Source organism: Nyctereutes procyonoides, unplaced genomic scaffold, assembly GCF_905146905.1.
Source record: "Nyctereutes procyonoides isolate TBG_1078 unplaced genomic scaffold, NYPRO_anot_genome, whole genome shotgun sequence".
NCBI classification, from domain to species: Eukaryota; Metazoa; Chordata; class Mammalia; order Carnivora; family Canidae; genus Nyctereutes; species Nyctereutes procyonoides.
This window is the reverse complement of record NW_026575140.1, coordinates 12,980,372-13,124,550: the sequence shown is the minus strand read 5'-3', so window position 1 is coordinate 13,124,550 and position 144,179 is coordinate 12,980,372. Positions and strand designations below refer to the sequence as shown.

Sequence of the window (144,179 nt, the reverse complement as noted above, 5' to 3'; positions counted from 1 at the left end):
AGACGTCCTGATTCTGGTGTGTTTTGGTGTGGCTTTTTTTCTATTTGTTTTCTATGGAGTTTGTTGAACTTCTTGGATATGCAGATCAATTTGTTGAATTGAATTTTGGGAGTTTTCAGCCATTATCCTTCAAATATCCTCTTTGCTCCTTTCTCTCCTCCTCTCCTTCTGGGAGTCCTGTTGTGCATATGTCGGCACATTTAATGATATTCCAGAGGTCTCCAAGGCCCTGCTCACTTTTACCCACTCATTTTTCTTTCTCTTCCTCAGGCTCGATAACCTCAGTTGACCTCCTTCAAGTTCTCAGATTCTTTCTTCTGCCTCTTCAAATATGTTGTTGACCCTCCACTAGTGACATTTTTTTATTTCAGTTTTTGTGAACTGAACTTTAAAACTTGTATTTGGTTCTTTTTAAAATAAATTTCATCTCTTTAATATTTTCTATTTGGCGAGACATTCTTCTCAAACTTTTATTTAGTTCTTTATAAATGTTTGTTAGGTCTTTGCACATATTGAAAGTAGCTTATTTAAAGTCTAATAAGCCCAATGCCTGGGCTCCTTTTAGAGCAGTTTCTTTTTTGTTTGTTTGTTTCTTTCTTTCTTTCTTTAAAATTTTTAAATATTTTTTTGTATATTTTTTTATTGGAGTTCAATTTGCTAACATATAGTATAACACCCAGTGTAGCTTCTATTGATGCCTTTTTTTCCTGTATATGGTAATATAGACCTTTTTTTCTTTACATTTTTAAATTTAAATTTTTAAAAAATTTAAAAATTTTTTACATTTTTAAATTCTTAAATTTATATGTTTGCTAACATATAGTATAACATCCAGTGATCATCCCATCCAGTGCCCTCCTCAGTGCCTGTCACCCAGTTACCCCATCCCCCCACCCACCTCCCCTTCTGCAACCCTTTGTTTGTATTCCAGAGTTAGGAGTCTCTCATGGTTAGTCTCCCTCTCTAATTTTTCCCACTCAGTTCCCCTTATAATCTCTTTCACTATTTCTTATATTCCACATATGAGTGAAACCATATGATATATAGACCTTTCTTGACTTACAATGGGGTTGTGCCCTGATAGACCCAATGTAAGTTGAAAATATCATAATAAAAATGCATTTAATACACCTAATCCACCAAATATGATAGCTTATCCTCACTGACCTTAATTGTGCTCAGAACACTTACATTTGCCGATAGTTGGGCAAAGTCATCTAACACTAAACCTGTTTTATAACAAAGTGTTGAATAAATAACTCATGTAATTCATTGGATAATGTACTGAAAGTAAGAAAGGAAATGGTTATATGGGTACAGAATGATGGTCAGTGTCTCAAGGGTTTACCCTCATTATCACACAGCCAACTGAGAGCTAAAACTATCCAACATTGCCACAGAGTATTGTATGATGTATGGTGAGCCTAAGAAAACGTCAAAATTCAAAGTACAATTTCTATTAAGTGCATATTGCTTTAGCATAAAGTCAAAAAATCATAAGTTGAACCACTGTAAGTGGGGGACTGTCTATACTTTCTTGTTTCTCTGACTGTCCCACAACTTTTAATTGAAAATTGGATATTTTATTTTTATTTTTTAAGATTTTATTTATTTATTTGAGAGAGAGAGAGAAAGTGAGTGAGTGGGGAAAGGGGCACAATCAGTGGGAGACAGTAGACTTCTCGCTGAGCAGGGAGCCCAACATGGGGCTCTGTCCCAGGACCCTGGGATCATTAACTGAGCTAAAGGCAGACACTCAACCAACTGAGCCACCCAGGCAACCTGAAAACTGGACATTTTAAATAATACAATCTGGTAAATCTAGAAATCAGATCCCTCTACACTCTCCCACCAGAATTTTTGTTGTTGCTGTTTATTGTTATTGCTTTTTTGTTTAGTGACCTTATTGAAATCTCTAGAATCTGTATTCCTTGATCATATTGGTCATTGAACTCTGGTTTGCTTAGTGTCAACTAATGATTGGACAGAGATTTCCTTAAATGTCTGGAACCAATAAGTCTATGCCAAGCGGCTGTGTGTGTGTGTGCTGGAGCTTTCTTTCTTTCAAGACTTTATCTATCTATCTATCTATCTATCTATCTATCTATCTATCATCTATCTATCATTTATGAGAGAGAGAGAGTGCATGAGCAGGGAGAGAAGCAGAGGGGGAGGGATAGGGAGAGGAAAAGACTCTCAGGCAGACTCTGCACTGAGTGTGGAGCCTGATGGGCTCGATTCGAGGCTCAATACAGGGTTCAATCTCACCCCGAGATCATGACCTGAGCCAAAACCAAGAGCTTAACCACTGAGCAACCAAGGCATCCTTGGGGTTTGCTTTCAATACTCAGCTTGGCAGTTGATAACTCCACTTTAGCTTTCACTTCCTGCTTGTGTAGACCCTCAAGGTCAAACAGAGGTGAGAATTTAGGGCTTTCTTGTGTCATTCTTGAGCTTGCTCACAACCCTACACACAGATGGCTTCTAAATTCTCAAGAATATATCAAACCTTATCAAAGCTCTATAAAAATCTCAAAAGCCAGGTTTTCCTCTTAAGCTCTTAAAAAAAAAAAAAAAAGCCTATCATTTGCTCTAGCTGTTATTCACCACTTCAGGCAACTATGAAATTAAACTACTATTTCTAAATGTTTTTGACAAATGCCCCTGGGGAAAAGGCTTTTTTTATGGGGTGAGCTCCAAGTGAGGTGAAATAAGAACAGCCTTGCAAGTAAGTGGTCTTCCAGGGAACCACAAGTCAGGTCCCATCATGAGAATTCTTTGGGAAGGAGGCTTTCAAGGAGTGTCAACCCAGCCCCCTCTATGGGCTGCCAGACCATTGGATTTCCCCATGATTTCAAGCTATTGGTTTCCAAGGTTACCATAGAGGTGGAGAGGAGTAAGGACTAGGGCAAGTTAAAACACCACAACGTTTGCCATTCTACCAAGATCTGGCAACTTTTCTCTTTCTTTTTTAACAAGTAAAGTTTTTATTTGGGATTCTTACAGAAAAGAGCACAAATTTTATGGCAACTTTTCTTAAATAAATCCTCCCTGATTTGCTGCAAGATTTTGGCTAATTTATAAAATTCTGACAAAAAATTGATTCTGGACATTTTTATCAGTTTTCTCATTGCTTTATGGAGGAGAACATTGGGGGACGCTTTGTAGATTTGTGAGTTCACTCTAAATAAATTAACATCTCAGAGGATTAGAGCAACAAGGGTTTATAATCCTAAGTGATTCTTACCAAACTCTAAAATTTGAGAAATCACCCCTTTGAAATCATTGTTTTGTTACATATTTTAAAAATCAGCCTTACTGAGCAGGCAAAACAATGGAATTTACATAATACCAGAAATTGTAAGGCCTTCAGAACCAGCAAGCAATGATCATATCATTCTTTTCTTGCTTTCTCTAACCACTTCCCCAAAAGAGAAGAGGAAAAACATCCCTAATCTTAGGGATCCTGTGTTCAATAGTATAGAAATTGCCACAAGAGGTTAATGTCTTTGCTTTTCCTGAAATAGCTATTTTTGCAATGTCCGAGGCACACAACTGAAGAAGGTTGAAGATGATGTGGTTTGGAAGATCTTAACCTTTGTGAAAACTATTTAAGTCACATTGAAAAACATGCATAGAAGTAAAAAGAGCCATAACCTGTTCTGATCTCTGCTTGAAAATCAACAATCTGCATAACTGGAAATTACAAATCAAACTAATAGGGAAGTAAATTATGGCCTTTTACTTCCAAAGTAAAGGCAGATAGACGGGTGCACAATTTACATCCTATTTCTTAATGATGTTTTAAGGAGTCAATGTGGTGGTGAAAACTTAGCCAAAACGAATACATATTTAGAGCTCAGTCTTCATTAACTTAGCCTGAAAGAGTGTACAGTTAAACTTATTTTTCCAAAAAACCTATAATAGGAACCTGCTTTGCCAGCCAGGTATGAGGATTTGGGGAGACAACGTAGAGGCTGTTCATGAGGTCACTTTCTGCCTACGTCTTCCTGGTCTGGCTCCTTCACTCAGTAGCTGTGTATCTTAGAACTAATTTCTTAATATCTTTAATCCTCAGTCACCTTATATGGAAAGTGAGTATAATAATGGCACGTATTCACAGGGTTACTCTGAAGATAATGCAATAATCCAAGAGTAGCTTTTAGCATAATGCCTGGCATGGTGTAAGGATGAAACATGCAGTACGGTCTGATTTTAATTGTTTTTATTATGATGATATGGATATAAAGTGCTCAACATAGTGGCTATTGGGTAATAGATGCCCTAAATCTATACTGTGTAATATAGCAGTCACTAGCCACTGGTGGCTACTGAGCACTAGAAATGTAGCTAGTCTGAATTGAGATGTTCTATGAATATAAAACTCATACTGAATTTCAAAGACTTAATATATTGATAAAGTAATAAAATATCTCATTAAATGTTTCTATAACCAAACAAGGACACTGCAAAAAAAAAGAAAATTGTAGGCCAATATCCCTGATGAACATAGATGCAAAAATCCTCAATACAATAGTAACAGACCAAATTCAACAATACATTAAAAGAATCATACACCCAGATTAAGTAGCATTAATTCTAGGGGTACAAGAATGTTTCAACATATGAAAATTAATTAATGTGTTATACAACATTAACAGAATAAGGGATAAAATATCAATAGATGCAGAAAAAGTATTTCACAATATTCAACAATTTTTCATGTTAAAAACTCTCAATAAACTAGAAATAGAAGGAAGTTATCTCTACCATAACAGAGCCCATGACTCACATCACACTCAATGGTGAAAAACTGAAAGCTTGTCCTCTAAGACTAGGAATAAGACAAGGAAGCTCACTCTCCCCACTTTTATTCAACATAGTATTGGAAGTACTAGCTATAGAAATTAGGCAAGAAAAAGAAATTAAAGTTACCCAAATTGGAAAGGAAGAAATAAAACTGTCACTATTTGCAGATGACATTATACGTAGAAAATCTTAAAGACTCCACCAAAAACTGTTAGAACTAATCATTTAGCAAAGTTGTGGGATACAAAATTTATTTTTTAAATGTTTTTTTAAATTTTTATTTATTTATGATAGTCACACAGAGAGAGAGAGAGAGAGAGGCAGAGACACAGGCAGAGGGAGAAGCAGGCTCCATGCACCGGGAGCCCGATGTGGGATTCGATCCCGGGTCTCCAGGATCGCGCCCTGGGCCAAAGGCAGGCGCCAAACCGCTGCGTCACCCAGGGATCCCAAGGGATACAAAATTTATATACAAAAGTATGTTGCATTTCTATACATTAATAGTGAATTATTGGAAAGAGAAAACAAGCCTGTAAAAAAAAAAAAAAAGAAAGAAAACAAGCCTGTTTACAATTATACCAAAGAAGAACAAAATAGGGGCACCTGGGTGGCTCAGGAAGTTAAACATCTGACTCTTGATGTCAGCTCAGGTCATGATCTCAGGGTTACAGGATCAAGCCCCACACTGGGCTCCTTGCTCAGTGCAGAGTATGCTTGGGATTCTCTCTCTCCCTCTCCCTCTGCCTGTCTCCCTGCTTGCTCACTCTCTAAATAAAATCTTTTTAAAAAATACCTGGGAACAAATTTAATCAAGGAGGTGAAAGACCTGTACATTGAGAACTATAAGGCATTGATGAAAGAAATTGAAGACACAAATAAATAGAAAGATATTTCATGTTCATGGATTGGAAGAATTATTGTTCAATTGTTAAATAATTGTTAAATATTGCTTAAGTGTCCATCCAACCAAACCAATCTACAGATTCAGTGCGACCTCCATCAAAATTCCAATAGCATTTTTCACAGAATTAGAACAAATAATCCTAAAATTTCTATGAAACCACAAAAGACCCCAAATAGCCAAAATAATCTTGAGAAAGAACGGAGCTAAAGGTGTCAAGCTCCTCAATTTCAAACTAAACTGCAAAGCTATAGTAATCAAAACAGTATGATATTGTCATAAAAACAGACATCTAGATCAATGGAACAGAATAGAGAGCCCAGAAATAGACCCACGCATTTTTTTCTCAATTCATTTACAACAAAGAAAGCAAGAATACACTACTCTTTTCAATAATTGGTGCTTTAAGGACGGTCTTTTCAATAAATGGTGTTGAAAAAACTGAACAGCCACATGCAAAAAGAATGAAACTAGATCACTACTTTTACACCATATACAAAAGTAACTAAAAATGGATCAAAAACTTGAATATAAGAACTAAAACCATAAACTCCTCTAAGAAAGCATATGCAGAAAGCTCCTTGACAGTGATGTTAGCAATGCTTTTCTGGATCTGACTCCAAAGATAAGAGAAACAAAGCAAAAATTTATAAATGTAACTACATCAAATTAAAAAGATCTGCACAGTGCAGGAAACCATCCACAAAATGAAAAGACAACCTTCTGAATGGGAGAAGATATTTGCAAATCATGTGTATTTTTAAAAAAGATTTTACTTACATATTCATAAGAGGCAGAGACATAGGCAGAGGGAGAAGCAGGCTCCATGCAAGGAACCCAGTTAAGGACCCAATCCCTGATCCAGGGATCATGCCCTGAGCCAAAGGCAGACGCTCAACCGCTGAGTCACCCAGGTGTCCGGAAAATCGTATATCTTATGATGGGTTAATATCCAAAATATATGAACTTACAAAACTCAATAATAAAAAAAACTCAATAGTAATTTAATCCAATTAAAAAATGGACAAGGATCTGAATAGACATTTTTCAGAAAAAGACATCTAGGCGGCCAACATGTACATGAAAAGATGTTCAACATCACTAATCATCAGGGAAATGCACGTACAAACCATAATGAGATATCACCTTAACCTGTCAGAATGGTTATTCAAAAACACACATACAAAACAGGAAATGACGAGTGTTGGCAAGGATGTGGAGGGAAGGGAGCCCTAGTGCACTAGTGTGAGAATGTAAATTGGTATAGTCACTATGAAAAACAGTTTGCAGTGTCCTCAAAAAATTAAAAATAGAAATACTATACAATCCAGCAATTCCATTACTGGGTATCTAACCAAAGAAAATTAAAATATTGATTAAAAAAATATATGCACCCCTGTCCCTATTTTCTTTCTTTTTTTTAAGATTTTATTTATTTGAGAGAGAGAGAGAAAGACAGAGACAGAGGAGAAGCAGCTCCACACAAGTCCCAAGTCCCTGACATGGGACTTGATCCCGAGTCTCCAGGATCAGACCCTGGGCTGAAGGCAGCACTAAACCACTGAGCCACCCAGGCTGCCCTGCACCCCTATTTTCATTGCAGCATTATTAATAATAACCAGTATATGGAGACAACCTAAGTGTCCCTCAATAAATGAACATAAAAATGAGTTGTGGTAAATATATATAGCAGAATAATACTCAGCCATAAGAAATAATGAAATCTTGCCATTTGCAACTACATGTATGGATTTTTGAGAGTGTTATGCTAAGTGAAATAAGACAAAGATAAATAGACCATGGCTTCACCTATTTGTAGAATCTAAAAAACAAGACAAAGCAAAACCCGGACTCATAAATACCACCACTCAATAAATAATACCACTCAAAAACCACCGGATTGGTGGTTGCCTGGGCAGAGAGTCCAAAATGTGTGAAGGGGAAAAGAAGTACAAGCTTCAAGTTATAAAAAAAAAAATGGTTATAAAAAAGTACAACTCGAAGTACAAGCTTCGAGTTATAAAAAAAAAAGGTCATGGGCATGCAGAATATAGTCAATAGTATTGTTATAACTTTGTAAGGTGACGGATGGCAGCTAGTCATTGTTGTGATCATTCCTCAATGTATACAAATGTCAAATCACTAGTTCGTACACTTGAAACCAATATGATATTGTATGTCAATTATACCTCAATTTTTAAGAAAAGGTTTCTATAGTGATTGCATATTGTTTTGATAATATTTTGTATATATTGAGCTAAATAAAATATATTATTAAAATTATTTTGACCTGTTTTTATCTTTTTTAAATGTGGCTACTAGAAAATTTAGGTTTTCATAGGTAGCTCATATTTGTAGCTTCCATGTAATTTTCCATAAAGTGTACTTTATTAAGCTTATGTTTAACCAATTTATTGAATATCTACTTTGAACCAAGCCATGCAGAGAGGAATGTTCCAAGTACCATGGGAGAACACAGAGAATTGTGCCCAAAGCATCAGGGAGGCTTTCTTGGAGGACATGGTATCTGAGCTGGGGCTCACTGTCTCCAGAGATAAGCAAGAGATTCAAGGGTACTGACTAGCTGTGGGCTTTGCTCCCTTTGGAAGCTTTGCCCACATTTTAAAACCTGTGAAAACCTGAAGCCAGACAAGTCCTATCTGCATATGGCCTTCTAGCCACACAGGAAGTCTCCTTGCTCCTCTGGTAGACACAGCCATTTATGCCCACATTACACATGCCCCCACAACAAACAACTCTCTGCTTCCACTCCACATTGGGCGTGGAGCTGACTTAAAAGAAAAAAAAAAGTCAGGAGTTTTTTATAGTCAAATAATACCCTTCCTATTTAGCAGTGAAAAGAGGAGAGATGGTCACCTGGTGCAGTCCTTGAGTAAAGCAAGGCACAAAGGCATCATGGCAGTGGAGCCAGCAAGGCAAGAGGAATGATGCTTCTGCATCTGTGTCCTGGGGTTTGAGTTGGTTCTAGCCTTGTCATTTGTGTTTAGGGTTGGATTGGGGTGCCACTGGTCTGGAAGCTTCCTAGGGTTACAAGTCAGTCACAGAACAAATCCTCTCTTTAATCCCCAAACCCTTAAGCCAGCCTCACAATTGACTCAGTCTTAGTACCTTCTAGATGTTTTTCCTAATCCAAGTGATTTTTCCTAACCTCTTTTTCCTACCCCCAACCTACTCCTGGACCTGATTGGCCTCCTTGGGACACATTGCTTAGATATGCTAGAGTAGGTACCAGCAGGATTAATTAGGTTTCTTTTGTTTGTTTTTTGCAGGATTTCTCAGAAACTTTATTATGAATTTTGACACTCCTGGAGAGGAACAAAATTTTCAGAGATCCCCACACATACCCAGAGGTAAGGGGGACTGAGCTGTTTTACACTCTTATCCATTAGTCTTTGGCCAGAGGCTCCCCCTGGAGGGTAGAACATAACTTTCCGGGCATCTCTCAGCAAGGAAGCTCTGGCCAAGGACAAGAGAAGAATGTAGGTGTGGGCTGTTGGCTGCCAATACCCAGGAGCTGGAGGAGAGGAGCCCAGGGCCAGTTAGGGGAGCTGGGCAGGGCACCAACAGATCTGCTAGAGTCCCACTTAGTGAACAACCACATCAAGCCTCAGTCCTCTCAATCACTTCTGTCACAAAGAATCAGACTAGTCTTCGGAGTACCTGATACTGTTCACCCAGACATTCCTACTCCACATCCTCATTATTCCTAAGGGAGAGATAAATTGTCTTAGCGATAACTTAACCAAAATGAAGGGGAAATTTCATCTTGATGTTACAAGACCATGAAGGACAAAAGGTTCTTATCAGTGTGCATGCACATATAGAGTAGAGGAAGTTGCTTAAGGAAATGGGCTTTTAGCCAAAAAATGGACTTTCTTGATTTAGAATGAGCAAATGGGGAGGGCAGAAAATTTCTCATGCCCCGTGATCCATTTTGGAACAACTCAGAGTCTGGTACAGATGGGAGCTCTCCGCCTGATTCCTAGGGGTGGCTCCACTCCCTGAAGCAGAGCAAGCAGTACTATTTGGAGCTTCTGGGGTCATGCGATGGGGGTGGTGTGGCCCCAGCTTTTGAGAGGGCAGAAAGATGCACAGTCCCCTGGTTGAGGATCCAGATCAAGGAGGAGCTCCCAGTTTCTAATATTTAGCTCTTGTCCAGCTCTCCTCCAGCACAGCACCAGACAACCATTAGTCTCCTTTCCTTCACTTCCCCTAAACTAGTTCACAACTCCCCTTCCCTGCTCCATGCCCTCAAAGTGAGTTGGGGCTCTCTGGGCAATCCTGAGGCCTGAGCTGTTTCAGGGTGCCAATGATGTTTGCACCTTCATCCCTTTGACTTTATGAGCTTTTGCGTATTGGCATGTGGAGTCTTTTGCAGATTCTTTGGAGGCTGCTGTTTGGCTTCAACATATTTGTTTCTAGTAGAAATTTGGGGAGCAGAAATGGGGGATTTCCTGCCCACTCCCTGGCCAGAAGAATTGGGGCTGGAGTAGATGCTGACCATTATGAGGATTTGTTTCTGCCAGTGCTGAGAAACTCAGATGGTCCTAAAAGCATTTAATAGTGACTTTGTGAACTTGGGTACCTGACCAAAGGATATGAATAAAGGGGGGAAGTGCCTTATGAAGGAAAATAAGGAGGCTGAGGGAATCATTAGACCCCAATGTAAGTCTGAGCCCAAGTGGGGACAGAGATGGATGGAAGAATTCTAGACTACAAGACATTTGAGGACGGTTTAGCCAAGCCATCAGGAAGTTCTTGAGCCAAAGCTGGTGGTCACAGGAGTTCTTTGTTCACTAGGAACAGGTCTGCCTCAGTATAGTGCTGTGTGTGATCACGGTGGAGAACAGCTGACGGCAGGCATGGCCTCAGTGCAATGACAGTGATGGATTTCAGAGCACCATAGCTGGGACACTTGTGACTGTGGTAGGTGGCATGCAGGTCTGGGTTTCCTGCCTACGTAGCAGACTTTTGTCCTCTGGTTTTTCAGGAACTCAGGTTTAGATATACCATTTCCACCCTATGGTGGACCACTCTGGTCTGTCCAACTTTGTGACTTGGTAGGTGCAGTCTACTACTTCACCTCTTCCAACTTACCCTCCCTGCTCTGCTTTGTGGTGCTGGGCTGAGACTCTGATGTCCATGTTTCTGTTTTGCCAGCTGGCTCCACAATGAGATCTGCCAATTAGGGCGCAAAAGGGGACAGAAATGCGGGGATGGGGAAGGAATCCTGTTCACTCTCTGTTCTACCAGCATCCCCATGGTAACTGTGCTTTTCCTAATGGGCACTTTCAACATCTCCCAAAACAGCTTCATCATACTCCCTAAAGATAACAGCCAGGCAGTGCCTACTCCCTCGAAATCTGGGACCCATCTCTGGACTGTCCATTCCTCAGCCTTTGAGGTACCACATTGAAGCTGGTGGGGACTGTCCCCCAGACATCTGAGCTGTAGCACCCTGGACCCCTCCCTATAATCTTCTACATTCTAATAGACTCTATGTCTCTCCTTTTATCTCCTAGCCCTTGGAATGAGGAGCTGCTTCCTGAAGTTTCAATGTCTGTGTTATGTCTATTATTCCCTTTTCACCTTTTTGCTGCTCCAGTACCTTCTGAATTCCCTATATTGAATTCTCTCTGTTGAAATAACTAGTGTGGTTGCTGTTTTCCTAAATAGACCCTGACTGTTGGTCTTGCTAAAGATTGAAACACTTTTTGGAGCTCAGATCAAATGAGATAGATTGAGGCAAAGATCAAGGCCAGTCTTGATTGGCTGGGAGCCTCACCTGATTTGTGGGGAGCATCTGGAAGAATTACTGTTTCTACTTATTCAAATTCCCTAGAAGATCCCCCAACTCATCTCGTCTCCTCAACCTCTTCCTAGGCAGCATCCCCACAAACCCGCCCCTGGACCTGTGGTAGGACCTGTCTTGTCCTCATTTCTACATTCCTGTGTCATTGGGCATCACCTCCACACTTAGGCCTCAATAGACTTATGGTCACTACACCAGATTGGTTAGTCCAGTGTGGGGGACTGCTGGCACTTTATTCATTGCTGTGATGCCACTGACTGGCCCTTTACCCTGTGACTTCTCTTGGTTTGTCCCTGGCCTCCCACCAAGAACAATTTCCTTCCAGCTGGTTCTTTCCATGCCCACCCCCCATCTGTGTGTGACTTATCAAAAATGATCATTTGCTCCAAATTTTTAAATTATCCAGCAGCTGAGACTAGAAACCCACTGGGTCTGGTAGGCCTTTCATTTTAATGCTTTTTTTCATCAGGGAGTCCATTAGACAAATAAATATTTGCTGCTGGAGTGGTGGGGGCGGAATTGCAATTCAGAGTTCTGTGAACCTAGGCTTCCATGTCTTCCCCTTTCTTACATACCCTATGACCTTCACTCCCAGTGTCAAGTGGTTATGAAACATCTTTCACTTATAGGTAGGGCTGACTTCGTGGATGTATGACCTGTGTGATTGTGCAAGGCTTGGCACTTGGTTTAATGCTCTGCCATCCTTGTCTTGAAACTCTTAGTAATTTTTGAGCGGCTCCTGTGTGGCTTAGTCAGTTAAGGGTTTGCCTTTGTTTCGGGTCATGATCTTGGGGTCCAGGGATCGAGTCCCACATGGGGTGGGGGGGGGTCTCTTCAGCAGGGATTCTGCTTCTCCCTCCCCCTCAGATATCCTCCTGGCTCAGTCCTTCCCTCTTTCACATTTTGGCTCAAATGTCATTTTTCTCAGGGAGGCTTACTCAGAGCATCCCTACTCCCCACCGTGGCTACTTGGTGACTTCATAAGGCCCTAGAGAGCCCCCTAGTCTGCTTAAAGGAGATCTCCCTCATTGTGTCCCTCTCATTTTGTCCTCTAGGCCCAAGTGGGGAAATGGAAATGAAGGGCCTTTGGCTCTGCCCTGAATGAGTGGTAAGATGCTGGGCACTTACTTCCTCCTGGTCCCAATGTCTGGCAACTGAATGAGTGTGCCTGGATGTTATTTTAGGCTCCTGGAAATCTTCACTTTTTCTAGGAGTGTCTCCTGAGACCCTGGTGGGCTGGATGCTGCCTTTGTCTAGTGCTGCTCACAGCCAGCCTTGTGGGGTCAGTGCTGAGGAAGCACTGAGCACTGAGCTATGACAGGACAAAAAAATGTTTGGCATGTCCCTGCACACGATTTAAGGCACTCGGTTTAAGCTTTGCCCATTTTTACCATCTTTATTTTCACTGAGGGCTTCTTAGCCTTGGGTTTGCAGATAGAATTCATGGAATCCTTACACCTGTATGAGAAAATGAGTTTTTAGTCTACTAGCCTCTACGTGATATTTAAGATTTTCTTCCATGATGGATATACACAAAAAATAAACCACATTGATATAAGCAATACCAGCAGAAATTGGAGCTATTTTCATGTCATATCCGTCATTGCAGAGATCTAGAAAAGTTGCTTATGCTGCTTTTTTTGAAATTCCTAGATCTTCTTATTTATTCCTATATATTTTATGAGTTTGGAAACATCCATTCAGGGAGGGTGCCATAGCTTCGCCAGGCCTCTAAAGGAGTCCAAGCACAAAAATGGGCAAAGAATCCCCAATCGGGATCATTTTCATTTTCTGGTGCACCAGGTAGCTCTGGGATTTGTTTTTGTTTGTTTGTTTGTTTTTTTGTCTGTTTTTATTTTCTTCTTACTTTTATTTGAGTAGAGTTGGCATACAATGTTAAGGTTAGTTTCAGGCGTACAACATAGTAATTTTACAAGTTTGTACATTATGCGATGCTCACCACAAGTGTAGCTGCCACCTGTCCCATTACATGGCTACTACAGTATCATTGACTGTGCAGTATCATCTGCCTCTTTTTGCCTGTGACTTAATCATTCCATACCCCAAGGCCTGTATCTCCCGCAACCCTTCACCTATTTTGCCCATCCCACCACCACCCTTCCCTCTAGCAACCATCATTTTGTTCTCTGTATTTATAGACCTGATTCTGCTTTTGTTAGTTTATTCATTGGTAGTTTGTTTTTAGATTCTATGAATGCATGGAATCATGATTTTTGTCTTTCTCAGTTTCACTTATTTAACTTAGCATTATACCCTCTAGATCCATTCCTGTTGTCTGGGATTTGGTTTTGAGGCGGAATGAGACTGACTTCCTCCCGCAGAGTCCCTGGGCAGGTCAGGCCAGGCCAAGTGCGTGGCTTGTTCCCGGCGGCCAGTATGAGTCCGCCACCTAGTGGTGAGGGGCAGCAAGGGCAGGCGCCCCACCGACAGTCTGCAGCCAGACCAGGGGCGGCCCAGCCACCCCCAGGACTCCAGATGGCCACACACAGGCTCCTCCACCACTCGTGCAGGGCCCTGAATTTAAATTTTCTCCCTTGAACCTCCCTTTGGGAGCACAGGGAGCAAGGCAGAGAAGTTGGTGGCATCTCAGCATTCAGCGGTAGTGCTTTAAGGGACCAGCTGTGCACACCAGGTCCTGGGTTAGGTGACCTGAAAGCTGGAGGAATGGGTTATTTATAGGCTCTGACTATTTATGGGCATTTTGGAGGACTTCTCCCTTTCCCCAATTAGACCTACAAGCTCATTTCCCCGGGCTGAAACTGAGAGGCCCCTTGATATATTCCCTGGATGTGTGGTTGGACTCGGGGAAGCTACAAAGCTGGGTCTGATAGACAGGAGGGAACTACTTGCTGGGCCTCCTCCCCACAAATTAACTGTGTAGACAATTCCCTTCCTAGCAGGACCCTGCCATAATGTTTGAGTTGGGATTCAGCCCTCAGAGCTACTACACATTGATCCATTCAAGACTTAACCACAAGACTTCCAAAGGAGGAAAAAAAAAAAAAAAAAGACTTCCACAAGAGAGAAGAAAAAGAATTTCAATATGGATCTGATAGAGATTAGAGTGAACTAAGGTACTGAATGGGAGTGTGTGTGTGTGCATGTGGGTTTGTGTGGAAAACCACAGAACTCTCAGCATATAAGGACTCCATTAAATTCTAAGATGGCTTCTGGCGGCCTCAGGCCATGTTCCCTAGGATCAGTGTGCCTCCCTGCTCCTGCCCTGTAAAATACCTGCCAAAGAAAGCTCAGGTCTGCTAGGAAATTTTACAGTTTGTTCTAGGCATTTGACAAAAAACATTACTTAGAGCATTTACTAAAAAGGGCTTACAATTAAAACAGTGAATCCTTCCTCTGTCCTTTTGAGATGTATATGTATCTCCTGCAACTTAGGAGTGTCTTCCTCAAGGATCTGAAAGTGATTCCGATAGTAAAGGATAGGGTCTCTGTCTCTGGGTCTCTGCGGGAAAATGGAACCTAACTTCGATAATTGCCAGGTAACAGAGCTAGCCTCATCATATTTACACTGACCAACCATTTGCCATTTTTTACTAGAGCCTTACTTTCTTTCCCTCCTCTCTCCCTCATCTCCCTTTAAAATATCTGGTCAAGGGGTGCCTGGGTGGCTCAGTTGGTTAAGCGTCATGATCTCGGGGTCTTAGGATCCAGCTCTACCTTGAGCTCCCTGCTCAGTGGGGACCTGCTTCTCCCTCTCCCTATGCCTACTGCTCCCCCTGCTGTGTTCTTTCTCTCTGTCAAATACATAAATAAAATCTTTTAAAATAAAATAAAATACCAGGTCATGTCTGCACAAATCAGAATGGAGCTCAGCCCTTTCTCCTACTATCAGTAATTACTGAATAAATTCTATTTGCACTGTTTAAATTAATGTCCTGCTTTATTTATCTTTACTACTGTGTGTAGACAGATGTTTATTTTTATGTTTAAAATCCAGTTATTTATTGCCTTATGGATAGCCCATTTTATATTTACCAGTTTATTTCGAGTTCCTTATTTTCTTTTTTTTTGTATATTTTTTTATTGGAGTTCAATTTGCCAAGATATAATGTAACACCCAGTGCTCATCCAGTTAAGTGCCCCCCTCAGTGCCCGTCACCCAGTCACCCCATCCCCCTGCCCACCTCCCCTTCCACTACTCCTTGTTCGTTTCCCAGAGTTAGGAGTCTCTCATGTTCAGTCACTCTCTCTGATATTTCCCATTCATTTTCTCTCCTTTCCCCTAGACAGAAGTTTATAGGCAGATGTTTATACCTGTGCCTGCCCAGTTGATTAGAGCTAAGGGGTCAGGTTAAGAGGTCATTCCACTTAGCTTATATCTGCCCTTATTTTATTTTTAATTTTATTTATTTATTCACAAGAGACACAGAGCTCGCGCGAGAGAGGCAGAGACACAGGCAGACGGAGAAGCAGGCTCCATGCAGGGAGCCCGACGTGGGATCCATCCTGGGTCCCCAGGATCAAGCCCTGGGCTGAAGGTGGCGCTAAACCGCTGAGCCACCTGGACTGCCCCTCTGCCCTTATTTTGATAGTGTTTGATTAACTTAAACTACGTCCCTACCATATGTCATAAATTTGGGGTAGGGTATGTGGACAGATCTCCAGAAAGTTATCCTGACCCCTGGAATACTTCTCAAAGTCTGTTTTCTGATAGTCCACCAGAAGTTTCTCTCTGTAGGCAAGGAAATATATATTCTGTATCCAAATCAATTTAACAACATTTCTAGAGTCACTACTGGACTGTGCCAGTCACTGGAAAGTGCTGCGATATTCACAGATTTACTAGACCACTGAAGGCTTGTCTCTGGTTAAAGTCATCATTGTGTGTGTGTATATAAACATAGTGTTATATGTGATTATTTAAATCTGTGTAATACCTACTAATAAACTTGGGACTCCACCCAACAAATAGCATTTCTAGCAGCCAGCTGTACAGATCTGCCTAAGTGGATGGCCTATTATCTATAGCACCATCGGTAACCTGCCCCTTCCTTTTGGCTCCAAGCTCCATCATTACTTGGGGTCTTGCTTCATCTTTTATTGAGAAAGTAGCCATGTTAGACATGACTCTATGGCCATGCTATCCAAATCATCTGCTTACATGCCAGACTCTCTCTGCCATGGTTGAAACATCCTTATTCCTATTACAGGCCATGGCTTTCCTTTGTTAAAACTATATATATATAATTGTAAAACAAATATATGATTGGACCTATAACATTATAGAAACATAATATACATGTAATAACAGTACAAAGGAGGCAGATAGAAGCAAAGCTATATTGGAGAAAGGAAATGATACCAGACAGTAATCACAATTCATAGGAACAAATAAAGAGAAAAACTAGAAATGGTAAATAGGTCACTATAAGTCTATAAATATACTTTCTGTCCTTTCTTTTTTTTAAGATTTTATTTATTTATGAGAGAGAGAGAGAGAGGCAGAGACACAGGCAGAGGGAGAAGCAGGCTCCATGTAGGGAGCTGACGTGGGACTCGATCCCAGGTCTCCAGGATCACACCCTGGGCTGAAGGTGGCGCTAAACCACTGAGCCTCTCAGGCTGCCCCTCCTTTCTTTTTTCAGCTTCTTCAATAGACAAAATTATATAAAGGAATAATTATAACAATATAATAGGGTTTTAACACATACAGAGGTAATTGTATAACAATAATAGCACAAAGAATAAGAAGGTGGAACAGAACTATATAAGAGTAAATTCTTGTATCTTTCTCCAATTAAGTTAATATATATCTGAAGTAGACTCTGATAAGTTAAGATGTATCTGTAAGCCCTTGAACAGCTATTGGAAAATGAACACAGAAATCTGAAAAAGAATTGTTAAAAGAAATAAAATGTTACACTAAAAAATATTCACTTAATGCAAAATAAAGTAGTAAAGAAGGAATAGAGGAACAAAAAAGCTCTGAGACATATAAATAACAAAAAGTAAAATGTCATTTAATTCCAACTATATAAAAAATAACATTAAATGTGAATGGATTGGGGTGCCTGAGTGGCTCAGTGGTCTGCCTTCGGCTCAGGTTGTGATCTTGGGATCCTGGGATCAAGTACTGCATTGGGGTCCCTGCATGGAGCCACCTTCTCTCTCTGCCTATGTCTCTGCCTCTCTCTCTCTCTCTCTCTCTCTCTCTGTGAGTCTCTAATGAATAAATAAATAAAATCTTTTTTTAAAATACATAAATAAAAAGACAACTAATTATGATTCCACTTACATGAAGTACTTGAGTAATCAAAATTATAGACAGAAAGAGTAATGATGGTTGCCTGAGGCTACGGGCAGGAAGGAATGGGGATTTATGTTTAACAGATAAAGAGTTTCAGTTTTGTAAGACAAAAAGAATTATGAAGATGGATGGTGACAGTGGTCATGCAACATTATAAGTGTATTTAATACCACTGGACTGTACACTTAAAAATGGTTGAGATGGTAAATTTTATGTTTTGTTATTTTACTACAATTTTAGAAATTGAAAAAATGAGAAATGGATATTTGATTTTGTCAGGTGCTTTTTCTGCATTTACTGAAAGGATCATATGGTTTTGCATTTTTCAACTTGATAGTATGGTCATGTTATTGACTGAGTTATTAATGTTAAATTAAGCATGAATTCCTGATAGACTCCATTTGGTCATGATGTATTTTTAATGGATTGCTGTGTTTAATTTGCTTAAGTTTTTAATTAATTGACTTAAATTTTGTTAAGATTTTCTGCACTGATGTTGATGAGTAATGCTGGCCTGCGGTGATCATTTTCTTGTGATTTGATTTTATTATGATGATTTTTTTTATTTTTTTTAATTTATTTATTTATGATAGTCACAGAGAGAGAGAGAGAGAGAGAGAGAGAGAGGCAGAGACACAGGCAGAGGGAAAAGCAGGCTCCATGCACCGGGAGCCCGACGTGGGATTCGATCCCGGGTCTCCAGGATCGCGCCCTGGGCCAAAGGCAGGCGCCAAACCGCTGCGCCACCCAGGGATCCCCTATTATGATGATTTTTTTAAGGAATCAGTAATATGTATTCCGTGCCACTAGCATGTAGAGGGGCCGCAGGCCGGGCTAGGTGTGGCGGAGAGGCAGGGAGGGGCTCTGATGGGCCCGTTGGCGACGTCTGCCCTGGGCTCAGGTGCGGCCTGGCAGGGGAGCGGAGACCGTCCCTCAGGGGACGGACGCTAATGTCTTCGCTCCTGCTTCCCTGGGCCTGGCACCCTGGGGATGGGGAGTCCGAGGAGGAGAAAAGGAGCGCGGTGTGGCCAGAGCACGGGCGTGTGCAGACGGGTGCCCCCGCCCGGGCCCGCGTGCGTGGAAGCCGGGTGACACGCGGCACGGGCTGGGCAGAGGTGTGCGCGTGCGCGTGCGTGTGTGTGACGTCGCTGCTGCGTCCGTGTGTGATGCGGTCGCCTGGTTTGTGTGACGTCACTGCCCCGCGCGTGACACCACCGCGGTGCGGGCCGCGGTCGGCCAGTGGGGGCCGCCGCTCGGTCCTCAGGGGCCGGAGCCTCTTCGGCCGGGCGGAAGCTCTCCGGGAGCGCGGGGCCGCCGTGCGCGCCCCAGGCCTGGCTGCCGCCCGGCTGGCCTGTGCCCCCCAGGGCCCTGCCCGCCTCCCACCCTCAGACTGCCCAGGCCGGCCCCTGCTCGTTCTCCGGACGGTTTTTCCAAGGCGCCTGCCCCTCTTCACTCAGGCCCTGGCTTCCCTGGACTAGAAAACCCGGGTTTGGTATCACAGTAGTGTCGGCCTCAAAGGGTAAGTTGATGAGTTGCCTCCTCTTCGATTTTTGAAAGAGTTAGTGTGGAGTTGGCATTATTTTTCCCTTAAATGTTCAGTAAGCTAATGAGTGAAGACGTTTGGTGGAATTAACCAGTGAAGCCATCTAGGTCTAAGATTTCCTTTATGAGAAAGTTTGGGGTCTTAAAAAAATATTTTATTTATTTGATAGGCGGAGAGAGCACCAGCAGGGGGAGCGGGAAAAGGAGAAGCAGGCCCTCTGCTGAGTAGGGAAGCTGCTGTGGGGCTGATTCCATGACCCCAGGACCATGACCTGAGCCAAAGGCAGAGGCTCAACCAACGGAGCCACCCAGGCGCCCCATGGGAAAGTTTTAAGCTACAAATGCTCTTTTGTTAATAGCTACAAGGCTATTCAGGTGATCTATTTCTTCTTAAGTTTTGGTAGTTCATGTCTTTCAAGGATAAATTAGTCCGTTTCATCTAAATTGTCAAATTTGTTAGGAAAAAAATTGTAATATACCCTTATTAACTTTTTTAAAAGATTTTATTTTATTTATTTATTTATTCATGAGAGACACAGAGAGACAGAGAGATACGCAGAGGGAAAAGCAGACGGCCCGTGGGGAACCCGAAGTAAGACTTGATCCCAGTACCGGGATCACGCCCTGAGCCGAAGGCATACGCTCAACCACTGAGCCACCCAGGCGTCCCTACACTTATTAACCTTTTTAATAGCAGTAGAATCTGTTTTAAGCTCACCTCTCTCATTCCTGATATTGTTAACTTATGTCTTCTTTTCTCTCCTTTATCAATCTGGCTGGAGATTTATCAATTTTGATGATCTTCCAACTTTGGTTTCATTGATTTATTCCAGCTTGAATGAAAGAAGATGTCTTCACATCACCCTGTTTTAATTCTCTGATTGGTGCTTTTGATTCTCTGACTTTCTATTTATTTAATGATTTATTATTTGGTGGTCTCCGCCAGAATGTAAACTCCTTCAGAGAGAGAACTTACCTGTCCTCTTCACCACTGTATCCAAATCCCCTAGAACATGTCAAATTTCTCCAGAATTCCTCATACCTAATGTTCAGTGATGAGCTCAACATATGAATATATTTGTTAAGAAAAATCCTCCTCTGATGATTCAATATATCCCCTCTTCTTCAGGAGAAAGTCATTGGTATAATATCTATAACCTGGTCTTTTTAAAGATTTTATTTCTTTATTCATGAGAAACAGAGAGAGAGACAGAGACAGAGGCAGAGGGAGAAGCAGGCTCCCCACGAGGAGCCCCATACAGGACTCCATCCCAGGACCTCGGGATCACGCCCTGAGCTAAAGACAGACACTCAACCACTGAGCCACCCAGGCATCCCTACCTAATATCTATAATCTGGTAAGGAGGATGACTTAATGAACAGTCATAAATAATGACAGTCATAAATAAAGACTGTAAATATGAATGGGGGAAATTAGGGTGGATATTTAAGCTGGACCCTGAGGTAGAGACAAATGTATCAATTCATGGAAAGAGAATAACTGCCATCCCCCAAAGAGGGCAACATTGAGCAAACCCTTAGAGGCAAAAAAGAAGAACAAGAAGAAGGAGAAGAAGGTTAATGAATCCAGTCTGTCTGCTCTTCTGATAGATGGATAAGAATTGGAGACACAGATGAAAGGTAGATTGAGACTGATGGCAGAAGCACTGCATACTAGAAGAGGAGTGTAAGTTATAGTCCGCGAGCTTTAGCAGCACACTAAAAGATTTTTAACTTGGCAACAGTCAGTATGTAAGGAGTATTTAAGTCGGAAGAGGCTTGCATAGAAAGGCTTTTAAAAAGTTGCGCTGATTCCTACTAAGAGAAATGCAAATTGACTACACAATTTCTCCCCTATCAGATCAGCAAGCATACTAAAGTTTGACCACCCACTGTTGACTCCCATGTATTACTGGTAGGAATGCAACAGTGTGTCTGTGGAATAGGATTTGACCCTATCTAATACAATTTTAAGTGCATTTCCCACCTAACCCAGCAATTTCATCTTAAGGAATTTACCCTGAAAATATTCATCTAAGTCATATAAAAATAATATGTATATGATTACTCATTCTGGAATAATTTATAATTGCAAACTACTGATAATAATCTAAATGTGGGATCCCTGGGTGGCGCAGCGGTTTGGCTCCTGCCTTTGGCCCAGGGCGCGATCCTGGAGATCCAGGATCAAATCCCACATCGGGCTCCCGGTGCATGGAGCCTGCTTCTCCCTCTGCCTATGTCTCTGCCTCTCTCTCTCTCTCTCTGTGACTATCATAAATAAAATAATAATAATAATAATAATCTAAATGTACATATACAGAAAGGAGACTTTTAATAAATTGTGTTATATCCACCCACTGAAATACTATGAAGCTGTGACAGAAAATGAGGAAAATCTCTACAAGTTGATAATGGAGTGATTTCTAAGCTATAGTTTTTGTTTTGTTTTGTTTTTGCTTTTTTAAGTTTATTTCTTTAAGTAATCTCTACACCCAACATGAGACTTGAACTCGCGACCCCAAAATCAAGAGTCTTATGTTCTTCTGACTGAGCCAGCCGGGCACCTCCATTTCTAAAGTACATTGTTAGCTAGGAAAAAAAAGGTGGGGATATGGAAACAGCCTATTGATAAAATGTGTCTATCAATGGATGAATGGATAAAGAAAATGTGTGTGTGTGAAATATTAGGGAAAAAATACCATGGAATAGTATTCAGCCATAGAAAGAAGGAAGTTCTGCTATTTGTGACATGAATGGACCCTAAAGAATTGTGCTAAGTGAAATAGAGAAGTCAAATATTGTATCATCTCATATGTGGAACATAAAGAACAAACAAACTTATAGATTTGGTGGTTGCCAGAGGCAGGAGAGGGGAGAGTGTGTAAAGTGGGTAAAGGTGGTCAAAAGGTATAAATTTCCAGTTATAAGATTAAAATAAAAGTCCTGGGGGTATAATGTAAAGCGTGGTGACTGTAGCTAACAATACTATATTATATATTTGAAATTTGCTAAGAGAATAGATCTTAAAAGTTCTTATCACAAGGAAAAAATGTAATTACATGCAATGATGGATATTAAGTAAATTTATTATTTCACAATATACCCATATGTCAAATCATTATGACATATAATAACAAATGAATACAATGTTATATGTTGAGTTTTTTAAAGCGTAGGAGCACCTGGGTGGCTCAGTCAGTTAAGTGTCTCACTCTTGATTTCAGCTCAGGTCATGATCTCAGGGTCATGAGATAGAGCCCTGAATCAGGCACTGTGCTCAGCAGGAGTCTGCGTGGGATTCTCTCTTTCACTTTGTCTCTGCTCCCTACCCACCCAGTTTCTCTCTGTCTCTCTCTAAAATAAATATATGAATAAAATCTTCAAAACCTGGGGTGCCTGGGTGGCTCAGCGATTGAGCATCTGCCTTCAGCTCAGGTCATGATCCCAGGGTCCTGAGATCGAGTTCTGCATCGGGCTCCCTGCATGGAGTCTGCTTTTCTCTCTGCCTGTGTCTCTGCTTCTCTGTGTGTGTGTCTCATGAATAAATAAATAAAATCTTTTAAAAAAACTTCAAAACCTGAAAAAGAAAAAAGAAGTATATGTGGAACAGGATGGGGTTGGGGAGAGAACCAGAAGAAAATATGCCAAATTGTGGACTGTGGCTACCTCTTGTCCGGGAAGTAGAATTGGGGGCCTGGCCTGGGGGTGTGATGACTGAAACAGGGCTTACCTGACTCAGTGTATAAACTTCTATATTATATAACTCTTTAAAGTCAGGTTTATTGGGATACAAGTTACATACAGTAAAATTCACCCCCCTAGGCAGTTTTGACAAACACAGTCATGTTACCACCACCGAAATCAAGACTTAGAATATTTCTGTTGACTACAGAAAGATCTTTCTTGACCCTCTATAGACAGTCCTCTCCCTCATCCCCAGCCCTTGATCTGATTTTTATCCCTTGCAAAACTTTTATATAGTAATAACCCATCTGTGTAGCACTTGTATAAATAAACATACTAATCTAAATAAGGTTATTTTTCCTCAACCCATTATCCATACATGCTCATTTCAGGAAAAAAAAAAAAAAAAGGCAGGAAATATAAACAAGGACCCTGGTGTCATGACCGGAGCTAAAGGCTCAGTGTTCAGTAACTTGAGAAACTGGCTAATGTCACTGGGTCCAATGTTAGGACCCAAAGTAGATTCAGGGCTTCTGACTCACAAACCAATACTTTCAGCCCTGGTAACCATAAATCTGATTTTTTTTTCTCTGACCTTGGGTTTTTTTTTTTTTAGATTCTACATATAAGTGAGATCATACAGACACCTTAAACTCACACAGAGCTATATATCAATTATATCTCAATAAAACTAAAAAACAAAGAAACAAAACCCAAACACAAGGCTTCATCTGACACAATGCTGCCTTCAGCAAATCAGTCAACCAGACAACAAAAAACCTAGGGCTTGTCCCAGAGTGAATGAGGTATGTATTCAATGACATGTGGAATAAAAAGATATTATCTTCAGATATCCTAATATCAGCAGTGTTTATTTAGTGTTCAGATGGGTGCTTAAAATGGGTGTGTATGTGTATATTTTCTATGTGCACACATACACTAGAGGCAAATGTCTGTTTATATTTTACTGGCATAATTATTAGCAGATATCTGTTGATCTTTCCTATGTACTAAGTGCTAGAGATTCAAGCACTTCTGGTCTAGTTAGGAACTAGGTAGCAGTACAGGACACTGTATGTCGAGAAGACTCGAGGGGAAGGTGGCTCTTGAATCTAGGGGTCAGACCAACCAGGTGGAGAGATAGAAGGATCTTGCCATTTGAAGGAGTTTGAGGAGGTAATTGGGGCTTGCATCCCAGACTGAATTTGGAGCTCCTCGATTTTGCAAGAGGGAACCTCTGGCAATCTCTGAGTTGAAGATAAATTGGAAGGGGTGGAACTTGGAGGAAGAGAGAATATCAGGGACATTGCACTAGTTTTGGCAGGAGGGGAACATCCGAGTTACAGAAAGAAGTTCAATTTCAACAAGTATGTACTAAGCACCTCCAGTGTCGGAAGCTCTGTTAGGAGCAAAGCAACAACCATATAGGCGACAAGTCTCCTTGAATTGCTCACGCCTAGTGGCAATAGAAGAATGGATATTAAAGTTTAGAGGGAGGGAACTTGGCTCCCAGCTGTCCTCCTCACTAGCTGTGTGATCTCGGGTCTTATTTTCTTCATCTATCAAAGGATAAGATAGAGCCATATTCCTTCTCTTGGGTCACTTTTAACTTTAATGTTTCTGAAATGAAAAGGAAATGAGGGGCACCTGGCTGGCTCAGTCTGAGGAACCTGTGACTCTTCATCTCCGAGTTGTGAGTTCGAGCCCCACATAGGATATAGAGATTCCATAAACAAATTAAATAAACTTTTAAAAAAATAAATAAATAATAAAAGGAAAAGGAAATGAGAATTACAGGAGATGCCTTTTCAAGGAGGAGGCTGAGGCATAGGTTTTGGGTGATCTAGGGTTTTGCCTATGTAGGGATTAGATAAGTGGTAGTATCATTCACAGAAATAAGGCAATCTGGAAGGGGCTACTGATCTACAGAAAGTTGAATTCAACTTTTCTTTGAAATAATTTTTTAAACTTTCTGATTTTTTTTCTTAAAGATTATTTATTAGAGAGAGAGAAAGAGAACATGTGCATGTGTGCATGAGCAGGGGGAAGGGCAGAGAGAGAGAGAATCTCAAACAGACTCCCCACTGAGCGTAGGGCCTAACCCAAGGCTCCATCTCACCACCCTGAGATCATGACCTGAGCTGAAATCAAGAGTCAGATGCTTAACTGACTGAGCCTCCCATGTGCCCCTAAGCTTCCTAATCTTTAAAAGACAAAAGCTGTCAGTCGAAAACATTTAAGAACCCACTGTTAACTGATTATGAGAAGCCTAAACATACGTTTATGGAAAAAGTAAAAGTAAAAAAAAAAAAAAAAAGAGCAGGAGCAAACACTTACTGGCTTGTGCTAACCAAAATTCAGCTGGTATAGGAATATTAGATATATGTAAAAGCAGAAATCATTTTAAGAGATGAAGAGGTTTACTCTGTTCATGACAGAAGATCAAATTCACTGGGAAGGTGACATAACTTTGAATTTTTTTCAATAATGTGGCCTCAAAATATGTTAAGCAAATATTTATAGAATCACAGGAGAAATAGACAACCTACGATGATGGTAGAAGATTTTACCAACTTTGGTAATATATAGCTTAAATGTATATGTTAGAACGAAAGCTGAAAATCAATAATTGATGTATATATCCCAAGAACTTAGAAAAAGAACACCTAACCAAACACAACATAATAGAAGGGAAGGAATATAAAAGTAAAAGTAGCAATGAGGCAACTGGGTGGCTTAAACGTCTGACTCTCGGTTTTGGTTCAGGTCATGACCTCAGGGTCATGAGATTGAGTCCCAAGTCAGGCTCCCTGCTCAGTAGGGAATCCACTTGTTCCTCTCTCTTCCACTCTGCTCCCTCCCTGGCTCCCACACTCTCCCTCTCTCTCAAATAAATCAAAAAAATCTTTAAAAATAAAAAAAAGGAGCAATTAAGAAATAAACAACAAAGGTATAATCTATAAAACAAGAAAGCCAAAATTTTGTTCTTTGAAAATATTAATAAAATTCATTAACCTCTGGCAATCTTGGTCAATAAAAAAGAAGAAAGCCAAGTTACCAAATCAGGAATATTATAATAATAGCCAACTATTATTATAATAGCATAATATATTTATAATATTAGCTATTATGTATTATAGTATTATGTATGATATATAGTACATAGTATATATAGCTATATATTCTATATTAGCTAATTTATCTACATTATATATTTTATATGTAGCTATATATGTTATATATAGCTATATTAACTATAATATATGTAACATAATCTATATAAAATAGCAAAAAGTGTGTGTGTGTGTGTGTATATATATATATATATATCCTATATAGGATATATATAGGATCGAGTCCCACATCTAGCTCCTTGCAGGGAGCCTTTTATATATATATAAAAGCAAAAAACCTGTGAAATTCCTGGAAATAAATCTAAGAGAAAATGTACATGCCTCTAAATGGAAAGTTGCAGCAAACACTGAGGTAAATTAAGAAGCCTAATATAAATGTAAGGATATACCACACTGACAGATTAGAAGATTCAACAACATAAAATTATTTATTCTCTCTGGCCTATAGATTCAGTGCAATTCCAATCAAAATCCCATCAGCTTTTTTTTTCTTTTTCTTTTTTTTTTTAGTAGGCTCCAAGCCCAGCATGGAGCCCAACATAGGGCTTGAATTCATGTTCCTGACTTCCAGGGTCAGATGCTTAACCGACTGAGCCACCCAGTTGCCCCAAAATCCCATCAGCTTTTTAGGATGAAAATGAAAAACCTGATTCTAAAATCTACATGGAAACTAAAGGGGCCATGAACAGTCGAGATAATCTTGAACAAGAAGAACAAAGTTGAGGGATTTATCCTACCAGATTTTGTGATTTATTAAAAGTATATAATACTTAAAGTGGTATGGTATTGGTTCAAGAATAGACCAAATAGGGACGCCTGAATGGCTCAGCGGTTGAATGCCTGCCTTTGGCTCAGGTCCTGATCCCGGAATCTGGGATCGAGTCCCGCATCTAGCGCCTTGCAGGGAGCCTTCTTCTCCCTCTCCCTATGTCTCTCCCTCTCTCTCTCTCTCTGTATATCTCTCATGAACAAATAAATAAAATCTTTATTTAAAAAAAAAAAAAGAATAGGGCAACCCCGGTGGCGCAGCAGTTTAGCAGTTTAGCAGTTTAGCGCCACCTGCAGCCCGGGGTGTGATCCTGGGGACCCGGGATCGAGTCCCACCCACATCGGGCTACCTGCATGGAGCCTGCTTCTCCCTCTGCCTGTGTCTCTGCTTATCTCTCTCTCTCTCTGAATAAATAAATAAATCTTAAAAAAAAGAAAAGACCAAATATATTAATGGCATTGATCTGAAAGCTAAGAAACTGACACCACAGAGAAATGAAGAAAATACTTGCTTTTTTTTTTTTTTTTTTTTTTTAGATTTTATTTATTTACTCATGAGAGAAGAGAGAGGCAGAGGCAGGCAGAGGCAGAGGGAGAGGGAGAAGCAGGCTCCATGCAGGGAGCCCGATGTGGGACCTGATCCGGGACTCCAGGATCACGCCTTGGGCTGAAGGCAGGCACCAAATCGCCAAGCCACCCAGGCGTTCCTGCTTTTTTTTTTTTTTTTCAATAGCCATTGTTGAACAAGTTGAATGTCCATATGGAAAAAAATGAATCTTGACCCATATCTTATACCATTTCCAAAAATCAATTTCAAGTTGATTAGAGATCTAAATATGAAAAGTAGAACAACAAAGCTTCTAGAAGATAATATAGAAGAATGTATTTATTATTTGAGGCAGGTAAATATTTCTTAAGTAAGATACAAAAAGCTCCAGTCATAAAATAAAAGACTGATAATCAAACTATGACAAAACAAAATGCATGTTCTTCAAAACACACCATTAAGAAAGAAAAAAGGCCATGGGTGTTATGCACAACTGATGAATCACTAAATTCTACACCTGAAACTAATAATACACTATATGTTAATGAAGTTGAATTTAAACAAAATCTAAGAAAGAAAGAAAAAGAGAAAGAAAGAGAGAAAAGAAAGAGAAGAAAAAGAAAAAGAAAGGAAAGAGAAAGAGAAAGAAGAAAGAAAGAAAGAAAGAAAGAAAGAAAGAAAGAAAGAAAGAAAAGAAAGAAAGAAGAAAAGAAAGAAAGAAGGATGCCACACTTGGTAGAAACTATTTGCAATACCACAGCTGACAAAGAGCTCCTATTTAGAATAAAAGAGACGCACCTAATTCACTTTTTAAAGACGCTCAACCACCAAGCCACCAGGCACCACAACTGTGGCATCTTCATATAGTGGAATAGTCTACAGCAATAGGAACATACAAATGATTACTATACTCCAAGACATGGATGAACCTCACAAACATAATGTGAGTAAAAGGAGGTAGGTACAAAAGAGCACACTCTGTATGATTCCATTATGTGAAGTTCAGGGGCGCCTGGGTGGCTCAATTGGTTAAGTGTCTGCCTTTGGCTCTGGTCATGATCCTAGACTCCTGGGATCGAGCCCCACATTGAGCCCCACATCAGGCTCTCTGCTCAGCAGGGAGCCCTCTTCTCTCTCTTCCTCTGCTGCTGCCCCTGCTTATTTTAATGAAGTCATTTACAATAGCAAAAAACCAAAACCCTATAAGGTATACTTAGGAATTAATTTGCATATGTAAGTCCTATATGCGAAAAACTTTAAAATTTATGGAACAATGTTACATATGACCTGAATAAGTACAGATTTAGCTCAAGTTCATAAATCGGAAGACTCAGTATTGCAAACATATTATCTCCAAATTAATCAATAGAGTCAATGCAATTCCCTTCATAATCCCAGCAGGCTTTTTCATGGATATTGACAAAATGATTCTAAAGTTTACACGAAAAAAAAAATCCAAGATAAAACAAGACACTCTTCAAGGAGAACAGGGTATAGGTAGTAGGCTTACCAGATAACAGGATTTATTATAAAGCTATAGTAATCAAGACAGTGTGATATTGGCAAAGGGAGAAGCAAACCTGACCATTACAAAAAGCCAAATTTCACTGTATATAAATTATATCTCAATAAAAGAGCAAAATGACCTTGTATGTTCTGGACTTTTTTGTTGCATTGATCTATTTGTTAGTTCTACCCTGAATAAGTAGTTTTAAGTCTTGAAGTCAGAAAGTATAAGTGCTGCAACTTTGTTCTTTCTCAATATTGTTCTGGATATTTTAGGTCTTTTATATTGCCACATACATTTTAGAATTAGTTTATCACTTTATCAATGTGAAAATGGGTAAATAAATTCATATAGCGGAATATGACCCTGCATTGAAAAATTGGTGAGCTACAGTGACCCTCAGCAACAGAGATAAGTCTTAAAATGATATTGAGTCAAACAAGCAAAGCTACAGAAAGCAAAATACAGTATCGGGTGATTTTCATAAAACTGAAAACAAAGCTAATCTAAATAACATATAGTATAGGCATATACATAGATGTGATAAAATATTAAAACTAAAAAGCAGGGGATCCCTGGGTGGCTCAGCGGTTTGGCGCCTGCCTTCGGCACAGGGCATGATCCTGGAGTCCCAGGATCAAGTCCCATGTTGGGCTCCTTGCATGAAGCCTGGTTCACCCTCTGCCTCTGTCTCTGTCTCTCTCTCTCTCTAATTCATGCTCTCATGAATAAATAAATAGAATATTTAAAAAAATAAAAAGTAAAAATAAAAGGCAAAGGAAGGATAAGCACCAAGGTCAGGACAATGGGAGGAATGGAAGTTTTGGAGTACAGAGGCAGGTGCCAGTTTTTGGAATGTTCCAGCCCCTGGATTGGGAGGCAAATTCATTGAGTTAGACTATTTTTGCTTTGAAAGTTACAAAGACTCTTTTGCTTGCATTCAAAATATTTGTAAAGATTAAAGAATTGAAAGTAGCAAAATAATTGTTAGCACACAATATACAGTTGTTTTCCACTTCTAGTGTCCTGAAAGGCAGCCCCGGTGGCCCAGCGGTTTAGCGCCACCTTCAGCCCAGGATGTGGTTCTGGAGACTCAGGATCGAGTCCCACGTCGGGCTCCCTGCAAGGAGCCTGCTTCTTCCTCTGCCTGTGTCTCTGCCTCTCTCTCTCTCATGAGTAAATAAATAAAAATCTTTTTTAAAAAAATATTATTCCCCATCAGTACACACAGAACTACCTCATTCTTCCTAATGGCTACATAGCATTTCATTATCTGAATCCACCGTCAGTTAGTATTTAGTCAGTCCTCTGTTATGATGAACGTTTGGGTTGTTTCTAGTCTATATATAAACAGTGTTGCAATTAATATTATTATATATACATCCTTCTACAATATATCTGTAAGGTCATATTTCTCAAACTGAAGTTACTATGGGAAGAAATGTGTTATAAATCTGAATAGGTGCCTTAGACTTCTTGTTCAACTTTAGTTAATACTTTAAGGCAATGGTGAGAAATGCAAACAAGAATTTCCACAAAGATATTGTCAACAAGGAGTACCTGAGGATACCTGTGGGTATGTGCCTGACTGCTTTTGCACATGCAAGATATTTGGAACAGAAAAGGTGTGTGTATGGGGTGAGGATGACTATGCATTCACCACTTGTGAAAAGCAACATTTGTGACCTAAGGCCTCCAGGCCTGTTGGACAGCAGTTCCATTCAGATCCACAGACTCAGCCCAACTTTTGCCTACTCCCTGGATGCCACAGGAGAGGCCCAGAAGGTGAAAGAAGGGACAGCCATCCTGATCTTGGGCACATCTATTGTTGTGGTAGCCTTTGAGGCATCTGGCCAGGCTTTCTCGCAGCGCTGGCTGGGCATAGGTGCCCAGTCCCAGAACATAAACAAGAGTGACCCTTAAAATAACTTTTCTTGAGGGAGACAGAGCCCAGCTGGATTCTCTATTCTACCCTCAGGGTCCTCCCCCCAGGGCGAGATTAGTGTTTTGCAAGAGAGGTAGTCACTCAGGGTGCAAAATTTACACCCACACCAAAAAACTTCATAATCAAGATAAAGAATATTTTAATGAAGTATTTTAAAAATTAATGCAAAAAAAAAAACCCACAATGAACACACCAAATTTTTAAATACTAAGGACAAGATCAAACCCTGCACTTTACCACCTTGCTTGTCTTGCGTTATTAGCCCTGGTTCCAATAAACCTTTATTTACAAAAACATAATCTTAAAAAATTCTTTATTATGGGGGCGCCTGGGTGGCTCGTTTGTTGTGCCTTCGGTGGGCTCAGGTTTGGGGATTGAGCCACAGTCAGGCCCATACTGGTCGTGGAGCCTGCTTAGGATTCTCTCCCTCCCTGGGTGGCGCAGCGGTTTGGTGCCTGCCTTTGGCCCAGGGCGCAATCCTGGAGACCCGGGATCGAATCCCACATTGGGCTCCCGGTGCATGGAGCCTGCTTCTCCCTCTGCCTGTGTCTCTGCCTTTCTCTCTCTCTGTGACTATCATAAAATAAATAAAAATTTTAAAAAAAAAGGATTCTCTCCCTTCCCTCTGCCCCTCTCCTGCTCACGTGCGCTCTCTCTCTCTCTCAAAAGAAAATTTTTATTACATATTGCAATAACTATTGTTACTGTGATAAAATACACATTATGTAAATTTTACCATTTTAACCATTTTTAAGTGTACAGTATGGCTTTAGGTACATTCACAGGTTGTTGTGCAACGATAGGATTTTTAAAATATTACACTGAAATATTGTATATTGTGATTACGGAGTTTGGGGTCGCCCGAGCCCAGAGCCTCGCTCGCCTTACTCTAGTCCTCGCCCCGCCTCCCCCACCCCTCGCCCCCTCCTGGAGCTTGAGAATCAAAAACTTCAGGTTTCTCCCAACCGGCAGCACCAAGAGTTACTCCAGGAGCGATCAGGCCACCGAGGATGTCCGTCCATGCAGCCACGCGCGACAGGAAGAGTTGCTCCGCCTGCATCCGCCCGTCCCCTTCGCTCTCCTCTTGCGACGGGACACACCTGGCGGGCGCGCCCTCTACCTGCCTAGGGACACCTGGCCGGCGGCCCGCAGCGGGTGGCCCGCCCCGCTCGGTGGCCCGGGCTTCCCCTCGGCCAATGAGGAAGAGGGAGCCTCCGGGCTCGGGCCGCGTCCGGCCGAGCGGCCAATGGGAGCGCGGCATGCAAATGAGCAGGTGCGGTGGCGGCCGGCCCGTCAAGGCGGCCGCGGCTCGGGGGATGTCAGAGGAGAGCCGGGCGGCCTCGGAGCAGGAGTCCGGGCTTCCAGCTGCGAGCTCCGGTTCCCGCCATGGCCCCCGCGCCGCCCCCCGCGGTCTCCTTCTCCCCGGCCGAGGTCCAGCGGCGCCTGGCGGCCGGCGCCTGCTGGGTCCGCTGCGGGGCCCGCCTCTACGACCTCACCGGCTTCTTGCGGCACCACCCGGGGGGCGAGCAGCTGCTGCGGGCCCGGGCCGGCCAGGATGTGAGCGCCGACCTGGACGGGCCGCCGCACCGGCACTCGGCCAACGCGCGCCTCTGGCTCGAGCAGTACTACGTGGGCGACCTGCAAGGAGACCCTCAGGTAGGTCCGGGCCGGGGTCACCGCCCCCCCCCCCACTGCCCGCCGCCCTCCCCCACCCTCCACTCACCCCAAGCCCAGTCCACCTGCCCTCTAGGAGGACCCAAGGTGACAGCCTCCACTCTCACCTTCACTTCTCCCTCTCTCCAGGTAACAGGTCACTGCCCGCCTCCTGCCCCCCCCCACTTGGCCTTCCTCTCCAGCGTTTCTCCCGACCTGACCTCTTCTATCTGCTACTTCTACACCTCCCCAGTTACTCCCTCCTTCCCACTTGTTGCTTCTGCAGCCTCTGCCATCTATTTGGATCGCCTTTTACGAGCCCCTCACACTCTCAGTCTTTCCTTCCTGTTCCCTCATCAGCCTCTCGCTCTTCACTCTTCTAAGCCATTCTTCGTTTCTGTTGGATAAGAGTGTCCAACCTCAGCTGCCCTCCCCTCCTGCTGCTGCTCCCGAAAGTCACAGATCAGTCACCCTTCTCAGTCAGTTTGGATTTCCTGATGCTGTCCGAGTCTGCACTAGGACTTCCCTGGGTAGGTGGAGAGGTTGGGGCAGTGTCTCTGATGAACTCTGTCCTCCCATGCCTCGGACCTCCCTGTATTTCTTGTCTTGCATGCTGGCATAAGTATCCAAAAGAGCAAAATGACAGGGGTAAGCTGGTGTTTTGGGGGAGCAAGGATTAGCACTGTGAACTGCATGCTGCTGGGCAGGGCAGCCTCATGATGCTATGTAAGCCTCCCACCGATCCTGGGGTACATTCTGTTATCCCCATTTTAGGATGTGGAAACTGAGGCTCAGGGAGGCTCTGCAATTCGTCCAAAGAGCTAGTTAGTGGAAAAGCCAAATGTATCTGACTCCAAACTCGATGCTGTGTCCATCACAAGAACTGTGGATGTGGGAGATTGCCCCTGTCCACAGGGCTCTAGGTAGGCTGAGGCAGAGGCAAACTGACTCCTTCCCCAGGTTCGACTGTGGAACTGGTGATAGTGGGATCATCATACTTGGTCATTAAGCCAACAGTTGTTTCCTATTTTCAGGGTGGCCCCAACAAGTGTTTTTAGACTTTGGATAAAAGGACTTGCCTCTCACTGTTCCTGTGGCTCCCCACAGGGCCATCTTGTCTAATACTTCAATCATTTATTCACTCACTCCCTTTGTCCTTTAATGATTGTCAGCACCGAGCTAGGTGCCAACCAATACAGTCTTCATGAAGCTAACAGGGTAATGAGGAAACATTCTAATGGCACAGTAATTAATTACCTGATACTATCAGAATGTGGATTTGGAGGTGAGGAGTTCAAGGAGAGCTTTCTTGAGAAAGTGACATTTGCACAAAGAGCTAAATGATGGCTAGAGGGTTAGCCTGGTGAAGTGTGACAGGATGAGCGTTCCAGACAGAGGGAACAGCATGTGTGAAGAAGGCTCTGAAGGGTAAGGACTTGGCAGTCAAGGGACAGAAATAAAACCAAAGGGGAAGGAGGCCAGAAATCAGCCAGGGCTACATCATGCAGGGCCTCCTAGGCTATGGGCAGGATTTGGTACTTGAGTCTAAGAACTACAGGAACCCAGGGAAGGGATTTGAACAGGGGTGTGTTGTGGTCAGATTTGCATCTTTGGAAGAACACCCTGGCTTCAGTGCCAAGAAGGAATGGAGGGAGCCAGCTGGGTGTGAGGAGACCATGCAGGAGGCTACCGCATAGCCTGGGCAAGAGGTGAAGGTGGCTATGACCAAGGAGTGAAGAGGGTTTTGAAACTGGGAGATTTCATAGGTAAAATGCCAGGGCTCAGCATTCTGCAGTGAGAGCCCAACTAATCTTGGGAAGTTGGTGTTTGGTTTCAGGTCATGCTGAAGGTGCAGAGGTTTAGCTTTAGATATAACTACAGCTGAGTGCAGGAAACGAGACGTTGGGACCAGACCACTAGAGATTTCCAGGCTTGTGATGGCTAATGGAAACCATCCTACATTGTAGCTGCGTACTATAAACAGGAGCCTTAGGGTGTGGCTTCTCTCCCCAGATAGCGAGGATCACCCCAGGCCAGCTGCCCTAGATGGCTCCACCTCCCAGCTCTGCTCACCACCCCACACTATGGTTTGCTTTGGCTTTGCTTGGCTTTGCCTTACCTGACCCTCAGGGAGGACTCAGAGAATATGGAGACAATATTTACTTCCTACCCCTACACTCACCTGTTACCCCAAGAGTCCCCGTGTGGCCATGTTGCAGGCGTCCTTATATCTGGGCCCCAATCTGAGGATGTGGAGGAAAAAACTAAAAACCAGCAACGCATTTACAACACCATGGCTCAAACTTGACCAGTAGCCATACTTACCCAATACTACAGTTGCCTGTCAGCTTCTGTCTACAGATTTCTCTTCTGGAAACTAGTATGGCGTTGTCTTTAAATTGAGGGAGAAAGGTAGCCAGAGGAGAAATCTGGAATGGGATATCCTGTACAGAGAGAAGTCCTCTCCTTACAGCCTGACTGGAGACATTTCTGTCCTCCTTTCTGGCTAAGCCCTTCCAGCAACCTTTATATTGCTTTCTTCACCTCCCTTCTCTCTTCCTGCTAGATCAGAGATGTTGACATCTGCAGAGCTTAGAGCCCAGCTCCTATAATGAAAAGACCAGGAGGGGTGACGGGAAAGGGAAATGTCGGAACCAGCTCTATTTGTTTAGAATTCCTTTCTTTCTTTGTTTTTTAAGATTTTATTTATTTGAGAGAGAGAGCATGAGCAGGGCAGGGAGGGGCAGAGGCCGAGGGAGAAGTAGCCTCTTCTGCTGAGCAGGGAGCCCAATGTGGGGCTCCATCCCAGGACCCTGGGATCATGACCTGACCCAAAGGCAGATGATTAACCAAAGGAGTCATCCAGGCACCTCTGGAGTTCATTTCTGAGTAGTACTCCTTCTAGGGGTCCTCCTTCCCCAGTGTAGTCCTTGGAGGGGGGCGTCTTGGAGCTCTGCTATGAAATTTCCAGGGAGAAGCCCTGGTGCCTTTGGTTTCCCCTGTTCCCCAATTTGTCACACCCCCTCACACACTCCTAGGTACTCTTGCACGCACATTCACACTCACACAAAGGCACACACAAACACAAAACAAGTCAAACTCGTTTGAGCCGACATACTGTCAGGATGAAACAAGGTCTGCTGTGGCTGTGGTCTTGGACTTGAGGAAGCCGAGCTGCACGCCTAGAGCGAGTGAGAGAGCTATGGCTGAGTGGAGAAGTTAAGCCTTCTTCTTATCCTGACCCTTGAGGGAGAGGTAGGGGGGCAAGCAAACTCCTCACTCCAAGCTCAGGTAAGAGCAGTGTTCTTCCAACTGTAGCTCATGTTGTTAGTGGGGTGTGAGGCCCATTTATTGAGCTGCAACCATCATTTATTTATTTAAGATTTTATTTGTTTATCTATTTTAGAGAGGGAGAAAGAGAGAGAGAAGGCATGTGGGCAGGGAGATGGGCAAAGGGAGAGAATCCCAAGCAGACTTTCCACTGAACGCAGAGCCCAATGTGGGGTGCCATCTCACAACTCCGAGATTACTACCCAAGCTGAAGCCAAGAGTTGGACGCTTAACCCGACTGAGCCACCCAGGCAGCCTGCGCAGCAACTGGCATTTAAAAGGAATAAATAAGAAAGGAAAGAACTTTAGGTTCAAATCCTCCCAAGGTCTGTGGGAGGACCAAGTCTGTGTTTCCCAGACGGGTCATCCATGAATCACTGTCGAGTTTTTTTTCTGAATTGTTATACCACTTGAACATACTTAATATTTATCGTTAAGTAGACTCACTTTTTACACCGTAGCCAATAATACCGGTGCAATCACAAGTTTTACATGCACTTTAAAATAGATGGAGAGCTACTAAGATAATTGCTCATCCCTTGTATCCCCTAGGATCATCTTGGGTACGATCAGTGGAGTAAATATCATACTTTGGAAAACATACAAAGCAGAGCTTCTTAAACCTGGTGTTCTGTGGATCATTTTCTGGGATTGGTGAATGAGATGAAATTGTGTGTAAAATATACCTGGTTGTACATTTGTCTAATAAAAGAGCTACAGCTTTTATCATAGTCTAACCAGAATCCTCCCCTCACTCCAAACCCGCCACCAAGAGGCTAATAACTGTGAAAGGGTGGCTCGTCCTTCCCCCATCTCACACGTGCAGGCCTCGGGAGGTCCTCCCACCGGCAAACATCTGGCCCTGCCTCTGGAGAGAAGCCTTCCAATTGAGAAGACCCTAGAGGAAGGCAAACCCCAACTCCCCAGCCACTGCTGTTGGGATAACTCTGATGTTCTGGGTGCTGTGTCCTAATCCTACAAGGTGCATCCATCTCTGAGTGGCTGAGAAGTCCCCCTCTACTACCACGGGTGGCTTTGCCAGCCTTTGGGGGGTCTGGCCCTGCAGAGCTTCAGGACTTGAGTAATTCGATGGAGTAGAGCATCTAGGTGGAGGAGGACTCAGAGGTCCCACCCCACCGCTGAAGCTACCCTTACCAAGGTCATCGGGACCTTTGCCTCACTGAACGCAGTCACCAGTTCACACCTTACCTCACCTCCTCTGGCAGCAGCTCTAGATGCAATCCCCACTCCCCTTCCTTGATACACTTTCTTCACTTGGCTTCTGGATACCACACATCCTTTAGTTTTCCACCTGCATTAGTTTTCTGTGGCTGATATGACAAATCACCATAAACTCAGTGGTTTAAAGCAACACAGATGTATTCTGTTATAGTTCTAGAGTTCAGAAGTCAGAAGTGAATCAGCAGGGCAGCCTTCTTTCTGAAGGTTCTAGGGGAAAATCCATTCTCTTGCCTTTTTCAGCATTTATTTACTTGATTTTTAAGGTAAATAATAAATAAATAAATTTTATTTTTTTATGTATTTGACAGAGAGATAGAGCCAGAGAGCACAAGCAGGGGGAGCGGCAGACAGAGGGAGAAGGAGAAGCAGACTCCCTGCTGAGCAGGGAGCCTGTTGTGGGGCTCGATCCCAGGACCCCAGGATCATGACCTGAGCCAAAGACAACGGTGCCACCCAGATGCCCTTATTAATTTATTTTAAACTATGGTTTTGATTTATTTTTTTAAATAGGCTCCACCCTCAGCGTGGAGTCCAACATGGGGCTTGAACTTGCAGCCCTGAGATCAAGACCTGAGCTGAACTCAAGAGTTGGATGCCTAACTGACAGAGCCAGCCAGGCACCTCCTTTTCCAGCTTTTAGAAGTTGCTGGTATACTTGGCTCATGGCCCCCAGGCAGCAGTTGCGTCTCTCCAACCCTTGCTGCCTTCTTCTCTGACTCTCCCGCCTTCATATTTCACTCCTAAGGACCCTTGTGATTACACTAAGCCCACCAGGTTAATCCAGTGTAATCTCCCCATCTCAAGGTCCTAAACTTAATCACATCTGCAAAGTTGCTTTTGCCATGTAACGTAACATATTCCCAGGTTCCAGGCCTGGGGACATAGACTTGGGGGCAGGTGGGTGCATGACTCCACCTACCTCACCACCTATAGCCCTAGTTAGTTCTCAGCCTCCTTTACTAGTTTCTCTTGCTTCTCATTTCACAGAGAATTTTGCAAAGTTTAAATGGGACCATACCATGGGTACTCTGCTAGATGGCTTCTTCCACTCAATACTATGTCTAGGAGATTATCTGTGTTTTCCTTACTCTTTTTTTAAATAAAATATTTATTTATTTATTTATTTATTTATTTATTTATTTATTTATTTGAGAGAGAGGGAGCAAGAGTGGGAGAGGTGGAGGAGCAGAGGGAGAAGGAGAAGCAGGCTGCCCGCTGAGCAGGGAGCCCCACATGGTGTTCGATCCCTGGGATCATGATCTGAGCCTAAGGCAGATGCTTAACCGACCCAGGCACCCCTTCCTTACTCTTGATAGCAACTGTCTCCACTGTCTGCTCTGAACTAGAGAGGCCATGGGCTGCAGAAAGGAAAAAATGGAGAATAACTGGGATACAGAGAGGACAGTTTGCACAGACCACACACTGATCCTCATGAGCTTCCTTAGTCTTCCTTCCAGAATATCTCCCCACTTCTGTTCTACTTTGGCCAGCGCCCCACTAAGCTCATTCTTGCAGCAGTCTCCTGGACAGGACTCTCCCGGAGACCTTTTCTAAAGACAATTTTATTATATCACAACAGTATTCCTAACCTCAGGGCCCCCCACTGCCACCCGCTCTGGGTCCAGCTCGAATGTTACTTCTTTCACAGAGCTTCCCGCCCTTTGCCTATACCTACATTACAGAGTTCATATTGCTCTTCCATATTTACTGTGTTTTCACGATGTATCTTATCTTCTCAACTAAACTATAAACTCTCTGATGACTGGAATCATCTGATTTCATCTGGGTTCCTCTAGGACGCACTAGCACAGTGCCATATGCCAACATGATCAGTGTTTGAATAAATGAAGAGTGAGCTGCTTGGAAAACCAAGACCTGTGCATAATTGAGAAGGAAAGTGGTAATCTTAGCACATACTAGATTCTTCAAGAATTACAAAGTAAAAAAAAAAAAATCTCTTGCCAGTTCTTTGTTGGCTAAAAGAGCTGGGAATTTGGTGAAAAGGATGGAAGCTATTAAGTGGGTCTCTTATTTCTTCCTTTGCCCTCAGTTATTCTCAGCCAGAGAGTTGACCAATGTCTTCCATGTAGGCTACACATGCCCATGAGTACCCTACAGGGGTAATGTGAAGTTAGTGATGGAAAATGCCAGTCGAAAGCCCTCATTGCTGTCAGGGCTGTGACTGGACCCACATGGCTCCAAGTGTCTGCATGACATGCACAGGCAGGACCCAAGATGTCTGGATTTCCAGTTCTATTTACTCTTTCCTGGGTCTTTTCATGCAAATTTCTCCAAAGCATATGGTTTCAGAACAGTGGGTCTCAATCTTCTCTAATTGCTGCTTGTCTTGGATGATATGATATATAAACTTCGTACTCAGGATTTTTTATGGTGAAGCACAATTCTCCAAATATTTTGTATTCCTGCCTTGATAGTATATTGCAAGGTATTTAAATAGCGGTACCAGATAAGCAAATTTGGGGAACTCTGATGCATATGAATATGTTGTAAAGTCCTGTCATAAGAAAACTAACAGCCAGAAATTCTGTTGACTATACACATAGAGTAAACCATGAGATCTACAATAAACTTGGTTGATAATTACCTAAGTGAAGTATTCTTAATTTCTTCTTTAAAAGGAATAGAATTGGGGATCCCTGGGTGGCTCAGCGGTTTAGCACCTGCCTTTGGCCCAGGGCGCAATCCTGGAGTCCCAGGATTGAGTCCTGCGTCGGGCTCCCTGCATGGAGCCTGCTTCTCCCTCTGCCTGTGTCTCTGCCTCCCTCTCTCTCTCTCTGTGTCTATCTTGAATAAATAAATAAAATCTTAAAAAAATAATAGAATTTAAAAGAAGTAGAGTTCTAGTTCTCTACCTTCTTCAGTGCCCCGTAGAACCTTCCCAACAGTGCTTAGCTCAGATTTCCCACTGGAAGGTGGATCTCTAGTAATAGCTTTAGTTTTATAAGTTCCAAATATTTATGATCCATAGTAACCCACTTAGTCACTAAGATCTAGTCCTTAGTCTTCTTTAATAACAAAAGTCTGTGAAATGGGCATCATTTATCCACAGGGATGAAAGACAGCCTCAAATTCTTTTAAGTCAATTCAAGGCCACACTTTGAGACTGGCTGCCATGGAGAAATAAGGAACAACTACACTGGAATGAATAGAGACAGTTTCCGTGATCCTGTACACCACTCCCCGGAAGCCAGGCACAAGGCCAGACTAACCTGATTTAGTGGTTGCTTTTTCTTATCCTTGGACCTAAGTAGGAAAGTTTTTGACTCCCAGGAAAAAAATTCACTTGAAATGAATCTACTTTATTTCTTTTTAAAGATTTTTATCTATTTTTTTGAGAGACAGAGGTGTGTGTGTGAGAGAGAGAGAGAGAGACCACAAGCAGGGGGGAAGAGCAGAGGGAGAAGCAGACTCCTTGCTAAGCAGGGAGCCCAATGAGGGACTTGATCCCAGGACCCCAGGATCATGAACTGAGCTAAAGGCGATGCTCAACTGACTGAGCCACCCAGGCACCTAAAACGAATCTGCTTTAAATGAAGACTCAATTTCATAGAAAATGGGACAGGGATTTAGGAGAGGGGAACTTAATAATGAAAATGAAGGGGCGCCTGGCTGGCTCAGTTGGTAGAGCATGCAACTCTTGATCTGAGGGTCATGACTGAGTCCCATGTTGGGTGTAGAGATTACTTAAAAAAAAAAAAAAAAGGAAATTAAAAGAAAAACGTAACCAAAAATTGTTTTAGTTTATTTTAACCTGACAACAAAATTGAGATTGCAATCGCATTCAGGTTCTCAAATTGAGCAAATAACAAATCAAGTAGCATGGGCTTTGTGCACATGTGTGGTTTTTCTGACAAAACTGTGTGAAAGCACAGTGTGACATTCCAAACTTCACATTGGCTTTCCACAGCATGATCATAAAGAGTCTTTTTGCAAGAATATTTAAGAGCTAGGGATCTCTCTTGATCCTTTGATAAACAGGTCATTCATTTTTTTTGAAGAGCCCCGTCCTTTGCTGGTTGCCTGTGTTTCAGTGTTAAACAGCCTGACTTTGCCGGATCTTTATTTTGCAATAGATTTGTGAGTAAAACAGTTTCCTATCAATTTCACGGACTTCATGAAATTTTTTGTATTATTAGCATTGATTTTTCAATTTCACTTTGCCGGGAGTTTGCATTTTGTTACGTTGTATGTTGTCAGATGACAGCAACCCCAACCATCACTTTGCCTAGACAGACTACGGAGAATTGGGGGAGGCAGTGGTCAATGTTTGAGCAGGAGCTAAGCTCATAAATGCTGGGTTGGCTTGTGAATAGTTGCACGTTACGGTGATTTTTGCTGTTCTTTGCAACTTGAATCTTTAGGGACTCAGATAAAGAACACTTGGATAATAATGATTCCTCTAGAACTAATAGTAACACATCCAAGTTCGTATAGCGATTTACATTTCTCTAGATATTTCTCATAGATTTGTATTTGAACCCTTAAAGTAGGTGGGGCAGACATCAGTTCTCCCATTTCATACATGAGAAGCCTGTAGTTGAGAGATCTGGAATGTGACAGGTCTCCAGGTACCCAGTATTTCCACTGCACACACATAGGGACAAATCTTAGGCCTGTGCTTAAACCAAGGTGGGTCTTTTTCTTAATGATTTATAATCACTGCTTATATATAAAGAGTATTGGCCCATTTTCCATCATACCTATTACTATTTGTCCTTCAGTTTTCATTTGTCTTTTGACTTGTTTAATGTTTTTTCTCCATCTGAACCTTTAAAATGTCCATGTTGTAAAACATGGTTTTATCATTCTTAGAAAGACCACTTCCAATTTAAGATTTTATACATAAAAAATATTTTAGGATCAGGGCGCCTGGGTGGCTCAGTCGGTTAAGCATCTGACTCTTGATTTTGGCTCAGGTCATGATCTCAGGGTTGTGGGATCAAGCCCCATGTAGGGCTGTGCACTCAGCAGGGCATCTGCTTAAGATTCTCTCTCTCTCCCTCTCCCTCTGATCCTCTTCCCACTCACACATGTTTGCACAGGTGTTCTCTCTCTCTCTAAAACAGATAAATAAAATCTTAAGATATTAAGTATCTTGCTAATAATATTATGCTTTATGTTTTTGTTATTTATTTTTTCTTAAATTTATCTACCTGAAATCTTTTTGGTTTAGGAACAAAGTAGAGATTATTTTAGGTTTATATTTTTCTGAATGGCCAGTTGGTTATCCTCATAGATTTATTGAATAATCATATTTCCCACTGGTTTAAAAAATACCTTTAACACACATTGATATTAGAGATATTTTGGTCCATTTGGGGACTTTATTCTGTACCAATGAAATCACTCATTTTCTATTAGGTTTTAGCCTTTAGGTTTTTTTGGTTTTCCCTTCTTTCTGTTCCATTCCAGCTGAGATTCTGCTCCCACCTGCTCCACTAGAGAATGCAAAGGGCAGGGCGGGGCTGAACATCATTTCTGAGCCATGTTGCTGGCCTTGGGGAAACAGTGTGACTTTCAGGGGCTGGGGTTGCCTAACATGCCCTGGACACTGAGATTGTGTGGCCAGAGCAGGGAGGAAGCAGCTCAAGGAAGCCCACGCAGGCGACAGGCCCCAGTCACCAAGACAGGAAGGGAGGGGGGCATACAAAGTGGGTGTCTAAGCGGTCATGGAATGGTAACAATTTCAGTGGGGAATGCAGGAGTGGGGAGGTGTGTGGAGGGAATGCCTGGAAGCGGCCTTGAAGCTACAACTCTGGGCAGGGATGGTCCTGTGTACCCTCCCTGCATTGTGTCCACAGCCTATGGTTGAGGCTAGAGGAGCAGTGAAGCAGCTGTGTTTGCTAACAGAGAACCTGGTGTCTTTCTTGTAGAGCACTATAAATCTCACACTTCTTGTCTCTCTGGCCAAGAGAACTGGATACTTATCCTCCTACCTTCCTTCATCAAAATCAAATAAGGAGCTTCTTAAAAAAACATTTCTGGTCTTTCTGGGATGATGGAAATGTTCTACATCTTGATTTGGACATTGGCTACAAGGAGGCATATAATTGTCAAAACTTATCAAACCATATGCTTAAGATTAGTGATTCTAGGGGTACCTGGGTGGCTCAGTTGGTTAGGAGTCAGCCTTCGGCTCAGGTCATGATCCTAGGGTCCTGGGATGGACAATTAATTAGCATAATATGTTATAATATATATTTATGAATGTGTGTATTTTATATATTTTTCCCCTGGGAGACTCCCCAAATCTATAAAATTAGAATCTCTGGGAGTGGGGTGCGTGGGTAGCTCAGTCGACTCTTCATTTTGGCTCAGGTCATGATCTCAGCGTTGTGAGATAGAGCCCTGCATCAGGCTCTGCACTCAACAGGGAGCCTGCTTGAGATTTTTCTCTCTACCTCTGCCCTCCTCAAATAAATAAATAATTCTTAAAAAAAAAAAAAAACTCTCTGGAGGCAAGACCCTAGAAATCTATATTTTTAACAAGCATGCTGTATGGCTCAGAAGCATGGTAAAGTTTGCAGCCCACTGTCCTAGAAGGCTAAGGGCAGAGAGAATGGGATGGACAACAGGAGGCATAAAAGTTGCTCTGTGGGCAGATCTCTCAGGATTACTGAAGAATCAGTATCCCCAAGCTCCTAGTGTGGGGCTTGGCGCAGAGCAGTTGTACAGACAGGCCACCTTCTCTCCCACCCATCCAGAAAGAGGAGGGACCTGGGGTCTGGAGCCCAAGATCTGTGCCTAAGAGTTGTGTGTCTCATTGGCTGATGACGCTGTGTGAGTCATTTAAACTCTCCCAGCTTTGGTTCCCTTATTCCCTGCATCACTATAGGATTTATGTGGCTACAGCGAGATCATGTGAGACCCGAAAGACAGAACATGTAGATTAAACTGAATCAAGATGATTATAAGTCCCCTCAGGCCCAGCTTTTGCTAGGAAAAGGTAGATTCCTGTTGAGCAGTGAGAGATGGATGTTTTCGGAACCTGAGTTGCTCTGTGCTCAGACCCTCTTGAGCAAAGCCACACCTTTCCCTCCTCCCTCCCCCAAGGAGATAGATATTCCCATCTCTCAGTATTGCCCCTCCCCTCAGCTAGGGCCTATGGGGTCTGTTCTGACCTGCTGTCCTCATTCCATCTTTACCTGGACAAGGGCAGAACTGGACCAGGGAACTCACCCCAGTCAGGGATAGACAGTCCCCAAAGATGAGGCTGGCAAAGGGCCCAGGTGGTCCCAGGAGCATACAGGGCCACCTTTCCCTACCACTGCTTCTTCCTCTATTCAAGCACAAATATAGTAGACATCTCCTCATGCTCACACTGAGCTCAGTGCTGGGGATAAAAAGACAACTTGTAGCTTCCCTCATGGGGCTTACCTGTGTGGAGGGAGGGGGACAAATAGGACAATTATAGGTGGTTGATAAGAGTTACAACAGAATATTTTATATATATGTTTTTATATGTGTGTATATATATATAATAGTCTATGTGTATAGATGTATTATACAACAGAATAGATGATATATTTTAGAAAGAGGCTGCAACAGAGTGACAGCTATAACTTCTGATAGGAGTAGTCTGAGGTGTCTTCTCTGAAGAGCTGATATTTGATGGATGAAAAGGAGTCATCACAAAGGAGAACATAAAAAAAATTCTATGCAGAGGGAACAGCAAATGTAAAGATACTGGAGTATGATAGGACTTGATGACATTAGGAATCCAAAAGGAGGTTCTTTAAAAAATGTATATTTATTTATTTTAGAAGAAGAGAGAGAGAGAGAAAGAGTGAGAGCAGAGGGAGGGGCAGAGGGAGAGAGAGAATCTCAAACAGACTCTGTGCTGAGTGTGGAACCTGACACAGGGCTCAGTCTCACGACCCTGAGATCATGACCTGAGCCAAAATCAAGCACTGGACGCTTAACCGACTAAGCCACCCAAGCACCCCCAAAAGGAGGCTCTTATGCTGCTAGAGCATTGCATGTGAGGGTGAAGTGGGGGAGGGAAGCAGGAGTCTTATCTCTGTAGAGCTCATGGTCATCGTTGGGGATTTAGATTTTATTCTGAGAACACTGGGCTGGAAGATTTTAAGTGAAAGACTGACAAAGTTGGTCTGTATTTTACTAGACTGTTCTGGTGGCCATGTGGAGGGTGGACTGAAGGAGTTCAAGAGTGGAGGCAGGAAGGGAGCTAAGAGGACATCACTGTCGTTGACAGAGGGATGTTGCCTGGACTGAGCCGCCATTGAGACAGAAGGAAGTGGATAGGAATTGGAAATGTTTTGGAGGTGGAACCACTATAACTTGCTGATGGATTAAATGCTGGGAGTAAGGGAAAGAATTGAGGATGATGCCACGGTGACTTGAGCAACTGGGTGGTTCAATACATGGAAACGATGAATACTGGGGTGGAGACCCAGGTTTGGGGTGAGGTAATCGGAGTCTATTGGTTTGAAATGGACCATATTAGGTTTGAAATGCCAAGGAAATACTCCGAGATTTTCAAGTAGTAGGTGAATATATGAGTCCAGAGCCATGCTATCCAATATGGTAGCCATTTACCACATGGGCCTATGAATTTTAAATTAATCAAAATTCAGTACTTAAGTTCCATGAGTCACATTTCAAGTGCTCAGTAGACATATGGGGCTAATAGCCTCTATATCGGACAGCAGATCTAGAACATTTCCATTATTACAGAAAATTCTATGGGGCAGCATTGGTCAGAGCTATGGCCCCGAGTTGAAAGGGATTTCTCTCTAGGATCATGGGATCCTAATCTGGTGACTCTGGTCCAGGAAGCTGGCATCCCAGTGTTGTTCACAAATAGCTCCTTCTTGCCCTTGACCACACCAGATTGTGTATTAAGTGATATCCGGAGCTCTATCAGAGAGGCACTGACCACCCAGAAGGGCAACTTGCCCTGGGGTTGTTCTTCAAGGACGTCGTCTCCTGGGGCTAAAGCACCTTACAGCGACAAGTATAAACGTAGCGTTTAATGAGCATAAAACAGGGAGTAGAGGCTGTCACTCACTGGGAGACACCTGTTCTACGACTCGTGGTGGCGATTTGGCCAGTAGTGGGTTTGGAATTCGGTTAAACCAGGGGACGAGAAGACACAGGCTCAGAGGCCAACAGTCTTGTGTTCTAGAACTAGCCATACCACTGCAGACAAGCCAGCCAACCTCCCTGAACCTAAACATCCTCAAGAACATTCCATGTCCTGGCACAGAGAGAGGGAATTGTTTTAACCAGTAGGTTGGAATCCATAAAAAGTCGCAGGTGAGGCAGGTCCGTTTTTGTCGTTGTTCTGTTTGTTCGGTGCCTTCTAGTGTTCTCAGCAATATACACCTTCCTCTGGGCCTCTAGCTGCTGGGGGCAGCTGGACACAGGGCCTGGGCACCATCGCACTGCAGAGAGAGGGTTTTCAGGCCAACCCCAGGCTGCGGGATAAAAGGCCATCTGTCCAGCCCCGGGTCCAGCCCCGGCTTTCCCGAACAACATTCCTTTATGCCGCCCGGCCCCCGCCCCCGCGGCCCCCGCCCTCGCACACTGCTTCCTTTCACCGCCTCTGGGTCGGCGTGTTTGTTTGTGGCGCAGAGGGCAGGCTCTCTGTTGTTCTTTTCTTTTTTCTCCCCGTCACGCACCCTCGAGCAAACCCTCTCTGGGGACAACAGGGTCGGGCCCTGGAGGAGGGCTGGGCCACGGAGCATCCCGGGAGTGCTCCCCGAGGGCGGAGGAGGGGCACGAAGAACCCCAGCGGGCACCGGCCGGTTCCGCTTCGTCCCAGCAACCCTCCCGGCTTCCCCAGGCACTGCCTCGGCCCCTCTGTGCCTCTGTTTCCCCCATCTGCGGAATTCCTCCTGCCTGCCCCTCGGGGAGAATCGCCTTGAGGGCCCTGAGGTGCCAGCCACCCCAGGGGGTGTCAGGGGGGCTGGGGGGGGGCAAGCACAGGCCCCAGGTGCCCCCGGAAAGCTGCAGGGGAAACTGAGGAGCGACTTTGGAGGCCCCGAGTAAGGGGACGGAGGCCAGCCCCGTGGTCACAGCAGACAGCGGCCTGGCGCCTGCCCCGCCCCTGCCCGGGGGGCTCTGTGCAGGCTGCCAGCCATCTCTTACCAGGCCTGCGTGCTGACAAGACCCTGGCTTCTACGGTCTCAGCAGGGGATGCACCCCAATCCTTGGCACGAGCCCCCGAGGCCTCTCCCAGGGCTTGTCCCTGCCCCTTGAATGCCTTTTCCCGCGTGGCCCTGTCTCCATCCCAGAGGACACTCCAGGAGGCCTGCTGCTAGTTTGCTAGGGTTGCAAAGTCCCACAGACCGGGTGGCGTGGGTGACAGAGATTTGCTGTCTGTTCTGGAGGCTGAAGTCCCGATCAAGGTGTCCATAGGGTGAGTTCCCTCTGAGGGCTGTGAGGGAGAGTGGGTTCCAGGCCTCTCCCTGGCTCCTGGTGGTTTGCTGGCAAGCTTTGGTGTTTCTTGGCTTGTAGATGCTTCACCTGCATCTCTGCCTTCGTCTTCACTTGGTGTTCCCCCTGAGTGTGTGTCTGTCTCCAAATTTTACCTTTTCATAGGGATATAAGTCACATTGGATTAGGGCCCACTCTAAGGACCTCATGTCAACCAATCAGATCTATGCCCTACCTCAAAATAAGGTCACATTGTGAGATACTGGGGGTCAGCCCTTCAGCATATGTGTTTGGAGTGGCGTAGGAGGGGACATAGTTCAACCCTTTACAGACCTCTGTGCTGGAAAGCGAGGTCCTTGGCACATGGCCTATGTCTTCACTGTGATGCCTTCACCACCACAGATTTTGTCTCCTTTCCAGTCACACAAGGAGAAAGAGATCCAGTAGAAGTGAGTGTCTACCATCCATTTCTGCTTTCTCTTGAAGCCAATCCTCTCTGCTAGACTAGAGGGAGGAGGAGGCTGAGGGTCATCCCTCCTCAAACCTTGCTGGGGCTCTGGCACCCAACCCACCCAGCGCCTTGGTATAGCTAACCCTGTAGGCCTGCCCCATGTGGGTGCAGCCCAGGGTCCACCTAGACCCCCTGTTCTGGGCATCGCATCAGAGGACAGAACCCTGGCTCCTGCCTGTCCGAGTGCCTCCTCCCCTGTGGCTGTATCATGAGGCAGGAGGTCTGCAGCTCACCCAGACGTCACAAACTGGCAGACCAAGGACCACGTTTGTATTCAGACAGGGTGGTTTGGCCCACACCCTTTGTTTGTTTTAAGTGCAAAGAAAATTTTAAAATCAGGAGAGTTCACATAAAAATCTGGTTTTCCAGCTCTCCTTAGAAATTGGAAGGTCTACGACACTGAGTTCCTTCCTCACCTGACCTGACCCTGTAAGTCAGGGCTGCTCCCTTCAACCGGGCATGATCCCTCTGGTTCAGTGCAGTCCACTCCATTCAAGACCAAGTGACAGTGACCTTTGGTTACTGCTGTCCGTGCATTGCCTTTTTTTCTTTCATCTCTAGCAAAAGGGTGCTTCCTGGTTTTGTGGGGGGTTTTGTTATTTTTTTGTTTCTTGGTATCTTGTGTTTCCAAAATGAGAGTGAGCATCTTTCCTTGTGGATGTGAATGATATTCCTACTCTTTATTATGCAAACAGAGTGAGTCTGCATTATGAGCCACACCCTGCCTGCTTCACGCATTGGTGTCACCTGCCCAACCTCTGAGAACAGGGCAGGAACTCGGGGTGCCCTGTCAGGGGTGAGCAATTTCTTGTTATGAGGGTCACATAGCAAGATGATAATGCAGCCTGGTCTAGAACCATGCCCTTCAGTCTAAAGGGTCTGGAACCTGCAGCATCTAGAACTAGAAGCTGGCTCCATATTCTTTCCCCTGCCCCTGGCTGCCCTCGAGGGCTGCCTCCTGGAGAGACAGGTGTGTTGAGGGCATCGGCAGGAATGTTAGGGAGCTGGCAGGAATAACTCCTGGGTCCTTTATGAGTTTGAGTCTGAGGGTGCTAAACTCAGTGTAAGAGAGGGCAGAGGGTGGAGTGCAGCAGGGGGACAGTGGTGTCCACAGGACTCTCTCCATGAGAGGAGAGCTGTAGCTTGAGCTGACCGGAGAGGACATGATGCCTCACGACCAGCTAGGAACTGGCATTGCATAGGAAGAATCTAGGGCCAGGGCTGCTCTCCCCTGGCTTCTCTCCCTGCAGCTTTGGGCTGTGGCTAGAGCACCCAAGGAGATGGAAACCCTGCCTGTATTGCCCAGCACGTTCAGAGCTTCTCACCTCAGAGCGGGCAGTGCCTGCCCACCTGGTCTCCTTGGCAGAGCACATTGGCCGTTCTTGAGCACGTTGACCTTCTCCCCCCAAGTACACACACAGGCTTTGGAAGGCACTGGGCAGCTTTTTCTACCTGCCCTGCCCACGCTTTGGTGGCCTTTCCAGGCCTGGGTGACTAGAGCCTCAACAGGCCACTGTCTACTCCTTATGGTATCACCGAGTAAGCATTCAGTGCTGGTCCTGTGCCAGCTACTGGAAACCTAGAAGTGAGCGAGATAGGGGGACCTCTGCCCTCATGTTCTGGCTTGGGAGACAGTCACAGGGAAATGCATAAAGAGAGCAAGACGCTTTCAGCCCCAGCACCACCCTGCTCCACTTGTTAGGCTTCTTCCAAACAGCCTTGGACCTGATGACAAAAGTACTTGTAGCTGTGCTCTCACCTGCCTTCCCAGGGTGGAAAGGTCAGGAGGCCCCAGGATGAGAGGGTGGGTCTTCAGCTCCATTCCTGCTGCCCCCATGACCATCTGTGTCCTCGGATGGACCCCCTAAGAAAGCTATCACCTTGCACTGGTGAGTGGCCCACCCCATGTCAAGCCACGTTCGTTCCCACTTGAGCTGACCATTCCCACAAAAGCCTGTGAGAGGCTCCCCGCCGAATGCTCACTTCCCTTACCAAAATATGAAATGCATTCAACCTGAAGGCAGAACAATTTCCAAATACTGGAAAAGAACACACACGTTCTTTGCCTTCTGACACTGTCTGGTTTTTAAAGATCTCTCTGGCTTACTTCCAGGATCAGGAGAGTCTTTTAAATAATGCATCGTGGAAGTTTCCAAGAAACTTTAAAAAAAAAACTTTTAAAGCTTGAGTTATAGCCCAGTTCCCAGGAGTGACCTTTACACACTTCTGATTCATGGACGGTGTTTGCCTGTGGAATTCAAGGGTGAGCCTGGCTCAACTATAAAATAAACACTGGGGCATGGAAGGCTGGAAAATGTGGCCCAGACCAGTGCATGCGATCCAGTGGCTCCCAGGAGGCCTCATTCCTAGAACCCCCTGCGCCCAGGGTCAGAGGGGAGCGGCCTCCACAGTGGAAATGGGAGCCCTTCTTCCAGAGGGTCTTTGTCCTCTTTGTGTATGGACAAGCCTTTTAGATCTTTTGAAATCTCACGACTAGACTCCGGAAAAATAGTCAATGAAAGACACACTAGAGGACACTTCCTGGTACCTGTGTGTGTCTGCTCCTGGCGGTGCCAACGTGCTGCTCGCCTTCACTCCCCTTGAAGTCTCCTCCTAGACCAGAGGTGTGTACAGTCTTGTGATTAATAACTTGGGCTCCTGCCAGGGGAGGGGTGTGGTCCCGCTGAGGCCACCCAGAGAGCACCTTGCTTATGCGGCCAGTCTGAAATTTATTTGCCAAGAGCATATCACCCACGACATTGCTACCTGCTGGCTCCAGCTCTCTCAAGCTGAGATTAAGCTGGGGCTGCAGAAGGAGGGGAAAGAAGGACGGGAGAAAGTGGTGCCTGCTGCCTCCCCAGCCTCCCTCTTTACATCATCCTCCACGGGTAGTGCTCCCCCAGTGCCAGCCTTCACACAGGCCTGGCCCAGGGTTCAAGGGCCTGGTCCTCAGTGAATCCCTGGCTGCTCTGCGCTGGGGATGCAAGCCAGTGAGCCATCCGTAGGGCATGGCTCTCTTTCACTTCCCTCCTTGGAATATTTCCACTTGAATGAAAAAAAAAAAAACCATAAAAGTTCTGTTTCCATTGTAAGCCAACACCTGTCTGTGAAACTGGGTTTTTAGTCATTTTTAAGAAAACCTTAGGGGCACCTGGGTGGTTCAGTGGGTTGGACATCCCTACTCTCTATTTCAGCTCAGGCTGTGATCTCGGGGTCCTGGGATCGAGCCCCACATGGGGCTCCACCCTCAGAGGGGAGTCTTCTTGAAGACCCTCACACACACTCTCTCTCTCTCTCTCTCTCAAATAAATACATAATTAAAAAAAAAAGAAAAAGAAAATATCACTGGAACAAGTGAACATTTGCTCAACTTCCTGTTACACGTAGTTTTTAGAATCCCACAGCAGCTATTTGAACCAAGAAAAAATTTAAGACATAATTTTAGGTTGTAATCTTTCTGCATCAAAAAATATTTACAAATAGAACCCTTTAAAAAAATGTCAATGTAATGTTGCCAAATGTCCTTCCTTAATAACTGCCTTTTATTCTGGAAGTATGTGTTTTCTACCTACTTGGTACTGAAATTTCCTTTCATTTATGAAATGCTGCTGATGGTAATTTTTAAAAATATTTTTATTTGGAAAAATAAAATGCTCGCACTCCTTTATTGGTCCGATGCACTTTCAGTTCTGCTTATCCCGTTGTACTTGGTCAAAGGGCACCAAGAATATATGGCGTAGATTATTGTAGTTTTGACCCTTGTATCTGGGCACTGTTCTGTCCAGACTGGCACTTTAGGGTGGTGTGTCTAATGTCCTGGGCCACTTCTCTCATCTGAGCAGATGTGTTTTCCATTTCTAGGGAGCATGAGCCCTGCAGAGCCTGAGGGCTTTATGCCCAGCAGCCAAGCCCACTGTACTGCAGGAGCCTCAGGGGACCCTAGACATGTTGCAAAGAACATTGAAACACAGTCCCACTCGAGAATTAATGAGTGGAGCATTTAATATTTCCAGAAGCATCCTAGGCACCCTAAGAAAGAGGAAACGTATCCTGCCCTCTTGGAATCTGTAACACCATTGCACAAACAAGATAATTGCCCAAACATACAAAAACAGCAAGAAGCAGAAAATTATAAATACCAACTGAGGCAGTGGGACATATGGAAAGTATGATATTTTAAAAGTTAGAAAATGAAGAGATCATATATTTGTTCATATAGTTATTATGAAGATTACAGGCTGGGTACGTAGTATGCCTTTGTGAATATTAACCTTTGTCATCATCCTGGAAGGATGACATTTAACAAGGAAAATACGGGCTGGAGGGAAAAGTTAGGGTTCATCCAAGGGCATAAAGCAGAGAGTTTGGAAACACAGGGGAAAGAGTTTAAATATAGGGAAGTCAGCCGTAAGCCGACTCAGAGGGGATGATACTATGTTAACTTTTTGGAAGTGGCGTCAGAGGGAAAGCCGGGCTCCTGGGTCAGACTATGATGTGGGCAGTAGGGAACATTCCCCAGAGGCAAGGAGTGAGGCCAGGGTCAGAGAGCATCTTCCAGGCTGATGCTCCAGCACATCGTGGATGCTCAAACATGTGTGCCGATGGACGAATCTAGGAAAGCAGTGGCTGTGGATCCAAGCCGTGTAGGAGCAAAGATCTAGGAGAAGAGTGGGGGGATGCAGTGAAACTGCACTGAGACCATCAGCCCCAAAGAGAAAGCTCGTATGGAGCCAAGGCTTCCTGTCCCTGACACTTCCCCTTGCAGATCTCATTTTCAGGCTTTCTCTGATTGCCACTGCCTGCCACTCTCCCCCTTCATCACTGTTCTGGGTGTCCGGTCATCACACATCTTTTGGGGCCCTCCAGTGAACAGGCATGCAGGTCCAGATCACCTCCTGAACCGTATCAGCTCTGCACACGATGCCAGCAGCAGCAGTCCATGCCAAAGACTTCAGGGGCCATGATCTAAGTGAATGACTGCAAAGGATGGCCACCGAAAGGTCCGGTGGGAGCTCAGTTCCCATGACATCCCACACCAGGGAGGTGCAAGCCTTGCTGGGTTCTGTCCTGGTCCCATTACATCTGCCATGGAAGGGGAACAGAGGGCCAGTACTTATCCTTGGAGACCCTGTTATGTCCTCAGAGTGTCGTGGACAAAAAACAGGTGGCAGGGGGTGGAGTGTTGGCTGTCCTCAGATATGTGTAAGGACAGCAGGTGAAAAAGAAAAAGTGCACAGTCCTAGAGGGAAGGAACGAGGAGCGCTCCCTGGAAAACCAGAGGCAGCCAGGTGGGCAGAAGGAAGACTTTTCCAGGGACTGGTACTCTCAGAGAACATCCCAAACTTGAGTGAGCAGAAACCTGGGGTGGATAGATGAGTGCTCTGTGCCCAGTACCAGGAGGCGATGGCCCTTCTGCTTCCAGTGATTGTTTGGACGGATGTGCCCAGATTTGTGTCTGCCATTCAGAGATGTCTGAAAAATGTAACCTCAAAATATTAAATGATCATCCGTGTGGTGACCCCTCCCCTGCCCTGTTTGGAATGGGCAGGCCCCTAGAAGAGCTTTTTGTTGAGAGAGATTGATGGAGTTGCAATGAGTTGGGGGTTGGTAGGTGCAGAAAAGGATCAGACTATCCTACTTAAGAAAGGATTTGGGGGGAATCCCTGGATGGCTCAGCAGTTTGGTGCCTGCCTTTGGCCCGGGGCATGATCCTGGAGTCCCAGGATCGAGTCCCACGTCGGGCTCCCAGCATGGAGCCTGCTTCTGCCTCTCTCTCTCTCTCTCTCTCTCTCTCTCTCTCTCTGTTTATCATAAATAAGTAAATCTTTAAACAAAAAAAAAGGATTTGGGGTGCCCAGGAGAAAATAACTTTCCAGGAGGGAGGGATAATCAATAGCTCAGTCATTAGGGGAGTTCTGGGGTATTTTGAGAATAGAACAGAGCTAGAAGGGACAGGTTTAATATATGACATTTATATTGGATACTTAGGAAGGTTCATTGCATGATATGCTATAAAACCCACTCTTTGTCCTTAAGAGGTCACCCTGGTGCTTTTTTAAAGAATTCAGGTACCAGCATAGTGGCCCAGACTAAAAATACTGAGATCTCCACCCCAAGACAGGACCACGGAAGCCTACTTTTACTTGGGTAAATGTGAGTTTCCCCAGAAAATGCCAGCATACTGACACCACCAGGTTCTTTTGATCCAAAGGGCTCCCCAAATAGGCTCCTCAGTTCCTGCCAGTACCCTGTGTCCAAAGGCCCAGCCAAGGCCACCAGCACCACAGTTCCCTTTAATCATAGGGACTCAGAGGCCAGGCCTCCCACTAGCAAGTGCTCTCGTCCCCACCTTCCCTACAGAAAGACGTGAGTTTCACCTACACACCAGCCTGCCCTCTCCAGCCTCGCCCTGTGTGACGTCAGGGCTAGCTGCAGCCATGTGATGTTCCTAGTACATTCCATTTCCTTCCAAGTTAGCCTCTCTGCAACTTTGATTTCACCTTGAGCCCATCTGGGGGCTCAAGTTCCGCCATGAACACGGCTCCTGACCCATGCATGGGGCTCCTGAAGGGACCCTCTCCCCATCTCCGCTTTCTGATGGGCACAGGGTCCTAGTCACCCCAGCCTGTGACCCACAGGCTCTGAATTACCATACCAGGAAGGGAGGGAGCTGGGGTAGTCATCGGAATGGCACAGTGAGCCTGCCAGGTGCCAGGGTGCCACCCTGTGACTCCCTCTGCCTGTCGCCTGCCAGAGACCTAGAGAGACAGAGAGAGGCTGGCCGGGGGCCCCCTGGCCCACAGTGTACCCACTGATGACTCTCACTTCCCTACAGCTTCTCTGCCAGCTTCTTGTCTCTCCCATATCATTCTGCCTCTTGTTTTTGCAGAAATTATTCTCTTTTTTTGAAGATTGTATTTATTTATCCATGAGAGACACAGAGAGAGACAGAGACACAGGCAGAGGGAGAAGCAGGCTCCCCGAGGGGAGCCTGATGCAACACTTGATCCCTGGCACTGGGATCACACTCCGAGCCAAAGGCAGGCGCTCAACCACTGAGCCACCCAGGTGTCCCAGAAATTATTTTTTTAAAGAAGAAGAGTCCGGAGAATAACCCAATTGGTGTCCACCTATTTTCAGATGCACTCAGTGCCCTTGATTCCCACTAGCCACACAGCCTACCCCCTGCCTCAGCACGGAGCTCTCAGCACTCCGGGCTGCCTCACTGTGGGGCGGCTCCCTGCTCCCCACCCCTTCACCCCCACCCCACACAGCACTGTGGGTAATTACCTGTATTTTCTCTCCCCAGGGCTCCGTGGAGAATGGGACTGTGACCTCTGTGAACACCCGGAAGTCAGACCCTTTCATGGAGCCAAAGCTCAAAATGGTGGACTGGGACCAGGTAGCTGGCACAGGGTGGGGTGGGGTGATGATCCAGGGCTCCTGGGGCCAAGGCGGCAGGGTGGGGAGCCAAAGGCTCTGGTTATTCATAACATTTTCCCAAGAGGGATGAGGATGGGGAAGCAGGTGCTCACAGCTCACAAGCATGATCTGGGGTGGTGATAGATGTGGGGAAACTGTGCACAAAGAGGTGTACGCAGACCCCGGCCCCGAACACCCCAGAGAGTGGTCTCCTCCAAGGACCTAGAGCTGAGAAGAGCACGATGACCAGTTCAGAGGGTCCAGACACAGGGCAGAGCTGCCCCCCCCCCCAGGTACCAACAATCACTCTCAAGAGTCATGAGTCCATATGAGCTTGGGAGCCTGCTGAGGCAGGGGAGACGGGCTGGAGCCATTCACAACATTGGTCTGCAGGTGCCTGGGAGACCAGGGGGGACCAGACCTGAGTGTCATCTCCCTCCAGCCTGGGTGGGGGGACTGTCCTAATACTGGAATAGACACTACCACACACCTCCACCCATGTACCCTACCTGTGTTGGACACCAGGGACAAGAGACAAATAGGACAGGCCCTGGCCCCCAGGGAGGGGGAGGGAGGACAGACCTCCCCCACCAACAGTTTTTACAACATGGGGAGATGCGAGAAGCACACCCAGAGAACACAGGTGGCCGGATGTGGGGAGGACTCCACAAAGCTGTTTTCTGGAGCCCTTTGGCCGAGACCCCAGGAACTCAGAGACAGTGTCTGTCACGTGAGAATTGCCTTGCCTCTGGGGGAGCCCATCAACCCACGGCAAAGACGCCTTTGGGTGCCCTACTAGAGAGGTCAGGACAAGTTGTTCTGGGGCCCATCCCCCTCAGAGAAGCATGGAAACCAAAAGGGAGATGGGCCAGCGGGAGGGAAGGCTTGTCACACAGCATGTCCAGAGGGCTCACCGGAACTCAGTGTCCTGACCTCAGCCCCTAGGCTTGGCACAACTGCCAAGATCTGAGGTTGGAGGGGTCTCGGTACAAGTGGCTGACTTCTCTGGAAGTTGCGGGACCTTGAGCTTGTTCTGTAGGTGGGTAGGATGTAGGTGACAAGGACCCTGGAGGCTGTGGAGTCAGGGCCTCAACCTAGAAAAGGAGGAGCTGTGCAAGGAGATGAGGATGGTTTAGGGAGGATGGCAGGACCAGAGGGCGAGCTGCAGGGTATCAGGCTTGGGGCTCAGTAGCCAGCAGATGGTACTAAAGGAGGGATCCTTAGGACCAGCATCTGTGGGCCTGGCCTGGGGATTGAGTGTTGGAAAGAAAACACTCTAAGGAGAGAGCTGACCAGGGCTGGATGCATATGGGCAGTCCTGTGGTGCAGGGGCAAGAAGGATTCATCCTGGAAGGGAGGGGGCTGTCATAGAGGCTGGCTGGGGACAAGCAGCTCCTGCATGGCCAGCCCTGCCTCAGGGAAGGGTCCTCTGAGGCTCCCCAGACTTCAGGTTCTAGGATGATCCCAGCCACGTCACTGTGTGAGGAGGGAGAGGAGGAATCCAGTCCTGTCCTGCCAATACCCCATGCGAGAGGGGCAGAGGGGTCTCCCCCTGCACCCCGCCCCCTGCCTCCCCTCCCAGGGACAACTCCTGGCTCCTCGCCAGCACAGCCTGACTCACCTTCCCTGCTCCTCTGTGGTTCTCTTTCACACACAGTTTCTCCTTCCTCCTCCCCCCTCCTCCTGGGTCTCTGGGCTGAGAGACAGCCTGGAGACCTGCTCTGGCAAGGGGTACCCGCCCCTGGCCCCACTGGGGACTTTGGGGGTCAGCACGGAGAGGACCTAAGCTTCCCAGGAGAGGGAACAGTGCTTTGCCAGCTTTTTTTTATTTTTTAATTCATCTACCACGTGGTCAATCCCAGCCCCTTTTGGGCAGCCGAGAGGCTGGGAGAGCCCCCAAGCCCCTGGTCTGATTTACATCTATTTCTGCCTCAGGCCACGGGCTTGGGTGGGTCTGTCGGTCTGGACCTTGAGGAGCTGTGGCCAAGAGGGCTGTAGCTTTGCCTCAGCCGGGGTTCCTCAGGCCTGGGCTGAGTTTACACACCGCATCTGGGACAGAAGGACTTGCCAAAGTTAACCCTTAGTGTTTTGCATTCAAGGGGAGCCCCTCTGGGTGCTGCCAGTGAAAGGAGTCTTAGCTTCCAGAACCCAGCCTCCCTAGCCCCAGATGCTGGAGGAGTCGGCTGTGCTGGAAAGCGTGAGGGGAAACTGAGATGGGGTACCAGGGCAAAGGATGGAATATTCTAAAAAGACAGCAGAAAGGGCCAGGAAGCAAGGCCAGGGTGCTCTGCCCTGCTTGGAGGTGCAATGCGATCTGACTTTCAGGCTCTGTGTGGGATTTTACTGGAACAATTTCTAAATCATTCCTTCAGTCACTGGGCCAGGCGGGATCTAAGCTTCCTTGTGGGATGAGAAACCACATTGTAGCTTCTCACCCTACACTGTGCCCTACTTCCCTCTCCCTATGTCTGGAACCCAGCCAGCCTGGAGCTTGCCCCAGTAGAGGTGGCCAGAGCTGCCCTGGCTTCTAGGCACACATGGCCTAATTGTCCCACTACCTCTTTTCACCACTTGACTGTGTCCTTTTCAGAGTCCCGCCCCCAATCCTCCTCCACCCTCCCAACTTTGGGGGCCAGCCTCCCAGGAACTGGATAGAACTGTTGGGATCTGAGAAGTTTGCAGAATTTCTCGGCTCGGAACCCCCTGGGCAGCGGAGTTAGCGCTGAATTAACGCTTCTTTTAGTGAGCTCTCACCACATGCCAGACTTGGGCATGCCTGCCAAACTGGGCAGGGCAGTTTATGTATATTATCTATTATCTGATTTAATCCTTTCAATAGCAGGACAAGATAAGGATTAGAATGATCCTGATTTAACTAATGAGGAAGAGCCTAAGTCTCCTGCCCAAAGCGACTCTGCTAGCTGCCTTAGTGGCCCAGCCTGTGGTAACTGCTGAGCCCCGCCCCCCCGCCCTGCTGTGGATCCTAGAACCCTTCCACCCAGATAGTTGGCCAAGCATAAGACCCTGCAGCCTGTCCTGGGAGAGGGGCTGGCAGGAGGCAGGGGGGAGGCGGAGGTAGAGTCTTCTTCTCCGTCCTGCTTTGGGTTAAGCCAGAACCGCTCCCACAAAACTGCTCCAGCTCCGCAGGCTACCAATGACGAGACCCATTCTCTTCCCCTAAGAAACAGGTAGAGTCATCCAGCCAAGGGTCTTACAAAGCAATATGCAACCCCAGGTCCCCTATGCCCACATCCCCACACACATAACCCTTGGCATCCGGGGCTCCTCTGGGGAGACCCACGGCCTACGCAGATGGTGATGTTGGCTACATGGATTTAACCATTTGGGAGCCTCAGATAAGTTCTCAGTGACCCTGGATCAGAACAAGGGCCCTCTTGGCCAGCCCACATCTGGAGAAGGGTCATCCTCAACATTGTGGGTACAGGTCATCCTCAACATTGTGATGTGACAGGCCAGCACTCTGTCTCCAGTCACCTTGGGTCTCCTTCGGCCTCCTTTCTCACCTTGACCCTCCACAGAGTAGGCGGTGGTTGAAAAGGTCCAGCTGCCCAGAGAGACCCACAGGGACCTCCCAAAGGCTATCCTTGTAGGGCCCGGGTCTCCCGAGTCTCTTTGCTGCTCACCCCCTGGCCCAGAGCTTATGGCCTCTCTTCCAAAATGCTCAACAGTGCTCAGAAAATACCTGCCCCCGGGGAAGAAAACAGGCAGGTGTGCTAGGTGGGCACCGCCCTCTATATCCCTGCAGGGGCAGTGGTTGAGGCAGCCCAGGAGACGGGAGATGTGCCTGGGTGGCCACAGACAGCTCCAGGTCTCTTTATCTGCGAAATGGAGGAAATTGTTTCCACCCCATACCAGGGGGATCTGGAAACGTAGGAAAGGGTACGGAAGGTGTGCTGCTGGCAAAAGACCAGAAGCTTTGCTTTGGGATGGGAGGCAGGGCAGGTCCCCTCTATTGTTCTTCAGCCCTGAGGACTGAGGTCCCACTGACTTTCTGCGTGACACGGCCAGACCTTCTCTCTGCCTGGGGTCTGGCCCTTCACCCTTGCTCCCTGGCCACACTCAACTCTAAGCCCCCGGTGGGGAGGCCTGAGACTGCCGCTTCCCCTGGGTACAAGGAGGAGGCGGGTGGTCCAGAACTGCTCTGTGGACTCGAGCTTGTCCAGCCCATTAGACTGTACAGGATGGGCCTGCAGCTCCCCTGTAAGGACCCTGTGGGACCTCAAAGCCTCTGTGCCGGGGAATTCACAGCTGTGGGGGGACTGAGCCAGCTGATAGGAGGCCTCCTGGTTGTGGTTGAGATCTCGGAGCTGGGCTGGCTTGAGTGCAGGTCGTGTCTGCAGTATATTACCATTGAGCATCTGACCTCAATCTCCTCATCTATAAAATGGGTCATCTCAGTCTTAAGCGCTCCAAGTCACAGCATATGTAGGATAATGGACATGAAGTCTGAGCCCAAGGGGCCTATGACCAGGACAAAGAAACAGGGGCTGGGATTCCCTGTAGAGCTTCTTGCCCTCACGCCTCTCCCCACTGGGCACTGCTGGTTGGAAGCCCATTGGGAGGCATCCCTGGAGCTATGGGCTCTGTGGTTTTGGTGGACATTTCTTTAAACAATTGCCTTACGTCATGGCTGTAGAGGTGGGAGGAACTGCTGGCACAGAGCAGCTGCCCCCTCTCCTCACAGGTGCCGTGTCTGGGGAAAAGTAGGTTCCCAGCTTGCCACTCCTGAGCTGGGGCTGCCCCCGGGGAGAGCTCTGTGCCTCCTGGCCCCTGTGCTGCCAGGGGAGGGGAGGGAGGGACTTGGGGAGCAGAGGAGGCCCCCTTCCAACCCTGCCAGGATGCAAGCCCTGCCATGCTCCTTCTGAGCCACAGGCTGCCCTTTCCCCCTACAGGCTTGGCTGCAGCTGCATTCCAGACATAGCCCAGGAGGGCTCCCCGCTCCGTGGGTCAGGGGCAGAGCTGAGCGGGGGAGGGGAGTAGGACTTTGTCCAAGCTTACCCCAATTTGCCTGTGTTTCCTGGGGCCTGGCCTGTTGCACAGGATTTTTGAGTTCATAAAAGGACCCCCACCCCCACCAAGCCATTTCTGGGCATATCTTCACCTTCATCCACACAGTCAGCTTTAGCTGGGCACCCCTGAGTGAATTACTTGTTGTCTCTGAGCATCAAGCTCCAACGTCTGTGAAAGGAGGATTTGCTACTGAGAAGGTAGCTATGAGTTGTCCTCTCCTACCACCCTCCCTTCTCAAGACCAATTCCCAGCCAGTTGCCATGTTGGAAGTGACCCAGTAAGTGAGAGGCATTGGATGTATTAGTACAAAGCTGAGACTTTCTCTGTCAGTGATCAGGGCTGGAGGAGAATTGAGAAAAGGCACCTTGTTGGTGTGCATACTCTCTAAATCAAGGTTGAGCATATGGTGAATGTCCCAGCCCCCAGGAGACTGTGGGGAAGGAAGCCTGGGTAGGGGTAGGGGTGGGGAGAGCTCCCACTCCAGGACCAACCAATCCCATCTTAAGAATCACTCAGGGAGGGGATCCCTGGGTGGCACAGCGGTTTGGTGCCTGCCTTTGGCCCAGGGCGCTCTCCAGGAGACCCGGGATCGAATCCCACGTCAGGCTCCCGGTGCATGGAGCCTGCTTCTCCCTCTGCCTGTGTCTCTGCCTCTCTCTCTCTCTGTGACTATCATAAATAAAAAAAAAAAAAAAAAAGAATCACTCAGGGAACCCCGGGTGGCTCAGTTGGTCTGTCTTTGGCTGAGGTCAGATCTCAGGGCCCTGGGATTGAACCCCACATCAGGCTCCCTGCTCTGTGCTCTGTGGGGAGCCTGCTTCTCCCTCTCCTTCTGCAGCTCCCCTTGTTTGTGCTCTCTCCTGTGCTCTTGCTCTCTCTCTGTCAAATAAATAAGTAAAATCTTTTTTTTAAAAAGTCACTTGTCCCCTCTGGGCCTCAATATTCTTCCCTATAAAATGGGGAGGTCAGCAAGTTTGGATTTCGGTACTAGCATGGAAGTCTCACTTTACTTCCCATAGAATAGTGGGCTGAGGCTGCAGTAGTGGAAATGTAGGTGTCAGCCATTGAGGACTGAGGGAGATGTTTGCAGAGGGGCCTCCCTCTTGGGATTCTTCCCAGGGTGGTGCTTCAGCCTCCAGAGCGAAGTGGTGCTCCCTGGTACCAAGGAGTGCTGCCCCACAGAAACACAGACTATGGGCTAAATATGGACCCAGGTTAGAGGCAGTGAGAGGTCAGAGGCAGCCTTGCAACCAAGTCTTGACAGCAAGTCTGCCATTTGTACAGTGGCCAGTGCCCACTAGTCTACTCAGGGAGGAACCAGAGTCATATCCAAATACTAGATGGGCCACAGGACATCAAACAAGAGATTCCTATGTTTACGGGAGTGGAGGGTTGGGGGCCGGCCCTGTCTACCTGAAAACCAGCTTTCCACATCTGCTCTGTCCTTTTGTTCTGTTCCCTTTGCAATAGGGTGTAAAAGTCAGGCTAGAATCCTGGCTTGCTGCTCACCTAGGTGTTCTTCCTGTGTCTCAGTTAGGCTTATAAATCCTATGCTGTTTTCTATTCATTTTATAAAATAAGGGCAAAATGTATCAATAGGTAAAAATTTGCACAAACCACTGCTAGGCTGAGAGAGAAGCCTGCCTGGCCATAACCCTGTGTTATAGCTTGAAATGTTCACTGTCTGAGGTAGCTAAGTCTGGATTAAGGGCACAAATGAAAAAGGCATAGAATGTTGTGTGTAGCATGCAAAGATGGAACATATAAAAACCAGGGGTTTCATTCAAGATAGATGGTGATAAGTTAAGGATGCATATTATCATCCTTAGAACAGCAACCATGGGAAAAATACAAAAGGGCATAGCTCAAAAGGAAATAGAGAATATTTCTAATATAGAATATTTCTAAATATTTGATTAATGCAGACAAGACAAGAAAGGAAGATAGTGGAAATAAGTAGAAAACAAACAGCAAGATGGTAGACCTACCCCAGCACTAAACGTAAATGGACTAAACACTTCAATTAAAAGGCAGATATGGTCTGACTAGATTTAAAAAAAAAAAAAGCGAAACCCAACAATATACTGTCTTTTTTTTTTTTTAAGATTTTATTTATTTATTCATGAGAAACACAGAGAGAGAGGCAGAGACACAGCCAGAGGGAGAAGCAGGCTCCATGCAGGGAGATTTTATCCAACAATATACTGTCTTAAAGAGATGCACTGTAAATGTAAAAACATACACAAGAGGAAAGTAAAGGGGTAGGAAAAGATAGACCATGCAAACACCAAGCATAAAAAAGCCCAGTGTGACTCTATTAAAATCAGACGAGGGGATCCCTGGGTGGCTCAGCAGATTGGCGCCTGCCTTTGGCCCGGGGTGTGATGCTAGAGTCCCCGGATCGAGTCCCACATCAGGCTTCTTGCATGAACCTGCTTCTCCCTCTGCCTATGTCCCTGCCCCTCTCTGTCTCTCTGTCTCTCATGAATAAATGAATAAAATCTTTAAAAAATAAAATAAAATCAGACGAAGTGGGGATCCCTGGGTGGCGCAGCGGTTTGGCGCCTGCCTTTGGCCCAGGGCGCGATCCTGGAGACCCCAGATCGAATCCCACGTCAGGCTCCCGGTGCATGGAGCCTGCTTCTCCCTCTGCCTGTGTCTCTGTCCCTCTCTCTCTCTGTGACTATCATAAATAAAAGATTAAAAAAAAAAAAATTAAAAAAAATCAGACGAAGTGAGCTTTGGGACAAGGAATATTACTAGGTACCAAGATGGCTATTTCTGAATAATAAAGGAGACAACTCACCAAAAAGACATAACTTGGCAATCTTGGGCAAGTTACCCAGCTTCATTTCCCATCTGCAAAATGACAATAATAATAGGACCTGCCTAGTTAGGGGAATGGTGAGGATCGAATTATTTAATTCTTTTCTTTTTTTTCTCAAAGTATTTAGTTCATGTGAGGTGTTAAAACCATGCTTGGCACATGACAAATGCTCTGTGAATGTTAGTTCTCAAGGTTATTGCAATTGCGACAAAGCCTCAAGCTCTCACCATGACCCTGACTTAGCTTCCTCTGAGGTGGGGCTCTGCAGGCTGCTGCAAGATAAGGTGTAAATACAAGCCACCAGCTGGTTCCTCCAGTTCCTTTTTCCTGGTAGTGGTGGTGCTGTGTGTGTGCGTGTGTAGAGACATGAGGCAGAGAAATGGAATGAGACAGCATGCACCCAATGAATCTATTTGCTATAGACCCAGGGAAAAAAGTCAAGGAGGTATGGGGACTGGGTCTAGGAAGGGAGCAGGCACCAGGTGGAGTTTGGATGATTGCCTGGCATAACTGGTACTGAATGGGATGGCTCCCGGCTGCCCTGAGTCATCTCCCAGCTTGAGAAGCAGGAAGGCAGCCACTATGTGGAAATTACCAAGTTCACATGCAAGGAACTACAAAGATCTTTGGGCGTTTTCCCACAGGCACAGAAAGAATAGCCAGTGAATTCCCTGCTTTCCCTACACCGCTGCTCGAAGGCAGTGATAGTGGGGCTGGTTTCATCAGCGGCAGGGCTGGGAGATCTGCTAAGGCCACCCCAGCTTTGGCCTGGAGATCTGGGCAAGGATGACATTCCTGCCAGGGATGTGGGAAGAGAGGTCTCTGAATCACTGCTGACTCCTTTTCTTCTCCTTTACTCTCCTGACACTACCTCCCTTCTCACACGCAGTGGCTGCCTACCTCCCTTGTTTAGAGATTTATTGACATCCACTGCACATTGGGCGCACCTCACCCTATCCCCTATTGTGGATGGTAGGTCAGGGCACACCAGGCTTGATAGATGAGAGAGCCTAGGAGCTCCAAGAGGTAAAGGCACTTGCCCATGGCTGGTAAATGGCAGAGTCTGGCTTTCAAGATGGTTCCTCACTACAAGTTCATTGTTCTTTATCAGTTTTAGTTTACTGACTTTGGTACAGATTAATCTTCTTTAATACACTCATCAGAAATCTTCAAGGGTTTCCCATCGCCTAGAGCTGCAGCTTCCAAGCTTTTTTGATCTTGCATTCCTGTGAGTAAAACATTAAGAGCACATTCTCCATTGTATGTCCATTTTAATTATAAATTATTTGCAAATGCTAATGTACTCTTGTATTAAAAAGCATTCATTCATATGTGGTTTCAAGATGAGATAAATATATTACCAAATAGAAGGAGTCTCTAATATTTCCTCTCTGTGTCTGCGGATCAGCCTGTGGATCCCCTAGGATATGCATGCGTCCCCACCTTGGAAACAATTGGCCTGAAGGATAAAGTGCCAACTCATGGGCCTAGGATGGGACGCTTTGCCATCTAAAACTGTCAGCAGATTTCTTCCTACTGCCCTGCAGATCAGTGTCAAGGTACCAAATGGACCACAGTCATTCTCAACGCTACATCTCCCTCTACACCCTTCCCCTCTCCTCCTTTCTAAGTCCTCCATGCTGGGTGAGCTCTAGCACAAACCCCAGGTTTTCTGCAAAGTCTTTCTCTTTGACCCTGAGCATTCGTGCCAATCGTTCGACCTCTGAATCTCAGCCTGCCTGCTTCACCACTAAGCTATCTCACCTGGCATGTTTAGATGAATCTTGCCAAGCACATTATGCAGGTACCATTATTACTTCCATCTCATAGCTGGGGAAGCTGAGGCTCAAAAAGGTCAAGTAAATTTCCAAAGACACACACTAAGTGATGGATTTGTACCCTGGCCTGAGGTCTAGACTCAACTCTGATTAAGCACTAAGCTATATAAAGCAAAGATGGTCTCTTACACTCCTGGTTTTGTTTTGTTTTGTTTTGTTTTGTTTTCTCTCAACAGCTTGCTAAAAACATATATAGATGAAATATCAAGAAAATTTTTGAATGAATGATAGTTTGAATGGATGAATGAATGAATCACCCAGGCCAACATCAAGAAGAAAGCCCATGGTAAAGGGGGAAAGGCCTCTTTTATTGCCAGTACAGAATGTATTGGCTCCTGTACCTAGAGTTCTGAGACAGACTTCAGGCTTCAGGCATGGCTGAATCTGGCTGTGCAGGTGTCATCTCCCAGATTCAGTGTCTCTGACTCCCGGCATGGCCATCCTCTGTGTTAACCAAGTCCTCAAGTAGGCTTTGCTGGCAACTCCAGGGTTCTGCCCTGGCAACGTAGCAACTCCAGCAGGAAGAAAGAAAGAGTGTCTGATGGCTCATTGCTCCAGCTCAGGTCATGGGCCTGTCCTAGATCACATTTCTGTGACCAGGGGGTTGAGATGAGGGGCTTGGTCAGTTCTGGGATCATTGAAATGGAAGGGTGGCTAGTGCCATTCAGACCACAAGAGCTGAGGTGGAGGATGGGGGTCAGGATATTGGAAGAATGAGTGTGCACGGGTATGAATATCAGGTCCACTTGACTTTGTCTCTTGCAGGATCTGGTAGACTGGCAGAAGCCCCTACTGTGGCAAGTAGGCCACCTGGGAGAGAAGTACGATGAGTGGGTCCACCAGCCAGTGATCAGGCCCATCCGCCTCTTCCACTCTGACCTCATCGAGTCCCTCTCCAAGAGTGTCTGGTGAGCCCTGCTCAGGGCCCATGGTGGGCTATTCCTCTCTCCTGATGCTGCCAGTCAGATACAGAAGGGGAAGGTGCAACTGGGTCCCTCCCCCAGAGCCCAGAGCTATCCAGTAAGCTCTTGGTGATAGTGGAACATGCCATAGACACAATCCATTCCTCTGCATGGTTTGTCCATTGAGTGAGTGGCAACTGAACAGGTAGCCAGAAACCACTTTAAATGTCACCCCTGTTCTTTTTTTTTTAGCTGCCTCCAACAGCTTTTATTTATTTATTTTATTTCTTTATTTTTTTAATAATAAATTTATTTTTTATTGGTGTTCAATTTGCCAACATACAGAATAACACCCAGTGCTCATCCCATCAAGTGCCCCGCTCAGTGCCCGCCACCCAGTCACCCCCATCCCCCGCCCTCCTCCCCTTCCACCACCCCTAGTTCGTTTCCCAGAGTTAGGAGTCTTCCATGTTCTGTCTCCCTTTCTGATATATCCCACTTATTTTTTCTCCTTTCCCCTTTATTCCCTTTCACTATTCTTTATGCTGAGTGAAATAAGTCAATCGGAGAAGGACAAACATTATATGGTCTCATTCATTTGGGGAATATAAATAATATAAATAATGTCACCCCTGTTCTATTCTAGACTCTTTTGAGGATTTTCCAGCCTCTAAAGCCCAAAGGAATAATTTTGCCTGCAATTGGCTTCTTTGCCACAAGAGGTCAGCATCTATCCAGCTGCGCAGAGTCTAGCCATAGGGATGCAGTTCTTTTCTGCCAATAACTTATCTCAGAGGTGGAAGCAAATAGACTTACAGTGTCTCTCTTCTTTTCTCCTCCCTGCCCCCAAAGCAGTGTCCCTTTGGCCCTGTGTCTCCATATGCTTTCCGTACATGCTTTGGTCTCATTTATTCCTTCCTATCATTGAGAGGTGCATTTCTGGGGAAGCTGGACACTGTCGAGCACCTGTGTATTATGTCTCTCTCTTTACCCCGATGGCCCTCCTGCAGGTACAGTGTCCCTGTCATCTGGATGCCCCTGATGCTGTACCTCAGTTGGTCCTACTACCAAACCCTCGCTCAGGGCAACGTTCGACTCTTCGAGTCCTTCAGCACAGGTAAGGTTGGTTCCCCTTTGGGAGCAGGAGATTCCAGTGCTGTCTCTGGTCCTGAGTTTCTAAGAACATAGAACCCCAAACAACATCATAAATGTTTGTAAATGAGGCCTCTCTGTAGCAATAGACTTCCAGAGAACAATGTCAGACTCCCCCCACCCCAACCCCAAATGGATAAAGAAAAAAAATAAGGACCAGCAACATGTTAGCAGACACTAAATGAAATCATGTTGTCAGGAGATGTAACCATAAAGGAGAAGGCTTCTTGCTGAGGCTAATGCTGGAAAATGTGTGACTTGGGATTGTCAAGAAACTGAGTTAAATCATTTCAGTAGGTGCACAGCTGAGAGCTGGACCCCAGGTGCTCCAAGAACACAGTACAGATTAGAACGTAGGAGAGAAGGATGGGGGAGTGCCCTGCAGTGTCCCTACAGGCCTGCACAGCAGGGCCCCTGACTTGGAGTACCAACCCCACTAGCCACTACTGAGCGCTTGGCACACGCCAGGCCTGCTGCTTTCCAGGGACCATCTCTCTTACTCCTCCCAGCATTCCCACAAGAGAGGCACTGTCATCATGCCCTTTTAGAGATGAGGAGATGCTGCCTTAGGGAAGTCAATCGAGTGCTTCAGGGTCCCATGGCTGGGACAGGTTTGGGGGTGGCCACTTTTGCCAGCCTGCCTCCCAAGCTTACTGATTTCCAGGTACCTCTAGGAACAAGTCACCTGCCCTGATGGCCTTCTGACCTGGCTCAGCCTGCCTCTGGGAGGTACTAGCCCCTGGTGGGTGGCTCCAACCGAGGCGAGGTTGGGGGATAGGTGGGAAATGGCTGCTGGGGGTAGTTGAGGTGGGCTTTCCCCTCCTGATCCCACATCATGTTCTTCAGAGCCTCCCTCTCTCTGCCAGACACGGGCTCCCTCTCCCTATATTCCGAGGCTTCGTTCCTGCCTGCCTCTGCTGGGAGTGGCAAGCTGAGGGTGTGAATGGCTTAGAGGAGAGGGGCCAGGGCCACAGCGACCAGGGTCTCAGTTTCCCTAGCTGGCCCGGGGCAGAGGGGCAGAGGCGGATATGGTGGGAGCTGAACAGGCTGTAGGAAGTCCCCCAGAGCCCAGACCCGCTCCCGCTCACTGAGGGTTAACCCACACACCCTGCAAGCCGCGGTTACCCTTTTCTGCCCACGCTGAATAGCTCAGGCACAGCACAGGGCTTGTTGCTCAGAAGGCCTGCTCACTGAATCGCCCACTGTCCACCCGGCGCTCCCCTAACAATCAGCAACAGTGGCAGGGCCGCCAAGGCTGGCAGCCGGAGGGGGAAGGGGATGCCGACGCTTTGGCCGAGGTCCCTCTGCAGGATTCCTCCAGAGATGCCACTCAGTACCAGCTCCGGCTGGATGGGCCGACGGGTGATGCTGGGGTGACAGGGCGGGCAGAGACCTGACCTATAGGAGGGGACTCTTCTGTGTGGCAGGGAGGGTGATCTGAGGGCTGGGTCCGAACGCAGCCTCTGCAGAGAGCTGAAATGTGCCATCTGAGAGAGGGCCAGTGTAGAGTCTGTGACCACAGTGCCAGTGATGATGGCACAAGAGAGATGTATCCACATCCCTCCCTCATCCCCTAGCTCATCAGATGAGCCCCAGGCCCCAGGCAAAGGACATAAGAGCCGCAGAGTGAGGCTTGGGAATGCTCGCAGGGTCCCAATGCAGCTGGTGGACAAAGGATACACCACAACAAAGGCAGAAAGTTCAGGGTGCCAAGAAGCACCTGATGGAGGCTGAACAGGGACACCAGTTCTCCAAACCTAGGACGGCCCCTGGAGCAGTTCCTGGGAGCAGATTAGAGCATGCACCACACCAGAACCATTGCCAGGCAACACCCTAGGGGTACCGGCCTCCATGGGGACTCTGTTGCAGGACCCCCAGTGAGGGCCAAGACCAAAATCCGTGGCCAGGGAATGTTCCTGTGTGTCCAGTCCTTTCCCTGCTGTCAGGAGAGCTAAGCAGCAAGGTAGGGCTCCTGCGCCCTGTGCAGGGGAGACAAGGGGCTGGGCTGGGAACCCTCTCCCTCAACCAGTGACCCTCCAGAACTCTACAAGGAGAATCAAGACAAGGTGAGCACAATAGGAGCGCAAGTTAGAACTTGGATGTATTTTGCCTCATACTTAAATTTAAATGGCTCCATTTAAAAATCGTGGTAGCAATTTATTATATATGAGGATCACTATATCATTAGTATTAATAGATAATATTATATTAGTCTTACTGTATAATATATATCCTTATCATATAGTCACGTATTCTGTGACTCCTCCCTCCTAACAACAGTCTTTCGTGACGGTAGGATTAGTTTTACTGTTGAGAAAATATTGAGATGGTGCAGAGCCAGGATTTGAACCCAGGGCTACAAATCCAAAATACATGCTCTCTGTACTCCCCCAGAGGGTTCTGAGGAACCCAGGGAAGAGGTGTCAGAGCTTCCCTGGAAGCAAGGCCCTCTTGCCTCCCAGAGCAGCCCCGCCGGGGCCAGATAGCCCCTCACATTGCGGTCAGGCAAGCATCTTGTACCAAACATGGACTCAGCTTAGGTTGACATCCTGGTGAACATCCACCCACCGAGCTCAGTACAGTCCCCGAGACAGTACCTGGCAGAGCTACTCCTTAGGAGGAAGCCACCTTCCGGTGCAAACTCCTAGGGATCTAGCTGTACATCACTGCTCCGCGGGGGGGGGGGCCCCCCCCCAAGGCCCAGGGTTGGGCGGGGTTGCAGTCAGCAATGTGGTCCCATCTGAGAAGCCTTCAAGCCTCTCTTATTGCTCACCCTCCCCCACCCCCAGCTTGACCTGGTACAAAAGGTCAAGTTCACTTTGGTCCTTGATTGTTTTGTCAGAATGGGGCTGGGCCCAGATTCTGTTTCAAAGAGCCGGAAGGTCCCTCCCTGCCCCTTTGCTGTCCTGGGCTTTCTTCCTTCCTCAACAGCCACGGGTGGTCACCCACACTCGGCCCACTGGCCCATGGCCAGTGCACTGGGGACGGGGACGGATGGTAGAACAGCAGCCACAGGGCAGTGTGACAAGTGGGACATGAGGGGTGGGGCCGGTGCTTCCAAACCAGCCCAGGTGGGGATGAGGGCATCCGGCTTCTCGCACCAGACACCTGGGCTGAATCTCCAAGGATAAAGGGGTAGGGAGAGGATCCCAGTAAAGAAAATATGAGCAAAATTAGGGATACAGTAGGAGTGGGGAAGAGGGAGGATGAGTACATCTAAGGAGCCACAGGGCTTTGGTTTGGCCCTTCAGTACAGATGACAGGGAAACGAGGCAGGGACGTGGCTGGCAGCATGGGTCTCAAGGGAGTGCTTGCTGCTGGGGATTTGGCCTTTACCTAACGGTAACGAGGTCCCAAAAAAGACTTTGAACAGTATATGGGGACAGGGAATTGGGATGGGAGGCAGATGCCTCATTGGGCAAGAGGTGATAAAGTGGTAAGGGGATTAAGAGCAGCAAATGGACCAGATTTTTTTTAATTGAGATGAGATTCACCTAATATAAAATTAACCATTTTAAAGTGAGCAATTCAGTGGCATTTAGTGCATTTACAACGTTGTGCAATCACCACTTCCATTTAGTTCCAGAACATGTTCATCACCCCAAAAGGAAACCCCGAACCCATTGAGCAGTCACTCCCCATTTTTCCCTCCTCCAGCCCCTGGTAACCACCAAATACAACTTCTGCCTCTATACATTGGCCAATTCTGGACATTCCATACAACTGGAATCATACAACACATCGACTTTTGTATCTGGCTTCTTTTACTTTGCCAAGACATGTTAAAGAGGAGGAATTACAGAGCCTGGTGCCACCTGGATGGATCCAGAAAAGGATCAGCTAAGCATTAGGTCATGTGTGGATGTCGGAACCCTGGCTGAGGAAAGAACCCATGAGGAGCAACCTGGGAATGACAGGATGGGCAGGAAGAAGAGGAGGAGGATTGGCTTCATTTGGCAGCTGTTGACTTTGGGGGCCTGTGGACAGCCATATAGAGGTGCCCTGTAGCAAGTGGCTGTCCAGGACCCCGGTGGAGGTGGAAGTCTGGGCAGGGGTTGGGGGGGTAGCCTCTTGGTGTGGCTGACTTCCACCAGCAGAGGGTGTGTGGGAGTAGAGAGTCAAGGCTTTGACGCTGGGGACAGAAGCAGCATTTCCATGATGGTACCTGACAGGGGCATCTAGAGAAGAGGAGAAAAGCTAAGTGACCCAGTGGGCAGGGAGACGAGCTGTGTATTCTAACCATATGGGTTGTAGAGCTTTGGAGAATCTTTTTTTTTTTTTTTGAGCTTTGGAGAATCTGAAGCTGTGGACTTGCTCCCTTGAAACATCCCGCAAAAATCAAAAGATGAAATATAGTTACAATATGAACCAGCAACTTCACTCCTAGGCTTGTCCCCAGGACATCTGAAAACATACCCCCACAAAAACTTGTACATGAATGCTCATGGCAGCATTATTCGTAATGGCCCCAAAGTAGAAAAAGCCCAGATGTCCATCAACTGATGAATGGATAAACAGAGGTGGTACAGCCGTACAAGGGAAAAATATTCAGCCTCCTGACACATGCTACAACACAGATGTGCCTTGAAAATAGTCCATGTAGGGGATCCCTGGGTGGCGCAGCGGTTTGGCGCCTGCCTTTGGCCCAGGGCGCGATCCTGGAGACCCAGGATCGAATCCCACATCGGGCTCCCGGTGCATGGAGCCTGCTTCTCCCTCTGCCTATGTCTCTGAGCCTCTCTCTCTCTCTCTCTCTCTGTGACTATCATAAATAAATAAAAAATTAAAAAAAAAATTTAAAAAAAAATTAAAAAAAAAAAAAGAAAATAGTCCATGTAAAAGAAGCCAGTCATAAAGACCACATGTTGTAGGATTCCTCTTGTATGGAATATCCAGAATGGGCAAATCCATAGACAGAAAGTAGATTTGTGGTTTCCAGGGGCTGGGAAGCAGCAGGGGTGGGAAAGAGGAGTGACTGCTAGCAGAGACAGGTGTTTCTTTTTGGGGTGATAGAAATGTTCTAGAATTGACTGGTGATTGGTTGCACAATAGTGAATATACTAAAAAAAAAAAAAGACCCACTGAATTGTATACTTTAAGTGGGTGAATTGTAGGATATGTGAATTATATTTCAATAAAGCTGTTATTTTTCAAAAGGGAGAGGAAGTCTGGCCAGAGCAATGGCTTGTGGAGAAAAATACAGCTTAGGTGTGGAGAAAACAGTGACCAGAGCTGGCGTCCCATGAAGCCAAGAATGAATGGGGGAAAGAAATGAGAGCTTCCAAGACTGCAGGCTGTCTTCAGAGGGGTGGGGTGGGTAACCTCACACATGATGACAATCCCATGTCTCCGGTCTTCTGGTCTCTGAAGAATCATCTTCAGGGTTTTCACATCTCCTTCTTACACTATGACTTCAAGTCTTGTCTGTTAATATTTCTCTACTTGGATTTTTCTGTCCTTCCTGCCCGCCCCCTCTGCCATCCTTGGTTGCTAACATTTTCATCAATAATCCTCTGGCTCTACTGGCTTCATTGGGATCATCCTTCCCTCTTTCCTGTGCCACTGATGCAAGGTCCCCCCCTACCAGACGTGTCAGCCATTTGGATTGCTTTAACAAGACATCACAGACCAAGTGGCTTATAAAAAACAGAAATTTATTGCCCACAGTTCCAAAGACTGGAAGTCCAAGATCAGGATGCCATCCTGGTCCGGTGAGGGGCCCCCCTGTAAGTCCCAAACTTCTCATTGTATCCTTACATGAAGCTCAGTGGGGTCTCTTTTATGGGAGCGCAGGTCCTGTTCAGGACAGCTCCACCCTCATGACCCAATCACCCTCTAAAGGCCCCATGTTCCAATACCCTCACATTAGCAGTGAGGTTTCAGTTCATGTAAGAATTTGGAGGGGGACACTTTGAGACCAGCACTGGGGAGAGTTCCAGCACTTAGCTCCCCTTAGCCCTCCTAAGGGAGATCTCAGACCTCTTGCCAGCAGCCCCATTGTTCCCCGAGAGGACCCCTCCAAGCCTAGCACAGATCCTCACAGCCTCCTGCCCATTTTGACCCAAGAGCCCCATCAGTGTGGCCAGCCCCAGAGCTGCTAGATGCAGAGCAGCAGCTCCCAAGGTGACCAGACAGCGAGATGGGACGTCTGGAGCCACCAGGCATCGCTGCCCATGGGGGGCCGCCCTGACTTGGCCTCTCTCCTGCCATTCTGCAGAGTATTCAGTAGCCATGCCTGAGTCTGTGTTCCCGGGCCTCTTCATAATGGGGCTGTTCCTCTGGAGCCTCTTAGAGTACCTCATCCATCGCTTCCTGTTCCACATGAAGCCCCCCAGCAACAGCTATTACCTCATCATGCTGCACTTCGTCTTGCATGGCCAACACCACAAGGTGAGCAGGGCCGGCTCCGTAACCAATGCAGGGGGGCTGCTGATCTTTGTGGGATTCGGGGTGGGAACAGGAGGCAATTGGGGCATTCGATGTTGCTCAGAGGGGTGACCGGGTCCTAATCTGAACTGGGCGTGGACAGAGTGAGGGTGCGTGCCCGCACACCATCACCAGCAACACCAGGCCTGCTGCAGGTACATTTCAGAGTCATCTTTCATCTTCCCAGCAACGAGTTCATTTATTCATCTCTTCAACCAGTGTTCACCACCGAGTACTCCCCATGTGCAGGCACTGTTCTAAACAGCATTGAACAAAACAGTAAAAAAGTAACTGCCCCTGTGCAGCTTCCTTCTGAAGATGGTGCTATAGTTCTCTGCATTCCACAGAGCGGCACACTGAGGCTTGGAGAGATTAAGAAACTGAGGGACTTGCCCAAAGTCATACCTGGCACAGCCAGGAGGTCATGCCCCATTCTATGAACTCCAGAGTCTGTGCTCTCAGCCATCCACCACCACCCTGGGGCTCTTCGGGGACAGACAGTATGTCACCCAGAGGCTGGGAGCAGAAGCCAGGGCTGACCCAGGAGGCTGCACCCCACCCCCCACCCCGCCAGCTGCCTCTCGGTTCCTGCACTGTGCTGTTCTCAACCTCTCCCAGGGCATCCCTTTGTTCTTCCCCCCCCCCCTCCATTCCTGCCTTCTTCTAGGAGCTGCTGGGGGAGTGGGACGCATCAGCATGTTGCTCTGTGGCTATCACCTGCTTTCTCTCCCCCCTAAGCCCAGAGAGGGCCTATCTCTTAGAATACTCACCAAGGCATCTCTAAAATCTTGTCTCTAATACCAGGCCCTTAGCTTTTGAAGCTCCAGAGCCCTGGACTTGGCTCTTTGGTCTGGCTCACTGTGACCACACCCCCTTGGAACCAAGAAGGGCTCCTATTAGGATGTGGGGATGAGGAGAGCGTATCCGGAAACACCCAGTAGCATTCGACCCTGTGAGCCTGCATTCCCCTCAGCTTGCTGCTGTGCTGCCCTCCCAGTCAACATCAGGCCTCAGTCCAGGGACCCTGGGTGGTATTTGGTGCTGGGGCTCCTCTCTAGCACTTTACAAATTCCAGAGCCAAAGCAGCCTTGTGAGCATAAAGCAGGACTCTGAGCCGTGAACACCCCACCCACGTCAGATCCACCACCATGTTCTTGGACAGGCTTCCAGGTCCCATCCTGGTTTGGAAATCCAGAGCAGGACAGTCTTTCAAGGGCTTTCAGGGGTGGTGGCCTGCCCTCCCCAAATCCACTGAAGGTGCCAAGCCCGCCCATGACAGGTTGCTGCCACCATGCTGGGATGTGTGGGGACTGCTCCATCCCATCCGCTGCCATGCTGTGACTCCAGACAGGTGGACCCGACTATCTTCTGACATTGAACCTCTCTATCCACAGGCACCCTTTGATGATTCCCGCCTTGTCTTCCCCCCTGTGCCAGCTTCTTTGGGGATTGCCTTATTCTACCTTATTCTACGGCTCCTCCTGCCCGAGGCAGTGGGGGGTGTTCTGTTTGTTGGGGGCCTTCTGGGCTATGTCATCTATGACATGATCCACTACTACTTGCACTTCGGCTCGCCACACAAGGGCTCCTACCTGTACCACATGAAGGCCCACCACGCCAAGCATCACTTTGCATTTCAGAAGTCAGGTGAGGTCAACACATCCCTGCCTCAATTTGTTTATTTATTTGGCAGCCACTATGGAGCCCCTCACCAGGGCCAGGCACTGTTCTGGGTACTGGGAATACAGGGCAAGTAAAGTCTGGGGCTCCTACCCTGATCACTGGGAGACAAAGAAACCAGTAATGAGCAAAGATAATTTTTTTTAAAGATTTTATTTATTTATTCATGAGAGATACAGAGAGAGAGAGAGGCAGAGGCACAGGCAGAGGGAGACACAGGCTCCATGCAGGGAGCCCAATGAGGAACTCAATCCCAGGACTCCGAGATCACAACCTAAGTCGAAGGCAGACTCTCAACCACTGAGCCCCCAGATGCCCTGAGCAAAGATAATATTGGACAGTGATAAGTTCCACAGAGAAAAAAACCCAACAGGATGTGGGGCAGGATCCATCCCTGTCTAACCAAATATAATGCAAGCCACAGATGTGATTTTAAATTTTCTCGCAGCCACATTGACAAGTAAAATTAAGCAGATATAATTTAGTTTTAATAATATATTTTATTAAGCCAAATACAACCAAAATATTATCATTTCAACCTGTACCCAATATAAAAAAATCACTAAGGAGATATTGTACATCCTTTTTCGTCTATTAAGTGTTTGACATCTGAGGTGTACTTTGCGCTTACAGCACATCTCAATTCAAGTGCTAAGTATTCATTAGAAATACTTGATCTATATTTAGAGTTTATAAAAATTACTATAAAAGAAGCCCCAAAAAGTAGATTCACATAGTTGCCCTAAATGTGCTTAAAAGTTTTCCGGCAACTCAATCAACTGTACGTTTTTCAAACTGAAATTTAAGTTAATGAAAATAAAATGAAATTAAGAATCTAGTGCCCCCATAGCTCTAGCCACATGGTCAGTGCTCAGCAGCCACACGGGCCAGGGGCTCCCGAATCAGACAGCACAGCACTAGGGACAGTGGTCCGGGAAGGTGCCTTTACAGCCTGGGGCACCAGCTAAGAACAGCCAGCATCCAACGTCTAGGGAAAGAGCATCCCTGGAGCAACAGGTACAGAGCTTCTGTTCCAGCCTCTGAAGCAGGAATGAACTTGGCATCTCCAAAGAGAAGGAAGAGGCCAAAGCGTGAGAGAGAAGGGAAGAGTTAGGCAGGACCAGGCTCCCCCAGGAACTCAGGCTGGATAGGGAACTTGGGTATATTCCAATGGCATCTCTGGGGAACTAGAGACACAAATACCGGGCTCTTGACTTTTGCCAGGACGGCCCTGAATGCTGGGAAGGCCAGTGGGGATAGATGTCCAAACCTTGCCTGTGCGCTGGCCCTCCCCAGGCTCCCTTCCTGAGGAAACCGCTCCCCCATCTTTACTGGTGCCTCATCTTCTTCCCATTTGTTCCCCTCTCTAGGATTTGGCATCAGCAGTAAATTGTGGGATCACTTCTTCCACACCCTTATACCAGAAGAACCCCACCTGAAGATGCAGTGACAACTCCCAGCCCCCTGGTCCGGCCCTCAGCCCAGCCATGGCCCCTTGTCCCACCCCCGCCCCCATCCAGACCCTGCAAAGAAGTTTGCTTGGCCAGGCAGGACAGGCTTGGCCAGGCCTTTGTGCTTGGGGGGGAATGCTGGGGAAACCAGGAAGACTGGGGCTGACCCTGAGACTGCCATCCTGGCCCACCACAGGTGGGTCACATCCACTAAGCAGCCAAGTAGGTCTCAGGGACTAGCACTTTCCTGGATCATCCTGGCCTCTCCACTAGCATCCCTGACCTGAGCCTTAGCCCACAGGACTGCGCAGGACCTGGCCAATGGGGAATTTCCCAAGGGGAATGAAGGAAACTGACCCCTGGGCCCGGGCCTGTGTCCCACCTATGCCTTAGCACCTTGGACTTCCTAGGACACACCCCCACAGTGGAGCTGCCGGCATTAACAGCAATGAGCAGGTCTGCAGGGCCCGTGTCCCTCGTCTTCCTCACCTTCCTCTCCTGGGGAGATCTGGTGGCTTTTGCTGTTCTCCTGATGAATGGAGAACACAGAGGTGGATGAAGTGCTCTCGGGAGAAGAGACAACATGATGCCTCCCATAGGCCACCTCCAGTTCCCGGGACAGTGCTTTTGGACCCGCCAATCACAAATGCCAGCTGTACCGCCAGATGCCTCAGGCTGCAACACATCCAGCACCCACACACGTGGCCCTCACATGCCTGTGCAGATGGGTGGGGGGTGCTGATGGGAGCCCAGGTTCCTCTCTTTAGGAAACACCAGCTTCTCTGGCCCTCCCCTCCCCTCACCTGCCATTAGAATCACAAAGCTTTTCCCCCAAGGTAGGCTAAAGAGGCCTCTCCATGGGTAGGAGCCCTACCCCATATCTGGCCATTCTTGACCTCCACCTGGCATAGGTAGGCCTCTGCCCCCCTCACTCAGGACCCTTCCAGCTACTGCCTCCTTATGCCAAGAAGGAGCCTCACGCGGTGCCTTATCTCCCCTTTTGCTTTCCTGCACCTCCACCAGCAGAAGAGTGCCCGCCCCTTCTTCCTCATAACCAAAACCCTCACTGCTCATAAGAGGGTCTTATTTATAAACTACATAAATGTCCCTAGTCTGGCCCCAGACCAAGTAGCTGCTCAGACTGCCCTATCTAATCCTGCATGTCAGGCTTATGTAAAAAAAATGTGTCCTCTTTTTGTTCCCTTCTTACCCACAAACCGTTACTACTTGAATTTTTTTGAAAACTCGATGAGTGTAAAGGCTAAAAAGAAGCAGTGTGTTGGATCCTGTGATTTGTATTGTTTACTGTGGAGCTATTTAAAGATTTCAGAATAAATATACAAACTACAATTGTGAAATAAAGATGTAAATAAATTGTATATTTTGAAAAATAAAGACACTGAAAAAGTCAACAAAAGTTTGCTGCTGTTTGTTGATGGTGCCTCACCAAACTTCATGGCTGGGGAGGGGAGCCAGGTGGGGGATGGGAGTAGCTGGCCCAGGAGGGAGAGTATTTATTTTATCACTGATCAAGCTGTGTAGACCTGCAGAGCATCATGATGATAAAAAGCTTACCAACCCCTATCCTCTTCTCGGTTTTATTACTGTTTTAAAATTCTCTGTAGGGGTACCTGAGTGTCTCAGTCGATTAAGTGTCTGCCTTTGGCTCAGGTCATGATCCCGGAGTCCTAGGGCCTAGGATCAAGCCCCACATTGAACTCATGACCCTTGAGCCCTGAGTCAGGGTCCCTGCTCAGCAGGAAGCCTGCTTCTCCCTCTCCCTCTCCCTGCCGCTCCTTCTGCTTGTGTGCTCTTTCTGTCTCTGTCAAATAAATAAATAAAATCTTAAATAAAAATAAAATTATTTGCAGACCACATCTCCCCTTGCTGCTGGCACCCAGGGTGGAGGTTGGAAGGTTGTCACTTGCGCCAATCGCCTTGATGCACCCCTGGGGAGTCATTTCTTCTGAAATTTATCAGATCCCAGCTAGGATTCCAATGGACTTTCCTAAAACAAAGGGGGAAGGCTGTAATAAATGCCCGCTGTGAGGACTAGAACTTCAGGCTAGCTCAGTCCAGATAAAATAGTTTCTTAAAGATGTCTTCTCAGCCATGTCATTTCCCGCCTGGGGAACCTGTCGACATACAGATCCAACCCTCAACCCTCAAGGTCTAATTCAACAGGTCCAATGGAGATGGGCTCTGGATTTGCCTGCCCAAAGATACAGAAGCAGAAGAGTAAGGAAGCTAATGTTGGTGAGGCTCTGACAGCATGGAGGGAGCCCTGGCCCCTTGCTGCCTGTCTGGGCTCCAGCACCCATGTGGTGGCTTTATCCATGTGGCTCCCAGCCTGAAGTTAAGTGTGGCCTGAGCCACCCATCCCACATACTGCTGGAACCAGGCCCATGCAAGCAGCAGAAGTCACAACCTCCACTTCCTAGGTGGCGCTGGAAATCTGACCACAGAGCATCACACCCAAGCTAGGAAGAGACAGGAGGAGCAAAGGAAGAGATTAACTAGTTGTAAATGTGCAAGTCACCAGAGAAAAGTCTAAGATGGTCAAGTTTGAGCAAAAAATTAATTGGAAAAAAAAAAACCCTGTATATAAAAAGGTTGACACAGAACTAGTAAGAAACGCCAACATTTAAGTGAGTTTATAGGGTGGTACTAAGATTTGGGGGAAAAAATAGTAAAACCAAGCCATTAATGAAAAGTTCTACTCAGTGAACACTGGACAGATTCCCCCAGAGCTTTTAGTTGTGCCCACTAGAACTTTACAGGGGAGTGGGAATTTCCACAGAGCCTTTGGAAGACAGTAAACCTCACTGTACAGAAAAGAATATAAGTGCCATGAGGCCATTAACCTCAAGCAAGTTGGCACTCACGATGTATTCTCAGTGACCATCTAGTAGAGTCGGGGAATTTTATTATCAAGTGCAAAAGATGTGAGAGTCAAAGATTAGATGCTTGAGAAAGCATGGGACATTATCAAAATGCCAACACAGCATGATGGGAAAGCCTGGAGCTCAAGGTACATGATTATGTTTTGGGGGGAAGGGGGGAAGGTTGTGTGCTTTTTTGGTTTTAAATACTTATTTATTTATTTTAGAGACAGTGAGTGCATGTGCGCTTGGGGGAGAAGGGCAGAGGGCGAGGGAGAGGAAGGAGTAGACTCCCCTCTGGGCGGGGATCCTGAAGTGGGGCTCATGAGATCATGACCTGAGCCAAAATCAAGAGTTGGATGCTCAACGGACTGAGCCACCCAGGCGCTCCTGAATATGTTTGTTTCTATAGTGAGAGAAGACTCACAGATCATCAAGAAAGTCTAACGCTTGCTCGGGCAAAGGGCCATTTAAATTCTGATTCGTGTAGATATCCAAGCTGACTCTCAGTGATCCTCGAAATTTAACTTATTGATTCTGTAGCAACAACCCAGGTGCCCTGGCAGAGGACAGGCCCATAGACATTAGTTTTGTTTGTTTTTTGTTTTTCGCGCTGTGCTTGTACTTCCAGATATGCCATCTTTGAGCATTTCTGGTCTGACCTGAAGAACTGCCCTCTTAACTCCACTCTGTTCCATTCCTCCATTGGCTCTGGCTTCTGATCTCTGCCTTTGAACTTTGCACCATTTCTTATTGTGCCCAGCACAATGCCCAACTTGTAACAGGCCCCAATGAATGTTAGTCTTGTCTCTGTCAGATCTCTGGCGGGTTACACTGTTGGATGAACAGGTGCCTCTCCACCTGTTCCCTGGCCTCTGCTGCCCTCTGGTGACACTATGAGGCTCTGCCCCTTGTAACTGCCCTCCCAGTGGCTGTTTCGGAATCAAATGTCTGTGGTTGTAAAATTCTAGCACTTTTCCACCTTACCTGTTCTCTTGACTTACCATTTTGTCTCATCGACTGTTCTTGAGGGACATATAGAACCGTGTGTATGAATTTCCAGGTCTAATTTTCCAGGAAGATATGATGGTTGCTGAAATTTGACTGGAGCTTTCATTACAGTGAGGTGATAATGGCACAATGAATACATTTTATCTTCTAAGAATGCTACAAGTTGAATGTGAAATTTGGAAAATGCCAAAACTCTCATCTTCACTCCATCCCAAATACCTTATAAGCTTGTAGCAGGGAGAAGGAAGAAATGATTTAAAAAGAAGGAGGAGGAGGGGGAGGAAGAAGAGAAGGAGGAGAAGGAGAAAGAGGAATCTTGTTTTGGCAAAGACATAAAGGTGGGATCCTGTTATCATTTAGATTAGCCCTAAAATGAGAACATGGATGTGGTAGTAAATGTGGAAGGCGATTGCAGAAATAGTGGAAAAGTTGGGAAGGATTAGAAAAGGAAAGTGGGGTGCCACATAAGGATGAGTATGTGAGGTTCCCATGCCGATTCTGCAGGGGCATCCTGAGAAGCATACAGAATATCTACCAGGATTGTCCACCTAAAGGACAAAAGGCTGGAATATTTATCCACCAGCTTCCTCTCCTGTTGGTTGAGGATGGTATTCAGGGGTGTCAACTCCCTCCTCACTTATGAGCTGTCCTGGCACGCAAGCCGACCAGATTCTTTAGCTTTGACAAAGGTCCTGGAGCAAAAGCAGGAAGATGGATGAGTGAGTGCACTTCAAGAGGACTGCAGTTAGCACAAATTGAGCAAGAGCTTGCTAGGAAATATCTGCAGACCTGTGGCTGAAATTAAAGCTGAGACAGTATTCAGACAGAACCTTCCACCACAACTGAAGTTAAGACGAGAGGTAGACAGAAGGGATATGACAAGGATAACCATAGGTATCTGCCACAAAACTCCCCTTCCCAGGACCTTGCCTGCATGGAGAGGAGAAAGGAGAATATAGAATCACAAGCATAGAGAGTCCTTAAGGAGCTCTGAAGGCTGAATTTATGCAAACTGCATGGTCTGAAACACCTCAAAGTCAAAAATTTAGCATAAAGTATTCCTGGCTGGTAAAACCTCAAGGATCTCAGAAGGATTTACAAATTTCTGTGGAGAGCTGCAACATCAATCATAGACCTCAAAAAACTCCCACAGATAAAATTTCAAGGACTATAAACTCACAATAAAAACAAATCACACAAGGGAAAAAGGCCCCATGAGTAAAAGCTGGTAGAAACAACATGTCAGAAACATGCTCACAAAGACATCAAACTTTGGAATTATGAGATGTGCCTAGTTTTTTCCTGTTCTTCAGATTCACTCTGCATTTTTCCCCATCCCATTCTGTACCTATGCGAACTGCATCAGTATGTGTTCTCTTGTTTATTGGCTGCAAATAGAGGCACCTGCAAGAGATTGGCAGGCTAGAGAGGAGTGGGGTCCAGGTATTCATTCCTACAGCTCTTTCATTTTTTTCAGCAATATTTTGTACTTTCCCATGTACAAGCTTTTTCACCCACTTGGTCATGTTTATTCCTAAATAATTTATTCTTTGGACTGCTGTGCAAGTGGAATTGTTTTCTTAATTTCCTTTTTGTATTTTCATGACTGAGTTATAGAAACACAACTATTTTCGGGTGTTAGTCTTGTATCCTGAAACTCTGCTGAAGTCATTTAAGTCATTTAAGTCTAGTAAAAAAAAAAATTATAGATTATTTGAGTTTTCTACGTGTAAGATTATATCACCTGTGAACAGAGATACTTCTACATCTTCTCTTCTAGTTTGGATGTCTGTATTTCTTTTTTTCTTGACTAATTGCTCTGGATAGAACTTCTGGTAATGTTGAATAGCCATGGTGAGAATGAACATCCTTCTCTTGTTCCTGATCTTAGGGGAAAAGCACCCAGTATTTCACTATGAGGTATGATGTCAGCTGTGAGTTTTTCATAAATGTCCTTTATCATATTGAGGAAGTTCCCTTCTATTCCTAGTCTGCTAAGTGTTTCCATCATGAAAGGGTGTTGAGCTTTGCCAAATGATTTTTTTTCTTCCTCAAGTGAGATGATTGTGTGGATTTTTCCCCCCTTTGTTCTATTAATGTAGTGTATTCCATTGACTTTAATATATTGAACCAACCTTGCATTCTGGGAATAAATCCCATCTGGTGACAGGTTATAATCCTTTAATATGCTCTGGAATTCAGTTTCCTAAATTTTGTTGAAGAGTTTTGCATCTGTATTCATCAATGATATTGTAGTTTTCTTTCTTGTGGTGTCTTTGTCTACCTTTGGTATTAGGATAAGGCTGGTCTCCTAAAATGGGTTAGAAAGTATGCTCTCCTTTTCTATTTTTGAAAGAGCTTGAGAAGGATTGTTATTAATTCATTTTTAAAAGATTTATTTTATTTGACAGAGAGAGAATGCAAATAGGGGGAGGGCCAATACAAGTGTATGCCAATCCTACCAGAGACTGCAAACTGGTTGCCTAAAGGGTCTAGGGAGGAATCTAAATGAGTGAGTTGAGCCTGAAGGGGCTTCAGTGAACAGATGAACTTTATGAAGAAGGACAGCCTCCAAACTACTCCAGCCTATTTTTATTACATAGGAATGGGATTCCAGTGTTTTCAAAGCTTTCTATTTTGCCCCCAAAAAAGCTGAAAATTCATATTTTTCTGTAAATTGTTCATATTTTTAAAAGATTGGCATCTAAGAATTATTTTAATGCTGAAGAGGACAAACACAATATGCCAGCCTAGGAGATTTCAGATTTTAAGCTCTACCAGACTCAGATGTATCTCCTGTGCCTCCTGCACATGGCCCATTTGTTCTGAATTTTTACACCTTTGCTCATGGGATATGCTTTACGTAGGGTACACTAACACCTCTACATGTTGCTTTTTTTTTTTTTCCAGGACTCATCCCAACTCTTTCAACTGCAAATGTGCTGGGCATTGTTCCAATCACTGAAGAAACAACAGACAAAACACATTTGGAGCTTATATTCTAGTAATCATCTCTGGGGAATAAAATTATGGCTGATTTCTATTTTTTTAAATTTTAATTTATTTATGATAGTCACACAGAGAGAGAGAGAGAGGCAGAGACACAGGCAGAGGGAGAAGCAGGCTCCATGCACCGGGAGCCCAACGTGGGATTCGATCCCGGGTCTCCAGGATCGCGCCCTGGGCCAAAGACAGGCGCTAAACCGCTGCGCCACCCAGGGATCCCTGATTTCTATTTTTTAACTTTTTACTTATTCTTGATTTTTTAAAAATCCAGAACATATCTTTTCTATAAATAAAGACATGGAGAAAAAAATATGACAAGTCAAACACCTAAAATTATCATTTTTGGGGTGTCTGGGTGGCTCAGTTAAGCATCTAAAACTGGATCTTAGCTCAGGTCTTGATCTCAGGGACATGAGTTCAAGTCCTCTGTTGGGCTCCCAGCTGGGCCTGGAGCCTACTTTTTTTTTAATTTTTAAAAAAGATTTTATTTATTTATTCATGAAAGACACAGAGGAGAGAGAGAGGCAGAGACACAGGCAGAGGGAGAAGCAAGCTCCATGCAGGGAGCCCAACGTCGGACTTGATGCCAAGTCTCCAGGATCACGTCCTGGGCTGAAGGGGGCGCTAAACCGCTGAGTCACCGGGGCTGCCCAAGAGCCTACTTTTTTTTTTTTTTAAAGTATTCTTTTCAATAGCTAATCAGGTACTACTATTTTTATCTTTAAAATCCTTTTGTTGTCTTTGCTGTAGGAGTCAACAAAAGTCTTTGTTGTAGATCTATTATTTATACTCTGGCAGACCCACAGGCCGAGGGGGAGTCACTGCACAACTAATGGAACTTAATCTTCAGCGTCCTGCTCTTGCACAGGGTATCTTCTAAGGCCCTGTACCTAATTTTTTCTCTAACATTATTTTTGAAAAATTTCAAATGCACTGAAAAGTCAGTAGAATTATATTCTGAACACCTGTAAACCCATCACCTAAACTCTACACCTGGCAATGTACTATATTTAGCACATACTTACCCAAATATCCAAGCCTCTTTGTATACTTTTTTTTTTTTTTTGAGAGAGAGAGAGAGAGAGAGAGAGAGTGCATGCGCACATACTAAGCAAGAGTAGGGGAACCAGAGGGACAGGAGGAGGGAGAGGAAGAGAATCTTAAACAGGCTCCACACCCAGCATGGAGCCAGTCACCGGGCTAGATCTCACAACCCTGAGATCATGACCTGAGCTGAAACCAAGAGTTGGACACTTAACCAACTGAACCACCCAGGAGTCCCTAATCCATTCTAATTTTCATGCATTTAAAAGAAAATATCAAATATCAGTACACTTTGTTTCTAAACACTTCAGCATTTCTGTCATGAACTGGAGTTCAATGATTGTTTATGGGGTTTTGTGGGGGAGGGTGGGCAGCTAAATTTTCCATGTTGTGAAATGCACAAATCTTAAATATATCACTTGATGAGTTTTGCCAAATGTACACACACACGAGTAACCCAAACTCCATCAAGATAATAAACGTTATCATGCCAGAAAATTCCATTATGCCCATACAACCCACTCCTGCCCCACAATTCTGATTTTTAACAGCATTTTTGAGGTATTATTGTCACACAAACAATAATACTTAATGTGTACAATTTGGTAAGTTTTGATGTATCTTTATACCAGCACAACCAACATAACAAATATACCCATCAAATCCCAAAGTGTCCTCATGCTCCTTTAAAATCACTGCCTTCCACTCCCCCCACCAAGCAACCACTGATCTGCTTTCTTTCACTATAGATTAGTATACATTTTAAAGTTCTATTTAAATGAAATCATACGGTGTACAAAAGTTTGCTTTCTTTTACTCAATATAATTATTTTGAGATTCATCCCTGTAGTTGCATGTCTTGGTAATTCATTCCTTTTGACTGTTGAAAATGATTGCAATGTATGGATTTAACATAATTTATTTTTCACCTGTTGATGAAAAGTTGAGTTGTTTATCATTTTTGGCATTTACAAATAAGGCTGCTATGAACTTTCAGGTGTCTTTATTTGAACATATGCTTGAATTTCTCTTGGGTAGGGCAGCCACGGTGGCTCAGCGGTGTAGTGCTGCCTCCAGCCCAGGGTGTGATCCTGGAGACTGGGGATCGAGTCCCATGTCAGGCTCCCTGCATGGAGCCTGCTTTTCCCTATGCCTGTGTTTCTGCCTTCTTTCTGTGTGTGTGTTTCTCATGAATAAATAATAAAATATTTAGCAAAATAATAATAATAATAAATTTCTCTTGGGTAAATAACTAGGAAAATATAGCTGGATCATATGGTAGGTGTACATTTAAAGAAACTGTCAAACTGTTTTTGCAAAATGGTTGTGCCATTTTCCATTCCACTGGGAGTATAGAAGAGTTCTAGTCCTCTATATCCTTGCCAACATTTGGTATGGCCAGGCTTTATAATTTGGCAATTCTAATAAGCACATGATGAGTGGTATCTCACTGAGCCTTTAGTCTGCATCTCCTTAATGATTTAATAATAATGTCAAGTAGCCTTTCATTTCATTTGTTATCTATACCTCTTCTTTGGTGAAGTGTCTATTCAAACCTTTTGCCCATATTTAAATCTGGTTGTTTTGTTTCGCTATTGAGTTTTGAGAGTTCTCTGTGTATTGTGGATACAAGCCCTCTTTCAGATAAATAATTTGCAAATATTTTCCACCTGTACGCAGTTCGTCTTTTCATTTTCTTAACAATGCCTTTTGAAGAGTAGAGTTTTAAATTTTGATGTAATGCAATTTATCAATTTTTGCTTTTATGAATCATGTACCTGGGGGTCAATTCTAAAAAAATCCTTGCCTAACCTAAGGTCATGAAGATTTTCTCCTGCTCTCTTCCAGAAGTCTTTTTCTTTTTAAGTTTTATTTATTTATTCATGAGAGACACACAGAGAGAGGCAGAGACATAGGCAGAGGGAGAGCAGGCTCTCTGCCGGGAGCCTGATGCAGGACTCAATCCCCAGACCCAGGGATCACGACCTGAACCAAAGGCAGATGCTCAAACCCTGAGCCACGTAGGTGCCCCTCTTCCAGAAGTGACATCGTTTTAGAATTTACATTAAAGCCTATGATCTTTTTGCTATGGGAATCAGCAAAAAGACTTCAGGACAACACTGTTCCGGTTGTCAATATTTGGTAAGGAGATCATTCTTTTCCCCCAAACTGTTTTGAAACTCTGCATTATTTTGCAGTTTCATAGATTTCCTGCACTTAAAGAGGTTTTCATTTGAGTCCAGCTACCTAATTTTGCCATGCAAAAAAATGAGATCCAGGGGTGCCTGGGTAGTTCAGCTGGTTAGGTATCAGACTCTTGGTTTTGGCTCAGGTCATGATCTCATGGTCGCAGGATAGAGCCCCCGACTGACTCCAGGCTCTGCTTAGAGTCTCTTGAGATTTTCTTCCTTTCCCTTTGCCCACCTCATTCCTCTCTGAAATAAATAAATAAAATATTTTTAAAAATAAAAACAATGAGATCCAAAAATGGGCAGCACCTTATAGATATTAAGTTGTTGGTTGGGGGAGGAGAGAGAGAACCTGGGTGTCCTGAAGTCCTATCCAGTTGTATTATCTGGGGCACTATCATACGTATCACAGCACTTCCCTTACTGTATTTTTTATTATGGTCATTTATGGACTGTGCACCATTTCTCAAACTGTTCCTCTAAAGTGGACAGATGTCAGCGGTAATATCAGCACCTCAGACAGTCCTGTCTGACCCCTCAATTGAAAGTAACTTTCCTAAGCACTTCCCACCCATGTCCCTCTGTTTTGCTGTTTTTATGATACTTACTACTTGAGATTATCTAATTTATTCTTGATTATTGGTTGATGATTTGCCTCTCCTTAGGAAGATAGAAGAGTTTTTTGTTTTGTTTTTCTGGCTTGTATCTTTATTTTGTTTTTAGGGGTGAAATTCCCACCTTTTTCTTTAAAAAAAAAAAAAAAACCTATCTCCAAACATCATTTATGATGCTAATTTTCTTTTTTTTTAAAGATATTTGCTGGTATTTTAATTTTTTAAATTTTATTTACGATAGTCATACAGAGAGAGAGAGAGGCAGAGACACAGGCAGAGGGAGAAGCAGGCTCCATGCACCGGGAGCCCGACATGGGATTCGATTCCGGGTCTCCAGGATCGCGCCCTGGGCCAAACACAGGCGCCAAACCACTGCGCCACCCAGGGATCCCTAATTCTTTTCTTTTATTGAGAGAGAGAGTGAGCACATGAACACGAGTGGAGAGCAGAGGGAGACGATGAAAGAGAATCTTACGCAGATCCATGTCCAGCACGGAGAGCAGCGCTTGATCTCACAACCCTGTGATCATGACCTGAGCGGAAATCAGGAGTCAGAAGCTCAACCAACTGAGCCACTCAAGTGCCCTAGAAGTTCTAGTAGGTCAAGGGTCTTCTCTGTCTCATATACCATATCCATAGTATACAGACCAGAGCCAAGATTACAGTAATTGTTGAACAAATATTTGCTGACTGAATGAGTGAATGAATGATGGTACTCATAATGGTAGAGGAAAATTAATGACTTTCCTCAGAGCCTGAGGATAAAGTTTTCCACTAAAACTCTCTTTTAGCATCTTCTGTTTAACTTTGATAATTCTTCCAAATTTTACACTTGAAATTACATTCAGGCCTTAATTATTATCATCCAGTATAGAACTCATTAGTCATGTCTTTTGGTGGAGAAAAAGAAAAAGACATCCACCGAAACACCTCTTCTATGAAGTAATTCTTAGTGCATTTTCTTGGTCTTTTTACAAATGAGCCATTAGACATGTTGGTATTTAAATAGTCACCCATAAAAGTGGGAATATCACCCCCTAAAATGGGACATAGCCAACACCTTCTCCCTCTAGCTATATATAACTCTTGGAAGTTGGAGACAAGACTATAAATTTCTGGCATGTATCTTTATTCTGTTTCTCTCCTAGCTAGTAAACATGGCCATTGGGTGAATCAATATCAGAATCATTTAGAAACATCGTGTATACTTCTCACAAAGTAGCCCTTCCTGTTTGTCCAATTTATTTACCATGTGATAATTTACCTATTTTTATTCATTTTTTTTCAAAGAATCACTCAGTATGTGATGATGTGTTAATGCATTCATTAACATGGGAAGCAATTCAATATATATTTTAAGATTAAAACACTATCCCAACCTATATTGAAATAGATTTAGATAGATGAAGATTTTAAACAAAACTTTAAGTTGATGACTTCTCTGGATAGAGACGATTTTTCTATTTTGCTTCTCTGTACCCTTTTTCTCCACTGAACATGCAGGATTTATATAAGAGTGCAGACGTTTTTCATTCTCTAACATACATGTTTGTGTACAAAAGAAAGTTTCGTTTCTCCTCATATTATACACGCCAGGGCTTAGTAGCAGGTTCCTTAGATGGCAAGAAAGGAAGAAAAAAATAAAAATGCTAATACCGACTTTAGTGGCAGTTTCAGAAGAGAAAATAATTGAATTATCCATGACTTTCAATTATTTATGCCTTCCTCTGCCATCAATTCCACCGAAAATTGACAGCTGAGTAAATAAAATGTTGGCAATGTGCAGTCTCTGCCTGAGATTTAGATTTCCTAGGTCTTCCTGGAAGTGGGATTTCGACTTTCAGTGAGATTCCTCAAAAATGTTTGCTGTTAAGTCACGTGACGATAGTTTATAGTAGCAGGCAATTTATTGCAATGGTTTTGGGGATTAAAGACATATGGTGTAGGCCAGTTGTTTTGCATGAGCTCTTCAACGTCTGGAGAGGATATACAAGAACGTGATGGTCCCGCGCCGCAGGCTCCCGAAAGATCTTATCCTCACAACTTTCTCCCGCCAGAAAGTTCAAATAAAGAGCGACGAAACCCTGGTTCCGCTTTCCTCCTTGTGGGCTGGGCACCAGGTGACTGACGCAGGGTTCTACCAATCGTCCGAGACCCCGTCACACGTCAGTTTATGAAGGGCCAGCCAATGAGAGGGCCGCTTTTTCAGGGAGCGGCGACCAACCGAAGAAGAAGAGAGGCTATTGGCCGCCGTCCAGGACTGCTGCCCAATAGGAGCAGGCCCCGCCCGCGACTCAGGCGGGCCGCTTGAGATGCTCAGGAAGTGGCTGTTGGCCCGCGTCCCGGCGAGCTGTTTCAAAGAAGCGGCCGCCACTGCGGCGATTTGGCAAGCCCCGCAGCGTCCTCCCAGCCCCAGGTAAGATGGGCGCTTGCCTCCGTCGGGGCCTTCGGCCTCTGGCTCTAGAATAGCTTCCCGGGCGGGACTCGTGGTTGCCGGGTCTGAGGACGCCCCACGAGCGGAGCCGCGCGCGGGCACGGACCCCGGCGGCCTGCGGAGGTTCGGCTCCGGGTTGCCCAACCGTCGGGCCGGAGGCGCCTGAACCCGAGCTCTCTCGGGCTTGCTCGGGGAGGCGCCCGAGGTGGGGGGAGGCCGCCGCCGGCCGCGCTCGGAGGAGCCCAGCCTCCCACCCTTCAAGTCCCAGCGCTCTGAGCTTGAGCGCCCATTCCTTGCGCTGCTTTCCGGTTCACCGAGGAACCCGCTCTTTGTCACCCAGCTTCGTCTCCCAGCGACGCTGTGGCGTAAATACTCTTATTATCCCGGTTTTAGAAGCCAACAAGATGAACAGAGCGGCCAGGAAACCCGCCCAAGGTGCCGCGGGTGGTACGCGCCGGGCGGGGGGGGGGGATTTGAACCGAGTGGGCTCGACGAGGTGTTGGGGGGGCGGGGGCGGGCCTTAGCCGCTTGATTGGCGGCCGTCGTCCCGCCTGTTGCGCACGTCGATCTGAGTAACAAAGCTTGGAAAGGTGACGCCGTGGGGGTTTCTGTTGGTGCGGCCACTCTCGCTGCCCGCGGAGAAGACCGCGCTTGTTTGGCGCGAGGAGGTCAAGGCCGAGGCTGCTCGAGATCGGCTCTCTGCCTTATTGTTCTAATCAGAACTGACAGATGATGGGAAGAAATTTCCTTTCTAATATTTAACCATGTGAAAAGTGTAGAGAATAATTATATATATAAAAAAAAAAGACCTGTGCACTCAACATCTAGATCTAACACATCTGGGCCTTGACCTTTTGCTGTAATTATATAATTGCATCCTTAAAAAAAAAAAAAAGTATATGTAGTTGAAGCCCCATGTGTATTTCTGAACTCTCCTCCAGAATTTATTTTTCATGCTTGTTTTGTACTACTCTTGTATATTTATTTTTTTTAACAATGTTTTTTTTTTTAATTTTTATTTATTTATGATAGTCACAGAGAGAGAGAGAGGCAGAGACACAGGCAGAGGGAGAAGCAGGCTCCATGCACCGGAAGCCCGATGTGGGATTCGATCCCGGGTCTCCAGGATCGCGCCCTGGGCCAAAGGCAGGCGCCAAACCGCTGCGCCACCCAGGGATCCCTACTCTTGTATATTTATAAGTCCAGTTAATAGCATGGTTGTGCATGTTTCTAAGTGTCCTAAGAATGGGATTAAAGCAGATTCCTTTATATAACCTGCTTTTTTCTGTTTGATGTAATTTTGGAGAAAATTTACTGTGTTGGAATTCTTTTTCTTTTTTTTCTGTGTTGGAATTCTATTTATTTATTTATTTACTTATTTATTTATTTATGATAGTCACAGAGAGAGAGAGAGGCAGAGACATAGGCAGAGGGAGAAGCAGGCTCCATGCACCGGGAGCCCGACGTCGGATTCGATCCTGGGTCTCCAGGATCGCGCCCTGGGCCAAAGGCAGGCACCAAGCCGCTGCGCCACCCAGGGATCCCTGTGTTGGAATTCTTAATGGGAAGAGAGCTTATGGTTCCATCTTGACCAAAGGTTTTGTTTTACTTTCTTCTCGACTTTGACTTCACTTTCTGGGAGTTCAGTTCATCAAATGTCCCACATTTTAATTTTATTACTGCCTTTTTCAATTGTCTCTTACTCTGCTTTCTGGAAGAGTTCCTTTATCTTCAAATCTTTCTAGTAAATATTTTATTTTGACTGTCATGTTTCATTTCCAAGAGCTCTTTCTTGTTTTCTGATTTGTCCTTTTTCCCCCTGGCATTCTTTTCTTCGTAAGTTTGGGGGAGTTTTTGTTCTGTGTTTGGGTTTGTGTTTTTGGTTTTTGTTGTTTTGTTTTTTTTACAGTTTTTCTTGCATTGTTTTCCCTTCCAAGTTTCTTCTGTTTGTTTGCTTTGGTCTCTTTCTCTCATATTGGAGGCTTTGCTCAAATGTCAGTTGATCCTTAGCTATTTTTTTTAAAGGAGGGAACCCCTAGAAAGCTGATTGGGAGCTCTGTTTGAGTGGCTAAACCATATATAACAACGACTGGGCTTTTACTATTAAAATGGTACTCCTTGACTCCTACTCCCCAAGACAAATAGCAGGGTATATATTTTCTTTCTTTTCTTTCTTTCTTTCTTTTCTTTTCTTTTCTTTCTTTCTTTTCTTTCTTTTCTTTTCTTTTCTTTCTTTCTTCTTTCTCTTTCTTTTCTTTCTTCTTTCTTTCTTTCTTTCTTTCTTTCTTTTCTTTCTTTCTTTATTTATTTATTTAAAAGGTTTGTTTATGAAAGATACAGAGAGAGAGGCAGAGATTTAGGCAGAGGGAGAAGCAGGCTCCATGCAGGGAGCCTGATGTAGGACTCCATCCCAGGACCCCAGGATCATGCCCTAGGCCGAAGGCAGACGCTAAACCGCTGAGCCACCCAGAAGTCCCCACATTTATTTATTTATTCTCCCATATGCTAGAATGTAAAATCTGTACACAGCTTTATCCTCTCATCATCTCTATAGAGTATCTGACTACTTAACAGGTATTTAATAAATATTTCTTGAATGGATTAACATAATGGAATTAGAGACAAGAAACAAATAATGAAGGGGACATGCCAGGCCCTTGATAAGTATTTATTAAATGGGCTAACAAATAGCATTAGAAATGGGAGACAAAAATAAAAGGACAGAGCAAATAAAGTTTGGTCAGCCTTTTTGGACAAATTAGGTAAATTTCAATTTTGAGTTAGTATTGAGTTAATTTTGCAACTGTAAAAGTGTCCTTTCTCTATTTATCCTTTGTAACTTGGTGCTGTGAAGTTAAATATTGCCTACTAAAATCAAATACAGGGGGATCCCTGGGTGGCTTAGCGGTTTGGCGCCTGCCTTTGGCCCAGGGCATGATCCTGGAGTCCGAGGATCGAGTCCCACGTTGGGCTCCCGGCATGGAGCCTGCTTTTCCCTCCTCCTGTGCTCCTGTGTCTCTGCCCCACCCCCCCTTCATAAATAATAAATAAATAAATCTTAAAAAATAAAATACAGCATTATATGCATTTGTTTTAGTGAATATCTCTGATTGGGTCACAATAAAAAGCTGCTAGAGGTCTGGGAAATTCCTTTCAAACACAGAAGTTCAGTCTTATTATTTCATAGATCTTTCTGTTTTAGAAGATAGTGCTATGATCACATGCCTTTATGTTTTCAAAGGGCAAACTGGAAAACTAGTTATAAGTACTTGTTATGGAGAAAAAAGTTACTGATTACCAAACACTTCTGACTTAGAGGGGGTTTTAATTATTTTTTTTTAAGATTCTCAATTTTGTCAAGAATGATTTTTTTTTTAAGATTTTATTTATTTATTCATGAGAGAGAGAGAGAGAGAGGCAGAGACAGAGACACAGGCAGAGGGAGAAGCAGGCTCCTCGCAGGGAGCCTGATGCGGAACTTGATCCCAGGATCTTGGATCACGCCCTGAGTCGAAGGCAGATGCTCAACCACTGAGCCATCCAGATGTCCCAAGAATGATCTTTTTTTTTTTTTAATTTATTTATTTATGATAGTCACAGAGAGAGAGAGAGAGAGGCAGAGACACAGGCAGAGGGAGAAGCAGGCTCCATGCACCGGGAGCCCGATATGGGATTCAATCCCGGGTCTCCAGGATCGCGCCCTGAGCCAAAGGCAGGCGCCAAACCGCTGCGCCACCCAGGGATCCCCCAAGAATGATCCTAAGCAGAAGTTCTAGAAGACTTAGATATAATTATATCATGGACATAGCATGTTTTATCTATTTTACTGATACTTTTTATGAATGTTACTTCCCCAGTGATGGCTCACGAAGCAATGGAATATAACCTTCATGGGCAGTTAGACCATAATGTTGCAGAACAGCCTGTTCCTGCTGAAGTGGTCATCAGCCTAGAGGGACCACCCGTGCTCCAGCCTCTACCTGCAGAAGTGGTCATCAGCCAAGAGGGACCACCCGTGCTCCAGCCTCTACCTGCAGAAGTGGTCATCAGCCAAGAGGGACCACCCGTGCTCCAGCCTCTACCTGCAGAAGTGGTCAGCAGCCAAGGGGGACCACCCCTGCCCCAGCCTGCTCCTGATGGAGAGGCCAGCAGCCAGGTGGGGCTGGACCTGCTCCAGCCTGCTCCACACGTTTCTGTTGGCCTGACAGAGGAAGGGGAGCTGTTGGGAGAAGGTCGTGTGGAGAGCATTAATCCAGGAGCTTTGGAGGAGCATAGTCAGCGATCTCGTGTTAACCACCCTGTCCAAGTGTCTTCATTGGATTCAATGAACAGCTTCATCAGTGGGCTGCAGAGACTTCATGGCATGCTGGAATTCCTGAGACCTCCATCAGACCATAACGTGGGACCAGTGAGATCCAGAAGGATGAGAGGATCTTCACGCAGGTCAAGAACTACAGGGTCACAGAGGACAGACAGTACCAGGTAAAAATGTTAAAAATCTTGGGATTCGGGATCCCTGGGTGGCTCAGCGGTTTGGCGCCTGCCTTTGGCCCAGGGCGCGATCCTGGGGTCTCAGGATCGAGTCCCGTGTCGGGCTCCCAGCATGGAGCCTGCTTCTCCTTCCTCCTGTGTCTCTGCGCCCCCCCCCCCCCCGTGTGTCTATCATAAGTAAATAAATAAATCTTTAAAAAAAAAAATCTTGGGATTCGTGCCAGATTGGGACTATGAGCCCAGTGCTGCCAAGGTGTGACACTATGACTTTTGGCAAGTTAGGTGGCCTTTCTGAACTCCCAATTCCTCACAAGTCAGGTGAAAATAAAAGTGCTTGCCTTATTTACTCACAAAGTCATTGAGGGATAATTTACCCTGATGTGCTTTGAAAACTAGGTGGTAGTTTATTAGCAACAGTTTCTATAGGGGCTGGCACTTCTTCAGATCATTTGCATATGAAAAAAGTATATTTTGACTTAAAAGTCCACACTCCAGTTACTCAGGTTCCATTGTTCATTGGCATTCCTTGTAACGATGCAGTAGACTTTGGTGCAGTAGACTTTGGAAGACCGGCAGGCTGGACTTAGAGAAGCCTTGGGAAAAGTAAAATGTGTATTAATTTAGGGCTTATCTGACTAAGTGGGGAAACATTCCAGTCCTCCTCATCTCAGAAGGTGTTGCAGAGTTGAAAATAACTTTCTTTCATAGTTTTTCATTTGACCTTTCCTCTCAAAGAGCTTAGCTATATCAAGTCTTGACATGATTATTTTTATAACCACCAGCTATGCCTTGCCTGTTTTTTAACTTCATCCTGCTTTATTTAAAGTACTTTATTTCACATTTGGCCTCCTAAATGTTTTCATAATGTTTTAAGAGATTTAACACCATGTTCATTTTATATGCAAAGGAAATTGGACCCTGAGAAAGCGTTTAGTTCAAGGTCAAGGTCGAGTTGATAAGGGAACCTGGATCTGACTCATTTTCTGTGCAGGCAGGCAGAGTCACATCCATTTGTTTTCTTAACATTATGAAAATAATGAGACAATACTAAAAAGCAGTAACTAGGCCATCTATTGACTATGTCTTAGAAATAAGAAAGCCAATAGAATAATTTGTGTTCTGACTAGGGTAGCTCTGGAATTGGGATTGTGCCTTCTGATCCTCGATTCAGCATCCTTTTCCATGGATTCTGCTGATTACTGAATGGAGGAAGGAGATGGTGCTGCTTTTCCTCTGGATCTAGTCTCTAGCCTGGTCAGTTCTGGATGTGACCTCTCAGGGATGATGTGCTTAGTCATGTGTTGATAAGAGTTTCAAGGGCATGTTACTGTTATTTTAAGGCATCATTCCCTCTGATTATGAAGGCAGAATAAGATTTCATGTTTGTGTCCTAGGTCAAGGCACCCTGTAGCACAGTTTGGGAACCCTTTCAAAGTGTGTGGGCTGAGGGTTGAGAGTGATGGTCCCAGGAACTGGCTGACTGCCAAGAGACCTCACCGTATTCCTCAGCCTTGGTTGTTCATATACTCATCCATGGGGAGAGGGGAGTCGGGGTGGAGTTGATTACTTCTGTGGGAGACTTGGGAACCCACTCATAGGGGTGTAACACTTAAAAACCAGTTGCCAGTTTACAGAGAGAACTAGAAGTGCCACAGGGATCAAAGTCTCTTTCTGGCATGGGCAGCATGATTCTCCTAAAATTTCTGATTAGAGTCTAGTCTAGAAGCTAGACTCTAATCTGAAAATTGCTTGATGCATATAGAATCTGTGCTCAGGGACTGGTCTAGATTCTTAATCTAAATTACAGAATTTAGATGTGAAAGGATATCAGTTGAGCTATTTGACTGACAGTTGTATTTGTCTCTACCAAAAGAATAAGCCTAAAGGGCTAGAGATTGTGTGGTTCAATGAAGAAAACATGGATTCTGGAGCCAGATAAATGTGGCCTTAAAACTTTTTTCCCCGTAAATACTGTGTTGTAAGCAAATTCCACACTAAATTCACATAAAAACAGGAGCTTTTCCTAGTACTGATTGCTTTTTCTTTTTTTAAGATTTTTATTTTATTCATGAGAGACACAGAGAGAGAGAGAGAGAGGCAGAGACACAGGCAGAGGGAAAAGCAGGCTCCATGCAGGGAGCCCGACACGGGACTCGATCCCAGGACTCCAGGATCATGCCCTGGGCCAAAGGCGGCACTAAACCACCGAGCCACCCAGGCGTTCCACTTTCTGGGTCAGGTGTTGAGAGCCTGGGCCAAGGGGAGCAGCTTTTGCCTCAGACTCCACTGAGAAGCCAAAGTTGGGGGAAGCTGAGTAATGAGATATTTTTCCAAACAGCTTCTCAGCCAAGATGACAAATACCTTTCCTGTTTCTTTGTTTGAGGCTGCTTGATTCTGGCTGTCAGCGTCACTCATTCATCAAAAATTTCTAATATTCCACTATGTGAGAGACTGAACTTTGCCTGGAGATATATCGTGAACAGGACAGATAAGGGTACCTGTTCTCATGGAGCTTATGGAATGTAGGACTACTGAGGGTAAGCAAGGGGCAAGAACTCATTATTCTATTATTTAATTCAGAGATGATGAGTGCAGGCAAAGAAGAGGATCTCTTGTTGTCAAGGTTGCACTCCCAGAGAGAAAATCTAGCTCTGTCTCCTAATGATGATAGTTCCTCTTTCCTTTGTCCCCACCTGACCTTGGAAATGCCTTTTGCTATATTAAAGTAATGTTAATTAGTGGGGTTCTTTTAACCACTTAATTATTAACCAGTTTCTATGCAGCATGCTCATTATGCATCTCGGTAACCTAATGAATGGCTTAACTTTAGTCTGGATTTCATTTGATTAAAATGACCTTAGGAGATACTGTTCTTATGTGCTTGTTGTCATGGTAGTTATAGCTGCTATTAACACACAGTTGCCGAAATTAGCTGGTAAACTTACTTATTAGCATTTTTTAAAAAAAGAAAACCTGACATCAAAAAAAATAAAGACCTCCAAAAAAAAGAGCAAAATTATCAGACTCTGGAAATTAAGGTAAAAGCTTAAAGTAATTCAGGGAATAAATATTTAAAAAAACAGCTGAACATCAGAACAGTAAGCTTCAGGCATTCCCTGTTCCCATATCATTCTCCACCTCGATGGTAACTGAAAACCAGGTGCCTGACAGCCACTTAGAGTAGATTGGGATTCGAGCTCCTTCAAAGCTTCATTCCCAGAGAATTCTCTTTCTTTGGTTTCCTGGAAGATCCCACTTACAGAGTTCTTTCTGACTTAGCACTCTGCCTAGTCTAAAAAGCTGAAAGCCTTTTCCTCAGGCTGCCTGAGGTGGTGCATAACCACAGGGGAAAACTAAACTAAAACACTTAAAAGGAAAAGCTGAGAAATGAGATCTTCATGGAGTATTGAAAAGCTCTGACATATTCTTGGAAATCTAGAAGGCTGCATACATGTCTAGGGCCGTGTACAGCTGTGCTCATGCCCAGGAAAGACCTAAGAAGGCACTAACTTCTCAATCCTGGCTGATCTTGGGGCTCTGCACAATCAAGAAGAATTGTCGTTTGTCTGGCTGGTTCCTGAAGGTTTGCCCCAACATACACACACAGGTCAGAATGCATTTGAATGGCCTGTTCAGAGGTTTGTTTGGTTTGTTTGCTGAAAGAGAGCACTTGTGTTTGGGGATGGGGAAGGGCAGAGGGAGAGAGGTAATCTTAAGCAGGCTCCACACCCAACATGGAGCCAGATGCAGGGCTCTAACTCATGACCCTGAGAGCATGACCTGAGCCAAAATCAAGAGTCAGACACTCAATCACCCAGGTGCCCCCAATCTGTTCAGAGTAATAATTAAAAAAAAAAAAAAAAGTAAGAATTCTGTGTCATGCAGAACTATCCCTCAAATATGAAGGAACAATGAGGCATTCTAGGATTTAAAAAAAAAAAAAAAAAAAACCCAGAATTTCTTTAGAGGAAACCTACCCTACAAGAATTACTAGAGTCCTTAAAGAACAACCCCCCCCCAAAAAAAGAACACCAGACATAAATTGAATCCACATGAAGAATAAAGAGCACTAACAAAGATAACTACATAAATATAATAGAAAATACACATGGGTTTTTAATTTATAATTTTTTTTCTTTCTAATTTAGAAAAAGCAGCATAAAGAAATAACTGTAGGGTACCTGGATGGTTCTGCCTGCTAGGTGCCCCTATCTGTGTTTTATTTTATTTTTTTTATTTTTTTTTTTAAAGATTTTTTTTAATTTTTATTTATTTATGATAGTCACACACAGAGAGAGAGAGAGAGAGAGGCAGAGACACAGGCAGAGGGAGAAGCAGGCTTCATGCACCGGGAGCCCGACGTGGGATTCGATCCCGGGTCTCCAGGATCGCGCCCTGGGCCAAAGGCAGGCGCCAAACCGCTGCGCCACCCAGGGATCCCTGTGTTTTATTTTAAAATAAAAAGTTTTTAGGGGTGCCTGAATGGCTCAGTTGGTTAAGTGTCTGCCTTCAGCTCAGGTCATGATCCTGGGATCCAGTCCCTCATGGGGCTCCCTGTTCAACAGGGAGTCTGCTTCTCCCTCTGCCCCTCCCCCCTGCTCATGCTTGCTTTCTCTCAAAATAAATAAATAAAATCTTAAAAAAAAAAAAAAAAAAAAACTATGAACCTGTGTTGATGGACATAAAATCAGCAAAAGTGAGGAGGGAATGGAACTATAAAGATATGTAGTAAAAAGTGAAAATTTAAATGGTGCACTTGAAAGTAATACAAAAGAAGGCAATAATGGAAAAATAAGGCAGGCACTAAACCACTGAGCCACCCAGGGATCCCAATATTTTGTAATTCTTTTTTTTTTTTAATATTTAATTTATTTTTTCATGAGATACACACAGAGAGAGGCAGAGACACAGGCAGAGGGAGAAGCAGGATCCATGCAGGGAACCCAGCGTGGAACTTGATCCCGGGTCTCCAGCATCACACCCTGGGCTGAAGGCGGTGCTAAACTGCTGAGCCACCCGGGCTGCCCTATTTTGTAATTCTTAATTAGGACGTATGTTCTAAAGTATACAACACCTTTTTTGTTTTGTTTTGTTTTGTTTTTTTAAGATTTTATTTATTTATTTATGAGAGACAGAGAGGCAGAGACACAGGCAGAGGGAGAAACAGGCTCCATGCAGGGGGCCCGACATGGAACTCCATCCCGGGTCTCCAGGATCACACCCTGAGCTGAAGGTGGCACTAAACCGCTGAGCCACCCAAGCTGTCCCACCTTTTTGGTTGTTAATACTGTATGTCATTCTGTACCAGAAGTAGGGTGTGGTTGATTAGCTTGGACGTGAGAGAAACTGTGGAAAGGTAGTGGGTGTGGTTAAAACTCAGCCAGCCAGAAGAGACTGAAGTGTTAAAACTGCTCCCAGCTCTTCTCATCTTGAGGTAGTTTTTGATATCATGCTGTTTTTAACCTTAATGTGACATTATTTAAACATAAAAAGAAAAATAGTGTTTTAAAATAAGAGGTAAAGGGCAGCCCCGATGGCGCAGCGGTTTAGCTCCACCTGCAGCCTAGGGCATGATCCTGGAGACCCTGGATCGAGTCCCACGTCAGGCTCTCTGCATGGTGCCTGCTTCTCCCTCTGCCTGTGTCTCTGCCACTCTGTGTGTGTGTGTGTCTTTATGAATAAATAAATAAATAAATAATCTTTAAAAATAAAAAATAAAAAAAATAAAGTAAGAGGTAAAGCAATGATGACTGAAGCCAGACTTCATTTTTGCCCCGGAAGACCTTGGTCTTGCATTGTTACAGGAGCAGAATCCTGTGAGGCTGTATTTTATATTTGATCAACAGAGCTGTTTTTCTTCTCATCCACTCTTTCAACCACATAATAATACCAGTAGACAGATTGCTGCATTACGTCCTTTAAAAGATATCAACACATAGCCAGAAGCCAGTAAAGTAGAATTTGCTTTTAGCAAGAGTCAACCTCCAGTGTGGCTAATGTCATAATTGAGTGGAAAAGAGAATGTCCAGGCCAGCCAACATCTGCCTAAAAGTGCTATTTCTGCATCAGTTTTCAAAGGCAACATTCAACAGTCTGGAGTTGGGTTGAAATAACTAGGATTTACCTTCAGATTGCTGTGGATTTTTCTTGTGATGATCGTCCATTGTGCTGTAATTCTGTTTTTACTCTGCTTATATATAGGTCCAGAGCACCATTGGATGCCTACTTTCAAGTGAGCCGGACCCAGCCTCATTTGCCAACCACCTCCCATGATTCAGAGACCAGAAATCCTGTTTCTGAAGACTTGCAGGTCTCAAGTAGTTCCAATTCTGACAGCGATAGCTCCACAGAGTTTGAAGAAGTTGTTGCCCAGGCAGAGGAGACTAGAGCTGCTGTTTTAGAAGGTGAGTGTTTGAGCAGCCTGGGTGGCTCAGTGGTTTAGCACCGCCATCAGCCCAAGGCCTGATCCTGGGGATCCAGGATCGAGTCCCATGTCTGGTTCCCTGCATGGAACCTGCTTCTCCTTCTGCCTGTGTCTCTGCCTCTCTCTCTCTCTCTCTCTCTCTCTCTCTCTCTCTCTCTCTCTCTGTCTCTCTGTCTCTCTGTCTCTGTCTCTGTCTCATGAATAAATAAATAAAATCTTAAAAAAAAAAAAAAAAAGGAAGGTGGGTGTTTTATTCACAAGGCTAACATCCAGGAAGCTTAGCCTCCAGAAAGCTGGAAACACTAGGCTTGTGTTTTGATACTTTACCTTTTCCTCCCACATGTCCTAGATTCTGCTTTATGTAGCCTCCTTGGCCATAATATGTATGTACAGGATTTGCCCTAACTTGAAATTTTAGTGTGATTTGTGACCCAGTGCACTGGTCACTTTGTAATGGCATTTTCTATCCTCTTGCATTTTCTTTGACATCCAAGAAGGAAGTAGCTTCTTTATTTAAAAGAAAAGTTTTGTAAATTCAGTACCCTGTCTAGTCTGCTACTTGTGAAGTCCTAGTATAATATATATTTTGCAAGTAGAATTTTATTTAGCAGTAGTGGGCAGAGACCCCTAGAGTATATGCCCTGCTTACCCTCTGATACCCTAGATTGTGATCTTTTCCCATTGAAAGGAACCAGGACTTCTTGGAGAAATGGCTTTCCAAGCTTAGGATAGGAGACAAACAAGGCGAGCCTACAGCACTTGATTGTGTTAGAAAGCAAGGAAGCCATCTCTCAGAGCATCATCATGTCTATAGGTATAAGAGCAACCTTGAAAGGGCTCCTAGTGGCCTAAAATGGGACAATTTAAACTTCAAAACAAATAATGAATGTACTCTTCAATTATGGATTGAAATCTACATCAAATCTGTGGAAAATCTATAAATTCATAATCATGTACTTTTTTAAAATCTCATTTATCAACATCCTATTAGAGCCTTAATCATTACTCTGAAAACTGGTAAATTAAACATTTATTCTGTTTTTCCTGTGTGAACTGTATTCAGGAAAACCAAATAGTTGATGAAGCAGGGGTTTTTTTTGTTAAGACTTTATTTTTTGAGAGTAGTTTGAGGTTCACAACAAGACTGAGAGGAAGGTCCAGAGATTTCCCATATACCCCTGTCTCCACACATGCATTGCCTCTTCATTATCAGCATCACTCACCAGAATGGTGCATTTATTACACAGAATATTCACTCAAAGTCCGTAGTTTACCTTAGTGTTCACCTTTGGGTTATATATATTATGGATTTGAATAAATGTATAATGAACTATCCATCATTATATAGAGTATTTTCACTGCCCTAAAAATTCTCTTTGCTCTGCCTATTCATTCCTCCCACCTACCCCCACAGAAGTTTTTTTAAATGAAAACTCCCAGCTGATTAATATTGGAGCAAGATTGATAGAAAAAAGTCATAATTTCATGCATGTAATGAAATTATGTATGTAGGCAAAGTAGATCCTAAAACCATTAGGTTGAAAGGTTGATGGGGGATCCCTGGGTGGCGCAGCAGTTTAGCGCCTGCCTTTGGCCCAGGGCACAATCCTGGAGACCCAGGATCGAATCCCATGTCGGGCTCCCGGTGCATGGAGCCTGCTTCTCCCTCTGCCTATGTCTCTGCCTCTCTCTGTGTGTGTGTGTGACTATCATAAATAAATAAAAATTAAAAAAAAAAAAAAAAGAAAAAAAGAAAGCTTGATGGGATTCCCTTTAATTGAGGGGCCGGGCTGATATCACCAGACCTTATATGCAATCAGAAATATCCAAAGGGTGCCTAACTGGCTCAGTCAGTCGAGCATGCAACTCCTGATCTCGGGGTTGTAAGTTTGACCTCCATGTTGGGTGTAGAGACTACTTAAAAATCAAATTTAAAAAGAAAAGAAAAAGAAAGAAATATCCATAGCACTTTTAGAAGTACTGTTGCTGCCCATTCATCAACAGACATCATTAGAAGAGTGAAATGGGAATCCATTGACTGAAGGAAACATATAATACATATATCTGAAAAAGGGCTTATATCTACAATATGTAAATAACTTCTACAGCCTTAACAGAAAAATTGGCACAAGATTTGAAAAGGTACTTCCAAAGGAGAGTAGTCAAATGGCCACTAAATACATAACAAGAAGACTTTATCAGTCATCAAAGAAATAAATATTAAAACCACAGTTTGGTAATAATATGCATCCACTAGTAGAGCTAGAATTCAAGACTGACAATATCAAGTATTAGAACGAATATAAAGCAGTCAGACCTCTCATACACTGTAAATTGGTACAGACATCCAGATGGTATCCTTACAGACTCATCTGTACATATAAAGCCTACAGCTCAGCAATTCTACTACTAGGCATGTAACCAAAGAAAGGAATATATGTATTCAATAGAAATGTACAAGAATGTAACATTATTCGTAATGGCAAAAAACCTCAAAACGACCCAAGTACCCATCAGCAATAGAATGGATAAATGTTATATAGGTACACAATAAAACACTATACAGCAGTGAAAATAAGTGAACCACAACCCCATGTTAGTAGGAAAGAATATTACTAAAATGTAGAGTAAAATTAGCAGATACAAAAAAGTGGATAGCTCTGAAATGCTGTTTATTTGCAAAAACAGGCAAAAGTCAATAGATGGTGCTAGAATTCAGTAAGGTAGTCACCTTTGGTGGGTGCAAATCATCTCCGCTGTACTCCCCAAAAGTAAGGAGGACATAAGGTATAAAAGGCACTCTTGGGGGTTTTGGTGATGTTCTGGTTTATAGTTCAGTTTGTGAGAATTCACTGAACTGAATACTGAGGATACATGTTTTTGTAGGTTTTTGTTTGTTTGTTTTAACAGTTTAAAGGGGCTCCCACTGGCCTGTGGTGGGATCCTTTGAACCTTCAAAAGCAAAATGACTGAAAATTAAAAATCACCTCCTTGACCTTTAGTGGAGGTTTGAAAAGGTTGATAAGGAACCTGATAGTCCAGGGGTGAAACTGACACCACCAGAACCCAGTATGAGCCTCCTGACATGCTGCAGGCAGGAGCATACAGCCAAAGAAATATTCTTGCTGTCCTTCTTGCCAAAAAACAATTGAATCCACCGAAGCCCCCAGATTTAACTGCCAGTCTATAGGAAATAGAGGTGATAGAACAAATGAGTGAGCAATACTTCAAGGAGCAGTCAGTCCAGTCTGAGATACAGGACATTTCATAAGACAAGTGACCAGACACCCTCCAACAAATCAATGACAAGGAAGGGGTGAAAATGAAAACGGGTGCAACAATGAAGTTCGTCAAATTCGTCTTGCTTAGATTCTGACGGCTAGAAATGCCCTGTACAGAGCAACTTGAAGACAACTGGAAATTTTGAATATGAACTGGGTGGACATCAGACAGTATTAAGAGATTATTGTTATTGTCACTCATTTGGTATGATAACGATAGTGTTTTATAAGTGAAACGACATTTTAGAGTTTGTTATTAAGCATTACAAAAGAAAATAACGGGGGCGGGGGCTTAGGAGAAGATTGGTGGAATATTGATTTTGTTGAAATTAGGTGATGAGTACTTGTGTACTTGTACTGTTCTGTCTACTTACTTTTATGTATATTTGATGAAAAAATCCAAAATATGTTAAAAAATCCACTGTTACTAGGGGAAGTTTACAGCAATATTACCAATTAGAAATGGAAAACTGGGGTTACGTAGGCCCTCCTGCTAGCCTCTCATACCTGACTTCTGTCTTTTTTTGTGCATTGCCTGTCTTATCGTTTCTGGAAATGACTTGGCAGAGCAAGTAGGAGGTTCCTCAGCACAGCAAGAAGTTACCTGTATCAGTGGAGGAGAGACCTTCCCCAAACAGGTAATATGAGCATCCTTTTAAATGAAATGTTTGGATTTGCATTTAAAGAAGAGGCTGCTGGCAGCCCCAGTGGCTTAGCGGTTTAGCTCTGCCTTTGGCTGGGGGCATGATCCTGGTCCCAGGATCGAGTCCCACGTTGGGCTCCCTGCGTGGAGCCTGCTTCTCCCTCTGCCTGGGTTTCTGCCTCTCTCTGTGTGTGTCTCTCATGAATAAATAAATAAAATCTTTTTAAAAAAATAAAGAAGAGCCTGCAGGCTGAAATGGAAGCTTACAGACTTATGTAGGCAGGAGGTCAGGGGAAGTCCAGTCCAGTTTACTCATTTATGTGGCCACTCCTCATGGGTTTAGAAAGGCAGGGATAGATTGAGGATAACTGGTCCTGCCTACTTAGCAGTTAGGTTTTGATTAAGATAGTGGATATGAATGCAGTTTCTGAAATACCTGGCAAAATACAATTGCTGTGTTACACAGCTTTTATTTACAAAGATAACGCATGATAATCCTTAATATGAGAGTTTATTTACATCACCTGTGGACTTGGCCACTCTCAAAACATTGACCTACTTTTGATGTATTTCTATAAGGCCTCTCTTTTGTTTTTTTCTTCCAGAAAAATTTTGTGTGCATGTAAATTTGTGCACATAAATGTACAAATTTACACAAAAGGAATCATATTATACCTTGTTATCAGTACATAAAGTTGAATCTGTCTTTTTTTTTTTTTTTTAAGATTTTATTTATTTACTCATGAGAGACACAGAGAGAGGCAGAGACACAGGCAGAGGGAGAAGCAGGCTCCATGCAGGGAGCCTGATGTGGGGCTCGATCCTGGGTCTACCAGGATCACGCCCTGGACTGAAGGTGGCGCCAAACCGCTGAGCCACCCGGGCTGCCCAAGTTGAATCTTTCTTATTAATCACTACATAGGTTCAATCATATAAATAAGTTTTTAGTTAACTCTTACTTTGTTGTGTACACTATACTTGTTCTTCCTTCTTTCCTGCTTTCCTTCCTTTCTAATTTGTTTTCCTGGTACAAATCAAGCTGCACTAAGCATCTTTGTACAGTTGTCTTGCAAGTATTTGTGACTATTCATGGGATATATTTCTAGCAGAGAGATTGCTCTGTGAGAGGACAGATGTATTTAGTTTTGATAGGGAATGTCAAATTGCCCTTTAGAAAATTTGTGTCACTTTCTTACCTGTAGCAACAATATAGAAGCATTCCTATCTGTTCCTTAACCTTCAGCATTGCTTGGCGTCATCAGACATCAGTCTATACTGTCTAATAAATGGTCTCTTACTTTAATTTGCATTTTTTAGTTATAAGTGAGCACTTATGAACCATTTATAATTTTTGTGAGTTCACTGTTAATACCCTTTCTTTGCTTTTCTGGGTTTCTTTTACGTATTTTCTATTCAAGTATTTTATAACTACTTGACTTGATTATGAACCTAATTTTGAATATATAACAAACCCACTCTTCCTTGTTGTTCATTATCCAGGTAACTGCTAGATTTGTTTTATTTTTTTATGTCTTTGTAAAGATAGCTCCTTTTCTTCGTTTGAATGAAAAAAAATCCCAAGAATTTCATAAGATCAAAGGGAAGTAAATATTTCTATGGCTTGTATAAAACATTTAACCAGGTGCATTTTACAAAGAATAACAAGTGATTTGGAGGTGTTGGGGTTTTTCCACAGTGTTTTCCATTGAGATTGTGTTGTTTTTGCATGGTTTTATTGATTTGATAGAGCTGTACATCCTCGTAAAAACTGATTTTGTATTTTCTCTAATGTGAATATATTCTGGTTTCCACCCAGTCTCCCCAGAAGACGGACCCCCTTCTACCTTCTGTTCCTATGGATGATGAAGAAGGGGACACTTGCACAATATGTTTGGAGCACTGGACCAATGCTGGGGATCACCGCCTCTCAGCATTACGCTGTGGGCACCTCTTTGGGTATAAGTGCATTTCTAAGTGGCTAAAGGGACAGGCACGAAAATGCCCCCAGGTGAGAACCATAGATAAAGACTGAGCATATGTACAGTTGACATGTTAAATCAGGAAGATTCCTAGACTCACGCTAACTTTATCGTGTTGTGCTCTTTAGTGCAACAAGAAAGCCAAGCATAGTGACATCGTCGTTCTTTATGCCCGAACCCTAAGAGCTCTGGACACTAGTGAACAAGAGCACATGAAAAGGTAGGTGGCAAGAATTTACCTACTGGGCAAATTCTGAAAAGGAGGTATGAATCATTCTTAATGTGGTTCTGAGGCTTTATTTGGACTGTGATGGGGGATCTCTGGGGATCACTGGCAATCTCTCTCACCTTGTGGGGGTTTTTTTTGTTTTGTTTTGTTTTGTTTTTTAAGATGTTATTTGGGCAGCCCCAGTGGCTCATTGGTTTGGCGCCACCTTTGGACCAGGGCATGATCCTGGAGTCTCGAGATCAAGCCCCACGTCAGGCTCCCTGCATGGAGCCTGCTTCTCCCTCTGCCTGTGTCTCTGCCTCTCTCTCTCTCTGTGTCTCTCATGAATAAATAAATAAAATCTTAAAAAAAAAAGTTACTTATTAGAAAGTGCGCGCGCGCGAGAGAGAGAGAGCACACGAGCGGCAGGGAGGGGCAGAGGGAGAGGAAGAAGCAGACACTGAGTGGGGAGCCTGATGCGAAGCTCAATCCCAGGCAGGACTCCTGGATCATCACCTGAGCCCAAGGAAGATGCTTAACCAACTGAGCCACTGAATTGCCCCTCACATTGTGATTTATAATACATATCTTATATCTTCTGAAGGAGGTCTACATGGTTTACTCTCCGTGCATTAAAAATGAGGTTTTAGGGGCACCTGAGTAGCTCCCTGATCAGTGAGGGGTCTACTTCTCCCTCTCCTCTGCTCCTCCCCACCATTCCCCTCCTGCTTATGCATGCCCTCACTCTTGAGTGTACTCAGATAAATAAAAAATGAGGTTTTAGGGTAATAACTAATTGTAACTTTAGCTAGCTCAATGAACATGGGCCCCAGGCTTATTGAATATATACCTGAGATCTCAGCCATCAAATGGGGGAACCAACCTAACAGTGAAGTTGATGCACAAGAAAGCAGAGTTGAGAAGTGGAAAGATAGATTCCTGGCCCTCAATTTAGCCATGCCTGAAGTTAGACTCCAGTGGATTTCTCAGTTGTATAAGTCAGTACATTGATTTTTGATTTTAATTTGCCAGCTTAAATAAAATTTTTATCGTATAATCTAGGGAGCATTGACTGATATTTCATCACATAACATTCTCATTCTGGGGAGACTGACACCTGGGTCATGGAAAACTCATTCCTTGAAAGAAGGGGAAGATAAAAGAAGGATGATAGATAGCAGACCATGCCACCTATTCCTTTTTGTGTTCTGTACTTCTGACAAGCCTCAGCTTTCAGAGCCTGAGTGCTGTGTGCTGACTGGGACAGGTAGATTCAGAAGGAATAGAGCAGCTGTTCATTCTGCAGGAGCACCTAGCTATCCCTACCAATTTAGAATCAGCTCTGATACTTAAGCTGGCAGTAACATAACCTGGGAAGCCAAGACCAGGGTGTCTTTAGCCTTCCCCAAATGGAAAATCCTAGAGAAACCTACAGCCCTCCAGTAATACCTCACACCTGGTGTGGGCAGTAGACCCAAGCAGAACAATTCCCTGGAATTTTTGTAGCTTTTTCAGATGTCTTCTCTAGGGATTATATTTACTGCCTGCCTCTGCTTCTAAATACCATGAACATTTAATAGGGATTTCTTGTCTTACTCTTTGACAAATTATGACGACTTGGAACATTTTCCAAGTCTTACTCCTCTTCCCTACAATAGGCTTAATCAGACCTTAAACAAAACAACAACAAAAAAAGAGGATCTGGCATATTACTTAAGGGTTGCCATATGTTGTTGCTCGTGTCCCTAAGCCCTCCTACAATAGCACCCTACGCGGAAGATTCATGAGTGAAACTTTGCACATGTAGTACAATGTAAGAAATTCTCAGGATTTTGGAAGCCAGAGAACAATCTTAAATAACACTGTTTAAAATAAACTTTTAAGAACATTAAATACGGGATCCCTGGGTGGCGAGGGATCCCTGGGTGGCGCAGCGGTTTGGCTCCTGCCTTTGGCCCAGGGCGCGATCCTGGAGACCCGGGATCGAATCCCACGTCGGGCTCCCGGTGCATGGAGCCTGCTTCTCCCTCTGCCTGTGTCTCTGCCCCTCTCTCTCTCTCTCTCTCTCTCTCTCTCTCTCTGGCTATCATTAAAAAAAAAAACATTAAATACCCACCAAGAGAGTACAGGGACATAGATTTTTTTCACAGTGCTGCTGGTCAGAATATACACCGACACAACTATTTAGAGAGACCCTTGGCACTGTGTTTCAAAAGCATTTAAAAGTAATTCTAGGGATCCCTGGGTGGCGCAGCGGTTTGGCGCCTGCCTTTGGCCCAGGGCGCGATCCTGGAGACCCGGGATCGAATCCCACGTCGGGCTCCCAGTGCATGGAGCCTGCATCTCCCTCTGTCTGTGTCTCTGCCTCTCTGTCTCTCTGTGTGACTATCATAAATAAATAAATATAAATAAATAAATAAATAAATAAATAGATAGATAGATAGATAAATAATAATAATAAAATTTAAAAAAAAGTAATTCTAGGGCAGCCCAGGTGGCTCAGCGGTTTAGCGCCACCTTCAGCACAGGGCGTGATCCTGGAGCCCCGGGATTGAGTCCCACATCAGGCTACCTGCATGGAGCCTGCTTCTCCCTCTGCCTGTGTCTCTCTGCCTCTCTCTCTTTCTCTCTGTGTGTGTGTGTGTGTGTGTGTGTGTGTGTGTGTGTGTGTCTCATGAATAAATAAATAAAAGCTTTAAAAGAAAAAAAAAAGTAATTCTGCTTCAGGCATTTATTCTAAAGAGATGATTTGTGAAGAAATGTGTGCAAAGACTTCATGATGAGCACCTGTCTGGCTCAGTTGGTGGAGCATGTGACTCTTAGTCTCAGGATTTGTAAGTTCGAGCCCCATATTGGGGAAAGAGACTACTTAAAAATAAAATTGTTAAGGGTACATGGGTGGCTCAGTTGGTTAGACATCAGGCTCTTGGTTTCGGCTCAGGTCATGATCTCATGGGTGGAGAGATTGAACCCCATGTCAGGCTCTGCACTCAGCAGGAAATCTACTTGAGATTCTCTCCCTTTGCCCCTTCCCTCTCTTTGTGTGCACACACTCTCTAAAATAAATAAATAGGGACACCTGGGTGGCTCAGCAGTTGAGCATCTGCCTTTGGCTCAGGGTGTGATCCCAGAGTCCTGGATCAAGTCCCACATCAGGCTAAAATAAAATAAAATAAATCTTTTTTTTTTTTTTTAAGATTTTATTTATTTATTCATGGGGGGGCGGGCAGAGACACAGGCAGAGGGAGAAGCAGGCTCCATGCAGGGAGCCTGCTTCTCCCTTTCTACTTTTTGCAAAGTAGAAAAAAATACAGGTAGTCACTGAATAGTGAAATTACAGATGGTTTTAATTTTCTTACTTATTTTTTCTCATTTGGCCTAACAAATACTTATTTGGTCCAATAAATATTTAGTATTTTTACATGAGCTGTGTAGAGAGGTTAATTTTGTTGAAAATGCTGACTTTGTAGGCATGGTTGTTAATATATGATTATATTTAAAACTTAGCTGATTACTCAAAAAACTCTCAACAGAGTCCAGGACCAATTGGCCTTATAGGTGAATTCTACCAAACACTTAAAGAAGAGTTCATAGCTTTTTTTTTTTTTTTTTAAGATTTATTTATTTGTTTTAGGAGGGATGAGCAGAGGGAGAGAGAGAATCCTGAAGCAGACTCCCCACTGAGTGTGGAGCCTGATGCAGGGCTTGATCCTAGGACCCCAAGATCATGACCTGAGCCAAAATCAAGAGTTAGCTGCTTAACCAACTGAGCCACCCAGGTGACCCAATACCTAATTCTTCTCAAACTTTTTCAAAAAATAGAAAAGGAAGAAAAATTTCAGATTCATTCTATGAGTCAAGTGTCACTCTGATACCAGTACCACATAAAGATACCACCAAAAAAGAGAACTACAGATCAATGCCTCTGATGAATATAGATGTAGAAATTCTCAACAAGGTATTAGCAAACCAAATCCAACAATACATTAAAAAAAAAAAAATCATTCACAAAGATCAGGTGGGATTTATTCCCAGGATGCAAGGGTGGTTTGTTATTTACAAAGTAATGCAATACATCATTTCAGTAAGAGAAAGAATAAAAACCATATCATCATTTCAATAGATGCAGAAAAAGCATTTGACAAAATACAACATCCATTTATGATAAAAATTCTCAACAAGGTAGATTTAGAGGAACGATACCTCAGCATAGTAAAGATCTTCTATGAAAAACCCACAGCTAATATCATCCTTAATGGAGGAAAAAGTGGGAGCTGTTTGCCTAAGTCAAGACAAGGATGTCCACTCTCACCACAGCAATCAGAGAAGAGAAATAAATAATAAAAAGGTGTCCAGATTGGTAAGGAAGAAGTAAAACTATTAGCTGATGACATGATACTGTATGTAGAGAACCCAAAGACTCCACCAAAAAACTACTAAAACTGATAAATGAATTCAGAAATTTGCAGAATGAAAAATGAGTGTACAGAAAATCTGTTCCGTTTCTATGGAACAATAATGAATCAGCAGAAAGAGAACTTAAGAAAACGATCCCATTTACAATTGCACCAAAAATAATAAGATACCTAGAAATAAACTTCAAGAGAAAAACCTGTACTCTGAAAACTATAAGACATTGATGAAAGAAATTGAAGATGACACAAATGGAAAGATATTCCATGCTCATGGATTGGAAGAACAAATATTGTTAAAATGTCTATACTACCTAAAGTAATCTACACAGTTAATGCAATCCCTATCAAAATACCAACAGCAGTTTTCACAGAACTAGAACAATCCTAAAATTTGTATGGAACCATAAAAGACCCTGAATAGCAAAGCAATCTTGAAAAAGAAAAAACTGGGGCAGCCTGGGTGTCTCAGTGGTTTAGCACCTCCTTTGGCCCAGGACATGATCTTGGAGACCCAGGATTGAGTCCCACGTTGGGCTCCCTGCATGGAGCCTGCTTCTCCCTCTGCCTGTGTCTCTGCCTCTCTCTCTCTCTCTCTCTCTCTCTCTCTCTCTCTCTCTCTCTGTGTGTGTGTGTGTCTCGTGAATAAATAAATAAAATCTTTAAAAAAAAAAAACTGGAGGTATCACAATTCTAGACTGAGTTATATTACAAAGCTGTAATAGTCAAAACAGTATGCTACTGGTACAAAAATAGACACATAGATTAATGAAACAGAATAGAAAACCCAGAAATGAATCCACAATTACGTGATTAATTTTTGACATAGCAGGAAAGAATATGCAGTGGGAAAAAAGTCTCTTCAACAAATAATATTGGGGAAAACTGGACAGCAACATGAAAAAGAATGAAAACTGGAAAGAATGAAAACTGGATGGACCGCTTTCTTACATCATACACAAGAATAAACTCAAAATGGATTGAGGACCTAAATGTGAGACCTGAAACCATAGAAATCCTAGGAGAGAGCACAGGCAGTAATTATTCTGACATCAGCTGTAGCAACATCTGTCTAGATAGGTCTCCTGAGGCAAGGGAAACAAAAGCAAAAATAAACTATTGGGACTACATCAAAATAAAGCTTTTGCACAGCAAAGGAAACAACCAACAAAACTAAAAAGCAACCTACTGAATGGGAGAACATATTCGTAAATGACATATCCAATAAAAGGTAAGTATCCAAAATATATAAAGAACTTACATAACACGCTAAAAACAAACAGTCAAATTTTAAAAATGGACATGAACAGACATTTTTCTAAAGAAGACATCCAGATGGCCAACAGACGCAAGAGAAGATGTTCAGTATCACTCATCATTGGGGAAATGGAAATCAAAACTATAATGAGATATCCCTCACAACAGAATGGCTAAAAATCAAAAACACTAGAAACAACAGTGTTGGTGAAGATGTGGAGCAAAAGGTACCCTCTTGCAATGCTGGTGGGGATGCACACTGGAGCAGCCACTGTGGAAGACAGTATGAAGGCTCTTCAAAAAATTAAAAATAGGGATCCCTGGGTGGCTCAGCGGTTTAGGGCCTGCCTTTGGCCCAGGGCGTGATCTTGGAGTTCCGGGATCAAGTCCCACATCAGGCTCCCTGCACGGAACCTGCTTCTCCCTCTGCCTGTGTCTCTGCCTCTCTCTGTGTCTCTCATGAATAAATAAATAAAATATTTTTTAAAAATTTATATTTGGGGTACATCTTCTAGCTAGGCTTGCTCTAGCTTATTCATTCTAACTTCTGTAGAGTGTTCTAGTTCTCTAATTTAGAATTTCCTTGTATGTGTTTTGTATTGGTGGACAGTTCAGTTGGTTTCCAGTTTTCGTTCATATAAGCCATGGTGCAGAGAGATGGGCAAGATTTACTTTTTTTCTTTTCCAAATTATTACAACCCCCCCCCCCAAAGTTTCCAGTGTATTTATTGAAAAAAATCCACAGAAAGTGGACCAACACAGTTCAAATCCATGTCGTTCAGGGGTCACCTGTACTGATTGTTTGCTGGTTGTGTATATTGCAAATAGCAATATATATAGCAGCGTTATTTTACAATAGCCAAATTGGTCTGTGGCTTATCTCTGTTTATGTTATCTTTTGTTGAACATGAATTTTTAATTTTAATATAGTACTGTATCTCTTATTTTGGGTTTTGTCTCCATTTCTGCAAGGTCATAAAGACATAACATCTTCTAAAGGTCTTTAGAATTTTTGTTTTTTATGTAGATTTTAACTATTTTTTAAATCTAATTTTGTGGGTAACCAGGTATTGTAGCATAATTATTAAGTGATACGTTCTTCCTGTGTAAGTTTTCATTGCTACCTCTATCCTAGATTAAGTTTTTGTATATGAATGGACTACTTCTAGGTTCCTTGGTCTCTTTGTTAGCTCTCACCCCAGTATTCTGAAGTTATAATTTATAATTATAATTTATATTATAATTATAATTTAAAATACCTCCTCCCACCTTGTTCTGCAAATTGACTTTAATATTCTTGGCATTTTGCTCTTCCATATTAATTTTAAAAATAGTTTCCTAAGTTCCGTTTAGTGCAATTTCAGTCAAGATTTCAAAGGGAACTTCAAAAGTTGATTGAAATTGATTGAAATTTTTAGAGTAACTTGAGAAGTTCTATCTTTGTGATTTCAAATCATTCTAGCCATGAGTATTATGTAATATCCTTCCACTAATTCTCTGTCTCCTTGTGCTTTTTACAAGTATACCTTGTTTCATAAAGGTCTTGCATGCTCTTTAACTTTATTCCTAGGTTGCTATTGTTAGAATTGCTCTTGTGAATGAACTTTTTCTTATTACATTTACTAATCAGTCATCTGGCGTATGGAAAATGCTATTTTTTTCAGTAATCTTTATGCCCATCATGGGGTTCAAACCCAACAACCTTGAGATTGAGGGTCCTGTGTTCCTTCAACTGAGCCAGCCATGGCCCCTATCTAATTTTCTTGATCTTAATTCCAGTACCTTGCTAGTTTATGGCTTCTGTTGAACTTTCCAGTGTTCCCCTTTCCAGTTTTCATCTTTTTCTGAGTGGAAATTTTTTCCCCCCTTTCATATTTTGAAAGTGTCTTTAGGTATATGCAAATTTATAATTTTTGTTCTTGATGAATGTATTTTTTCATTGTGCATTGTTCCTTTCAACTTCAGCTTCATTTTTGTAGTTTTATTTCAGTATCTGATGAACAGAGCTGGTAGCTTAGTAGCTTATTATTTCCTTTTAATCCAGTGGATAACCTTGGTCTTCTAATATGTCATTTTACTCTTATAATTTGGTACTAACTCAAGCAGTGGGCTTGGCTCTGTTCTCTCAATCAGCATTTTTGCATTTTTAGTCTCATTTCCTAGTAAGAGCCAAACTCCTGGCTATAACTGCCGATGTTCATGCTGAATCCCAGTGACTTGTGAGTTCAGCCCTGCGTGGTACTTTTTTGTAGTGTTTCTGGATGTGAGAGATTTTTCTTTTGTTACATTTTATTCACCATTGTGACTATTTACAGCATAACGTGCTTATCATAGCATGAACTTAATCTGATGTCTTGATGAGAAGTGTTCTGTAGTCCTCCTAATCTTCTCCTGTTGGCTCCCTCTTCTAGTTCCTTACTAAAGGAGCAGATGCTAAGGAAGCAGGCGGAGTTAGAATCAGCACAGTGCCGGCTCCAGCTTCAAGTACTCACTGACGAATGCAGCAAGCTTCATAGTCGTGTCCAGGTGAGTCTGCCCTTTCTAATCCAGAGAACTTGGAGATAGGAATGGCAAAGGGATCTAAATACAACTTTGGTTCATCTCACATACAAGTAAGGATTTACCAAGTTTTTCAGGAAGTAAGCAAGACTAACTCTTGATTCTGGTTTTGATTAAGAGCATTTGTCTGAAGCGTATACACTTTAGGATGAATCCTGCAATTTGAACTTTTAAAAAATTAAACAGCCCACTGATAATTCGAATTTTAAGTCATTTTACCTCCCTGAATGTACCAATAGAACGAGGGCTTTAGACAAGGTGCCTACTAAAGACTTTCAGCCCTAATATTTTATGATCTGTGCTCTCTTTAGTTCAGCTGCTTGTTGAAATACTGTGAAAACTGCAGCAGTGCTCTGGGATTCGTGTCAACATTTCCATGTAATAGATAAGAAATGTCCCCATGTTAAATGAAGGAATTGTGCATGAGGGGAATAGCAAATGGAAAGGCTTCACATTTACAAAATCTTTTTCGTTTTAGGACTTGCAGAAACTTATCGTGCAGCATCGGGAGCAGATTTCACAGCACCCCAGGGGCTCCCAAGCATGTTTCCCAAACTGCCTGCCCTCCAGCCAGAGCCAGCACAAGTACCATTTCCAGAAGACCTTCACAGTGTCTCAGACAGGAAACTGCCGAATCATGACATACTGTGACACTCTGAGCTGCCTGGTGATGTCACAGCCTTCCCCTGAGGCCTCCTTCCTGCCAGGTGAACAATCCAGAACCTCAGCTTTCATGTTCATTGATCTCCTTAATTGAGACTTCACTGATCTCCTTTTTTTGTAGAATCCAGGACTCACTAGTGGGTGAACACTGGCCATGACCCACCAAATCAGCTTTCCTAGTCTGTTAATGCAGATGTAGCACTCTTAAGGTGCTACAAAGATATCTTTAGTGTCCCTTGGCTTCATTCTGTAAATATATTCACTAAGAGCTCAGAAATGCTAATTAATAACTGTGATAAAGTAAGAGAAGATGAGGTACTTGGAAACATGGGTTACTGATATCATCCAAGGAGAAGAACATCCCTATATGTCCTGTTAAAGTCACAGATTCATGGGGGCACTTGACTGGCTTAGTTGGTAGAGTATGAGACTTGAATTTGAGTCCCATGTTGAGTTACAGGGTTTACTTAGAAAAAAAAAATTTTTTTAATAAAAAATAAATAAAGTCAAAGATTGATTTTAGACTAGAAATTTTTAAGATTTTTTTTTTTAAAGTAATGTCTGCACCCAACATGAAGCTAATACTTAGAACCCCGAGATCAAGAGTCACATGCTCTACTGATTAAGCCAGCCAAATGCCCCTAGACTGGAACTATTTTTAAAAACACTATCCAAAAAAAAAAAAAAAAAACACTGTCCAGAGGTGCGTGGGTGGCTTAGTTGGCACAGCATCCAATTCTTGATTTTGGCTCAGGTTGCAGTCTCAGGGTCCTGGGATTGAGCCCCACATTGGGCTCTGCGCTCAGTGGGGAGTCTGCTTGGGATTCTCTCTCCCTCTTGATCACTTCTGTCTCTCTAAAATAAATAAATCTTCAGAAAAGAAAAGTAAAAATTACTATCCCAAGGGCTAATTCAAGTTGAAACAAGATTTAATACTTATTTTCAGTAGTATTCAAATTGACAAATTCTAAATAAAAGAATTTGGCAATACATTGATTAAGAATTGATAATAATACAGTAAATACTAAATTTTTTCATGTTTGTGCTTTTTAAAAAGCTTAACTTTAGATTGTCTTAATGTAGGATCCCTGGGTGGCTCAGCGGTTTGGCGCCTGCCTTTGGCCCAGGGTGCGATCCTGGAGTCCTGGGATCGAGTCCCACGTCAGGCTCCTGGCATGGAGCCTGCTTCTCCCTCCTCCTGTGTCTCTGCCTCTCTCTCTCTCTCTCTCTCTCTCTCTCTCTGTCTATGATAAATAAATAAATGAATCTTAAAAAAAAAAAAAAAGATTGTCTTAATGTTGAAAACCAAATTTCCTCATATACCCAGTTAAATCATTCTAATTGTTGTAGATGTTTCTTTCCATGATCTTTAGCGTATGATTTCTCCCAGCTGCCAGGTCCTTTGGCTTCAGCCTGATTTCCTTTTTACCCACTTACAAGTTCCATTCAAATGCTTCAAAACTGTGTCCCGGGGGATCCCTGAGTGGCTCAGTGGTTTAGCGCCTGCCTTTGGCCCAGGGCGCGATCCTGGAGTCCCAGGATCGGGTCCTGCGTCGGGCTCCTGGCATGGAGCCTGCTTCTCACTCCTCCTGTGTGTCTCTGCCTCTCTCTCTATGTCTATCATAAATGAATGAATGATGAATGAATGAATGAATGAGTCTATCTTAAAAAAAAAAAAAACTGTGTCCCCCTAAACTTAGGTATATACAGGATTAAAAGTAGATTCCTAGACTATTGTGTATTTTCCTGTTTACTGATAGCTGGGAGTTGAGAGAAGCTCTGGTTAAGGGGAACATAAAAGAATTGTTTATAATGTTTCTATTCCCATCCACATCTTTAATAAAAGATTTATCAAATAAAACCTTCCATATAAACTGGGAAAATACTTACTTTTTTAATTGTTCTCCCAATTGAGTATGATCTGTTCCTTTTTCCATAATACATCTATTCCACACAGCATATAGCTAGCTCTTGAAAGCCTTTTGGTACTAATTTATCTTTGTTTCCTTTGATAATTAGCTAGGTCAGTATTCGTGTTCCTTGTTGATTGAAGGCCTATAGTTTCCCTGTTTGTCTCTCTAGCTCTCCTAATTAATTCTGTTTCAAGAGAAAATACAATAAACTTTTCTCACTTTGTTCCCCAGAGAGGCTGAAATGTGACTCGAGGCTATCCTGAATCTAGGATTTGACAAATTCTGTTTGTGGATAACTTGGATAATTATAGATACTTAGTAAAAATAAATATATTATCAGAGCCTAGGAAGAGAAGAGAGTAACAAATAAATTAAAAAGGACAAGTTTGGGGGGGAATTTTTTTCCCCTTTGGAATGCTGCAAATTGATTAGAATACTTGTCATCTGTGTCATTTTTATTCCATTCAGATAAATGCCATTTCTTGACCACCTGACATAGAAATCACACATCTCTATTCCTTATTGTTCACTCTCTCTGTATCTTCACTGTCTGTGGATCTCTATATTAATAGCTTTATTGAAATATGACTGACATGCAATAATTTGCACATATTGAAAGTATATAGTTGGATGAGTTTTGATATATGTATATACCTCTGAAACCATCTCCACAATCAAGATAACATACCTCATGCCCTTTATAATCCATCTCCCCCATCTGCCCTTACCCCCTCTCCTCATCCCTAGGCAGCCACTGATCTATTTTCTGTCACTATACATTAATTTGCATTTTTTAGAATTTTACATAAACATAATCATACATAATCATAATCATTTTTTGTCTGGCTTCTTTCAGTATAAAGTTTTGGAGATTTGTCCATATTATTGTGTATATCAATAGTTCATTTCCTTGTATTGCTGGGTAGTTATTCCATTGTATGTTATTTACATGTACATATAGTGGTTTACCCATTCACCTGTTGTCAGATATCTGGAGTGGAATATACTTCTTAAAATAATTATGACCTTGGAGAATTTTTATTTTCTTCGTTTAACCAGCTGTTTTCCAGGAATTTAGATGCCAGGAAAGCTGAACAGAGAGCTACTTGAAAAGGTAGTTTGCTTTGCCTTAAATTGACTTTCAGTGATTTCATGCTCTCTCGTTGTTGGCAGGCTTTGGCGTTAAGATGTTGAGTACTGCCAACATGAAAAGCAGTCAGTACATTCCCATGCATGGCAAACAGATCCGAGGACTGGCTTTCAGTAGTCGGTCCAAAGGCTTACTACTCTCGGCTTCCCTAGACAGCACTGTGAAGCTAACCAGGTGAGTGCCTCAGGGAGGAAGATGGGACCTGGGCTTTTAGTGTTGAACTGCATAGAAATTCATATCCGTGTTAGGATGGCCTTAACTCATTTTTCTTTCTTTCTTTTTTTTTTTTTTTGGTCTGAGGCATTGTCTTCTGAGATCCAGGGTCATTGAATTTTTTTTTTTTTTAAGATTTTATTTATTTATTCATGAGAGACACAGGCAGAGGGAGAAGCAGGCCCCATGCAGGGAGCCCAATGTGGGACTTGATCCTGGGTCTCCAGGATCAGACCCTGGGCTGAAGGCGGCACTAAACTGCTAGGCCACCCGGGTTGCCCAGGGTCATTGAATTTAAAATGTATTGCTTTTCAAAGTACATACAATAGGCTACAAAACAGTATATGCAATGCCCTGTTTCTTTAAAAATGATCTGTATCACAACATACATCTTAAGCCAGGCAGATGAGAGAAACACCCTAGAGATGGTTGAATGACAATATGGAGGGAGCCTTGGTACTGGGCACCATGAGGTTACCTACCAGCTTGGAACTGCTTATTCCTGGTCTGTTACTGGGATCCTCCTGCTAAACAAAAATACTCTCCAGGAGCTTACTGTCTTGAGGTGTCGTTATTTCTCTCTCATCAGTAACCCTCTACTGTATTTTATCCTTCATGTGCCCTGCGACTGCTATGAGCCAGATCTGAATGTGCTGAGTGCCTTCATCTTTTAGAAAGTAGTTCTGATCAGACATCTGATGATTGGCTTCCTGTTCTGCAGTTAAATCTGAGGCACATCATGTTATCACTATCAGGCCTGATAAGCCTTCTGACATTTTAAGAATGCTTCAGCTTGGGACGCCTTGGTGTCTCAGCGGTTGAGCTCCTGCCTTCAGCCCAGGGCGTGATCCTGGAGTCCCAGGATCAAGTTCCACATCAGGCTCCCTGCATGGAGCCTGCTTCTCTCTCTCTGCCTATGTCTCTGCCTCTCTGTGTGTGGGTGTCTCATGAATAAATAAATAAAATCTTTTTTTAAAAAATGCTTCAGCTTAGTTAGCCCCAAAACTCAATATAACATTGTTTTATATTTATGTATGTGTTGTGTTTTTTCCTAGTGGTGTTAAAAAATAGGTGAAAAAAGTGCAGGTTAAAGACCAAAGTGATATTAATGACTACCTCTGGGTAGTTATGGGTAGTTAGTTTTGTTTTTCTTGTAGGTATATTCTAATTTTTTAGCATTGAATATTTTAGCATTGAATACCTATATTATAGATAATTATGGAGAATTGAGGTAGAGTGGAGAATGTGCTGTTTAAATACCTTTTTAACTTATTTTATTTTCCTTACATTTCAAGAGGAAAACTTACATCCCCCAAAACAAATAATTTGTAATTAAAAGGGGTTACTAGGCAATCCCTAGAGAAAATTGGAAATCCCAAAATAGTTTGGATGTGTGCGTATGTTCTTAAGATTATCATTGGGGGCATCAGGGTGGCTCAGTCAGTTGAGTGTCTACCTTTTGCTCAGGTCATGATCCCAGGGTTCTGGGATTAAGCCTCACATTCAGCTTGCTGCTCAGCAGGAAGTCTGCCTCTCCCTCTCCCTCTGACCTCCACTCCCCCCCCCCCTTTGTGCTCACTCTCTCACTCTCTCAAATAAATATCTGTTTTTTAAAAAGATTATCAGTGAAATGATAATCTTTATATCTTTGTTATATATTTGATTTTCTTAATGCGTAATTATAAAAGTCTTATATCTCCACAGCCTGGAGACAAATACAGTGGTCCAGACATATAATGCAGGACGTCCTGTCTGGAGCTGCTGCTGGTGTCTTGATGAAAGTAATCACATCTATGCCGGACTGGTCAATGGTTCGATTCTGCTCTATGACCTTCGAAACACGAGCTCTCATATCCAGGAGTTAGCACCCCAGAAAGCCAGGTAGGGAGCTACTTATTTTTCCCTGTAGGTAGCAGCTTTCCGTTGGATATGAATCTTCTCTTTTGAGAATGTTTACATTTGGTCAGAATTTCTCACAGAGGGCAGTTCTCTGAGTGCAGTGATGTCTTCTCATTTTGGACTCCCTAAGATCCTTTGTATGTGTTCATGATATTTCTACATGGTAGAAAGTCCTAGTACCAAGTATAGCCAGGTTCATACAGTCACTCATCACCCAACATGGCAAAATGAAGTCAGATCTGTGTTCAAAACCCGGTTCTACTGCATAGGAGCTGTGTGACCTTTGTCACGTTTCTTGGCTTGTTACAGCTATTGCAGAGGAAGAAATCAGTAAAAGGCCTATAAAAAAATGATTTAAAACTTCCCTAACCTCCAGCTAAACAAACTTGGTCTAAAGATATACCATGTTACTATGATTTATCATTTATAATCCAGTTACAGAATTGGGCGATTTTTAGAGTCAGCCCAAATTCTGAGGATGGGTGACCACCTGCACCACTATGACTCTTCAGAATGTGTTGAGTACCATTTGGGTGTAATACTCTCCTAAAGGCATAAATTTCTCAAAGGGAGAAGTGGTGGAGTCTGACTTAGGCCAAAATGAGAAGTATCTTAAAAGAGAATTTCTATTTCCAATGTGAATATATTTTAAAAGGGGGGCAGGGGATCTAAACAGAAAGATACCACTATAGTAACGATATAGTAATTGGTTACTAAACCTAGGCTCAGCACTTTGGAGTCTTTTCATTTGGGTGGGGTAGACTCATGCTTCAGTTATGCGGGCCTAAAGACAACTGATGTAAACTTTTACAGATGTCAACTCCTAACAAACATGCTAACTGCCATTGATGTAGAGGGATCCAGACGGAGTAGGCAAGAACATGGAGCAAATAGCAAGGAAAGGGTATTTGTATGTAATGTTCATTTCTGCTTTAGTTTGCTTCATTGTGACAGGGCAATGAAAGAAAGCAGACCAAGTGACCCCTTTGGCAACTTCAGCAGAAGCAAAGTTCATAGGAATATAGTGGCAGGCTAATAACTTCTGAGAGAATTCTTGGCATACAGTTCTGGTCATATGCTTGCAGAAAGAGATTTAGAATATGTCTAAAGAAACAATCTTGTTTCTGAATTAAAATGTGGTTGCTTCAGGGACACCTGGCTGGCTCAGTTGGAAGAGCACATGACTTGATCTCTGAGGTCTTGAGTTGGAGCTCCATGTTGGATGTGCAGATTACTTAAAAAGAAAAATGCAATTGCCTCAGGCTATATTTTAATTGAAGGATCTGTCAGCTACAGCTCTTTATTAGATGTGTGACCTGCGTTTCCTTTTTTTTTTTTCTGCGTTTCCTTTCTGACTTTACTTGTGTCTGTGGCCAACCCCTTTACTAGGAGCTTCACACCAGTCAAGCTTCTTGGATTTGTGATCTTGTACTGTTAGAGTAGGTTGGTAGTTTTGATCCAAAGTCAAAGGATAGTGACCCACAGAAGGTCTTTATTTAACCTCTTCTGTAAAGGTAGGACTGCTCGGGGGCTCCTGACACTGGGGTCTGGAGTCTGGAATTGTACAAGTACTGGAATGTGAAACATAGTTTTCTTTCTTTCCCTCCAGATGCCCGCTGGTGTCCCTATCCTACATACCCAGAGCTGCCTCATCTGCATTTCCATATGGTGGGGTGTTGGCTGGAACTTTGGAGAACGCTTCCTTCTGGGAGCTAAAAATGGGCTTTTCTCATTGGCCTCATATGCTGCCCATGGAGCCAGGGGGCTATGTAGACTTTCAGACAGAGAGCAGCACACGGCACTGTCTTGTGACCTATAGGCCTGGTGAGTGTTAGGATGTCCTGGTCGGACTTTCTGTGGTTTATCTGGGAGCACATTGGTTCAAGGGAGAGAGGGAGAGTTTGCCCTGCCCTTCAGGTAGCACCAAGAAACCCCTCACAGACTAACAGCTCTTGCTACTGCAATCAGGATGGTGGCCCCACCTACGGGATAACTGGGTAGCTCAACGGTTGAGCGTCTGCCTTTGGCTCAGGTCATGATCCCTGGGGTCTGGGATCAAGTCCCACGTCAGGCTCCCTGCATGGGGCCTGCTTCTCCCTCTGCCTCTGTGTGTCTCATGAATAAATAAATAAAATCTTTATAAAAAAAAAAAAAGATGGTGGCCCCACCTTCCTCCCTAGAGCCTTCCTCTGCTCCTCACTTGCGTGAGGAATCCACCAGGTACTCTGTGGAGTGAGCTGGCCTCTTTAGGAGCCCCTGTGATTTAGAACAGTCATGAAATTCAAGCCAGTGAGTCACCCTCAATGCAATTTTGTCTTCTGTTGCCCTTAAGGAAGATAAAAACCTGAGCCAGGGGTTTGGCAGGATATAGTGATTTCACTAAAAAGGATAGCTTAGGGGCAGCCCAGGTGGCTCAGCAATTTAGCGCCGCCGCCTTCAGCCCAGGGCTTGATCCTGGAGTCCCGGGATCGAGTCCCAAGTCGGGCTCCCTGCATGGAGCCTGCTTCTGCCTCTGCCTGTCTCTCTGCCTCTCTCTCTCTCTCTCTATCATGAATAAATAAATAAAATCTTTAAAAAAAAAAAAAAAAGGATAGCTTAGGCTCAGAACTATTTCCCCCATAGGCAAAAATCTATTGAAAATAACTTGCTTTATCTTAGCCAGGGGTTCTGAATTTCATTTGTGCTGTATTATTTTGTTCTTGTTATTATGGTTGCTTTGTAGCTCTTCTTGTTGGTTTAATAAATAGTGGCTTTTCCACTCAGATAGTCTGTAAGCATCTGAGGTTCAGGTACTTCATGAGTTTCTTTGGATCATCCCCATGGAGCAACATTGATTTCTCTGTCTCGTAGATAAAAATCACAACACTTTACGAAGTGTGCTGATGGAGATGTCCTACAAGTTGGATGATGCTGGAGAGCCAGTCTGTATCTGCCATCCTGTACAAACGTTCCTTGGGGGACCCACTTGCAAACTACTGACCAAAAGTGCCATTTTCCAAAACCCAGAGAATGATGGCAGCATCCTGGTGTGTACTGGGGACGAAGCATCAAATTCTGCCTTGGTGAGCCTATTATCTTTTTATATAGAAATGTACAGAGCAGAAAGCCAAAGTTCTCCATAATTGCACATTTCTGTGTGTGTGTGTATGTGTGTGTGTCTGTAGGATTGCTTATTTTTATCCAAGTCACACTTTACATACTGCTCTGTAATTTGCTCTTCTCCCATTTAACTTTCTAGCATAGATTTCTTTTCATTTTAGTATCTATTGATCCACCTCATTCTTTTTTGCATGAGCTATAGTGTTCTATGGGCTGCCTTATGAATCTTTTTTTTTTTTTTAGATTTTATTTACTTATTCGTGAGAGGCACAGATTGAGAGAGAGGCAGAGACATAGGCAGAGGGAGAAGAAGGCTCCCTGCGGGGAATCTGATGAAGGACTCGATCCTGAGACCCCGGGATCATGACCTAAGCCGAAGGTAGATGCTAAACCACTGAGCCACCCAGGCATCCCCCATCTTATGAATCTTAAAAAAATAATAATAATAAGGAACTACTGAAACACCTATAAAATAATTGATTCAGGGAGGCCTGGATGGCTCAATTGGTTAAGCATCTGCCTTCGGCCTGGGTCATAATCCCGGGGTCCTGGGATCAAGCCCCGAGTCCAACTTCCTGCTCAGCAGGGAGCCTTCTTCTGTCTCCCTCTTTGGCTCCCCCTGCTTGTGCTCTCACTTTCTCAAATAAATCAAATCTTTTTAATTAATTAATTAATTGATTGATTGATTGATTAGTTGATTCAGGTACCAGTTTCATCAGTTCAGGGTGAAACCAACAGATGAATGATTGATGGGGAATTGTACAATGGAAGAGTCAGTCTGTCATGACCTGAACACATTGATCAACATTAACCTCACTGTAAGTGGGTTAACAAATAATTTGCCTCTTAATATAAGACAGTAAGAAGCTCATGGCACCTTCTATAAGATGCCCTTGAACCTAAATCTAATGAAGCTTTGGAGCACTGCTGACTGATAAAGTTATACTAGCCACATAAACACTTGAAATGTGATTAGTGTGAATGAAGAACTTAATTTTTAAATTTTAATTTAAATGGCTTTATGTGGCTAGTGGTCACCATATTGGATAACACCACTATAGAATAAGGGTAAAATGATATGAAGTAAGAAAAAAAAAAAAAATATATATATATATATATATATAGACTTAGTAAAGCTGATGTGGTAAAAGGCTTAATAATCTGGGTGATTGGTAGTTCATTGAACTACCCTACTTTTTATTATTAAAATTTTTTTCGTAAGAAGTTTTTGAAAAGGATAAGCACTAGTTAGAAGATTTCGTGAGGGCAGAGGCAGGGACTTTTTGTCTTATTGACTCTTCTGTTCCGTAGAAGAGTTGCAGGCATCTTGATGGAAGGGCTGAATGCTAGACTTGGTTCCTGGATCCTCTCATGGGTAGACTCTTTGCTAATTACAGTGGCAAAGGCCACACCTAAACTATGCTGCATATCCTGGCTTTGTGAAGGTTATGGACGGTCTGGTTTACTCCCCAGGCAGTGCTCTCTGCAGCTCTTTGAAAGTTGTCTGATGGGATTAAGGAGGAGCACTTGGGAATGAGCACCAGTGCTGTATGGAACTGTTGAATCATTGTATCGTACACCAGACACTGATATTGCACTGTATGTTAACTAACTAGAATTTAAATAAAAACCTTTAAAAAACCCACAAAGTTGTTTGATGATAAAGCAAGCAAGTCCCCCAGGCTGAATTGAATGACTCCTGACCCTTATCTCTGTCTTTTTTAGCTGTGGGATGCTGGCAGTGGCTCGTTGCTGCAGGAACTGCAGGCTGGCCAGCCTGTCTTGGACATCTGCCCATTTGAGGTGAACCACAGTAGCTACTTAGCTACCTTAACAGAGAAGGTGGTCCACATCTATAGGTGGGAGTGACCGTGTCTGGAACTTAGCAGGCATGCTGCCGGTTTATATCAGATGTTTACTAGCAGCTAGAAGCCCTGACCAAGATTTCTGCTTATTACCTGTGGTCTAGAACTTCTGGGATCATGATTCCTTTGGGTTGATGTAACTCTAAGACTCCAGGTCACTGAAACACTACAGTATAATTGCAGCGTCCATCGAAAAAGTGACGGGTACTCCCATCTACATTATTCATGTCTTGGGTTAAAATCCTTCGTGAATCTGTTGGGAAGCTCTATTTCTGATCAGATGTTCTGCTGGACCTCATTTAGGATATGAGTACGCCAAGCATTTTCTGAAGGATGTGACACCCGCCTAAGTGGTCTGGTCACTTGAGCGCTATGACTTGGGAATGAATGCTTATATCCCAGAAGGGACTAACCATCTTCATGTTGCTTGGATGCACCATGGATGCAGAAGAGTCTTCAGTTGAACACAAGAGGGCACTCTACAACCTGGTGAAGAATTTGCTCTATTTCTGACCTTGTGTGTTGACAACCTTTTAGTAACTTGGTCTCATCTCTGCAGAAGTGTGTGGTAGAACACATCTGGTCTGCTTTGTGGCAGCAACAGATCTACTCCAGATGTGCAGTGCCAGGATATTGGCCAGGCCGGAGATGGAGGCAGCTGATAATCTTACCCTTTCCTAATGCTGAGTGCATTAAGTTCATCACATTGTAGGAGCCAAGGAAAGGGACCAGTTGTTTGAGCAGTGGAGAAGCCTCATTTTTTCTACGTAGCGTGGCACTTCGTGATTGGTTTTATATAAGCGAATGCCCTGAAAAACCACTCCTTTTCCCTCACACTAGGAAAAGATGAGTGATATGTCAAAGCTCTTACTCGAGTCTCCTAGTAAAAGAGATCAAGAGCAAAGGGCTAACCAAGAGAAGCTTACAAAAAGAGAAGCTGCTTAGACCACCCCTGAAAACAGGAGAAGGGCATGTCTCTTCCCTTTTGAAAGAGTTCCTGAGTAGAGCCAACCTCTAAAAGTAAGAGGTCTATTCTTGAGCATCTTTAGAGTTCCCAGGTAGAGCCTTCCTCATGTGAAACGGATGTTTGGCTTTAGCTTTCTCTGATATGCCTCCCTTCCTAACCTTTTTTAAGAAGTGTTGTTAGAAAAATAGTTATGCTCAGGAAGATAATAGAGGTTGGAAGCTGGTGTGGATTGCAAGGAGAAGCCTGCCAGCTCTTATTCCAACCGTGGACTGTCCACCATCGTGAGCTGCACTTCTCCAGTAGAGGGTTCACTTTCGCTTGTCTTTCGCTTTGCCTACCTCTACTCTGCTAAGCCACAGTCCACAACAGAACAGGCCTCAGGTATGGGGGTCAGTGCCCTGTTCTTAGAAACAGTATGGCCCACAGTGTGACTTTCTTAAATAATTGTTCTGGAAATGTTATTTTTTTAATTTTAAAACAGTGCCGGCCTGGCACCTCCTGAGCTATTGCCAGCATTTCTCACCAGCCAAGGGGTTATTGCAGTAGATTTCCCCAGAGTTCCAAGTTGTAGTTGTGCCTTTTAAAGAATGTCCTCCTATTTTAATACATCTTTCAAAAGCCAGTTTCCAGAGCCTGGGAAAGAACTTCCTTTTCTCAGAAGAGACAACTCCTTTCAATATGTTGATGATTCAGAATGACTACCCGGGCTTAGAGCATCAGTGGCAGAGAGGGATTTGGATTAAAGAGCAGAACTCCTCTGGTTTCAGAAGATTGTTAGAGACTATGCAGTTGGCTGGGACAAAACCTGGAGCGGGTTTAGGATGAGACTCGGGCTGAAAGTACACTCAGCTGATGCTGATCGGCTCCCCCGAGCATAGGAACCAAGGGACTTGTTACCACAGAAGTTAGGTGAATCTCAGGTCTTGCCAATTCTTGCATTCCTCCAGTAAATATGAGTGCTTAAGAAACAAATTGATGTAGCTTTAACTGATTTCTTCAAAGGAAAAGACTTTGCCCCCAGCCACCCTAGCCCTGCTCCCTTCAGCCTGCAAGGGAGGACGTCTGGAGACCCCAGCCCTGGGCTCTCCTGCAGCACCAGGCTCTGCCCCAACATGTTGCCTCACCCCTGTCTCTAAGGTGGTTTTCCCATTTGAGAGTTTGGAGTTAAGGAGACTTAAAATACCTTGTACCTACTTTGACAAACAAGGCCGTGGGATCTCTGTTCATGTTCTGTGTTTTAATGTTTGTGTACATGTTAATATGAAAATAAAGCATTTGCCGTGTGTAAGAGCTCCTGGTGTCTTGTCTGACTGCCAGAGGCGGGAACATGTCTGCCTCTTGGGAAAGTGGTACAATCTCAGCCTGGGAGACTCCTTCATTTCATGCAGTACTGGGTCTGAATTACACAGGATGGTCTCTGGACCTGAAGTAAACATCTTATTTAAATTGATGAGGTGATTTAACTGGCAGTTCTCTTCTGTTGCTAATGGGAAACTGTGTTTGCTTAAGAACTTGCCTACGTTGGTTATTTGTCTGTTTGCTCTTAGATCCAAGGGGATTAATCTTGGAAACTACATTTCCCAGACTCCCTTTGCCCACTGGCTTCCTTGGTACTTTCTTTGAATCCAGAAAACTGTAATGTGGGAGGAGGGGAGAACTTACCCTTTTATTTCTTTTAGTCTTTGGCAGCACAGTACAGTGACTTGCAGCGCTGGGCAAGCATGGACTCTGGGTTCCTGCTCAGCACAGTTCTGGCCTCTTGCCTCGGTGTCTTTGTTCTGTTTAGTTCAGGAATTTCTGTGGCCATAAATCATGGTTCTGGGATTAGATGGGAAAGGCTGAAAATGCTTTCCAGCTGAACAGCGAATGGAGTATACCAGACTCCAGGAGGACTGTGCTGTTGTCCTGGGGCCTGGTCCTTCGACAGCAAATGACTGACACAAGTCCCAGGGAGGAAGGAAGCCCCGTGTTAAAAACCCAACGCCGGGATCCCTGGGTGGCGCAGCGGTTTGGCGCCTGCCTTTGGCCCAGGGCGTGATCCTGGAGACCCAGGATCGAGTCCCACGTCGGGCTCCCGGTGCATGGAGCCTGCTTCTCCCTCTGCCTGTTCTCTGCCTCTCTCTCTCTCTCTCTCTCTCTATCTCTCTCTCTCTCTATCATAAATAAATTTTAAAAATTTAAAAAAAATAATAAAAAGATTAAAAAGACAATGCCATATTTTTCTTTCCCACAGTACTCATTTCCCATGTCCGATTGGCTGCCACGTGAAATCCTGGAAACAGACATTTGTGTGTCCTTGTCTTTTAATGAGTCAACTTCGATGTGTTGGTAACAACTGCTTCTGTTTATCCCCTAAGTCCCATCCTGATCTATTGATTAGAAAGCAGGGTGCGGAGTTGGCTGAGGGAGGGAAGAACCTGCTGTGGAAATGGGAAGTGAGGATGGATGCCATGGACCCTCACCATCGCCCTGAAAAAGTAACAGTAGCTTTATCCAAACATGGCTATACTAAGCAGAAAGGCTCACCTAGAAGCTGGACATGGGCCGAAACTAATAATATCTGGATTTGGTTAAAAGGAAATGTTCCCCATTGAGAGGAAAACAAAGGAAGTTCAGAACTTCACTTAACAGATGATTGGGTAGGGATCCCTGGGTGGAGCAGCGGTTTGGCGCCTGCCTTTGGCCCAGGGCGCGATCCTGGAGACCCGGGATCGAGTCCCATGTCGGGCTCCCGGTGCATGGAGCCTGCTTCTCCCTCTGCCTGTGTCTCTGCCTCTCTCTCTCTCTCTCTCTCTCTCTCTCTCTATCATAAATAAATGAATTTAAAAAATTAAAAAAAAAAAAACAGATGATTGGGTAAAAAGACCTGGAGGTTTTCTGTTATGTAAGCTAAGCTCTGTGAGCTGCCAGTGGTTCGATGGACTGTGGGTTAATGGAAGTGGGGGCTTGGCAGACCACTTGTTCCTGGAATGAAGGAGGGAATATCTGCCCCTGGATAAAGACCCTGCCATCTGATTAAAATGCCAGCACTACGAAAAAATAAAATGCCACCATGAGGTTAAAGCAGCACTTCCAGAAAGGTTCTGGTAAATTCCAAGACTTGAGCTCTAGTAGGGATGTTAGATGTTGGTGTGGTTCCACTGTTTCTCTTAAACATGGTGTAGAAAAAATAAAATAAAATAAACATGGTGTAGAAAATTGACTGTTCGGGGCACTTGTGTGGCACAGTGGTTGAGCGTCTGCCTTAGCCTCAGGGCGTAATCCTGGGGTTCTGGGATTGAGTCCTCCCCCCAGGGGGCCTGCTTCTCCCTCTGCCTGTTTCTCTGCCTCCCTCTCTCTTTGTGTCTCTCATGAATAAATAAATAAAACCTTGAAAAAAATTGATTGTTAATCAAGAGATCCTTGGTTCATATCTGTGTGCCCCCCTCAAAAGAAAAACCAAAAGATTATTAGATTAGCCAGCAACAGGCAGGAAGAAATGAGGTTCTGACGTAAAGGGTATTGAGGACAGGAGGAGAAATTGTTCTGGAAGCTTAGTCCTTTCAAATGCTAAAACCTAGCTTGTACCCCAATGGAACCTCTAGAACTGGCCCGGACACCAGGTCCCCTGATGAGGACGGTACCCTAACTGCTGAGAGTGACTACTTCACTAGGCAAACATATGCCCCTTTCTCAGTTCACGAGTCACTTTCCACTGGAGTGAAGGGAAGGAAGCCTACATTACCAGATGCTAACATTTATGTCTAAGACCCCTCTTCCCAAAAAGGGACATGAAATTCATTTGCAGGAAGGACTACAGTTTGTGCAACATGGCAAGTTGTTGTAAGGGAGGGAGGACATCCAAATGTTGGTTCGTTTCTGGGTCTTAGATTCTCATAATCACGTTTCTGCAACAGACATGTTCAGGTCCCTTAGCTACCTAGTTTGGGGGTGCCAGGAAGCATGTTAGGACATTTTTCATCCCTCAAGTCCTAATGGTGTGGTACACATTTTGTATGAAAGGAACGCTCAGAGAAGTTACAGGACTTGCCCCGGTGCTGTGGCCATGAAAATGAGGCGCTCACAACTCCCAACGATGGCAAGCCTAACTGCTTCCTGTTCGAGCTGCTAAGCTCTGAAAACCCATTAGTGCCTCCACAGCAAGACCGCCCTTCCCAGTGACTGAGGAGGGCAGGGGATACTGAGGCAGGCCCATTTCTAGGAGGGGCTGAACTCCTGACAGGCTACTTTAGCTTGAGGAGTCTCCCATGGCCTTAGCCAAACCTATATTTTTTTAAGAGTTAATTTATTTCAGAGAAAGAGTGTGCATGGTGGGAGAGACTGGAGGAGAGAGACGGAGATGAGAGAAGCAGACTCCCCGCTGAGTGCAGAGCCAAGCACAGGGCTTGATCCCAGGACCCTGAGATCATGACCCGAGTGGAAATCAAGAGTCCAATGCTTAACTGACTGAGCCACCCAGGCGCTGCCTTAGCCAAACATTAAGAGTGGAAGTGCAGGCGGGGCATCTGGGTGGCTTAGTGGCTTAACAGTTATGTGCTGTTAAGTTTATTTTTTATTTAAGTAATGCCTACACCCAGAATGGGGCTCAACCCACATTCCCAAGATCAAGAGATGCATGCTTTTCCCACTGAGCCAGCCAGGCTCCCCTATCCTATTTTCTGTTTTTTGTTTTTTGTTGTTTTTTTTTTTTTTTTTGTATGGTAGCCATCCTACTGACTGTGAGGTGGTAACTCACTGTAATTTTGATTTGCATTTTTCTGATGTTATTAATGTTGAGCATCTTTTCGTGTGCTTATTGACTATTTGTGTATCTCCTTTGGAGAAATATTCAAGTACGTTGCGCATCTTTTAATTGGATTCTTTGGGTTTTTGTTGATGGTTAATTCACTTTTATTGTCTGCTTCCTGGCAAACCTAGACTAATAGATGTAGTGCTATTAATATTCCAGAAAATGGGGATGATGGAACCCCAGAATAAAACTGCAAGAAGCCAGGAAGCCACAATTATCATGATTACTAGCAAGACTGAAGAGGTAACCAAGGGGCCAATCAGCAGGTAGTTGTGGAGTGGGTTACTAAAAGATAGCATCCCTAGGGGCAAAATAGACTCAGTCAACAAGGGTGATTTTTAACATCCATAACCAAAAAAAGCCCACAAGAGTGGAGGAACAGGAGGTCAAGGGTGGCCATCCCCGGGAAGTCATGCTCCCATGCTGTTTCTAGACCTGAGCCAATTTTCAGATCCAGAACCCATTGATGAACATGTAGCTGGGAGCCTAGGAACAAACATCCTGCAACACCATGGCAGATATATACCACGACAGTGATTCCCTCTGTCTTTCCCCCAAAGAAATTTATGGCCATTTACCTGGGTGACCATACACTGGCAAAAGGGAAACAACCACATATTTTGAGGCGTGTTGGACACTTGGTCAGAGTTGACACTGACAGAGACCAAAAGCATCATCAGCCCCCTGGCCTCTGGGGGACAGTGATGAATGGAGTCCTGGCTAAGGTATGGCTCATAGTCCCTCCACTGGATATGTGGATGTATCCGGTGATCATTTCCCCAGTCCCCAAATATATAACTGGAAATCTAGAATAAAAACCACATTGTGTTTCTGGCCTGGGCGGTAAGAATTATAACAGGAAAGGCTAAGTGTAAACCTTGGAAACTGCTCTCATCACTGGCTAAAATAGTAAATTAAAAGCAATGTCTTATTGGGGGGATGGAGGATGGTGGAGATTAGAGCCACCATTAAAGACATGAAGGATACAAGTGTGACCCTGAAAGAGTCAGGGTGAAAAATATTCCTAAGGAGTGGAATTGTAAGCTGTGCCTTTGACTTTCCACTTTGTATAGAAGGACAAGTGGGGGACACCTGGGTGGTTCAGTGGTTGAGCATCTGCCTATGGCTTAGGACATGATCCTGCAGTCCCAGAATCGAGTCCCACATCGGGCTCCCTGCATGGAGCCTGCTTCTCCCTCTGCCTGTGTCTCTGCCTCTCCCTCTCTGTGTCTCTCATGAATAAATAAATAAATATATATTATATATATTTTTTTTTTTTAAAAAAAGGACAAGTAGGGACGCCTGAGTGGCTCAGCAGTTGAGCACCTGCTGGTTTGGCCCAGGGTATGATCCCGGATTCCCAGGTTCGAGTCCCACATGGGGCTGCCTGCATGGAACCTGCTTCTCCCTCTGCCTGTGTCTCTGCCCCACCCCCCCCTCGTGTGTGTGTGTGTGTGTGTGTCTCATGAATAAATAAATAAAATCTTTTTTTTTTAAAAAAAAAAGGACAAGTGGTCTAAAGTGAGATTATATAAAGGTTCCTGGGTGGGGTTCAATGGCTTGGTGGATGTGGATGAATTATATGGAAGAAGGCATAACATGTAATTTTTATCATATGACAATGCTCACCAGAAAACCTACACCACGGAAGAGGCCCTGAACAATCAAACAGGCAAGATGACTAGGTCAATTCACAGCCAGTCTTCAGCCCCTGCAGAACTTGACATGCTAGGTGCATGAACAGATTGGCCATGGTGACAGAGATGGAGGCAAGGTATGGACTCAAAGTCCATATGGAAGAATGGACTCCCACTTACCAAGCCTGCCTCTGAATGTCCACCTTGTCAGCCGTAGAGACAACACTGGGTCTCTGATATGCTCTACTCCTAGAGAAGATCAAGCAGCTATGTGCTGTTAAGTCAGCTACCATGTGCTCCTTCCCTCCGAAAAGGCCAGCAATTCATCCTTAGAAGGCCAGATCCCTATTCTGGGTATGGATTTGCCTTTCTTGCTCTCAGAACTTCAGCGAGCAGAATGCCTGACTGAGGCACAGATTGTCACACAGTATAACATCTCACCCAGGGGACCCACTTTATGGTGAAGGTATTGCAGAAGTAAACCCTTGACCATGGGATCTGCTGGTCATATCATTTACCACACCATCCAGAAGCAGCCAGCTAATGGAATACTGGTAATGACCTTTTTTTGTTTTTTAATTCTGTTGTCTTTTTTTTTTTTTTTTTTTTTTGAAGATTTTATTTATTTGGGAGAGAGAGAGAAAGCACACCAGCAGGGGGAGTGGCAGAGGGAGAGGGAGAAGCTGGCTCCCACTGAGCAGGGAGCCAGATGCAGGGTTCTATATCAGGACTCTGGGATCACGACCTGAGCTGAAGGCAGACGCTTCACCAACTGAGCCACCCACCCAGGCACCCCTGGTAATGATCTTCTAAAGGCACAGCTGAAGCACTAGCTGAGAAGCAACACTCAAAGAATGGGGTGCCATTCTTCAGGATACAGTATTAAATAAAAGACCTTTATTTTTTTATTATTTATTTATTTTTATTTATTTATTTTTATAAAAGACCTTTATATGATGCTGTTACCCCAGAACAGGGAATCCATGGGTCCAGGAACCAATATGGGGAAACAAGAGTGACCCCACTTACCATCACTCTCGATGATCTGGGTAATTTTGTGCTTCCCACCCAGCAACTCCTGTCTCCACATGGTTGAAGTTCCTGTGTCCCTATTATAGGGATACATCTTGCCAGAGGACACACCAAGGGTCCTACTGAACTACAAGTTATGACTGCAACTTTAGGACCTTGTGCCCAAGGATCAGTAGGTGAGAAGAGGAATCACCAAACTGGCAATGGAAACTAACCCTGATTAACAGGAGGAAGTAGGGCTGCTTGTGCATAATGGGGGTGGGAAGAAATTCCCAGGAAGTCCACTCAGGTGCCTTCTGGCTGTCCTGTTGCCCTTCTGTAACTATAAACAGACATGTGCAGCAATATCACACCAGACTGAGAAGGGTGTGATGACCAAGAGTTCAGACACAACCACCACCAACAACCACAACCACCACCCAGCAATGAAGGCTTCCGTCGCATTATCAGGTAATCCACCAAGACTTCTAAGATGCTAACTGAGGCTAAAAGTAATTCAGAATGGAGGAAGAAACGGGAGAGTACTAGTTTCAGGCCCGAGATCATTTGTGATGATAGATGTTACTTTATCCCACGAATCTCCCTCATCTGAGTTTTTCCCTCAGAAAGAAAGATCCATTGAAACTATGGAGTAGGGGCATCTGGGTATTCAGTGGTTGAGCGTCTACCTTTGGCTCAGGACGTGATCCCGGGGTCCTGGGAACAAGTTCCACTTCTCCCTCTGCATATGTCTCTATCTATCTCTCTGTGTCCCTCATGAATAAATAAATAAAATATTTTTAAAAAGAACTATGAAGTAGCTGTTCACCAAACTAATGTAGAGAAATAAATCTGTGGGATCCAAAGGTTAGAATATCATGGTCATAAAAATTTGCCTCTCACTCAGGTCTCCAACTGTGAACATAGCGTTGACCAATCTTCCCAGCTGCTGTGCTCTGAAATCTGCCACCTTCACTCTGAGGCCACATTCCCCATGGCTTACTCCCAGCCAATGAGTGGGTGTGGTGGAGGTGCCAAAGCCGGCTCATTCCTGGGAAGTTTTCAACCTAGTAAGTCTCTTCCATAGCTAATCCTGTCTGGAGAGTGCTTGTTTTTTTTTTTTTTTTTTTTTTAAGGTCTTATTTATTTAGTAACCTCTACACACCCAACATGGGGCTTGAACTCAGGATTCCTGAGTTCAAGAGTCACATGTTCTTCCGACTGAGCCAGCCAGGCATCCCTGGAGATTGCTTCTCATAGAAACCAGAATAACCCACCAGTAGGCAAAATGGTGGAGTAGATAATGAAACCCAGACAGCCTCATCCAGCTCTCCTAACCTACAATGCTATCCCTCAGCACAAAATAGGAAGTGCTCAGAAATAATTGCTGTATAAACAAACGAATACAAAAATGTCATGGTGATAAGTGGTTAATTTTCCCAGGGAGGTTGTTAATACATTGAGACTTTTGAGATGAGCATTGAGGGATAAGAAAAGAAGTTTTAGGATGAAAGTGTTAGAACTTCATGGGTCGGGATCCCTGGGTGGCACAGCGGTTTGGTGCCTGCCTTTGGCCCAGGGCGCGATCCTGGAGACCCGGGATCAAATCCCACATCGGGCTCCCGGTGCATGGAGCCTGCTTCTCCCTCTGCCTATGTCTCTGCCTCTCTCTCTCTCTCTCTCTCTGTGACTATCATAAATAAATAAATAAAATAAAATAAAATAAATAAAAATTTAAAAAAAATTAAAAAAAAAAAAAAAAAGAACTTCATGGGTCAATGTTACTTCTATTTGATCTTGAAATCTTGGGTACACCAAAAGGTCAGAAGGCTTCCCCGGGGAAAAGGAGACCGCCCATGCAGTCCTACACGAGAGCAACTGTTTCCAGAGACCCGCAGGGATCAGTGTTGGTTTGGTTGTTTGGAAAAGCATACTCCTGGCTACTGTAATTAGAAATGTTTGAAAATTGCTCCAGGTGATTCAGCTGCACAGTCAAGTTTGGAAAAGAATTGCTGAACTCTGGAAGCTGCCAAAGTCCTTAAATCTGAGTAAGAAGGGGCGGGGGAGTGCTCTGACCAATCACCTCCTTTCACCTTGCTGGCCCAAACAGCAGGTGTGAGAGCAACTGGAGGGCTTCCTGGAAGTAGGAACTTTTCAGATGTTCAGCAGTAGGAGAAGCAGCTCGGCCATTTCAGTAAATCCTCACTGATTGCCCTCCGCATACACAGCACCATGCTGAGCACTGTGCAGGTGTTTGTGAGGGGGTTAAGACTCCACCTTTACTAACTCTTAATTGGCAATTAAATCATACCCCTGCTGAAAACTCTCCAAGAGCTTCCCATTGCATTTAAAGTGGACTTAAACTTCACGCAATTGTTTTTCTATTTATCCCACGTGTTATTTTATTCCTACCCCTTTTGTCTTTTTTTTTTTTCCTTAGGGATTTTATCTATTTATTCATGAGAGACACACAGAGAGAGGCAGAGACATAAGCAGAGGGAGAAGCAGGCTCCCTCTAGGGAGCCTAATAAGGTACTCAATCCCACGACCCAGGGATCACGACCTGACCCAAAGGCAGACATTCAACCACTGAGCAACCCAGGTGCCCCCACTTTTTGTCTTCTTTTGGATGTGCTTTTTATTCCAGAGGGTTTGCTTTTTTCTTCTATTAGTTTTAGACATACACATTCTTGTTGTGTTCTTTTAGTGTTTACCCTGGACTCTAAGGCCTAGAGAGCACAATCCACGTCCTAGATTATATACTATGTGAGTCATATAGTTCACTGTTACATCTGTTATAAATCCCTCATTATCATTGTTTAAAGTAAAATTAATTGTCCACATATTTATTCCATCACTGCTCTTTATTCCTTCCTGCAGTCCTATGCTTCTGACAAATTGTTTTCCCTCAGCCTAGAGTAGGGTAGGTCTGCTAGCAATGAGTTATCCATCTTAGCTTCAGCTTGTCTGAAAATGTCTTTAACCTTTTTTATTTATTTATTTTTTTATTTATTTACGATAGTCATACAGAGAGAGAGAGAGGCAGAGACACAGGCAGAGGGAGAAGCAGGCTCCATGCACCGGGAGCCCGATGTGGGATTCGATCCCGGGTCTCCAGGATCGCGCCCTGAGCCAAAGGCAGATGCTCAACCACTGAGCCATCCAGGCATCCCAAAATTATACATGTTCATACAGAAACATAAATGTTCATAGAAGCATTATGTATAATAGCCAAAAGGTGGAAACAACCCAAATGTCTGTGAATTGATGGATGGATAAATAAAAGTGGTATATCCATACAATAAAATATTACTCTGCCATAAAAATGAATTCAGTCCTGATACGTGCTATAATGTGAATGAACCAAGGTGAAAGAGGCCAGACACAAAAGATCACCTCTTGTATAATTGCATTTATTTTTTTAGTTTTCTTTTTAAAGATTTTACTTATTTGAGAGAGAGCACGAGTGGAGCAGCAGGAGAGGGAGAAGCAGACTCCTCATTGAGCAGGGAGCCCAAAGCATAATCCTGGGGTCCTTGGAATCGAGTCCTACACTGGGCTCCCTGCAAGGAGCCTGCTTCTCCCTCTGCCTATGTCTCTGCCTCTCTCTGTGTGTGTCTCTCATGAATAAATAACTAAAATCTTAAAAATAAAAAAGTGGCTATTCAAATATTTTGTTCACTTTAAAACTAGATTATTTAGAGGCACCTGGTTGGCTCAGTTGGTTAAGCATCTGACTTTGGCTCAGGTCATGATCTCAGGGTCCTGGGATAGAGCCCTATGTTGGGATTCCCCACTCTGGGGATTCTGCTTCTCCATCTCCTTCTTCCTTTGCCTCTCCCCCTGCTCTTGTTGTCTCTCAAATAAATACATAAAATATTTTTAAAATTGAATTATCTGTGTTTTTATTATTGAGTTGTAAGATTCTATACATATTCTGGATGCAACAGATATAATTTGTAAATATTTTCTCCAATTCTGTGGATTGTCTATTCACTATGATAGTGTTCTTGATGCATAGAAGTTTTACGTTTTGATGAAATCTAAGTTATCTGTTCTCTTTTTTTGCTTGTACTTTGGATATCATATTTAATTTACCTTCATTTATGAAGTACATCTTCCCTGGGTATAGAATTTTAGGTGAGCAATGGTTAAAATTTTTTTTTCTTTCAGTATTTAAATTATGTCATCCTACTGCTTTCTGACATTCATAGTTTTTTTTTTCATTCATAGTTTTCTCTCTCTCTCTCTCTCTTTTTTTCCCAAAGAATTTATTTATTTATTTGAGAGAGAGAAAGAGCAAGCACAAGCAGGAGGAGGAGCAGAGGGAGAGGGAAAAGCAAACTCCCCACTGAACAGGGGCCTAACACGGTGCCAGATCCCAGGACCCTGAGATCATGGCAGAACTGAAGGCAGATGCTTAACCAACTAAGCCACCCAGACACCCCTGGCTTCCATAGTTTCTACAGAAAAGTCAAATATTAGTGTTATTGTTCCTTTGGAGATAATATGTCTTTGTCTGCCTTTCAGATTTTTTATCTTTTTGATTTTCAGCAGTTTCATGATGATGCGCCAAGATGTATTTTTGTAATTATCTCTTAGGGTTCCTGGAACTTCTTGAATCTAGTTTGAGGAAATTCAAAGCATGTCTCTTCAAATATTGAGCTATACCATTGTCTTTCTCCTCTCCTTTTGGGATTCTAGTTATATATGTACGTTAGAACTTTTGACTATGCCCCACATATCTCTTCCACTCTATTCTTTTTAAAAATCTTTTTTTTGGGATCCCTGGGTGGCACAGCGGTTTGGCGCCTGCCTTTGGCCCAGGGCGCGATCCTGGAGACCCAGGATCGAATCCCACATCGGGCTCCCGGTGCATGGAGCCTGCTTCTCCCTCTGCCTGTGTCTCTGCCTCTCTCTCTCTCTCTCTCTCTCTCTCTGTGACTATCATAAATAAATAAAAAAATATTTTTTTCTTAAAATAAAATAAAATCCAAGACACCCAACTGACTGAGGCACCCAGGTGTCCCCCTTTTGGTTTTCTATTGACCTGTTTCCTGGTGATAATTCTGTTTTCTGCTATATCCAGTACCATAGACTAAATATTTGTGTCCCCCAAAATTCATGTTGAAGTCCTAACTCTAATATGTCTGTCAGCTTTTAAGATTTTTTTCTTTCTCTTTTAATGAGGTGGATCTCTCATGATTGGGAATAGCGTCCTTCTAGTAGAGACCCCAGAGAGCTCCCTAGTGACTTTATGCCATGTGAGGTTATAGCAAAAAGACAGGGCTGTCTATGAGCCAAGAAGTTGGCCCTCACCAGACCCGGAATCTGCCAGCATCTGGATCATGAATTTCCCAGCCTCCAGGACTGTGAACAATAAATTTCTATTGTTTTAAGGCACCAATCTATGGTATTCTGTAATAGCAACCAAACAGACTAAGACATCCTGTTAAAATCATCTAACGAATTTTAATTCTGTTCTAAAATGTCCATTTGATTATTTGTATAGAATCCAATTTTCTGTTGAAATACAGTTTTTCATTTATTTTTTCTTTTCTTCTCTTTTTTTAAAAAAAAATTCTTAAAGGTTTTATCTATTCATGAGAGATACAGAAGAGGCAGAGGGAGAAGCAGGCTCCATGCAGGGAGGCCAACGTGGGACTCAATCCCAGGTCTCCAGGATCACATGCTAGGCCGAAGGTGGCGCTAAACCACTGGGCCACCTGGGCTGCCCTCTCCTCTTTTTTTAAAAGTAATCTCTACATTCAGCATGGGGCTCAAATTTACAACCCTGAGATCAAGAGTCACATACTCCACTGAGTGAGCCCACCAGGTGCCTTTATTTGATATTTTTTCTTCTATATATACTAGTCGCAGCTATTTTAAGGTCCTTATCTGATTGAGTTCAATATCTTTGAATCACAGGGAGTTTGTTTTTGTGGACTTTTTTAAAAATTTATTTATTTTATTTTTTATTTATTCATGAGAGACACAGAAAGAGAGGCAGAGACACAGGCAGAGGGAAGAGAAGCAGGCTCCATGCAGGGAGCCCGATATAGGACTTGATCCCGGGACCCCAGGATCAAGCCCTGGGCTGAAGGCAGATACTCAACCTTGGAGCCACCCAGCGGTCCCATTGTTGACTTTTTTTTGGTAAGCTTTTTTTTTTTTTGTTTTTTTTTTAAGTAGTTTTCAGGATCTCATGACCCTGAGATCAAGAGTCACATGCTCTACCAACTGAGCCAGCCAGGTGCCCACTGACTTTTTTGTTCTTTTTGGCTTTAATTATTCAGCTCAGTTTTGTTTGTTTTTAGCATGCCTCGTAATTTTTGATTCAATGCTGGATCATGCAGATTAAAAATTATGGAGACTCTCGATGACATTATCTGTTTCCAGAAAGATAATGTTTTCTTCTTGTAGACAAAGTCCTGGTGGGTCACTGACCCATTGAGACATGTTTTAGGCTTTATTAGGGTTAGACTATTGTAGTTTTGCCTTTCATTCTAGGGCAGTATCTCCTCAGGTGTTGTCCTTTCTCCTGGGGTGTGACTTTTGTTCCCAGGCAGTAACTCTTCTGAGGCCTCAGCTTAGAGTCTGGGGTGTTTACCAAGGCCTATATGCCTCAACAGGGTTTAAATTCTAACTTCTATTTCCCGGAGCACACAAGAGGCTGCGGAAAACTCTCGATTTATTGCTCTCTCAGCTATTATTTTCTTCTGGGTTTGCAGAGTCTATCCCTATGCTTGCACAGCTTAAGAGTCAGCCAGAGACTTGAGAGAAATGTATTCACAGATTTTTGGCTCTTTCTCTGTGGTTTTCTTCTTTCCAGTCCCAGCCATTTGGGGGGGCTCTCCACTCCTACCTGTGTGTTTTCTGCCCGATGAGATTGGTACTTTCTGCACAGGCTCAATTCTTTTGCTCTACAATTTAGATAGTACAACTCAGAAAACATCTGGGCTATGTAATTCCCTTTTCTCAAAGAGTGCAACCCTTCATTTCCTGATTGCATTGGTTACTTTCTAACTCCTTTCAAAGATATTTTTTTCTTTTTTTTTTTAAATTTATTTATTTATGATAGTCACAGAGAGAGAGAGAGAGAGAGAGAGAGAGAGAGAGAGGCAGAGACACAGGCAGAGGGAGAAGCAGGCTCCATGCACCGGGAGCCTGATGTGGGATTCGATCCCGGGTCTCCAGGATCACGCCCTGGGCCAAAGGCAGGCGCCAAACCACTGCGCCACCCAGGGATCCCTCTAACTCCTTTCAAAGATATTTTATATATTTTGTATAGGTTTTATGTTTTTCTTTCAATGGAAATACAAACTCTCTGTTTAGTGTCAGAATTCTCCTTCAGTTACATGGATACATATGGCCTAAAGGGCCCTCTCTCTAAGATCTGCCCCCTGGCCAGTTACTGATTCTTTCTCCTTCCCTTTTTTCATTTTAATTCAATCATTTAGGCCTTTATTTGTTGTTGTTGTTGTTGTTGTTTAAAATTGCATTTATTGGGATGCCTGAGTGGCTCAGCGGTTGAGCATTTGCCTTTGGCTCAGGGTGTGATCCCGGGATCCTGGGATCCAGTCCCACATCAGGCTCCTTGCGTGGGGCCTGCTTCTCCCTCTGCCTATATCTCTGCCTTTCTCTCCGTGTCTCTCATGAATAAATAAATAAAACCTTTAAAAAAATAAAATTGCATTCATTTATTGAGAGAGGAGAGCTCAGATAAGAGGGGTGGAGGAAGAGGGAGAAGCAGACTCCTGCTGAGCAGGGAGCCTGATGCAGACTCAATCAATCTCAGGGTCCAGGGATCTTGACCTGAGCTGAAGGCTCAGGCTTAACCCACTGAGCCACTCAGGGGCCCTATAGACCTTTATTTTGAGATTTTATTTATTTATTCACAAGAGACACAGAGAGGCAGAGACAGAAGCAGGCTCTATGCAGGAAGCCCGATGTGGGACTCAATCCCGGGACTCCAGGATCATGCCCTAGGCTGAAGGCAGGTGCTCAACCACTGAGCCACCCAGGCATCCCTAGACCTTTATTTTGAATGCTTATTACCACATTAGGGTCTTGAATTTGTTAATCTCTGCTTTTGTAACCTTTTGGCTCTGGTCTAAATATGTGTGTCTGCCCCTGAATGTACATGTTGAAATCCTAAGAGCCAATATGACTGTATTGGGAGACAGAACATTTTGGAGGTGCTTAGATCATGAGAGGAGAGCCCTCATAAATGGGATTAGGGTTTTTATCCCAGAGCTCCCTAGCCCCTTCCACTATGTGAGAACACAGCGAGAAGTCAGCAATCTGCAATCAAGAAGAGGCTTCACCAGGGGATCCCTGGGTGGCGCAGCGGTTTGGCACCTGCCTTTGGCCCAGGGCGCGATCCTGGAGGCCTGGGATCGAATCCCACGTCGGGCTCCCGGTGCATGGAGCCTGCTTCTCCCTCTGCCTGTGTCTCTGCCCCTCTCTCTCTCTCTCTCTCTCTGTGACTATCATAAATGAATTATAAAAAAAAATTAAAAAAAAAAAAGAGGCTTCACCAGAACCTGGCCATGCTAGCACTCTGATCTTGGATTTCCAACCACCAGAACTGTGAGAAACAAATGTCTGTTGTTTATAAGCCACACAGTCTGTGGTATTTTGTTATAGCAACCTGAACAGGCTAAGACAACTTCAGATCCAGATTTTTTACATGGCTGGCAACTTTATGGTGATTAGCTCTTAGTTCAAGTATCACTCAGAAAGTTTTTCCCCAGCTGCCTTTATATAAAATCCTCTCCCTACCTCCATCACCCCATATGTCTTATATTTTCTTCATAGCAGTTAAACGGTCTGAAATGATCTTGCTCTTTGTTTACTGTCTTATTGTTTATCTTTCATATAAGTTAATTTTTAAAAAATATTTTATTTATTTATTCATGAGAGACGCAGAGAGGCAGAGAGAGAAGCAGGCTCCCTGCTGGGAGCCCTATGTGAGACTCGATCCCAGGACCCTGGGATCATGCCCTGGGCCAAAGGCAGATGCTCAACCACTGAGTGACCCAGGTGCCCCTCATATAAGTTGATTTTTGAGCAATGCCTATCATAAAAAAAGAAAGATAAATAGACATCTATTGAGTGAATCAAGGAAGTCAGGATCAAGAAATAAAAGGTACAGGGATGCCTGGGTGGTTCAGCGGTTAAGTGTCTGCCTTTTGATTAGGTCATGATCCTGCATTCCCAGGATCCAGTCCCACATCAGGCTCCCTGCAGGGAGCCTGCTTCTCCCTCTGCCTGTCTCTGCCTCTCTCTCTCTCTCTGTGTCTCTCATGAATAAATAAAATCTTAAAAAAAAAAAGGTACAATAAAGGGCGAAATGAGTTCATAGTTTAGGATAGTCTTTTTTTTTTTTTTTTAAGATTTTATTTGAGAGTGTGAGCAGGGGGAGAAGCAGAGGGTGAGGGAGAAGGACAAGCAAACCCTGCATTGAGTGCAGAGCCTGACCTGGGACTTAATCCTAGGACCCAGAGATCATGACCTGAGCTGAAACCAAGAGTTGGTCACTTAATCAACTGGGCCACTCAGGCAGCCTAGAGATAGTCTATCTTATATTGAAAAGTCATTGTGGCTGGGAGACCAAGTTAGGTCAGCCCTCTTCCCACTGGCTTAGGGGTTTGTATCTTAAATAAAGTCTAGACTTGCCTGACACAGAC

The 144,179-nt window shown here is 44.2% G+C and overlaps 2 protein-coding genes across 2 annotated transcripts; both read left to right on the top strand.

Annotated features, from left to right (window-relative positions):
- The first annotated feature begins 32,277 nt into the window (after positions 1 to 32,277).
- FA2H (fatty acid 2-hydroxylase) lies at positions 32,278 to 78,263 on the top strand. Its single transcript, XM_055305403.1, has 7 exons — positions 32,278 to 32,615; positions 55,427 to 55,519; positions 66,001 to 66,143; positions 67,148 to 67,254; positions 73,507 to 73,679; positions 75,110 to 75,362; positions 76,766 to 78,263. The coding sequence occupies exons 1-7, from the start codon at positions 32,346 to 32,348 to the stop codon at positions 76,843 to 76,845; spliced, it is 1,119 nt and encodes a 372-aa protein (XP_055161378.1). The 5' UTR covers positions 32,278 to 32,345; the 3' UTR covers positions 76,846 to 78,263.
- Positions 78,264 to 89,915: 11,652 nt separating this feature from the next.
- Positions 89,916 to 128,340, top strand: RFWD3 (ring finger and WD repeat domain 3). Its single transcript, XM_055306747.1, has 13 exons — positions 89,916 to 90,008; positions 93,884 to 94,508; positions 100,720 to 100,922; positions 104,791 to 104,861; positions 106,683 to 106,874; positions 106,974 to 107,065; positions 115,134 to 115,248; positions 115,760 to 115,988; positions 119,031 to 119,181; positions 120,925 to 121,101; positions 122,729 to 122,943; positions 123,970 to 124,181; positions 125,944 to 128,340. The coding sequence occupies exons 2-13, from the start codon at positions 93,886 to 93,888 to the stop codon at positions 126,085 to 126,087; spliced, it is 2,424 nt and encodes an 807-aa protein (XP_055162722.1). The 5' UTR covers positions 89,916 to 90,008; positions 93,884 to 93,885; the 3' UTR covers positions 126,088 to 128,340.
- The last annotated feature ends 15,839 nt before the right edge of the window (positions 128,341 to 144,179 follow it).

What these genes read in the sequence shown, in the direction of transcription:
- FA2H (XM_055305403.1), top strand. Translation starts at nt 32,346, where the DNA reads ATGGCCCCCGCGCCGCCCCCCGCGGTCTCCTTCTCCCCGGCCGAGGTC. An exon ending in CTTCGAGTCCTTCAGCACAG is followed by an intron (nt 67,255 to 73,506) that starts GTAAGGTTGGTT and finishes GCCATTCTGCAG; the next exon opens with AGTATTCAGTAGCCATGCCT. An exon ending in CTTTGCATTTCAGAAGTCAG is followed by an intron (nt 75,363 to 76,765) that starts GTGAGGTCAACA and finishes TCCCCTCTCTAG; the next exon opens with GATTTGGCATCAGCAGTAAA.
- RFWD3 (XM_055306747.1), top strand. Translation starts at nt 93,886, where the DNA reads ATGGCTCACGAAGCAATGGAATATAACCTTCATGGGCAGTTAGACCAT. An exon ending in CAGAGGACAGACAGTACCAG is followed by an intron (nt 94,509 to 100,719) that starts GTAAAAATGTTA and finishes GCTTATATATAG; the next exon opens with GTCCAGAGCACCATTGGATG. An exon ending in GAGAGACCTTCCCCAAACAG is followed by an intron (nt 104,862 to 106,682) that starts GTAATATGAGCA and finishes GTTTCCACCCAG; the next exon opens with TCTCCCCAGAAGACGGACCC.